Source organism: Schistocerca gregaria, chromosome 7 (genome assembly GCF_023897955.1).
Source record: "Schistocerca gregaria isolate iqSchGreg1 chromosome 7, iqSchGreg1.2, whole genome shotgun sequence".
NCBI classification, from domain to species: domain Eukaryota; kingdom Metazoa; phylum Arthropoda; class Insecta; order Orthoptera; family Acrididae; genus Schistocerca; species Schistocerca gregaria.
The window spans coordinates 117,220,348-117,364,526 of record NC_064926.1 but is presented as its reverse complement, the minus strand read 5'-3'; the positions used below and the strand labels follow the sequence as shown (position 1 = coordinate 117,364,526).

Here is a 144,179-nt window from a genome sequence, read left to right as displayed (position 1 = left end):
TGTTTTGCATCGTCCTGGTTCCCAGAACTCCTGAATGTAGACGTTGACTGCGGATATTGTATTACAGATACAGTCTCTTTGACTGTTCAGAGATGTCATTAAAACCGCCCAAAGACGTAAACAACCATACATGAGCAGTGCCTATTAGATGGAGGGGGTCTGAAAGCTGATCAGTTCCAGTCATTCCACCAGGTAGGAGGTACACGGCTTGTATTGTCTGTAGTTCAACCATGCCTAGATGGTCAATACCGCAGTTCGATTGTGTCCGCATTGTTACTTTGTGTCAGGAAGGGCTCTCAACAAGGGAAGTGTCCAAGCGTCTCGGAGTGAACCAAAAGCGTGGTCGTTCGGACATGGAGGAGATACAGAGAGACAGGAACTGTCAATGACATGCCTCACTCAGGTCGCCCAAGGACTACTACTGGAGTGGATGACTGCTACCTACGGATTATGGCTTGGAGGAACTCAACAGCAACGCCACCATGTTGAATAATGCTTTTCTTGCAGCCACAGGATGTCATGTTATGAGTCAAACTGTGCACAATAGGCTATATGATGTGCAACTTCACTCTGGACGTACATGTCAAGGTCCATCTTTGCAACCACGACACCATGCAGCACAGTACAGATGGGCCCAACAATATGCCGACTGGACTGCTCAGGATTGGCATCAGATTCTCTTCACCGATAAATGTCGCATGTGCCTTCAACCAGACAGTTGTAGGGGACGTGTTTGGAGGCAAGCCGGTCAGGCTGAACGCCTTAGACACACTATCCAGCGAGTGCAGCAGGGTGGGGTTTGCCTGCTGTTTTGGGGTGGCATTATGTGGGGCCGACAACCACAACGGAGGGGTATCTGTTGAGAGCCCAGACGAACTTGTGGTTCCTGAAGAGGGGCAGCAGCCTTTTCAGTAGTTGCAGGGGCAAGTCTGGATGATTGACTGATCTGGCCTTGCAACATTAACCATACAGCCTTGCTGTGCTGGAACTGTGAACGGCTAAAAGCAAGGGGAAACTATAGCAGTAATTTTTCCCGAGGGCATGCAGCTTTACTGTATGGTTAAATAATGATGGCGTCCTCTTGGGTAAAATATTCCGGAGATAAAATAGTCCCACATTCGGATCTCCGGGCAGGGACTACTCAAGAGGACTTTGTTATCAGGAGAAAGAAAACTGGCGTTCTTCGGATCGGAGCATGTAATGTTCGCTCCCTTAATCAGGCAGGTAGGTTAGAAAATTTAAAAAGGGAAATGGATAGGTTAAAGTTAGATATAGTGGGAATTAGTGAAGTTAGGTGGCAGGAGGAACAAGACTTATGGTCAGGTTAATACAGGGTTATAAATACAAAATCAAATAGGGGTAATGCAGGAGTAGGTTTAATAATGAATAAAAAAAATAGGAGTGCAGGTAAACTACTACAAACAGCATAGTGAACCCATTATTGTGGCCAAGATAGACACTAACCCCATGCCTACTACAGTAGTACAAGTCTATATGCCAACTAGCTCTGCAGATGATGAAGAAATTGATGCAGTGTATGATGAGATAAAAGAAATTATTCAGTTGGTGAAGGGAGATGAAAATTTAATAGTCATGGGTGACTGGAATTCGAGAGTAGAAAAAGGGAGAGAAGGAAACATAGTAGGTGAATACGGATTGGGAGAAAGAAACGAAAAAGGAAGCCGTCAGGTAGAATTTTGCACAGAGCATAACTTAATCATAGCTAACACAAGGTTCAAGAATCATGATAGATTGTACACATGGAAGAATCCTGGAGATACTAGAAGATATCAGATAGAGTATATAATGGTAAGACAGAGATTTAGGAACCAGGTTTTAAACTGTAAGACATTTCCAGGGGCAGATGTGGACTCTGACCACAATCTATTGGTTATGAACTGTAGATTAAAACTGAAGAAACTGCAAAAACTGGGAATTTAAGGAGATGGGACCTGGATAGACTGAAGGAACCCGAGGTTGTACAGAATTTCAGGGAGAGCATAAGGGAACAATTGACAGGAATGGAGGAAAGAAATACAGTAGAAGAAGAATGGGTAGCTCTGAGGGATGAAGTAGTGAAGGCAGCAGAGAATCAAGTAGGTAAAAAGACTAGGGCTGGTAGAAATCCTTGGGTAACAAAAGAAATATTGACTTTAATTGATGAAAGGAGAAAATATAAAAATGCAGTAAAAGAAGCAAGCAAAACGGAATACAAACGTCTTAAAAATGAGAACAACTGGAAGTGCAAAATGGCTAAGCAGGGATGGCTAGTGGACAGATGTAAGGATGTAGAGACCTTTCTCACTAGGGGCAAGATAGATACTTCCTACAGGAAAATTAAAGAAACATTTGGAGAAAAGAGAGCAGCTTCATGAATACCAAGAGCTCAGACGGAAACCCAGTTGTAAGCAAAGAAAGGAAAGCAGAAAGGTGGAAGGAGTATATAGAGTGTCTATACAAGGGCGATGTTCTTGAGGACAATATTATGGAAATGGAAGAGGAGGTAGATGAAGATGAAATGGGAGATACGATACTGAGTGAAGAGTTTGACAGACCACTGAAAGGCCTGAGTTGAAACAAGGCCCCGGGAGTAGACAACATACCATTAGAACTACTGACGGCCTTGGGAGAGCCAGTCCTGACAAAACTCTACCAACTGGTGACCAAGATGTATGAGACAGGTGAAATACCCTCAGACTTCAAGAAGAATATAATAATTCCAATCCCAAAGAAAGCAGGTGTTGACAGATGTGAAAATTACCGAACTATCAGTTTAATAAGTCATAGCTGCAAAATACTAACGCGAATTCTTTACAGACGAATGGAAAAACTGGTAGCATCCGTCCTCGGGGAAGATTTGTTTGGGTTCCGTAGAAATGTTGGGACACGGGAGGCAATACTGACCTTACGACTTACCTTAGAAGAAAGATTAAGGAAAGGCAAACCTACATTTCTAGCATTTGTAGACTTGGAGAAAGCTTTTGACAATGTTGACTGGAATATTCTCTTTCAAATGCTAAAGGTGACAGGGGCAAGATACAGGGAGCGAAAGGATATTTACAATTTATACAGAAACCATATGGCAGTTATAAGAGTTGAGGGACATGAAAGGGAAGCGGTGGTTGGGAAGGGAGTGAGACAGGGTTGTAGCCTATCCCCGATGTTATTCAATCTGTATATTGAGCAAACAGTAAAGGAAACAAAAGAAAAATTCGGAATAGGTATTAAAATCCATGGAGAAGAAATAAAAACTTTGAGGTTCGCTGATGACATTGTAATTCTCTCAGAGACAGCAAAGGACTTGGGAGAGCAGTTGAACAGAATGTACAGTGTCTTGAAAGGAGGATATAAGATGAACATCAACAAAAGCAAAACGAGGATAATGGAATGTAATCGAATTAAGTCGAGTGATGCTGAGGGAATTAGATTAGGAAATGAGACACTTAAAGAAGTAATGGAGTTTTGCTATTTGGGGAGCAAAATAACTGATGATGGCCGAAGTAGAGTGGACATAAAATTTAGACTGACAATGGCAAGGAAAGCATTTCTGAAGAAGAGAAATTTGTTGACATCAAGTATAGATTTAAATGTCAGGAAGTCGTTTCTGAAAGTATTTGTATGGAGTGTAGTCATCTATGGAAGTGAAACACGGACGATAAGTAGTCTGGACAAGAAGAGAATAGAAGCTTTTGAAATGTGGTGCTACAATAGAATGCTGAAGATTAGATGGATAGATCACATAACTGATCAGGAGGTATTGGATAGAATTTGGGGAGAAGAGGACTTTGTAGCACAACTTGACAAGAAGAAGGGACCGGTTGGTAGGACATGTTCTGAGACATCAGGGAATCACAAATTTAGCATTGGAGGGCAGTGTGGAGGGTGAAAATCCTAGAGGGAGACCAAGAGATGAATACCCTAAGCATATTCAGAAGGATGTATGTTGCAGTAGGTACTGGAAGATGAAGAAGCTAGCACATGATAGAGTAGCATGGAGAGCTGCATCAAACCAGTCTCAGGACCGAAGACTACAACAACAACGACAACTTTTTGTCACCGAATGTGTTTCGTTTTATTGAAATAAAATAACATCTATGGTCTTAGTGAAACATATGTAACGTCTGACTTGCTTTCTCCATCTAAAAACAGTTAATTGCAAAAGATGTTGATGTTAGTACTGAAGATTTTTGCTCTCATGTTTAGAATATAGAAGTCCTTACATTTTTGGTCAACTTATGTCTTTACTTACCACTGAGAACTCAGAATAACCCACCAAGGAGACCAACAGATTTTTGGTGGGTACATGTGTGGCGCGCATGGATCCCTGAGCTATTACAGCCTTTATTCTTCTCTGGGCTGCTTTCCCTTCCCTTTCCTTCTCCTTCCCGGTCCTCGTTCCTTTCCCTTTCCCCCTTCCATTCCTTCTCTTGGTGTTCTTCTTTGTGTGTGCCTGACTATCCTCATGACTTTGCTTTGTCTTACTGTTTTGGTTGGTTGCTTTCCCTCCTTTCTTTTTGGCTTTTCTTTTTCGGCCCCCCTCAGGCATTTAACCTCCATCTCTAAATTTTAATTCTGTAGTGCAAGCCAGAAGGGGAAGAACTCCTTCTGTAGCGTCTTTGTCTCGGATCCCTCTCCCCTTCCTCCTCCTCCTCTACCTCTCCCTTTTCCCCTTTCTGCTCCCCCCTTCCCCCCCCCCCCCCTTCCTCTCGCCTCCTTTCTAGGTCACCAGCTCAGTAGCCAGTCCATGTGGTGATGCTGTTATGTACCCATTTGGCTGAGCCCCCTGATATCACAGGGACCACACTGCTGGTACCTCTGCTGTGAACACCTTGTGCATGCCTAGAAGTGGTTGCCCATCTTTTCGGTGCATCAGAACTCACGGCAATGACCGTCCTGCCGGCTTGGGGCGAGACCCTTCCCATGGTTCCAGGTCTGTACCAGGACTGACGGAGAGTTTTGCCGCCACCAAACCCTTTTGTTTGTGGAACATACTGAGGACAAGTTCGGTGAAGTCGAGTCATTAAGCAAGGCGATCTCTGGCTCTATCCTTATAAAGACAACTTCTGCCAGCCAGGCTCCTTCTGTGCCTGCAACCGTTCAGGAGACATCCCCATGGCCATTGCTCCTCACAAGTTACTCAGGATGATGCAGGATTTATATTTCCATAGGGACCTTCTCCTCGAGTTTGATGATGAACTTATGGCTAATCTGGAAGGACATGGCGTTCATTTTGTCTGGTGTGTCCAGAAAGGCCCTAAGGACCATCATGTAGACACTGGCACTTTCATCATGGCATTGAAGGAGGATACCCAGCACTAGAAAGACAAGGTAATGGTGTACGGATGCGATGTGAAACTGTACATTCCACCTCCCATGTGTTGCTTCCACTGCCTCAAGTTGGGCCACACGTCTTGCGATGCGATGCCACTCCCATCTGTGGGGACTGTGACCACCCTTCTTATGTGGGGAGTCCTTGCACCCCACTACCTAACTGTGTAAACTACTCTGGTCTCCATTCTCCTTTCTCCCCAGAGTGTCTAGTGTATATGAAGGAAAAAAGAATTCAGGAAATAAAGACTCTTGTCTGTCTCAGTTACTTTGAAGCCTGGAAGAAATTTGACAGACTTCATCCCATAAATCTCTCCTCTACCTATGCCTCAGTTACACCTTCCCCTCCTCACCTCTCTCTCTAGTCCCCATCCTGACGCCTTTTGATTCCTCACCCTCAGCAACTCTCATCAATTCCCCTCCAGGAACTTCTCCTCCTCCTCCTCCTCAACCAGAAAAAACATACTCTTCTCTCTCCTGCTATGGATGGGGCTCCATCTCAGAACACCCCTCCCTGGCATTCTCAGGACAGGGCTAGAGGACAGACCCATTCTCCAAGTTCCCCAAAGCCACTCACTCTCTGTCCGATCCTGACATCACTGCCACCTATTACCTTACTGATAATGCTTCCTCCCTCCCTCCAAGGGAGATGAAGAAGCAGCGCAAGTCAGAGGACGCAGCTTCCTTGGCTTCCCAGAGGACTTCGCCCCTCCATCTCATCCCAAATCAGATCCAGTTTTTATGGTTGTCACCCCATCCGCATTTGTGAAGACCACTGACCAAGTGACTTTACCTCCACTCAGCTTCTTTATTTCTCACCTGGGCTCTCACCACACGATAATCCAGTGGATTTGCAATGGATATTATTGCCACCTCCTGGAAGTGCAACACCTCATCTCCTCCTACTCTTCATTCTGTCTTGCTCTTCAAGAAACTCACTTTCGTGTTGACCACTCTCTAAAGTTTCGTGTTATTGAATGTTCTGTCAGAACTGTGCTGGCCCTAGGATAGCGTCTGGAGGGGTCTGCACTTTGATTTGCACCTATGTTATTAATGACTGGATCCCTGTTCATACCAACCTGGAAGTGATAGCATTTAAGAGTGCAGACGATTGCAGCAATCACCATTTGCAATGTCTACCTCCCTCCAGGTAGGCCACTTCAGTATGTTGAACTATCTACCTTAATACAGCAACATCCACTCCCTTGGGTACTTCATTGCACACCGCCCCCCTGTGGGAGAGTGGCACTTCATTGTCTAGAAGTCTTCTACTTGACCAAATTACTACAGACTTTGATTGTGTCTCCTCAATGATGGTTCCCCTACCCACTTCAGTGCTACTCATGGAACCTTTACTGCTCTCAATCTCACAATCTCCTCCCCTGCTCTTGTGGCTTGCCTACGTTGGTCACCCCTCGACGATCTTCGTGACATTGACTACTTTCCAGCTATTCTGTCGTTCCGCTGCCGATGCCAGGCGGACAGGCTTCCATGTTGGGCATTCCACAGGGCCAATTGGCCTTTATATATGTCTGCTGTGCATTCTGACATCTCTCTCTCGCACTGCATTGATGTAGTCGTGCAAGGTATTGCTGCCACTATTCTTCATGCTGCTGGCTCTGCTGTCCCCCTATCCACAGTCCCCCTCATTGTTGACCAGTAACATGGTGGACCAAGGACGTAGCAGTCTCTGTCCAGGATCGCCGACGGACGTTTCAATGATTTAAATGACACCCTTCAGAGACCAACCCCCCTGCTTTTAAACATCTCCTTGCTAAGGCTCGTTACCTCGTTAAGCGGAATAAAAAGCAATGCTTGGAGCGCTATTTTTCCTCCCTGGCGATGTATGGCTCTTCATCGCAGGTTTAGTCCAAGCTCTGTAGCCTTCTCGACCACCAATGTCAGTCAACTGTCCAGGAGCTTATCCTCTAAGGTGCTCGGTCTACTGATCCATTGGTCCTTGCAGAACACCTCGCGACATACTTTGTGACAGCATTGGCGTCCTCTTCCTATCCTGCCACCTTACTCGAACAGAAACACAGAGTTGAACAGACACTCCGTCTGTTTCAACCTTCACCAAACTGAATCCTATAATGAACCCTTCACTGAATGGGAATTCCTGCAGGCTCTTACCTTTTCACATGATATGCCCCTGGTCCAAATTGCATCCACAACGAGATGATCCAACATTTGGACATTACACATAGCAATATCTACTTATGGTCTTCAACCACATTTGGCTCATGGGTGCCTTCCCGTCACAGTGGTGAGAAAGTATAATTGTCCCTGTCTTTAAGCTATACTATAACTATCAGTTATAGTGTTGTCCAGCAGGTAGAATAGACTAGTAGTAATTAATGTACACGCACCAACTGAGGACACTGAAGAGGTTGTTAAAGGCAGCTCTTATGAAGAACTAAATCAACTGTGGGATGAATTCTTCTTGTATGATACAAAACTAATCATAGGTGGTTTTAATGCGAAGATAGGGAAGGGGGAAGCATTCCGGCCTGCAATTGGGAAAGAAAGTTTGCAAAACATTTCAAATGATAATGGCACAAGGGTGGTTAAATTTGCTGTTTCAAAAGACATGATTGTTGAGAGCACGTATTTCAAAAGAAAGGACATTCATATATCAACTTGGGTCTCTCCGGATGGACACACCCGAAACCAAATTGATCATGTTCTTATAGATCGGAGATGGCACACTAGTATAGAAAATGTTAGGACTTTCAGGGAAGCAGACTGCGATTCTCATCGTTTTCTTGTAGTTGCCAAAGTTCACCAACGAGTATATACAGCAACATCAAGGTGTCACAATGCAAAACTTGTTAGGTTCGACACTGACAAGCTAAATGATGCAAACTTTAGAAGAAGGTACATGATAGAAATAGGTTTGATGGTCTCAGGACACATGAAGATCAAGATGAAGATGTAAATAAACAGTGGGTCACTGTGAGGAGTAATATCAAAGAGGCAGCGAAGGTCACAATAGGTACAATTAAGAAGAACAGGAGGAAACCATGGTTTGATGAGGAATGCAAGAAATTGGTAGAGGAAAGGAGAAAAGCGCGATTAGATTGGGATAGAATGGGAGACAGAAAACGAGAGGGGTTCTTGAACTTGAGAAAGGAAGTTGGTCGTTGGCTATGGGCAAAGAAGAGGGATTATTTGAACAATCAAATTACAAAAATGGAAACAAACAGTAAAACAATAAACATTAGGGAACTTTACCTAGACATAAATGGGTGCAGGGAGGGCTTCAAGGCTAAGACAAATACACTTCAAGGGGATGCTGGGGGGATACTGACAGACCCCAGTGCTATATTAAGTGAATGGAGGGCGTATTTTGAGCATATATTAAATGTACACCAGGACTAGGATATGAGCAGGCGTACGAAATACATACAGCAGACCCCAGATACCTGAGCCAAAATTAAAGGAGGTAAGAGATGCAATCAACAAATTGAAAAACCATAAAGCACCAGGATCAGATTGCATAACTGCAGAATTAGTTGAAAATGGGGACAGAAATTCTTGGAAGTAATTCACAAAGTGATAACTAAAGTATAGAACTCAGAGATGATACCTGAAGAGTGGCAGGAGTCGATTCTGATCCCAATTTTTAAGAAAGGTGACAAAATGGATTGTAGTAATTATGGAAGGATATAGCTATTACCAGTGAACGCATTATTGTGGCCAAGATAGAAACGAAGCCCACACCTACTACAGTAGTACAAGTTTATATGCCAACTAGCTCTGCAAATGACGAAGAAATTGAAGAAATGTATGATCAAATAAAAGAAATTATTCAGATAGTGAAGGGAGACGAAAATTTAATAGTCATGGGTGACTGGAATTCGGTAGTAGGAAAAGGGAGAGAAGGAAACGTAGTAGGTGAATATGGACTGGGGCAAAGAAATGAAAGAGGAAGCCGCCTGGTAGAATTTTGCACAGAGCACAACTTAATCATAGGTAACACTTGGTTCAAGAATCATAAAAGAAGGCTGTATACATGGAAGAAGCCTGGAGATACTGACAGGTTTCAGATAGATTATATAATGGTACGACAGAGATTTAGGAACCAGGTTTTAAATTGTAAGACATTTCCAGGGGCAGATGTGGACTCTGACCACAATCTGTTGGTTATGACCTGTAGATTAAAACTGAAGAAACTGCAAAAAGGTGGGAATTTAAGGAGATGGGACCTGGATAACCTAAAAGAACCAGAGGTTGTACGGAGTTTCAAGGAGACCATAAGGGTGCAATTGACAGGACTGGGGGAAAGAAATACAATAGAAGAATAATGGGTAGCTTTGAGGGATGAAGTAGTGAAGGCAGCAGAGGATCAAGTAGGTAAAAAGACGAGGGCTAGTAGAAATCCTTGGGTAACAGAAGAAATATGGAATTTAATTGATGAAAGGAGAAAATATAAAAATGCAGTAAATGAAGCAGGCAAAAAGGAATACAAACGTCTCAAAAATGACATCGATAGGAAGTGCAAAATGGCTAAACAGGGATGGTTAGAGGGCAAATGTAAGGATGTAGAGGCTTATCTCACTAGAGGTAAGATAGATACTGCCTACAGGAAAATTAAAGAGACCTTTGGAGATAAGAGAACCCCAAAGAAAGCAGGTGTTGACAGATGTGGAAATTACCGAACTATCAGTTTAATAAGTCACAGCTGCAAAATACTAACACGAGTTCTTTACAGACAAATGGAAAAACTAGTAGAAGCTGACCTCGGGGAAGATCAGTTTGGATTCCGTAGAAATTATGGAACACATGAGGCAATACTGACTCTATGACTTATCTTAGAAGCTAGATTAAGGAAGGGCAAACCTACGTTTCTAGCATTTGTAGACTTAGAGAAAGCTTTTGACAATGTTGACTGGAATACTCTCTTTCCAATTCTGAAGGTGGCAGGGGTAAAATACAGGGAGCGAAAGGCTATTTACAATTTGTACAGAAACCAGATGGCAGTTATAAGAGTCGAGGGACATGAAAGGGAAGCAGTGGTTGGGGAGGGAGTGAGACAGGGCTGTAGTCTATCCCCGATGTTATTCAATCTGTATATTGAGCAAGTAGTGAAGGAAACAAAAGAAAAATTCGGAGTAGGTATTAAAGTCCATGGAGAAGAAATAAAAACTTTGAGGTTCGCCGATGACATCGTAATTCTGTCAGAGACAGCAAAGGACTTGGAAGAGCAGTTGAACGGAATGGATAGTGTCTTGAAAGGAGGATATAAGATGACCATCAACAAAAGCAAAACGAGGATAATGGAATGTAGTCGAATTAAGTCGGGTGATGCTGAGGGAATTAGATGAGGAATTGAGACACTGAAAGTAGTAAAGGAGTTTTGCTATTTGGGGAGCAAAATGACTGATGATGGTCGAAGTAGAGAGGATATAAAACGTAGACTGGCAATGGCAAGGAAAGCATTTCTGAAGAAGAGAAGTTTGTTAACATTGAGTATAGATTAAGTGTCAGAAAGTCATTTCTGAAAGTATTTGTATGGAGTGTAGCCATGTATGGAAGTGAATCATGGACGATAAATAGTTTGGACAAGAAGAGAATAGAAGCTTTCGAAATCTGGTGCTACAGAAGAATGCTGAAGATTAGATGGGTAGCTCACATAACTAATGAGGAAGTATTGAATCGGATTGGGGAGAAGAGAAGTTTGTGGCACAACTTGACCAGAAGAAGGGATCGGTTGGTAGGACATGTTCTGAGGCATCAAGGGTTCACAAATTTAGCATTGGAGGGCAGCGTGGAGGGTAAAAATCGTAGAGGGAGACCAAGATATGACTACACTAAGCAGATTCAGAAGGATGTAGGTTGCAGTAGGTACTGGGAAATGAAGAAGCTTGCACAGGATAGAGTAGCATGGAGAGCTGCATCAAACCAGTCTCAGGACTGAAGACCACAACATCATAGCTATTACCAGTATTTTCCAAAATTTTCTCGAATATTCTGCTAAGCAGGCTTACACCATATGCAGATGAAATTGTGGGGGATTACCAAGCCGGCTTTTGGACGAACAGATCACCTACAGACCAAATATTTACCCTGTGTCAAATTTTGGAAAAGAAAGGGGAATACAATAAACAAGTTCATAATCTTTTCATAGATTTTACAAAAGCATATTCAGTATTGCAGTCAAAATTGTACTGAATTCTTTTGGAACTTGGAATACCAAAGAAGTATGTTAGACTTATAGAAGCGAGTTTGAAAAACACTAAAGGTACAGTACGCGTGAGGAAATTGTAGTCAGAAGAATTTGTAATGAAGAACGGACTTAAGCAGGGAGATGCTCTGTCTCCGCTACTTTTTAATTTAGTCCTAGAACATATTGTACGAATGGCAGCAGATAATTCAGAGGTTGTGGAGTTAAATGGAAATATTAAGATATTAGGGTAAGCAGATGATCTAAACATCATTAGCTTTAGGAAAGAATCTGTAACAGCAAATGCGAATGCGTTAATCAAGGCTAGTGAAGTTGTAGGTCAAAGGATAAGTGAAGACAAAACTAAAAACCTGGTTACTACTAGAATGCCAACAGCAGTAGATCAGAAAATGTTAAGAGTTGGAGACATTCAGTTTGAAAAAGTGAACACGTTTAAGTATCTAGGCGTGGACATCACTTCGAGAAATGAGATTGAATCCGAACTGAAGAAGATATTATGGGCGGGAAATGCGTGCTACTTCTCACTGAATAGATTACTTTCATCACGGATATTGTCTAGGAATTTAAAGATTAGAATATACAAAACTATTATTCTACCAGAATGAGATTTTCACTCTGCAGTGGAGTGTGCGCTGATATGAAACTTCCTGGCAGATTAAAACTGTGTGCCCGACCGAGACTCGGACTCGGGACCTTTGCCTTTCGCGGGCAAGGGCTCTACCATCTGAGCTACCGAAGCAGGACTCACGCCCGGTACTCACAGCTTTACTTCTGTCAGTATCTCGTCTCCTACGTTCCAAACTTTACAGAAGCTCTCCTGCGAACCTTGCAGAACTCACACTCCTGAAAGAAAGGATACTGCGGAGACATGGCTTAGCCACAGCCTGGGGGATGTTTCCAGAATGAGATTTTCACTCTGCAGCGGAGGCAAAGGTCCTGAGTTCGAATCTCGGTCGGGCACACAGTTTTAATCTACCAGGAAGTTTCATATCAGCGCACACTCTGCTGCAGAGTGAAAATCTCATTCTGGAAACATCTCCCAGGCCGGGGCAAGCCATGTCTCCGCAGTATCCTTTCTTTCAGGAGTGCTAGTTCTGCAAGGTTCGCAGGAGAGCTTCTGCAAAGTTTGGAATGTAGGAGACGAGCTCCTGGCAGAAGTAAAGCTGTGAGTACCGAGCGTGAGTCGTGCTTCGGTAGCTCAGAAGGTAAAGCACTTGCCTGCGAAAGGCAAAGGTCCCGAGTTCGAGTCTGGGTCGGGCACACAGTTTTAACCTGCCAGGAAGTTTTATTATTCTACGAGTTATGCTGTATGGGTGGAGGACTTGGTGTCTCACTGTTCAAAATGAAAAGCCGTTTCGAGTATTTGAAAACAAAATTTTGAGGAAAATTTTCGGAGAAAAAAGGGATGACATTAGCGGAGAGTGGCGAAAACTGCATAACTAAGAGGTTCACGAACTCTATTCAAGCCGTGGCATAATCAGTATTATTAAATCACGTAGGCTGTGATGGCCGGGTCACGTAGCTCGAATGGATGAGGGCAGGGCAGTGCGCAGAGTACTGGTAGGGCACCTAGAAGGAAAACGTCCTGTGGGGAGACCGAGATGTAGATGGGAGGAAAATGTGAAGACTGATTTGAGGAGCCTAGGTATTGAGGGTGAATGGAAGGAAATAGCCCAAGACAGTGACAGATGGCGGAAATACGTTGCTGTGGTAATGGACTCTCGAGTCCGGTATGACCAGTGAGTAAGTAAGTAAGCAAGTAAGTCCTTAAGCCTGGGAAGAACCCAACGTCTCTTGACAGCTACTGCCCAATTAGCCTGACGAACGTACTTTTTAAACTGCTTGAGAGGATGGTTAGCTTTCAGTTATGCTGAGTTCTCGAATCTCAGGGCCTTTTGTCCCCATATCAGGGCGGCTTCTGGAAAGGACGATCTCCAACTGACCATTTACTCAGATTCGAAACTGCAATCCGACTGGCTTCTACTAACTGTTGGTACCCTGTCGCAGTCTTCTTTATCCTACATAAAGCATACGACATGGCTTGGCGCCATCACATTTTAGTGACCATGGGGCTCTCGCGGCCCCCTTCAGATTTTTATTCGCGTTTTTTTTTTTATCCGACGGCTCTTCTGGGTTCCAGTTGGCACTTCACTCAGCACCCTTCGATTTCAGGAGAATGGTATCCCACAGGGTTTCGTCACACTCTTCGTCATAGCCATCAATGGGCTTGTAACCTCTGTTGGCCCTCAGGTTACCCCAGCGTTGTATGTTGACGATTGTTGCATCTGGTGCAGCTCCCACTCGATAGTGTCTGCTGAGTGCCAGCTCCAAGGGGCCATCCGATGGGCCTCTGCATGGGCTGTCTCCCATGGCTTCCAATTTTCCCTCTCCAAAATGGGGGTTATGCATTTTTGTTGTCAGTTCATAGTACGCCCTGATCCAGAACTTTATTTAGCTGCCCAGCTCCTAAATGTTACAGCACAGTCCTGTTCCTTGGGCCATTTTTTTTTAAATGAAAAGCTGTCGTGGCTGTTTACCTGCCCCATATTTGCCGCCTGAAGACTACATGCTTGCGGAAGCTTAATACTCTCTGCCTCTTGTGCTTGGTCTTGTCCAGACTAGATTATGGAAGTCAGGTTTATGGCTCAGCAGCTCCTTCTGCCCTGAAAATAATTGATCCTGTTCACTATTCTGGGGTGCTTCTGGCTATTGGTGGCTTTTGCACTAGTCCTATTAACAGTCTCCTCACAGAAGCGGAGATTCCCCCTTTACAAATACGATGCAGCCAACTTTCTGTTTCTCATGCAATCGCCATTCACAGATTCCCTGACCATCCCGTGTAACCTGTCCTCTTTGCAAGTGAGAGATGTCTCCCTTGTGATCACACTGCTCATGTGTGGGATTGCCGGTTGGAATGCGTTTCACTTCCCTCCGTCAGGACCTGACAGTGAAATGCGCCCCATGTATTTCCTCTCACATGTCCCCTTGGATGGTGCCTAGACCATGGATTAGGACCGACCTACTAAGGTCTCTGTCGCCCCTGTGGTCTTCCGGCGTCTTGTACATTCCATCCTTGCAGAGTTCGAGGGAGCTACCACCTTCTACACTGATGGTTCTAAGACAATAGACAAAGCGGGATGCGCTTTCACGTATCCTGCTGGTTTAGAACACCATTTACTGTCGGAATCGTGTAGCATGTTCATAGCAGAGCTGCTAGCTATTACTAGAACCCTCCATTTTGTTACTCAGGCCTCCCTCCACAGTGTTTTAATATGTACAGACTCACTGAGCAGCCTGCTACTCTCGTCATCCTTTAGTCACTGCTGTCCATGACCTTCTCCCCTTCCTTGGCCGTGCCACCTGTTCAGCTATCTTTCTCTGAGTCCCAAGTCATGTGGGTATCCCAGGCAATTGATGAGCTGACTGTTTGGCTAGATAAGGTGATACACTCCATTCCCTTTTGTGACTCCAGCTGCAGATATACAGATCTATGTCAAATCTCACTTTGCCCAAAAGTGGAAAGACATCTGGTGTGCTACTGATCTCATTAATAAACTCCACACAATCAAGGAGACTACTACGCTTTCGTGCTCTGCCTGCTGCTCCTCTCGGAAGGTGTCCACTGCTGCACTTTGGTTCTCTTCCTTCCACTTCTCTCAGAAGGAATCCACTGCTTAATGCTGTCTATGCATTGGTCATACCAGGCTCATCCATTACATCCTCCAGACTGACGACATCTCACATATTGGTAGAATGTCCCCTTCATCATAAGTACAGTCTTCATTAATTTTAATGTTCGCAGACAATTCACGGATGGTTGAACTGGTCCTCAGTTTCCTCTGTGAAAGTGATGAAAGTGGTTATTTCCAGATACAGGGGTTTTCTTTACTGCTGGAGCAGAGGCAGGGTGGTGGTGGTGGTTTTGGCCTCCCTTCACGTTTTCTCGGTCTGGGACCCTCTGATAACTCCCCTGTGGAAAGATCAGATTTTAGATTTGGTTTAACATTCTATACCTTAACTTCCTTGTTTTACTGTTTGACTCCATCCACTTTTAGCTGAGCCTCTTTCTTCTGTGAGTAACTTTGGAATCGCAAGCCTGACGATGTCACCATTTGGCCCCATAAACCCTCTCAATCAATCAGTCTCAGAATTTGTCAGGGGAAAAAATGTTAAAACGTGTCTGAAAATCAGAGAAATAGGAGGGAATTTCACTTGGGGAAACTTGTGGCAACCCTGATAATGTTCTATCAAGTAAATCAAGATGTTCCTCTCACATAGCAGTAACAATTAAAATGTTGTATACATACCGCGTTACCTTATGCAGCAGGTCACGTCCCAGAAATGTATCTAGAGCAGAAATGAACTTACATCGAGTCCCAACAGCTTCTACCAGGATGAACAAAAGTTGTATAATTCCCCCAAGTCTTCGAACAGTAAGTTCTGCCAATAGGATATCTGACGCCAGCGCTAGTTAAAACTTTCACACTATGGAATTTCTGCAACAATTTGTCTAAACTTTTGGGTTGTGTGTGAACTGGTAAAATTATTTTGCTAATATCACATGCATTTAGGCCTACGTGAAACAGGCAATTATGTGTATCTATACTACAGTAAAGTGAATGAGATGATTCAGTGACATTCTAACAAATCATTCGTTTTATCTCTTGGTCATCAGCTGCAAAACGGAACAGGATTTTTGGCAAAATATGACAGTGTGAGAACACATCCGTGTGGTACACATACATATTTATTACACTTAGTTTCTCATCAAATCCATGTAACTATTTCCAAAGTATGTTTCTTAACTTATTGTTATTCTGAACTGAGATACGCAGATTCCGTTATTTTATCTTGAATGTTAACTTTGTTACTCTCATTCTTACTACAGAGGCTCGAAGAATTAGTTACAGGTGCACTCTTTGCTTTCAGTAATTTTACCTTAATTCCCTGTTAAAATCTGCCATGTACCACGGGGTGTAATATCCACGACTATATTTTATTCAGAGCGATATTCACGACAGTGCTGTGTGTGAAATGTGAGTGAACATTCTCATGATATTAATAAAAATAAACTTCATCGATACTAAAATAATAAATAATTATTGTCAGTGAAATAATTTAATTTTTTGTAAAAAATTATATCTCAGACAAACTCAAGGAAAAAGATAATGTAAATCTACATCTTTTGTTATCTATGATTCTTCTAGAAAAATCCTTCTTCTTGTTGTTGTTCGAACTGTTGTAATGATCGGACGTGATTGACGTCATGTAGCACAGATGTCGGTGAAAAACTGTATGTTGAGCTAATTTATTAATGAAAAATAGAGTTTAGCTGTCATTGAAAGAAGCCTTCTTGTGATTTTCATCATATATAATTGTTAAGTTTACTGATCAGCTACAAAGGAGCGCAGCTATTAGCGCGGATTATTGGTAAATGCTGAATAATAAGTGATTAACAGGGAGAAATACTTTTAAATGTTAATGCATATAGCTAAGGTACAGAAAAGATTTAATATATATTATTTGTTGATAGTAAAACAATGCCTGAACCAGATTCGATAAAGTGATTGTATTACGTTAGCCGCCATCTTACTGAAATATTGCAGCGGCAGTTTTAAATAAAACTACTATACAAACATGAATCTTGATAGTCAATTTTTACGATAATAATTGTGTATTGGTGCTCCAGAACCTACTCAGAAGTAATAAATTCGACCTAGATAGTGAGTAATCTTTAAAGATAGTGCAAACATCATAATACATGATAACATTGTTCTTTGCTAATGTATGAACCCTGATTGTTTCGTACTAACTTTTAGGAAATATTTTCGACAGGAAAGAATACATTAGTTTTGTGAGCGTGTGATTCTGTGTGTAAAAATAGTTCATTTTGTTTAAGGAAAAACGTTGCTACCTTGAATAACAGTTCGGTAAATTACATGGGATCACTATTGTGCATGAAGTTAGTGCCATTTACACTGCTTCACAGACAACGTTGTTACTCGTTCCCGGATGGAGATATCTTTAACAGAATAACTATCTTTAGCCAGGACAGGCAGCGATTAAATGAAACCTCATGTTACGCTAATAATAAGTAATTTGTTTTGTTGTAGTCCTGCACACGATTTGTAAAATACCGCAATCCTGACAGCACTCCAGATTGGCGCCCAACGTGGGGCCGCAATGCACAGCATTTATTATAATATTGTAATTCTTTACAGGTGTACTGTACCATAACAATATATTAATATTTATGTTATTTTCCTTTTCATGTACAGTGACAGCAGCATTAAGTAGCAGTGCTTCAGTATTGCGACTGCGAGTGTCACATTTTCAAGTATATTTGTATTGTAGATATTTTGTGCACACATTTCGTCCATTTAACTAGTGTTATTTGTATATGTATTAGCTGTAACATATTTTGTGGTAAATATTGTTATTGTCAGTGATGTATAAAGATATATTTGTATAATGTTAGTGTCAAATGTCAAACATGGTTAGACCAAAGAAGCAAATAAAGTCGAATGAGCATGCTGATGCAGAAATGGCATCAGACCCGCCTTCGCACACGAAAGTGCAAGTACTTGAGAATGTACATATTGATGATTCCAATTTATTACCTGATATTCCAGGCGAAAATGAAAATGAGGAGTTGTCAATAGAAACGGACTTACCTATAGTAAAACCTTTAGAAGTAAATGATAATATTTCTACCGGGCAAGGGGCAGAAACAAGCAATTCTCAACATATGCCACTACCAGATTATTACTTGAAAAGTTCAATATCATGGAACAAGAATGTGAGCGTAGACAAGAAAAGGCTACAAAAGAACAGCAACCTGAGCGAAGGGAGCAGGCGTGTGAACGGCTACGCGAGCTCAGGGAACAAGAGCGTGATAAGAAATTAATGGAATAAATAAATAATATTTTTATAGAACTACATAAGGAAATTGCCCAGAGGATTAACCAGGTATTAGTCGATCGTGATAAAGCAGTTACGACCCATTTCAACAAAGAAATCAGTGTAATAAAGACTAGTATTGAACAGTTGGCAAACATACCAACTCAAGTGAATAACCTTCACACCGAAGTAGATAAGTTAGTAACCCAGTTCAAAGCCTTGACTACTACTGTGGCGTCGATACAGAATGACATCCCCCAAAAGTATAGAAACAAGTCTGAACGGAAGCAGCCAAGGCATTGAACATGGAAAAGCACAATTTTGAAACAATGTCAGCACACAGCAACGAGGACGCTGGTACTGACAGGAAAGGGAGCAATGAAAATTTGCCGACAACCTCTATTGCAGTGCATAAAAGACCAAGTTTCGGTAATCAGTCCGTAATCCCTCAGCAATTTGTTTCACCAAGAAACCAGAATTATGAAGCAGAGTGTACTTGTAATACAGTCAGTACACCGCCTGTAATAACAATTCAAGTACCTTACAGCATGAAGAGAGCTTAATTAAACACCGTCAATTCCAAGTATTCAACGAGGAGAGTAAAAAGAATATTCATCACATAGCTTTTATTAGAAACCTTAGAAGTGTTCTTCCGAAGTCCTGGAGAGGAACAGAAAATTTAGATGTGGTTTCACACAGTTCCGGTGACGCATCGCTCTGGGCGTTGAACGCAGCAGAAACATGTAAGACATTTAACGAATTTGAGAAGGCGTTTCCCGATCAGTTCTGGTCAGCGTTGACTCGAGAAGATTGTATATACCGCAGAGGTAAACAGGGTGGTCCATTAATAGTGATTGGGCCAAATATCTCACGAAATAAGCATCAAACGAAAAAACTACAAACAACGAAACTCGTTGAAGGGCGAAACCAGATGGCACTATGGTTGACCCGCAAGATGGCGCTGCCATAGGTCAAATGGATATCAACTGCGTTTTTTTTTTAATGAGAATCCCCATTTTTTATTACATATGTGTGTAGTACGCAAAAAAATATGAATGTTTTAGTTGGGCCACTCTTTTCGCTTTGTGATAGATGGCGCTGTAATAGCCACGAACGCATAAGTACATGGTATCACGTAGCATTCCGCCAGTGCGGATGGTGTTTGCTTTGTGATACATTACCCGTATTAAAATGGACCTTTTATCAATTGCGGAAAAGGTCAATATCATGTTGATGTATGGCTATTGTGATAAATGCCCAACAGGCATCCAAGTGTCTGGACCGTTCGCCAGATAGTTGCGTTATTTAAGGAAACAGGAAGTGTTCATCCACGTGTGAAACGCCAACCACGACCTGCAACAAATGATGATACTCAAGTAGGTGTTTTAGCTGCTGTCGCGGCTAATCCGCACATCAATAGCAGACACATTGCGCGAGAATCGGTAATCTCAGAAACGTCGGTGTTGAGAATGTTACATCAACATCGATTGCAACTGTACCATATATATATATGCACCAGGAATTGCATGGCGACGACTGTGAACGTCGTGTACAGTTCTGCCACTGGGCACAAGAAAACTTACAGGTCGATGACAGATTTTTTGGACGCGTTCTATTTAGCAACAAAGCGTCATTCACCAACAGCGGTAACGTAAACCGGCATAATATGCACTATCAGGCAACGAAAAATCAACAATGGCTGCGACAAGTGGAACATCAGCGCGACCTTGGTGGGTTAATATATGGTGCGGCATTATGGGAGGAAGGATAAGCGACCCCCATTTTATCAATGGGAGTCTAAATGGTGCAATGTATGCTGATTTCCTACATAATGTTCTACCGATGTTACTACAAGATGTTTCACTGCATGACAGAATGGCAATGTACTTCCAACATGATGGATGTCCGGCACATAGCTCGCGTGCGGTTGAAGCGGTATTGAATAGCATATTTCATGACAAGTGGATTGGTCGCACGTTCACCGGATCTGACGTCCCCGGATTTCTTTCTGTGGGGAAAGTCGAAGGGTATTTGCTATTGTGATCCACCGACAACGCCTGACAACATGGGTCAGCGCATTGTCAATGCATGTGCGAACATCACGTAAGGCGAACTACTCGCTGTTGAGAGGAATGTCGTTACACGTATTGCCAAATGCATTGAGGTTGACGGACATCATTTTGAGCATTTATTGCATTACTGTGGTATTTACAGGTAATCACGCTGTAAGCGCATGCGTTCTCAGAAATTACAAGTTCACAAAGTTACATGTATCACATTGGAACAACCGAAATAAAATGTTCAAACGTACCTACGTTCTGTATTTTAATTTAAATAACGTACCTGTTACCAAATGTTCGTCTAAAATTGTGAGCCATATGTTTGTGACTATTACAGCGCCACATATCACAAAGCGAAAAAAGTGGTACAACTAAAACATTCATATTTCCTTACGTACTACATGAATATGTAACAAAAAAATGGGGGTTCCTGTTTTATAAAAATGCAGTTGATATCCGTTTGACCTATGGCAGCGCTATCTAGCGGGCCAACCATAGGGCCATCTGGTTTCCCCCATCAAGCTAGACGAGTTTCGTTCTTTGTAGATTTTTCGTTTGACCCTTATTTCGTGAGATATTTGGCCCGGTCACGATCAATGGACCACCCTGTATAACCCGAGGGCAGGCTCTTTGAGAATATACTTTGAAAAATACATTAATATGACATGGTACTGGGATGAACCAGTAACCACACGGAACTTGTTACGAGTACTGAAGGCTAGATTGCCAATATATATTAAGGAGAAACTGTTTAACGTCACATATGCTGACCTTAAAGAAGTTTTATGTGTTAGATTAGTTAGACTTAGTCCAAGAAGAGGCCAGAAAGAATTCTAACGCAACAAATCGTGTGAACTGTTCTAACGGCAAAGTTTCCTGAAGTGGGTGTAATGGAAATAGGGGCGAAGGCAGTCACAAGAAAAACGAAACCAAAACCCATGGCAATGGAAAGTATACTAATGGTAAAACTCATTAAACCAAAAACATTATTGCTTCTGTAATAATAATAATTACCAGGAAACCAATGACTACTAGCATCCGAATGGTAATCAAAGGCAATATAAGGGTGATTGAAAAATGACCGGTGTATTTGAAACGGCAATAAAAACTAAACGAGCAGCGATAGAAATACACCGTTTGTTGCAATATGCTTGGGATAACAGTATATTTTCAGGCGGACAAACTTTCGAAATTACAGTAGTTACAATTTTCAACAACAGATGGCGCTGCAAGTGATGTGAAAGATATAGAAGACAACGCAGTCTGTGGGTGCGCCATTCTGTACGTCGTCTTTCTGCTGTAAGCGTGTGCTGTTCACAACGTGCAAGTGTGGTGTGGACAACATGGTTTATTCCTTAGAACAGAGGATTTTTCTGGTGTTGGAATTCCACCGCCTAGAACACAGTGTTGTTGCAACAAGACGAAGTTTTCAACGGAGATTTAATGTAACCAAAGGACCGAAAACCGATACAATAAAGGATCTGTTTGAAAAATTTCAACGGACTGGGAATGTGACGGATGAACGTGCTGGAAAGGTAGGGCGACCGCGTACGGCAACCACAGAGGGCAACGCGCAGCTAGTGCAGCAAGTGATCCAACAGCGGCCTCAGGTTTCCGTTCGCCGTGTTGCAGCTGCGGTCCAAATGACGCCAACGTCCACGTATCGTCTCATGCGCCAGAGTTTACACCTCTATCCATACAAAATTCAAACGCGGCAACCCCTCAGCGCCGCTACCATTGCTGCACGAGAGACATTCGCTAACGATATAGTGCACAGGATTGATGACGGCGATATGCATGTGGGCAGCATTTGGTTTACTGACGAAGCTTATTTTTACCTGGACGGCTTCGTCAATAAACAGAACTGGCGCATATGGGGAACCGAAAAGCCCCATGTTGCAGTCCCATCGTCCCTGCATCCTCAAAAAGTACTGGTCTGGGCCGCCATTTCTTCCAAAGGAATCATTGGCCCATTTTTCAGATCCGAAACGATTACTGCATCACGCTATCTGGACATTCTTCATGAATTTGTGGCGGTACAAACTGCCTTAGACGACACTGCGAATACCTCGTGGTTTATGCAAGATGGTGCCCGGCCACATCGCATGGCCGACATCTTTAATTTCCTGAATGAATATTTCAATGATTGTGTGATTGCTTTGGGCTATCCGAAACATACAGGAGGCGGCGTGGATTGGCCTCCCTATTCGCCAGAAATGAACCCGTGTGACTTCTTTCTGTGGGGACACTTGAAAGACCAGGCGTACCGCCAGAATCCAGAAACAATTGAACAGCTGAAGCAGTACATCTCATCTGCATGTGGAGCCATTCCGCCAGACACGTTGTCAAAGGTTTCGGGTAATTTCATTCAGAGACTACGTCATATTATTGCTATGCATGGTGGATATGTGGAAAATATCGTTCTATAGAGTTTCCCAGACCGCAGCGCGATCTGTTGTTGACAATTGTAACTACTGTAATTTCGAAAGTTTGTTCGCCTGAAAATGTACTGTTGTCCCAAGCATATTGCAACAAACGGTGTATTTCTATCGCTGCTCGTTTAGTTTGTATTGCCGTTTCAAATATACCGGTCATTTTTGAAACACCCTGTAGTAATGAAAAGGCCAACAATAATATTAATAATAATTCTAATCGTAAAAGATGAAATGAAAATAAATCCGACAGTCTGTACAAAGATAAACCAAAAAACATGCAAGGTGACAATGGATATTGGCGACAACCAAGGCCAAGTCACTGGCAGCCGCAACAAAATTGTGTGAATCCAGGTCAGCCAGTAAATTACGTGCAGGCTATACATGTGTCGAATAACCAGTATCCACAATGGTGGGACCCGAGTAGACCACCTCCGACTGTAGAATCCATGGAGGTAGAATAAGGGAAGACGGCACTACAGACTTACGCTGTACGTTGTTTTGAAGCCAGTGGGCGGGGCCTGCCGCCATCTTGGATCCCCCAAAACATTAGCAGACGAATGTGTACAATTGCTTCTTATTCGTCATTTATTTCTTGTGCACACGATATTTGTGTTATATAGTAAATGTTACACAGTTCTAGTGAACAACACAGCATAAGGAACGCAACTTCAAACGTTTTTCTTGTCTTAAATGCGTATTCGATACAGTAATACGACACGAAAATACGACGCATCAGGCCTCAGTACTGTAATTCCTTTTTGTTTATATACTTCAAATAACCGAGAAGAGAAGTATGTGATATGAAAAGCGTGCTTTCGTAATCCATTTCTATTCACTTTCATTGCGTTTGTGTCGATTATTGATAAAGCCAGAATGCCAAAAGCAATGATTGATAGTTTAGAGGCAACGATTTGTATTCGTCGCATTTTCAAGTCAAATGCAAATTTTAAACGTTCAAGTTTGCAAGAAACTTGCCTTATTTCTTTTGGTGTCCCATAGACGTACACAGGGATGATATAAACGAGCCAGCTGTCATGTCAACAAAGCGAAAGATTCGCGTAGACGGATGTTTACATCTGCTTCTTGCTATTTCTGTCGTGTGCACGCGACATTTGTTTTATATAGTAAATGCTACACTGTTTCAGTGAACAACACAGCATAGGGAGCGCAACTTCAAACGTTTTTCTGGTCTTAAATGCCTATTAGATACAGTAATACAGCACGAAAATATGACGCTTCTGGCCGAAGTACTGTAATTCTTTTTTGTTTATACATTTCGAATAACCGAGAAGAGAAGTATGTGATATGAAAAGCGTGCTTCCGTAAACCATTTCTATTCACTCTCATTGTGTTTGTGTCTATTATTGATAAAGCCAGAACGCCAAAAGCAAAGATTGATAGTTTGGAGGCACCTATTTGTATTAGCCGCATTTTCAAATCAAATGCAAATTTTAAATGTTCAAGTTTGCAAGAAACTTACCTTATTTCCTTTGGTGCCCTATAGACATATACAGGGATGGTATAACCAAGCCAGCTGTCATGTCAACAAAGTGAAAGATTTGGAAAATTATGAGTGAAAAGAACTGAATTTAAGATTGTCAGGCCCATTGTTTTTAATTTGTACCTACCAAGTGATATTCAGTGTGGCAAATAACAGCAATTTACAGAGTAACACGACAGCACAGTGATTATTGTAATGATCTAAATGGCCTTGACTTAGATAGGGAACTTTGATTTAACAAATACGTAACCCTTTAAGTACTTATAATTTAACCACAGTAACGGGTGTTCCACACATCTTACTCGAGATTTAATTAACTACATGTAGTTACATCTTTATATTAAATTATTGCATTTTAAAACATTAGTCCCCATTTCCAGTATATTTCTTGCCAGGACTTTTCAGTTACTTGAGAATAACCAAACAATGAAAACCAAATGTATTGCTCACCTCCTTCCAATTAATTTTAAATTCCATTTCGAGGGTTTTAGAGTTGCGCATTTTGCAGAGTGTTTCTGCCATGTCAGCAGATAGCTTTTGGCAATTGCCTTGATAGGCAGCAGTAAATGATTGTCTAATGGATGCTGATCCTTCATGTGTTCGGTCAAGTCAGTGAATATTGGTCTGTACAGAAATGTCGTGAGTACAGTTACAGCAAATAAGTCAGTAACAATATTAATATCCCATGCACTTACTTTTATTTATTCATTCTTTCATCCATCCATCACTCGGATAACATTTAGTACATTTGACATTTTCAATACAACACATTAGTGAACACAAGTATGAAAAAGAATTTATTTTTTCTCTATACTGAGTGCACAAATGCTGACATGGCAAAATATACATAAGCAGTTAAGAATTTACTTTTTACAGACTAAACTGAAATGAGACAAATTTGATGAATGCAATACAATATGAAGAAGAAAAGCAATATTTTACACAATACTGCTCTAAGAAAGAATTCTCCAGTTTCAAAACTCACATTTCAATTGCATGACATTCTGTGCCAACATGCTGTCAATTTTAATCACTTGTACTTGTCAAAGTTACACAGTTCTTTGATTAACATTTTCAATTCTAAGTAAAAAGTGTTTGATTGATGCAACTGGTAGTCTACAAGATCTGACTCACTGACAAATTTTGAAAGTGTTTTCCAAAATATTAGTCAAAATCAACTCATCTGGGCATAGACACACACATCTTGGATAACACACAGTATTGAAAATCTTAAAACATACCTGGGAAATAGTTTAAATAGAAACAAAAGGAAGATTTAAGAATCAGGGTATTATACTTTATGATGAACAGCATTTTACCATTATTTATGGTGTATTAACAACATGCAGAAAAACAATGCTCCATTGAGAGAGAACTTTCAAATTCATTGCCCCTTAAAAAGCACCAGGTTTGTGTATGCTGACCTCAACTTTTTTGCATGCAGTTCATCTGTTGCGCATTTTGCAGAGTGTTTTTGCCGTGTCAGCAGATACCTTTTGGCAATCGCCTTGATAAGCAGCAGTAAATGATTGTCTAATGGATGGTGTTCGGTCAAGTCAGTTAATATTGGTCTGTACAGAAATGTCGTGAGTATTTCTGACACACACTTAGTATAGAGGTGCTTCTTTGGAACTTCCCAATCTCCAGCAGTGTATTTTCTGAATGTCTTTTCTGCAGAAAGGCAAATGTCAACAACATCATTTGATGGTGAAATTAAACCACCTCTACTCTTCATATGTATAAGGGAATATAAGGTATGACTGCCATCACCTCGCAACACAGATAAGCATTGTTCACACTGAAGTGTACTTTCTAAGTGGTGAACGACAAACCCTGCAATGTACACTACAATATGGGCAGCCACTTCAGACATAAACACACCAGCTTCAACATAGTCATGGTCATGAGTCACTAAATAGCTGTCCATATCTACTAACTGTGTGCGGGTTGAGGTGAGATTTATGTGTTCTTCAATACTCTGGCCACAGTAAGTCAGAATAGAGATATCTTCAAGTGCTATACAATTGCCTTTCTCAGACTCGCGAATCTCATTGTGTACTAATAGCCTTTTGTAGGCAGACATGAACTGACATGCAGTTGGGTTATTATTCCACCCACCAAGACTACGGATAGCACTGAAAAACATTTCTAAATGGTCTTGAGAGCACTTGTAAATTGGTAGGAATTTCAGCAAAGCCCCAGAAGATTGAGGCTCAACTAGCTTCGCATACAAGTGTAAAACACTGTGTATACAAATAATAAAGCCAACAAACCCGTCTTCCTGTTGGAGTCCACAAGTTTTATGTAATGAGGCACTGGAGACACTGAAAATGTTTTGATGTATTTCTCTGCATCCAACAAAAATCCTTTTACAACTCTAAAGTTATGAACTGTCATAGGCTTCTTCCACTGATTCTGGATTAGGCTCCTCGAATTCATCACATTGAAAAGGTTATTGAATGTGCGGATAAATTGTATAGTTGCAGATGCATCATCAAAGCCAGGGATCTTCATATCAGAACAATATTGCATTGCATCTGCCACAAAATTGCTGAGCAGCTGGGCTGCTAATCTAACTTTCATTTTGTTGTGTAAAAAATTTATATGAGAGCCTGTAATGCTGTTGCCTAAATGAAGCCCTTCTTTCACCTGTATCTTATGAAGCAGTTCAAAAAGGTACCAAGAAATTACACCACCTTTCTCATCCCAGAAATGTTTCTTCTCTCCTAAGGAATTTCTCACTAATTTCAGCATATGTGGAGGGTCTAGCATAAATGCTACTTCACAAGTGGTACCTTCAACAATAAATGTTGTCTTTAAATTATCAAGGACAAGATTGCATCCCAAGTATTTGACCATCGATAAATTTGTGGCACAACCATCACAAGACAGAGAGACCACCTGAACACCACTGGCCATGGCAAGGCTAATGCATTGTTGAATTATTTGAGCTTTCTGCTCCCCCGTTATCCCACAAGTCAAAAAGTACCACACTGGTAGCTTCCAAGAGGCATTAATAGTGCACAACATCAGTACAAATGCCTCTATAGCTACATGTAAGCTATCCATGGCTATAGAGGACCCCATATCAACATAGCCATAGTACTGACTACCATCAAACTCAATATGTTGCCTAATAGCAATCTCATCAACCAATAGGCTGCATAGAATACTCTGACCTGATCCTGATGCTTTAGATCTAATTATGGCAAAAGCTTCAGAAGTAATCCAGGTGCCCCAGCCACACACTGGTACCACCTTGATAATGTTCTAGGATGTGGTAGACATGTATTAAAAGTATTTCTGACATACTTATATGCTCTTGGAGAGTAAAAGTGTAAGGTTAAGGCAAATGATCGTAGTTCGGGTCTGTACATTCTAGGCACACTCTGACAGTTTGCTTTTGCAGTTTGCCGTTGCAACAACTCCTTCTGCATTCCAGGAATACTTTCCAGGACAGTAAGGCCACTTTCATCAATAAAATTATTTTTCCTAAGTTCATTAATAACACTGTTCAAAGATGTTACTTTCTTTTTTAGACGTCATTTTGACTGCTGAAGAACTTTTATTTTTTTCTTGTATTCTTCATTTTTTGATGATAAAAAACTCACATCCCTCTTGAGTTTTTTTTACCACAACTGATGCTTCATCATGACTACTACTTGAACACTTCGTGGTCTCAGCAGCAAGTATAGACACTTCAGATTCAGTTGCAGTCTTGGTGGCTAAATCTGCAGTGTTTTTTGTAGCCATCTGCCTTTCTGCTGGTGGTGGTCTCTTCCTCTCTTTCTAAAAAAAATGAAAACAAAAAACTTAGTTAAAACATTGCAACTGAAATGTTTCACATGTAAAAAAAAAAAAAAAAAAAAAAAAAAAAAACCAAACTTGCCTCAGAGCACTCTAGAAACTCCAAAGTTAAATGTAAAATGTCACATTCTCATAGAAACTTATTAAAGGAACATAATAATTATCTTGTGCACAAACAGATTTGTGTGCAGTATCAAGAATAACAAAGGGACATGCATATATGGTAGAGAAGACACTGAACACATGTGCTTAAAGTTCATTAATCAGCTAGGGACAGAGCATGTTTTTGAAATTTCTGCTACAGAAAGAAAGTTAAATATAATTGCAAAAGTGGAAATGATTGTGCAGTAGAAGTCAAGGAAGTGATTGCAGTGTCAAAGTGCTAAGCTGACACAGTCTGAAGTTATTTGGCAATCTCTCTCTCTCTCTCTCTCTCTCTCTCTCTTTTTGCAAGGGTTGGTCTGCCAGTTTAAATGAAATTAAATATAAATTTTTGTTTAACACCTACAGCAGCAGAAATAAGATCTGTAATCTTGCCAGAAAACAGTCAAACAACAATATATGACAATAAAGTACAGTAAATGTTGATTTAATTTGCCTGAAAACTTCTAATTAAAACAAACAACTACCATACAGTGCAGAAATAATATATGACACACACACACACACACACACACACACACACACACACACACACACAGAGAGAGAGAGAGAGAGAGAGAGAGAGAGAGAGAGAGAGAGAGAGAGAGAGAGTGTTAGCTTAAGGACATTAGTAAATAAACTGGCATTAATATAAATGAACTTCCCCTTCAAATATCTGTAACGTGTAATACAATAACAAAGTGAAATTAACATATATATGAACAGATTCTACACTTTTATTATATACAGTTAATTCCGTTGCAATCTCCACATTTCAGTGCGTAACTATTGCAATTGAAATCTCCAGGCAAGTAGTTGCGGGTATTGAGGTTTTATACCGTAATTTTATGGCAGCTGAATTCCACATTGATATGCTACATTTCACAAACCTTTTGCAAGTGAGCAGGATGAGCGGGAAAAATTGATGGCAAGCTTCTTCCCTAATGCGGACTGACGAAACTGATGTTCGATCAATATCTTCCTCCCGGAAATGCTGCGAACATATTTTACTGTACTTGGTTGGTTTCCAATCTTTCCTTCTCAAAGTGTTCACCCAGAAAGCTCTTCGCGTTGGATTGATAGGAAATCTAAAGTCAAATCACAGAAATAAAACCATACAGTAAAACTTTACAGTGCATCAGAATTTCAAGTATATATATGAAAATAAGTCCACTTACGAATGAAATGTGATTTGTTTAAACTTTAGACTACAATCAGAACGATTAGTACACCCGTAAGCGACGCAAGCCGGCATTTTTTTTATCACAACACTTCACGACCACACGGAATCAAACCACCAAATGCGAATGTTTTGGGGTAAGTAACATGGCGGACCTTCTCTTGGGTTGGCTTCAAATTTGTGACGTCATGACAACTCCTTTTATTTTTCCTCCATGGTAGAATCACAAAATAGTGGAGATATTCTCTGAGCCGAAACAAAATATACCAAAGTCAACAAACCAATCTCGGTTCCTGTAGGCCTTCACTTAGAGACCGAGACTAAGAATAGGTCTCTGCAATAATACGATTCGCTATCAGGATGGTAAGAAAATCGAAGATCAACTCTATCAAGAATCTGCCGTCGCTGACAGGGAAGAAAAAGAAAATATTCAACAAGTGTCAATGTTCCATCAATGGTGTAGCAACCATTATCCTCCTCGACACAGGTGCGAGTGTATCGGTGATGAACCCACTATTTTTTAAGAAGGTAACGCAAATAAAAAGGCTGCCGATTCTACCAGTTACGAATTGCAAAGTTATAGGGGCGCTGGGAAACAAATTATAAAGTACCAATACCGGTTGACATTTCCTTTGGAAATGACAGAGTTATGCGGACGTTCCTATTAATGGAAAACTTACCGGTGTTAGTGGGTCTTGAGTTTTTACGGGACAGAGAGGCTACAATAGATCTCGCCCAGGGAAGATGCGTACATAAGTACTGGCAGCGACCAATAACGTTGAAGCTAAATCGGGAGTTCGGCGCAAGCCTTCCGCTGACAAGAGGATTAGATGTATCTGTCGGCAAACAAAAATTGTTGGTGTTAGAATACGTCATCCACAAAAGTGTCATATTAACCGAAACAAAGATGCACCCAATATCGTGAGTGACATTGGTGCAACAATAGAGGAGAAGGTGAAAGACGCATTTTGCACTGACGCTTCGCAGGATGGACAATTAATAAAATTGTTATCCATATACCATGAAGTATTTATTTATCAGCCAGGTATCATAAAAGATTATGTTTATGATATGAAGGTCTATCCCCACAAAACCTATTGTAGAGCTTCATACTCGGCACCCTGGACAAAGAAAAATGAAGTAATGAAGGAAATCCGAAAAATGCTGGACTGAGGAATTATTGAAACATGAAATTCATCATATAGTAGCACTATGCTGACCATAACCAAAGCAGATAAAAGTATGCATCAACAAAATTATTGTGCCAATGCGAACGAGACCTGAAAACCTCGTCGAGCAAATTCAGAAATTTTGTGGTAAAAAATATCTAACTTCACTTGATTTGCGTTCTTCATTTTGGCAAAGCCTATTATCTAAGGAATCTAGGCAATATACTGTGTTTTTGTTTGCAGGCCAAAGCTACCAATTCTGTATTCTTCCCTGGACTTGAATATTAGTGCTGGTATGTTCATAGCAGCCTTAGATAACGTGCTAGGGCCCCAGCTATTAGATTGGGTCACAGCATAGGCGGTTGACCTTTTGCTAGCTACAGATACCTAGGAAGAACACCTTGAATTAATACAGAATGTGCTACGTAAGTTTCTAGCAAAAGGGCTAACTGTAAATATATATATAAAAAAATTATATATATATATATATATATATATATATATATATATATATATATATATATATATATATATATCCGGTTTATTCGACGAGAAATATAATTCTTGGGTCACATAATGTCGCCTCAAGGGATAAGACCAGATCCAAGCAAAATGGAAGCAATTACGAATTTTCCGTACCTATGGACGAAAAAACAACTCAAAAGTTTCATCGGGTTAGCATCCTGTTTGCGAAGATTTCTGACGACACAGCAGCTTAACAGCGAAGTGTTGCTGAGCCTGTTAAAGAAAAATGCACAATGGTACTGGACATCACAGTGCAGGGAAGACTTTGACAATATCAAGGAGGAACCCATTAATGCACCGATTCTCCATCAGCCGAATATGTCAAAGGATTTCTTCATTGCATCAGATGCCTCAATTTATGGAATGCCTGTTTCAAACTGAACAGATAAACAATAAACTGGAAGTCAAAATGATCGGATTTGCCAGTAGAATACTAACCAAATGTGAACGCCCCTACACAGTGACCGAACTTGAGGCACCTAATGTAGTATTTGCTTTTAAAAAATTCAGGTGCTATGTATGTGGGAAGCATGTTAACGTCCTGTGTGGTCATCAGGCTTTGAGTTTTGTGCTAACTTGTGAGTTACTGCATGGACGTTTAGCTCAGTGGACTCTAACTCTACAAGAATATGACTTCGAAATCAGGCATGATGATGGACCTGATAATGTAGTTGCCGACACATTATCCAGGCTACCGCAAGGCTTATCAGAGTTTGCAATCTTAGCTGAAAACTCTACAGAATATAAGATATTGTTGGTAAAAGATAAAACTAATAGAAAAAAATATCTAGCGTTGTGGAAAAAAAACTGAAGCAATGCCAAGAAAATGATTCGATGTAGAAGAACATCAAAGACATCTTGCGTCAGCAAAGTGACAGTGCTTTCCACCAGTATTTTCAGTGACGCAACGATATTCTTTTACAAATCAGACACTCCCAACAGTAACTGGCGAGTGTTTATTCTGTCAGACCAGCTTGAAGACCTAATTTGGTTAACACATCGTGCGTGGGAGTATTTCAGCATTATCAAATGCACAATGAAGATTAATCAGTATTCTTACTATCTGAATTTAAAAAGGAAAATACAAGAACTTATAAGAACATGCAAGATATGCAAGAAAGAGAAACCAAGCAATGTATGTATGCAGTGACACTGAATTATATCCCATTATTGCATGATGTCGGCGACAGATCGCAGCTATCGACATTGCAGGACCCCTACCAACTGCTAGAGAGGGGTTGAAATATATCCTAGCAGTGTATGATTTGTTTACTAAATATAAAAAATGTACCCACATCAAACATCAACTGCTAGCAATATTAGGAAAAGCTTAACAAATGATTATATCAAGTTTGTTGGATGCCCATTTACTATAATAACTGATAATGCTACATATTTTACTGGAGAGACGTGGATGGACCTTATGAAAGAACATAACATTAAACATATCTTGATTTCACAGTTTTCTCCCAGCAGTACTCTGGTCTAGGGAACTTTTAGAGACCTAAAACGGTTCATCCAAACTTACGTGGGTAGAATACCTAAACAGTTTGATGGAAACCTGCAATAATTTACCGCACACAACAACTGGTTTTACACCGTGTGAACTCATGAACGAACTGAAGAATGAAGTAAATGAATGGGCTAATCCCACACCGAAGATCCAAGAAGAAAAAATACCACATCAGGAGAAACTGCATATGGCATTACAGAATATAAATCGTCAAGCAGAACTCCACAAGGCAAAATTTGATAAAAAAAAAAAAAAAAACTTACTAACAAACAGCAATACTGTGTCCATTAATTGATATTGCTAAGAACGCATCCCAAGGTATCGCTAATCAGAAGGAAGAATAGAAAATGGCAATTACTATACGAATGATCATTTAAAATAATCCCAATTCCACATGACGAATGTTATTTTGTAGAACATATGAGTACAGGGAACCTAAAAGGACTGTATTGTCACAGAGTCATTAAGAAATATTTGCAGTAGGAACCCATTTTTTTGCCTATATATAGAAAATAATATGTCCAGCACATATGCACAATTGCAAAATGTAAATAGAAGCTATAGTCAGAATGTTATTATAAGTAATCTCACGAATTTATATGTACTAGTCTGTAAGGTTACATGCCAGTAGTTACACTATAGTATTCATGAAGTATAAATCCCAAAAAGGGGAGAATGTTTTTATGATAAGAAATTTAATAATTCTGAAAAGGTCATTTACTCAATACAAGTTACTGTCAGTCCTATCTCAGTAAACATAAATTTTTTATGTTTGCCATGTATGTTACAGAAATTATCAATATAATTATATACATAGATACTGTGTTTATTCATGTATGAGGGTAAATGAGTCATGAATGTTTCTATGAACCTCACCTACGTAAACGCACACACGTAACGACTGTTAATTGTGTGTGAGTTGCGTGTCTGTCTGTATCCGCATTCACTATTCGTGGAACGTTTTCCTGTAGTGTACCATTTTGGGTACGTTTTTCCTTAAGCAGTTATATTTGCCATTTGCTCTTATGAGCTTTTCTCTTGTTAGGTGATATGAACATGGGCATTTGTCCCATAATCTAGTAATAATCCTAACAAAAATATGACTGAATGAGTATAAATGAACAGAAATAAAATGTGTCTCATCAAATATGGAAATGTTCTCTGCTAATATATGAACCCTGATTATTTCATCGAGCGGGGTGGAACAGTTAGCTTTCTAACTTTAGTATAGTTGCTTTTAACTGTTTTCGTTCCTCAGGCCACAGAGACATAGGTACGGTAATCTTTTCAAATCACTACGGCATTACATGCATGGTTATGATATAGCCGATCTCCTCACTTGTATGGACAGATTTTGGACAACAATCGGTGAAATTCAAATGAGTTTGTTTTCTTTGGTGGACTGTGAGAAACTGATAAATGTAGACAAAGAAGGAGTTTGTGGCATTCTCAGGATGAAAAATATCATACTTGAGATATAGTTCGGAAACTATGGGCTGGCTGAAATCACAGATTGATTGGAAATCATAAGTAGACAGAATCTTTATTGGAAGTTTTACGTATTTTGGTAAATTATAACCTCAAAAAATAATTTGTGCCAGTGGGATGGATGGCAAATCTCATGCTGAAAGTTATTGTAGTGAATCTTTTTTGGATTGTGGTGGGTGGACATCAGTATTACTGCTTGCTGACTTTTATGTCAGTAGGGTGCTGATTTTGTTACATGAAGTGGTTTGCAAATGTGGTGTATGAGTTTACACTTTTAGCACTTTAGGTGTTCAGAGTATCTTATTCTAAATTTTATGCCTGTTCTTCACACACATGGTGAATGACAATCATTGAACGTTAACTGATGTAAGCATAGTTTCACATAAATTCAGCAAAACAGAGTGGTTGTAATCCTCTTGAGTACATAAAGCCAAAGACACAGCTGTGAAACACTTTTGAATAATGAGAGCTAATTTTGACTACTTCTGGAGGTGTCATTCAAGCTCTTTTAAAAAATCTGACACTCACATTAAAGATGCGTTCTGGCTCAAGTAAAACTAGAACTGGCGATTATATCTCTCTAATATTTGGGCCTATACCACGTTCTGAAAAGTATACAATTTGAAAGTTCTTGTGTGATATGTCGGATGCTATTTACAATGTCTTAAAGGCTAATTTAAAAGCTAATGCTTTCACTCTTGCACCCCAAACACTGCGAAATATTAAACTTTTTCGGTACCAAATTTTGGAGCTATGCTTCATGCAAGTGCACCAAGAGACACTGTAATATAGTTGATTTCCTTTTCTAACAGTTACACTCAGTCTGAAATAATATTGTCACCAGAAACTGTGTTGCTTTCTTTCTCAAATCTGCTGAACAAGTGTTTAAAGGACATTGAACTTTCCAGTACTAGAATCTGGTTATCTGAATATACTGACATACAAATTTTTATCCTAGCATATACCTTATTAGCAAAACCTTTATGTATGGAAGTCGCACATCTTACCACTGTAGCATAATAAGTCATACACAGAATAATGTGTTTGAGAGAGATCCTTAATGCAGAGTATCATCAAAACTAAATAGTGGAAAATCCAGAATGGAATAGTCACAATATTATGAAATAGATAGATTACTACTCACCATATAGTAGAGATACTGAGTTGCAGATGCAAACGCATCTTTCACATACATGACCACTGGCTCAGGCTGCCAGGGCCAAACTCTCACATCAGCAGCCAGAGACAGCTGTCATATGTGTGAGAGTTGTGATTGAGTGAATGTGTGTGTGTATGTTGTCTAATTCAGAAGAAGGCCTATTGGCTGAAATCTTACTTGTTTAGTGTTTTTTGCTGTGCCCTGTCTGTGACTCAGCATCTCCACTATATGGTCAATAGCATTCTACCCTTTTCATAATACTGTATCACTGAAACTGGTGTCCGCCCCCCGTAGCTGAGTGGTCAGTGCGACGGACTGTCAATCCTAAGGGCCCGGGTTCGATTCCTGGCTGGGTCGGAGATTTTCCCCACTCAGGGACTGGGTGTTGTGTCGTCCTAGTCATCATCATTTCATCCTCATTGACGTGCAAGTCACCGAAGTGGCGTCAAATCGAAAGACTTGCACCAGGCGAGTGGTCTACCCGACGAGGGGCCCTCGTGACATGCCATTATTATTATTTTGTACTGAAACTGGTATAAATATGTAAAACATCAAATACAACATGTATTGGCGATGGGAGAAGGAAAGTGATACCACAAAGTTGAAGTGTTTTTAACTTTTGTGGAATGGCATTTTCCCCTTCATCTCATATATTCATAAAACTCATGTGGTAATTCCAGTAACTGGAGACAGGGCATACAGTATTCACAAAGTTCTTTTCAAGACAGATGTAGCTCACTTACATACATTTGGCATCTTTTTAATGGCAAACACTGCATTGCAGCACTCGTCTCCAAGCACAGAGGCGCTGTAGTATCCTTCCCACCCTTCAATGTTAAAATTTAAGCTACTTTATACCTTGACCCCATGAGAAACTGACAAAGGAGATCGGGCACACTGTGACCAGGCCATTGGCCGATCAGTGCTACTGGGAACATAGCCTTGGACAAAGTCTGCATTGTTTCCAGGAGACCACAATAAGCCTTCTTTAACTGTGTAACATCGTCTGCACTGACAAAGTGTTAAACTTGACTGTCAGTTTCACTAAATCATTGGATTGTTTTCACAAATCATTTGATTGTTTTTGTAATTCTTATAATATTTTTTGTTGTGTTGCTGATTGCTTTTACAATTGCAGTGTTAATTCTCCACTGCTTTAAAATTTTGTAACAATGGTGTAATTGTATCAGTTGGCTGCTCACTTAAAAGGTGACAGTTATGAACTATCTGAAAGGGGGAAAAAAAGAGGGGAAAAAAACGTAAATTAATTAAAAACTATGGCATGCACACACTTTATTACACATGTAAGAATCATTATAGATATTTGGATTTAGTTATGACATTTTCGATATGCTGCCATCATTGGCGATGACGTTTCTCAGATGAATAATGAAATTCTGTGTGACACACTGAAGTAGAGCACTTGCCCGTGAAAGGCAAAGGTCCCGAGTTCAAGTCTCGGTCCTGCACACAGTTTTAATCTGCCAGGAAGTTTCATCTCAGCACACACTCCGCTGCAGAGTGAAAATCTCATTCTGGAAACATCCCCCAGGCTGGGGCTAAGCCATGTCTCCACAATATCCTTTCTTTCAGTAGTGCTAATTCTGCAAGGTTCGCAGGAGAGCTTCTGTGAAGTTTGGAAAGTAGGAGATAAGATACTGGTGGAAGTAAAGCTGTCAGGATGGGGCGTGAGTCGTGCTTGGGTAGCTCTGATGGTAGAGCACTTGCCTGCGAAAGGCAAAGGTCCCGAGTTCGAGTCTCGGTCCGGCACACAGTTTTAATCTGCCAGGAAGTTACATTAGGCCTGTTAGTAACTACAAGGCCTAACTATTTCCATTGTGTGTGGGATTTCAAACTAGTTACGCAAGACAGTTTTCGGAAAACATGTTCAAAAGAGCCTTGCAAGACTTTGTGTCTGTACCCACTGCAGTAAATCCACAGACAACCCAGCCTATACTCAGTAGGTTAAAGTTACCTACAACTATTACTGCACAATCCAGGTATTTGTGCACTACTGAATGTAGACTTTCTGCCAATGACTTGAAAACCATCACAGCAGAATCAGGTGGCCAGTAAAAAATCTTCTAGACCTGTTGTACGCAACCAGATAACTTCACTGTCACAATTCCGTAAAATACATTCAAAAACAAGGTTAGAAAAAGCTGCCTTCAGTTTTAGATCACATGTATGAATCTAAATTGTACAGTAGCATCATCTTCTACTGTCTGTGCAGACAGATAAGGTGCCAAGAGACAAGTGATACAAAAGAAGTGAGCTAGACATATAAAATACTTTTTCAGACAGAAAATACCACAGACATTATAATTTCTACAACATTTCACACCTTGGGAGGTTGTGGATTCCTTTTTTATTTCTAACTTGGTATTACATTAGAAATGCACTTTGAGCTTTCTAAGGCTAGGCAACTGTTTGAGATCCTATGATGAACAATTGCCAATTGATATGCAGAGTAAAATCTGATCACGTACAAAGCAAAGACACTTTGAATGTCACAATTTTAACTGCTAAAGCATACTTGCAACCAACTTGAAGCAGAAAGTTCTGAAATATTTAATGAGGCATGGAACACATATCAAAAAGAGCAGTTAGACACCATAGGAGGGCAAGTGTTCATTGCAATCAACAACATTATGTCAATAGCAGTCAAAACTGAGTCTGTCTGAAATTTCTCTTTGCAAGTAACAGGACTATGTGAACTCAAGTTAATCATAAGATGATGTTACCGGCTACTCAATTCCACAAACAGTTGTAGAATCATTCAAAGGAAGTATGTAGCCTGGAAGTTCCCTGAGCATACAGTATTAGTTGGGGGCAATCCACGAAGAAGGCTAGTGGAGTTTTTATGCTAGAAGGAGCAGATAAGCATGTGTTTTCCCCTTACTGAGGCAATGGATCGACATCATTTAGTTCCAGTATGATGGATACAGAGATATATGTGTCACATTAATTGATTAAGAACGGAAACAAACCCTCTGTTGTTTAATAACAAAATTCAGAAAATGCTGAGAAAACACAGATTGTAGTATACTCTGTTCAAAGAAGGTGGAAATTTGACAAGCTAAAGAAAACACAGATTGTAGTACACTCTGTTCAAAGAAGGTCTTGTTGACAAGCTAAAGTTAGTAGAAATTTCTGCATCTATAAGAGACTGATGCATGAAGCATACAACTTCTACCATCATATGTTAGCAAAAGAACTTACTGAGAAGCCAAAAAATTCTGAATCTACATACAATCACTAAGCGAGTCTTAAGATTTCTGTTCAGCCACTTGTCAACTAGCTCAGTAACACAGTAGATGACAACAAAAGGAAAGCTGAATTTTTAAATTTCATATTTCTCATACTGCTGCATGGAGGATTTGTTTTAGTAGGTGATGCTTTCAAAGGAGAAGTAAAAGTAGGTGAGGATGCAGTTACTCATGGTGACTTTCTCTGCTTCTCCTGATCATTACTGTGGTAACACTTTTTCGACACCAAGCCTATCAAATCAGACTAAATCCAAAAGCAATACTGAATCCTGCCTGACTCAGTTCACTCTTCCATCCAACTGCGATCCACCCCCAATTCCACCTAATCACCCCGTTAACTTTCCAGAATTTCCTAACATCTATCTTTGCTTTACATCTATCAACATGGGAACCCACCTTACATCTGCAGAAAGAACCACAATCCACCACCTAAACTGTTCCCAAGCTTATAACCCTGCCTGCTCTCACAGACCAACACCTTCATGTGATGTCCTAATCATTACTGTGAATCCACTTATCTCTACACTAACATTCCTAATGCGTGAGGCCTTGCTGCTATTGAATGCTATCTTTTCCAGTGATTGACTTACACCAAACTTACAACCTCCTTCCTGTTCTCTATTACAAACTACAACCTCGACCCAACTAGCCACCTTCCTCGATGTTGACCTCCACCTCAAGTATTAGTACTTCCGACCACACCAAACCTACTGACCACCAACACTACCTCCACATCAACGGCTGCCACCCATTCCATACCAAGAAGTCACTTCCATACAGGCTGGCGACCAATGGTCCTCAGATCTATAGTGATGAGCAAATATCCCAGTGTTCCCTCCGAGATCTTCACAGACTGAAATACCCTCCAAATTCAGTCCAGAAATACGTCTCCCATGCCTTTTATCTCCGGTGAGGTACCACCTCCCCCATATTCACTGTCTGGCCACAAAGGAGCACTCCTCTTGTGACCCAATACAACACAAGACTAGAGCAACTGAATCACTCTCTCTGCCAGTGAATCAACTACCTCTCATCGCACCCTAAAATGAGGAATATTCTCCCCACCCCTCCCAGTGGTATTCTGCCATCCAACGATGCTATGCAACATTCTTGTCCATCTCTTGCCACATGATTCATCTCTCAGCAACAGACCTAGATGCAACAACCACCTATTTCAGTCCTGTCAGAGGCATCACCTACCCCATCAAGGCAGGGCTACATGCAGAGTCAGCCATGTGATCTACAAACTAAGCTGCAACCACTGTGATCTTTCTACATGGGTGTGACAACTAATAAGATGTCTGTCTCTATGAATTCACACCACCAAACTTTGGCCAAGAAACAACTGGACCACCCAGTTGTTGAACTTGCTACCCAATACAATGTGCTACTTCACAGCCTGCACTATCTGGATTCTTCCTTACCAACACCAGGTTTTCTGAATTGTGCGGGTGGGTACTCTCCCTATTAACATAGCCTTCGTTCCTGTAATCACCTGTCCTCAACATTCCCTAATCTCTGTCCTCCACCTACCACCTTCCCTGGTCTGTCTCCACCACTACACACACTTTCTACCCTGTCAACTGTCCTACTAGTCTTTTCCTCTTCTCTACTTCTCTCCTCTCCCTCCACCAGCACAGCCTCCTGACAGTGCATGTAGCAGCCCTACCCTGTCCACACAATATCCTTACATGCTCCCACAGGCAGCACTGCATCTTCCCCCATCCCTAACCTGCTGTTCCTACACCTCCTTATCCTCACCACCCACCCCAGCAGATTTCTGCTCACGTCAGACAGCTGCAGTCCTGCTCAGTGCCATATTTTAGCACTCTTTTTCATTGTGCCTGTCTGTGGCTCAACATTTATTCTATTTGGTAAGTACCAATCTATGCTTCCCACTCGTTCAATGATAGTAATCAGTGTTTGAAAATATAATTGGTTGGATTAAAAATCTACTAAGCGGCAGCAGGGGAAAACGCACACAAAGGTTACAGGAATATGCAAGCTTTCAGAGCCAGTGAGTGGCTCCTTTTTCTGGCAGAAGAGCTGAAGGGGAAGGAAAAGGAATGAAGGAAAAGTACTGGTAAGGTTTAAGAAATGGGTAGAGTTATGGAAAGTTGCACACAGGTGGAGGGAGTGGAGAGGAAAAATAGACAGGTCAGAAAATAAAATATGTAGAAAACTAAAGGAGAGGGAAGGAAGGAATTGTTACTGAAAGGAAAAATTGAGACCAAAGAAATTATCATAAATTAATGTCAGAACCAAGGGCATACTGTAATGTAATGCCAGTTCCCACCTGCATAGTTTTGAGAAACTGGTGTGAGGGTGAGGAATCAAGAAAGCAAATGTGATGAAACAGGCATCGAGGTCATGACCCATATTGTATAGCATGCTCTGCAACATGACATTTTGTTTTTCCAGTATATACACTCTGCCTATGCCCATTCATCAAAACTGATGAATGTAAAAGGCTGAAGAGTGTTTACATAACAGCTGACACACGACATGTCATGTCACAGGTGGTCTTTGACAGTATATGTTTCACCAGTTACAGGGCTGGTATAGGTCGTGATAGAAGGGTGCATAGAGCGAATCTTACAACGAGGACTGCTGAAGGGGTAGGAGTCAGGGAAATGGGTGCAGAAGGAGTGTAGGGTCTGACCGGGATATTGTTGAGATTGGGGGTTGGGCGGGGGGAGAGGTGATAAAAAGCTATTTAAGTCCAGCACGCAAAATGTCAGCCAGAATGGACCTTTCGGGGCACAATTTTGGGAAGTCATAGCTGTATCAAAGTAGCTCTTTAATACATTCAAGACTAGGATAGTATTGAGCGACACAGTGTCTTCCTAAGTTGTCTTTTGGAAGCATCACCAGTACAACGATTGGACATTATGGTCCAGGAAATCTGCTTTTGAACTAGGCTGGTAGGGTAATTGTGTCCAGCTAAGAATGAAGTTAGAATAGTGGTGAATTGGTGTAAACTGTCTGATCTGGACAAATACATTTGCCTCGAATGCCATGGGTATATGGGACGGAACATCTGACGTAGAAAAGACGGCAACTGTCAAAATGTAAATACTGTTGCTTGTCAGTATGTTTAATGTGGACAGAAGTGTGTAGTTGACCCTCTGTGAGGATGAGGTCAACACCATGGAAAGTGGCATGGCATTATGAATAACACCATGTTAAAATTTAGGTATTAGGAATTTAGATATTCCAAAAATTTTAACAGGTCAACCTCACCATGACTCTATATGGCAAAGACGTCATCAATGTATCTAAATCAAACAGACGTGAAGGCTAATGAATCCCAGGAGAGCTCCTCCAAGTGACTCATGAAAAGTTTGGTATAGGAACTTGCCATTCTGTTTCTCAAGTCCAAACCCCAGATCTATTTGTATGTCTGCCACACAAAGGTAAAGTAGTTGTTCATAAGTATAAAGTTGATTAAGGTGAGCAAGGAGGACGTGGTAGGTTTGGAGTCAGGTGGGCAGTGATTGAGGTAATGTTTTAGCAGCAGTCAGACTGTTTGCATGGGGAATATTGGTATAGAAGGGGTGGTATCAATGGTGACAAGGAGACGTGCAGTGGGAGTGGGACTGACATCAATTTCATACGACCTAGGAAATGGTTGGTGTCTTGAATACAGGAGGGAGTCTCTGTACGGAATAGTTGATTGTCGAGATAAGACTTTTGCCTATGTGGTAACATTATGAAAACTCAAAAGATGTAAATAACAACCTTGAATAAAACTGTGGAGATCTCGTAGGAAATTACAGAATCTCTTAAAATAGCATAAGATTTATCAAAATATACATAAATGTGTTTGTATCTATTTTCATGTTGTTTAGAAATATAAATTTTGTACCCTTTGCACTCTCAAACATTGAGAACTGTGCAAAAGCATCAACAATTCTGTCATACAAACTTTTCATAATCCCAGCCTATGGGGAAGGTTTGACAACTATCTAAATGATGTCTTCGTTGAGAAGTGACATCCAAGAACAGTAACTCATCTCCTGGATCCCATTCACTAAGTGGAACTGTGTGCCAACCTCTGTCACCTCCTGTCATCCAACATACTTAAATACAGTAATGAAAAACTATTTCAAAACAAAGAAAATGTTGTCCTATGTGTATGAACAATTCCTACTATGTAAATTAAATCAGCATATTTGTTGGTCTGTTTTTGTGATAAAATGTACTAAGTGTTATGCGAGTTCAGGAACAAAAGGAATGAATAGATGCAGTGTTGTGCCTTGTTGAACGGCATTATCAAATTCATGGTGAAAAATTGTGTCAATGCCATCATAGGAGTTGTGTAATCCCACAATTTATTATTACCATCGCAGCATCCCAATCTGAGAAATATGTTCTGAAATTTATTTTCATCCGGAGTTTCTTTTTACGGTAAATGCTAGTGTGCCTCATTACTGTCATGTACTCTCTTCCATTGTAGCTGTCTTAGTAAATGGATGAAAAAAGGTTGTTACACAGTTTATTTAGATTATCTGAATTACAATAATAAATTTTTCAATTCATTTGTATTTCTTAATTTACTCCTTGTCCTCATCTAACTGATCATACTCATTACGGGTCCGTCCTAAAACAGTGAATCAATGGACTGGCCGCCGATGTTGCAACCATAAGTGTTTACAGCTTGTTCCAGTAAACGAACATGTCTTAATTCTTTTGCACGATACTGAAGTCGAATGCTGATTTATAAGTGTCTCTTTATTATAATCATCTTCCCACAGTCGACCTCAGGCAATGACCTTGCCGCAGTGGATACACCGGTTCCCGTGAGATCACCGATGTTAAGCGCTATCGGCACCTGGATGGGTGACCCTCCAGGACACCATGCGCTGTTGCCGTTTCTCGGGGTGCACTCAGCCTCGTGATACCAATTGAGGAGCTACTTGACTGATTAGTAGCGGCTCCGGTCAAGAATATCGTCATAACGACCGGGAGAGCGGTGTGCTGACCCCACGCCCTCCTATCCACATCCTCCTCTGAGGACGATGCGGCGGTCGGATGGTCCCGGTAGGCCACTCGTGGCCTGAAGACGGAGTGCTCACAGTCGTACCTCACCGTGTGGAAGACAGGCTTATAACACAGGTTTCACTGATTTTTGACATCACATCACATCATTATAACTTTCCTCTCTCCCTTCTGACTTTTATATTAATGCAAACAATATTAACAACTTACTAAACAGAAACAGCAATAACTGATGCAATACATTTCAGTTCTGGAAAGTTTTGAACAGCTATTGTCTTCTCAGAAGACATACCTAAGAAACTCAACTGTTCTCTTCAAGAAGTGGTATTTTGCATAATTAATTTCCAAGTTCTATTCTACTGTAGTTTTTAACACTAAACAAAGTCACTGAAGTGTCTCATCATCAATCTTTGTTAGTATTATGTCCATGTAAGTAAATGTGTTTCCAAAATAAACTTTCCTGAATTTAAACTGCTCTGAGTGTCACAAATAAGGTATATTTTTGGCTTCTCTTCAACATCAATCTGGAAAAAAAAACCATTCTTGAAGTCTACTGTCTTGTAGTTTAACTAAAAGATTCCTTTTTCTTTTTTTACAACTCCAACTGGGTTAGCACATTCAGATGAAATTTGTTCTATTATTTGTTGATCATACCACTTCTGGACTTTGTTGTCAACCATTTCTGTCTCTCCCCTGGTAACAATCTTCTGTGTCTACTGTATATCAATTATCACACAATAATCTTCATCCTGACATCATTGGACTTGTCTCTGTTGGAGTGTAGTCAGCCACAAAATCTTTGATGTATTCCTTTGTTTCATCACAAACAGACCTTCTGGTTTGTCTGCTATTTGGATACATATAAGATGAGCTTCTGCTTTTGGCTTTCTAATAGTAACTCCACCCTTGTTTATTGAAGCTTCAGTTTGATCTAGAAAGTTGTTACCTACAAACATTTCTAAATTCATAGTGTCTCTAGAAACCACAAAAATGTGTGTCTATTTTCACATTCTCAGTATGAACAAAGCCTGTAAAATACCATCATGGAGATATCAAGTTTTTTTCCAAATCCTGTCAGACTACATCTGTTTTTCGCAAACTGAGCATCCATTTCTCAAAGACCTGGTGTTGTAATAAATTGACTGGCACAGTCAATTAGCACCTTCACTTCTCAGATACTTTTTTGTACTATAAGTTTACAAGTGCTAATACTCTGAACAGTGTTTGCATTCGTTGTCACCTTTTAATTATTATTCTCCTTCGCGCATCGATAAGGTATGGCCAAACTTGTTGCATTTTAAGCATCTCTTTCCCTTGCTCTTGTGGTTGCAATCATTAGATATGAGACCCCAACTGAGACTGCCTAAGCTGTGCTTTCAGTATTTCTGTTACTCAAGTCTTTAGCCTCTTCCTTACTGAAGTTTAAATTTCCATTGCTAGAACTTTCATTTTCTTTTCAACAATGCCTTCACAGATTTTATACAATGTCTCATTTTTCTTTAAACTCTTTCACAATTCCTGCACCGTAAAGCACAAGTTTTGTACCTTAGTCTTTTTCTATCCTGTCAGTCAATGATGAAATAGTGAGTTGTCAAATCAGAACAGCTGGCTATTTCCTTCATTATGAAAAAATATTCTTGAAGAGACTTCTGTTTCTTCTTTTGACGAGACAATTGGTGGATCTTCAATTGTTACAAGCCATTTACGCAAATGACATTTCATACTCTGTGTATAACAAGAACGGATAAGTCTCAGGACATATACTATATGCAGGTGTTTGTTTTTGCATGTGCAGACAATAAAGGGGTGTGATGACAAAGGCTTTACCTGCTGTGGACAGGGCCTTTTACATTTTGGCATGACCGTCAAGGAGCAACCACACTTTTCAGGAATGAAAAAAGACAAGGCTTTATGACAAAATATATTGTAATCTTGTGTGACATGTTCCTTTGAGATGTGTCTTGTATGAAAAGTTGTGTTCTACTCTAATTCACGAGTCTAATGATCTGTACACCCATTCAAAGAAATGTATGTTTGTAGAAGGAAAGTAGTGAATATGCCTTTTCATGAGTAGAAGTTTTCTTCTTTTGCTCCAGTACCAGCTGTGGAATGTAAAGTAGTCAAGCCTTTCCTTGGCTAATGATGCGATTTCAGAGGCACTGGTTAAAACCTCTACAACAAGAAAATAACTATGCTGTAAGAAAAAGTAAGATATTACATCACATGACAACTCTCATGAAGTGTTCCGACTTAGCTTCAACTATAAGGAGTGAGCCGGCGTCTACATAAAGCCCTAAACTCACAAGAAAAACACTAATCTCTGCAGCACTTGCTTTCGTGTCAAATTATTCTTACAAAGCTTTCTTTGGTACAGCCCATAATTTAAGGCCTCTCACATCCATAATAAAAGCATAACCAAACCATGTATTTCTTTTGTTGTTACAAAAACAAGCATTTGCAACTGGCTGCAACCCATTAAAAACGGTGTTTCCTTGTAGTTATGATCCACTTTTTAAATGGATATCTGTCACTGCCACTAAATGACTGAAGAGCACTTCAACATCACAAAATTTTCATTGATCTTGTTAATTTAGTGAGAACAACATTTCACTTTTATCGCCCGTTTCTAAATCAGAATTTTTTTTGTGTATTCCTATCGAGTAAACTCTTGTGACTATCAATTTCGATGGATCCTCCTCCTCATCAGTAGCATCATCACAATTCTCTTCACTTTGTATCTCATCATTAATTTTTGCTGCAAGTTTGTTGATGTTTGATAAACAACAACAAATGTCTGTAGTCTCTTCATTTTTTATTCCACCATCTATACACAATATATTGCAGGTTGTGCCTTACTCCAATTCTTAAAACGATGCTTCAATGAATGACTTCTTAGTGCACCAGATAGCAATTGAAAAGCAAAACCAGAAAATTTTAAGTGTTTCTCACTTCTTCTGTCATTTGGAACTGCTCCCAAAATTAACTTATGCAGAGACTTTGTGGCTTTGGCTGGCACAGAGGTTTTTCTTATTTACTTTTTCAATTTCACCTAAGATTCCCATTTCTAGATCTTTGTTTCTTGGCTATTTCTCCTTTCATCACATTTAAAATTTCTCCCTGTGTCACTCTGCAGCTGCTAATCATTGTGACTACTCATCATAGATCAAAAATCAAAACAAATACACACTGCCAAGTGACCACAGGCAACACAGAACTCAGAAAAGTTTGTCATATATTAGGTGGCAAAACTGCCATCATCACTTGTTCAATTTATTTCAGACAGAGTCCCCAAAAATTAGGAAAACTGTTCAGATTTTTACAAAAACTTTTATTAATCTCCTTATTACAAACCTTAGCTCAAAAAAGAATTTAACCAATGAACTCTAATTTTTTTCCATGATCATATTTACAAAAACCCTCCTTTCGATATCTTGAATCATTTGCGAGAAGACTATTGTATGACCACGGTTCGTGATGGGCAAGGTCGTGAATGGCCAAGGTGCACATGACTGTCCATTGGATGTAAAACCTAATTAACTCTAGAACAAAATATTGTTCGGATCTCAATGTAAAATAAAATTTTGATATCTTATCTACTTTTCAACACTACTGTATAAGCTAAATTCAACCATATGCAAAGTATATGCAATGTGTTTTTATTTGTGCAAAATTTCACATTTTACTCAATTTGATGCAGCACAGTAACTACTGTATATAACAGAGAAATTCAATCCTTTATTGAGTGAAGATAGCCCGTAAAATATATACAAATAATTTTTTTTCATGTAACTGTTTTTGAAAAATCAGATTATATGCATTTCATATCTGCCAGAATGCCATTTCTCAGTGTAGGCACCAGCATTTGGTGACCTGTACAGCCATAACAAAAGCTGCTCTTGGCACGCAATGCAGATAGCACATCAGTAGCAGCAAAAGGGTCAACATTCCTCTGCAGTCAGTCCATAAAACCTTTGATGTTCCATAGAACTTCATGAGAGACAAAAGGCTACTTGTTGCAGAGTAATTCTCACTATCAAACAAAATAAAATTTACATAAGCACATGACAAAGAAGTATGATTTACTGAAGAAATCTTTACTAAATATGGAATGTTTTTATTGCAGGCCAAATAGCAAATATGGGCTTCCAGACTTTCTTTGAAACTACATTTTCAAAGAATTCTAAAACTTTACTGACAAACCACATACTCCAGACTCTTACTTTACAAAATCTGTATTGTTTACAAGGGGGTTGGCAGTTATTCATATCATAATTTTTTGGTGTCAATAAGTATACTGTAGGTTGCTATGGAAATTGTGACAGGGTAGTGCGTGTCAAAATGATACAAATTGCACAAATTTTATTAAAAAAATTTATTCTGTGTTCAATGATCATGACAAAATATTTACAACACAGCACCTTCACATGCACGACAAATCTTGCACCACAACTCTCATTTGAGCCATACACGATACTACTGGAATATGTTCAACCAAATATCATATACAAAACTGTACTGATACACAGGTTTCCCAGTGGCAGAAAGTCAAGTCAATGAGCCAATTATAATGAAGCATTCAAGGTGAACTAAAACCCAGCATCATTACTTTAAAATCCAAGAACTGTCTTTTGCAGTTACAATGTCCCACTGGCAGTCACCACAGTAAGGTTAATTTACATTTCTTAATTCCACTTCAAATATTAAAGCACTGTTCGGTGGAATAACTGGCGGTGAACCTTTGGCACCATACCTGAAAAAAAAATCCAGCAGTTTTATTAATTTGAATTTATGCCATTAGTACTTATTAAAGTAAGTTCCCTTTATTTGCAAAGAGAAAACATGAGTATAAGTAATTTGAGTTCCAAACCATAAAAGATGCTTCAAGATGGATCATACTGCAGCTTTCTCAGCATATAACCAAACACAAGGTGGTCTAACAACTTCAGACTTTGTTCTACAAACAGCCTTATGGCAACACAATGACCACCTTACACAGTAATTGTTTTACACTTGTCTCAGGCCACACAAGTGGCACAAACATTGGTTTCAACTTCTTACCAGGTCACCACGTAAGTGATCTAATGAAGAGGCACTCACAATATAACCAGAGCTCACATACATTTGCACTGCCTCGTCAAGTCTCTTCATTTGTCGAGCTACAAAGCAAATTACGAGGTCTGTTTAAAAAATTCCGCAACTTGTGTAATTTTGCACCAAAAGTATGTTGGAGCAAAATGCAGTTGGCATCCATGCGCATGCCTGCGGAAGTTTCATTGTCATATGTCTTATTATTCAGTGCTGTATTGAATTGAACATTGTGTCACACAGTTTGTGAATTTTGAGATGGCGGTGTTAGAAGAGCAATGCGTCTGCATTAAATTTTGCATGAAACTCTAGAAAACCTTCATGGACGCACATTAAATTATGCAGGAAGCCTATAGAGACGAGTGCTTAAGCTGAACTGTGTGTTACAAATGGTCCACACAGTTTAAAAATGGCAGGCAGAAGTTAAAGATGACCCTCGTTCAGGATGCCCTTCGACATTTACCAATGACAGTCACATCAGGAATGTCAAGGAAATTGTGTGTGCCAATTGAAGACAGACTAAAAGAAATTGCAGATGGATGTAACATTTCTGTTCCATCATGTCATGAATTCTTTACACATCTTTGAATACATCATGTTGCTGTGAAGTTCGTTCCATGGCTCATGAGTCAATCCTAGAAAAACCTTTGCCCCAAAATCCGTGAAGAGCTTTTCGATCACACAAAGGAGAACGAGGTGCTCTTTAAGAGAATCATAACTGGTGGTGATGCTGAAACCAACGTTCAAGCTTCACAATGGGTTGGAAAATGTTCTCCAAGACCAAAAAAGCTCCTTTGGATCAAGTCAGAAGGAAACAGGCTGAAATGTGGCAAGATAATTCATGACTCTTGCATCACGATAACACGCCCTCACATTCATGCAAGTTGGTGTGCGACGACTGCACAAAAAATGGAATCTTTGTGCTGCCTCCTGACCTCACCACTACAGACTTTAATTTTCAAAGTTTAAAAGACTCTTGAAAGGATGAAGATTTGCAATGATACTCTATATAAAAGTTTCACAGATGGCACTTCCTGCCATCCAACAAGAGGCATACCAAGACTGCTTCTGGGGCAAGGGAGTGTAGCTCAACTGCTTAGTGAACGAGTAACACACAAAGCAGAGCAATGGCAACAACTTACAAAGCAAGCATTTCATATCTACAACAAAATTTGCCAAAGTTGGCATTTAATGAGAAAGGAACCAACATTCCTGCTGCCATCTGGTGAGTATAGATTTTTATCTAGCCAATTACATTATATTGTCAAAAACGGATTATTTTCGTTATTAATACCAGTATTTATTTGTTGAATGTTCTCTCTCAATGTACTGCTAAAATTTCTCAGATCAGTCATTTCGAACACAAATGTCAAGACAATAGCTTCCTTAAAATAAAAAAACAAAGCAATAAATTAATTTACTTAACCAAATCAAAGAAAAATGTCAGCTTTTATTTAAAAATATGAATTAGCTTATATAAAAAATACTGTAAGTAGCTAATAAAAGTACATACGCCATATGAGGGGGAATAATAAGTTTCCTCTTTCCTCCAACTTTCATTCCTGTAACTCCAATGTCCCATCCTTTTATTACTTCACCTTTCCCTAACCTAAATTTGAATCCAGGCCCTTGTACAGTTTCATCAAACTTCTTGTTATTTTGCTTCAAACGACCTGTGTAATACACAGTAACCTGTAACACAAAATATTCATTTTCAGAAGTACAGAACAAGAACTTTGTAAAACCATCATTACCTAATCCTAAATTTGTGTTAATGGTAAATTTAAAACTAGAGACAGCCCTGGACACAGCAACAGGTTCTATCTGACAGCCATAAAGCCATTTGGAAAATGATCCCAGTCTGCTTGGAAAGAAGGGATTCAATGATTTCATATCCATCCAAAGTGTGTCCATGTGTCAACTGCACAACATCCACATAAAAAATTACATAGTTCTCATGTCAATTATATTTGTGTAATTTATCAACACATCTTTTATTATGAAACTTTACTAACATTCATGTCACGTACGCAAATTTAAAGAATGTGTGTGGTCTTCAACTGGTGTAATGCAGAATTCAGGCCTTTAAAGTAGCACAGACAAGCATCTTTGAGCTGTCTGTGCCTGTGGCATACAGACAGACATTGTGTGTTCCACCTGCTGCAGCAGACCTAGTAAGGGACACTTTCACACAACAGAAAGACAAGTTACACCAGCCATGAAGATAGCCAGTGAAGGATGCACCACAATCAGTTTTATTTCTTCAGGATTTTAATACCCTCTCAAGGAGTGAACATTTCTACTTTTAATAGGATCATCATCAATCCATTTTAACTACAGTACATCCAAACTTTTCAGACTAAAATTCTCCAAACAATGGGTTTAAGTACCACCTGTCTACCTCAACACAAAAGATACACTTCAATGTGTTTCAGCCTAAATGATTAGTTCTGGCTAATACAGCGCAAGAAATTATTTTTGAATAAAGCCGGTGGGCTAAATGTGCATTAAGTGATAGAATTGGTTGTCTATATTACAGCAAATCATATCCAAATGATTAACTTCATGAAATGAGAAAGCTTATTACACTGATCACAAAGTGAAACAACCCTCAAGGTGAGCTTCACATAAGATTATATATGGACCTTTCAGTCAGTAGACTGGCTAAACATATGAGAAACAAGTTCATTCTGACAGACAGAGGCCAGTAATCTATATGTATGTTTATGCTCTACAAACCACTGTTAAGTGCATGGCAGATGGCGTATCCCATTGTACCAGTTATTAGGGCTTCTTCCCACTCCATTCACATATGAAGCAAAGGGAGAATGATTTTGAAGTGCCTCTGGGCAGGCTGTAATTAAGCTTATCTTCTCACACTCCCTACATGAATGATAAATGGTGGTGGTGGTTGTAGGATATCCACAGAGTCCTCATTTATAGCTCATTCTTTAAACTTGACAAGAAGGCTTTCTTGGGATACTTTACATCTGTGTTCATCAATCTAACACTTCAATTTCTTCAGCATCTCTGTAAATCTCTCATGGGCCAGACAAACCTGTGACCACTTGTGCTGGCCTTCTCTGTTCATATTCAATATTGCCTATTAGTCCTATCTGGTATGGGTCCCACATGCTTGAGCAATATTTTAGAACGAGTCACAAGTGATTTGTAAACAATCTCCTTTTTAGACTGATTGGTATTCCCCACTATTCTACCAATTAACCAAAGTCTACCACCTGCTTTACCACAACAGACTATTACCATTTCATATCCCTACAAATGTCACACCCAACTACTTGTGAAGAGTTGGCCAATTACAACTGTGACTCTGATATTACAATCATAGAATATCAAATTTGTTTTCTCAACACTTAAAGCACATTGCCAATCTTTGCACTACTTTAAAATCTTATCAAGGTCCGGCTGAATATTTATGTAGCTTATTTCAGACAGTACTTCATTATAGATAACTGCATCATCCACAAAAAGTCTTAAGACATTATTATTATTATTGTCAGCAAGGCCATTAATATACAACACCAACAGCAAGGATACCAATACATTTCCCTTGGATACACGAGCAGTTACTTCTACATCTGACAACAAAACTCCAAGAAAACATGCCGTGTCCCTCCTATCAAAAAATTCTGAAGTCAAGTCATTAATTCTGTTTTTGAACACTTTCACTGCCGTGGGGGTGTGTAAGTTACTGTAAAAGTAAGGTGATTAGTAAATACTAAAATTAACTGGTGAAACCTAAGACTTACCATCACAGTGTGGTAAAAGTCCGAAATTTATTAGTATAGGCATAGATTTTGAACTTTTACAAAAAGACGTTGATAAATCTTAAGATGTACCCATACCAACTGGTAAAAAAAATATTCATTAAGAAATCAGCTTAGCAATTCATTGAAATAACTGGTATTTATTGTAAATTTAGATATTTAAACATTATTGCATTCCAATGTGATAATGAGCAATAATCCATATTAGGGAAAATTTTAGTAAAAATTTTACCTTTTGAATGTTAATTTTGTTACAACAAGGCTGACTACTGTGGCATATCAAATTACATAATATGGAAGGCAATTTACAAAAGCATTTATAGTTTAACACTTTTTAAGCAATTGCACTTTTTTAAAACTTGTCCTCCAATGAAAGATTGTTTGGCAACCACTTCTGGTAGACTAATTTCTTCTCTTGCTACTTCTTCGACGTTGATAAAATTTTCCTTGCACAATGTAAATTGGTTCTTAGCGTACTTCAGTTTACCAGCTTTGGTACCGAGATGATAAAATGCATCGTCCAGAATATTTATCACCATTGCAATTATAGACTTTGAATCTGTTTTTGCCTTGTCTACATCCACTACTTTAATTCCCACATTCAGTCCAACTGAAGGTTTTGGAATTTTGTTACATCAGGCTGCTTTCATTTTCTTTGCCTGCAATTGAAGACCTCCTTTACCAGCTTCTCTGAACCGTTTATTACCACTGTTGGAAGTGATCAGCACCTCTTCACAACCATCAGATTGTGCCAGTGTCTCATTGTTAATTGTCATCAAATCCGATATCTCTGGTGCTCCCTCACCTGATCAGCTGCACCTTCTACCTACGTTCCTTCTGTTACAGTGCTTGATTCACTGGCATCAATTCCTTGGTTGTCATTTTCAAATTCCTGCGAGTAAGTGGAAATGGCGTTTTAGCATTGTTTTCAAGTCTTCTTCAGTGTTTACATTTTTTATTAAATCATGTGGAACAACTGAGGTCACAATGCCAATTTTCAATGGAACCCCAAACATGACTCATATGGTGAACATGTAATCCCTTCATTATAAGCCCTATTTTTCATTGCTTGCACAAACCTCAGCCCTTCAGAGCATTTTGAAGTTTAATTTGTTTCCAAGTTGATAACATATTTTCAATATCTCTACTTGCTCTTTCGATTGACCCCTGAGACCGACTGCTTCTGATTCCCATGGATTATCTTTGTATCACTCAACAACCCACATAAACATTGAATGGCTGTTACAAAACTCAGAATATTAATGTTAACAAAAATTAATATTCATAATGAAGGATACTTGGGGCACCAAAGATGGTAAAAATGTCCAAAAGATGATATGCTACTACATTAGCCCTTTTCGAAGTTTGTGTGTGGAGGATAAATTTTATCAAATGATCTTGGTATGCAAGTATGAACTTTGACTTACTGTCTGGGTTTGCTTCCCTGTCGATATTTGGCATCGTGAATTCATTTCATTATGTATGATAGATTCCACTACAATGCCCCTTTTCATAACAATGTGGGTTTCATGTACTATGTCAAACAGTTCATCAAAACAAACGTAATAACAAATTTCTTCTTTTCCAGCAGACATAGGTGCTAAGAGTTTCTCTCCGCTTCCACTGTTGAGAACATATATCATTTCAAATGTCCATAGTGAACAGATTTTTTTTATAGGAAATGATTTTTGCATTTTTCAGTTCATTTAACAGAAAATTATATTGCTCAGCAGTTACATAAAAATTATTGTCTTTCTTATTCACTTAAAAGATGGTAAAATCTGTTCCACATAACATCACTCATTCTCATGCAAAGCTGCAAAAGAAACACCACTAAATAAGTCACAAAGATGACCGCATACAGGACTCAATTCCTTCTGAAAATAAACAATGTGGATGGTATCCACTTAATGCCGAATTAATGGTCTTTCCTCCATTTTCTTATTCTGTATTTGCAATTCCATACACATTCACTATTGAGAAAATAGTTCTGTGATATACCCCTCAAGAAAAATATAAAAACATAATTGAAATGTCAACATACAAATCTTCCGGGCTTCGCAATTTGACCAGAGCCAATTACGGTATCTTCTACAGCAACTCCACCTTCCAGGATTTTCTTCTGTGGTGTATGAGCAGGTGAACCAGTTTGAGCTTGCTTTGGAGTTTGCCCACTTTTGTCTCCAGGAGTTTCGCCACCTTTCTTCTTATTTTTCTTTGCTGATTGTGTTTCTGGAGTACCCTGTTAAAAAGTCATATGCCTGTTAGTATTACACGAACTATAATATTTGTTTATTTTAAATGTTCCCTCAACAATAAATATAAATGCTAATGCTAAATAGCAAGTTGCTCTTTAACCTGTCTAATATTTATTTTGAACAATTGAAGCAAATAAAAAATTTGAATCCTACATATTTCACTCCTACGACAAACAAATTGGCGAACCTATTTCAGTCAATTTTCACATTTTTGCCTTGCCTCTTATGGAACACATCAAAATTTTTTTTACAGCACAAAAAAACCACACTACAATTATTAAAAACTTAACCAGCACAAACACTCACATTTGCCTGAACTATTGGAGTGTTGGGAGTTACAGCATCAGGACCTTTACCCTTTTTCTTTTTCATTTCATTTGGAGTATTCACTTGTTTATTCTGTTTTTGCGCACTCTGCTGTTTCTCTTTGTTCTTTCCTTGAAGCTGCTGTTTCTGAGGAGTTTCTTCTTCAACTAAAAAAGACAATTTTAGTCAAATTCGTGAAGCTTCAAACATGAACACTATTATGATAAAGGCTGAAATGTTATAAAAAACTGTATTGGTGACTGTATTAATTTATTATCTCACAAAATCACTGTATCAATTCTTATAAGAGGCCAATTAAGAAATTAGCAGCAAACTATCAATACTGAATGCAGTTAACATGTCAGGCATTTGAAACTACTGGGAAGTGAAGCTGCATGTTTTGAGAAGGTTCTGGCACATGCCACCAACAGATGGTATGACAAGGTGATTGGGAAACGCAGTTGAAACAAAGTGGCTGCATTCATAGCTGTGTGCACCGTAGAACAACAAGGCAGCAATATGATTTTTGAGGTCAGATGGTGCAAAATCTTGACAAATCCGTACAAGGATGTTGGAAAGATGTGGAGATAATTGCATTAGTGAGAGAAGAGTGTAAGTATGGGTAAATGCTTTTAAGAGTGGACGTACTTCAGTCACAGATGACCAAAGCTTTGGTTGTCACAGCACAGCCTTTACTGATGAGAACGTGGGATATATTGACACCATTATTCATGAGAACTGGCAAATTTCTTTAGAAGTTTTAGCTTGGGAACTGAGTACCAATGGCAGATCCGCTCTTATTGTTATTAGTGAGGTTCTGAAGTACTGTTTTTGTGTGCCCAATGCATGCATAGGATGCTTGCTGGTGAACGAAAGATGACATGTTCATGCTGCCACATGATTTCTTGCACAATATAATGCTGAAGGATACAACTTTCTGACCCATATTGTCACAAGAGATGAAACCCGGGTCCATCACTATGAACCAGGAAGCTAAAGAGTGCCTTCAAAATGGCGACATCTCCAGCCCTCTGCCAGAAAGGTCCTTTTCACCCTCTTCTGGGATATGAACAGGCTGGTTTTGGGTCACTATTGGCAAAGGGGCAAAAAAGTGAACAATACCAAGTACAGCACCATGTTGCAGAATGAGCTGAAGCTAGCAATATGGAACCATCACACTAGAGGTGCTCTTACCCTTCACAACAATGCATGCCCTCACACCATGGCTGTAACTGTCATTTGGAGACAGACTTCAGGCTGCATTGCATTCTCCATTCAGCCCTTATCTCGCTTCTTCAGGTTACTACCTGTTTGGACTTCTGAAGGACACCCTCAGAGGACAACAATTGTAAACTTATGATAAGGTTAAAAAAGTGGTGCACTCATTGCATTGGGCACAACTAAAAAACTTATTCGAATGGAACAGGAATGTCGGTGCAATGGTATGAGAAGTGTATCAAAAAGGGGGGTAGTTATGTTGAAAAATGACACCTTGTCCACATTTGCAGTATATATGCTTCACAAAAAGTAGTTTGCTGATACTTTTTGAATCACCCTCGTATTTTAAAGATTGACTGTCTAGAGCTGAATTTTTAATACAATGTAATATAAATTTACTATTCTTATGTGACACAAATTTGTGATCGTACTGAAAAAGTAAGATACTTGCCACATTCCAGCATTCACTACTTATGACAAATGTTAAGTTCACAGTTTGTTTTATTAACAACAACCTGGGTTTGATGATTTTTGCTTTATGGTCATTGGGCCGTAGCCCAAGGTATATTTTTCTGCCTAATGCATTGTCTACCATGACTGGAGACATCACTGGAAGTTAGGAATGGAAACACCCCTACACCACAGTCTAATGCTCATAATCACCAAGGCTGTGACAGCCCACACTTTATGAGCAACCTGACTTACCTTCGTCTGATTCATCTTCTTCCTCTTCCCCATCATCGTCATCATCTTCATCCTCTTCACCACTTTCTACTTCCATTTCCTCATCACTGTCTCCTAAGCTCTCAAGATCACTGTCATCATCGTCATCACCATCGTCTTCATCTAAAACAAGACAATCTACTGCTTATCAATGCAAAACACTCAAAACGGCCTTCATATAAAGCAAAATACAAGCTAATTGAGACCAAAGTTCTGAGTAGAGACAATATGCAATCACCTGTCACTGACAATATTTTTCCTCTATAAGAGAAATTAGACATACTATTCATTCCTTCCAGCATACGTATCACACTTCAATTTCATATACACTAGACTCTCACTGATTCGGCCATTCCTGGCACACATTGGTGCCAGATTAGCAGAAGTGCCAAATTGAGTGCCTGTAATTTATTTTATTTATTTTGAAAACATACAGGATCTAGTGTACTTTATTTCATTAAACCAAAGTACACATTTTTACAACAGAGGATACACATTACTAAATGCAAAAATACATTAATTTTCAAAGAAAACTTAGTTCTTGAGTGTACTGTACATGATTATAGTCTTATCACTCACTATGAAACATGTCCCTAATTTTTAACTATCACAATGATGATACGCGACAGTGGCATGCTTTATCACACAACTACTTTACAAGCATTACATTGGTACTGCATGTATCTGGTTTTTGCATAATGTACTCCATGACGACCTCGGCAGCTTTAGCACCAGCAGTGCAAGAAATCATGCTCTACTCCTGTGTCTTCATCACTTTCTTGCGCACTTTTGATTATTTCTTCATCTGTAAAAGGTTGGTCCGTATTACATTCCCCATTCAGCCACTTAGTAACATCAATTTCATCACTGTCACTCACTACTGGATCCAACTCGGCATCAATGACTGGCCACAATTTTCTCCAGCTGTTCATTATGGTAGCGCTCTCCACTTTATCCCATGCTTCGGTTGCTTGGAAAACATCACTTATGTTAATTTGTTTCCACACCTTCAGCATAGCCTTGATAGAGTAGTTTTCACTTTCATTCAGCAAGGAGACGAGAAGTGAATGTCAATAATGACATTTGATTCCAAAATTCCCTGCTCCATGGGCTGAATTAGAGCTGTCACATAGGGTGGGAGAAAGAGTGCTTGTATACCATCGGACTTCAGAGAAACATCTGAAGGATTACGGAGCATTGTCAATTATAAGCATAGCTTTCAGTGGAAGCTGTTTCTTCTTTAGCTCTTTTTTTCACTGTTGGTACAAACATTTCATGGAACCTATGAGAGGATATTTGTCTGTCCATCCACACTTTCTTCTGAGTGCAATACTGCACTGGTAGAGTCTTTATGTCAGTGTGTTGGAAACAAAGTGGATGTTGGGATTTTCCAATCACCATAAGCAGTAGCTTATGACTACTATTTGCATTACAACATGCCATTAATGTTACATGCATTTTCTGTTGCTTGTAACCATGAGCTTCCTTCTCGTTCTTAGCAGCTAATGTTTTTGAAGGAAGCATTTTTTAAATGTCCTGTTTCATCAGCATTATACAAGGCATTAGCAGTTAAATCTTCCTCTTTCTTCCATATCTTGCTTACGAACTTATCAGCGTTATCATCATTAGGTCACTGTCCCTGGTGACTGTCAGCTGCTGAATGCAATGTTATTTTCCACTTTGATAGCCAACCTTCGCTCGCTGTAACCAAGTACCTACTGCCAAGTTGTTTGTTAAATGGGGCTGCTTTTTCCTTTATAATCAGGCACTTGACAAATTCCTTTACTGTGTTGTTGTATGAACCATCTGTAAACAGCTACATCCAGTTCTTCATTCTCACTCTTTCGCATAACCTTCCGTTTTCCAAACTTGCTATCCATTTGTGTTGAGTACCGTTGAATATCACCATCTTTCTTTATCGTAAATAGTTGCTCATCCAACATTGAACTCAGCAACGACGACTTTCTGCTAAGAATTTAGATTTAACTTATCTAAAATTTCGACTTTCTGCTTGAGGTCTAGCGTAACATAATTCCTTTTAGAAGACTGATTCCGAACTGTAAACAAAGCTACAATTTCCAATACAGTATATAAAGCATTGTTTAACTAAGCATTGTTGCACACAATAATTCACTGTGCACATGTTTTTGGATCTGCACGCGATTGAGAGGCCGGACTACTGGGGGCCGAATTTGCACGAGTCTAGTGTATTACTTTCTTCTGGCCAACTACTATGAAGTTTTAAAATCAACACCTTAAAAACAGTGTCCTGATAGGAGAGGAAAGAGTCACCCATAAGCTCTATGGAACTGTGTACCTTCACTTTCCATTTTGCTCTTCTTCAGTGCTGGTTTTCCTGGAGTATGCCCTACACTCTTCCGTTTTTCTTGTTTGCTGGCTTTAACATCATTCTTCTGGGGGGTTTCTGCAACAGAATAACAACTAATAAAAACAGACCAAATTAAACTATTAACAATACAAGGTGACAGTTATTGAACTACGTGAAAAAATGTAAATTAGTTAACGAACTACAGCGTGCACACACTTAATTCTATATATAAACATCACTACAGCTATTCGAATTTATGTTATGATATGTTTGATATGCCTGCCATCATTGGTGATGTGACGAGACAAATAGCAAAATTCTGTGTAATCTGCTGAAGTGTCTGAATAGAGACGTTTTTGATGACCTCCTGAATGGCTATTTTTAGCACTCAGTTGTGGTTTTGGGATTATTGCTGTATACCTTGTCTTTAATATAGCCTCACAAAAAGGAGTCACATGTGTTCAGATCCAGAGAATATGGTACCCTATTGAAGCCTCTGGGTGCCCCAGAGCTGGAATACGGTCCCCAAAGTGCTCCTCCAGAACATCGAACACACTCTTGCTTCGATGGGATAGAGCTCCATCTCACATGAACAACATTTTGTTGAAATCAGGGTAACTTTGGATAATGAGGATGATTTCATCTTCCACAACCTTCACATACCGTTCGGTAGTCACTGTGCCATTAAGGAATATCACATGGCTGGGTATTGCACACCACACAGTCACCCATTCACTGAGAGTGAAGAGACTTCTCTATAGCGAAACGCAGACTTTCAGCCCCCCCCCAAAACACCAATTTTGCTTACTGACGAAACCACCCAAATAAAAGTGGGATTCATCACTAAACCAAACCATGCATGCGCATACTAATTCCCATTATGTCCTGCAGCCAACCGCGCAGTTTGAACGTCCGAAAGCAAACTGTTCAGAAAGAGAACCTTCCCTCCATCAAAAAGGAACCCCTACATTTTAATCACGTCACTCCATAAACATTGGTATCAATAAGAAATGTAAATTCATACAATGTGAACTGTAAGAACTGTCATACTTCACAGTGCACTTTCTTCCTCCACACAGCTAATTAGAAATTCTATATTACAGCCATTCTAAAATTGCAAGTGAGTTCCAATGGGAATCAGTATCTTGATTAATTAGAAGATTATTCTCCTTTCATTCACAGCCTTTTGTTTGGTTCACAAATTTACACAAGGTGGAAATCCTCGAGATACAATTTCTTCCCTTCAACTGGACTATCTTAATTGATTGTTCAGTTGTTTGCAGGATTAAGGGACCGAACTACGGGATCGGGCCTCTATACACGAAACAAGTGCATAGAGAAAATGCTGCTAACCCGAAGCAAAAGTCACTTAAATGTACCATGGTGCACAGAAAATAGTAAAGACATGTCCAGACCATTTGATAACACCCATAATTCCACAAAATATAGAAGAGGTGCAAATTGGGGCTTTGTAAACCAACTGAATGTCAGAGGCAGATAGGGAAGCTTTCAGCTGCAGCAACAGTTACCTCCTCCCACACAAAATCCGCAACCAACAAGAGACATGAATAAAATAATGATGTAATTAACAACCTTCTACTCAGATAAAGGAGGGCTCACTCCATGTAAAGAGGTCCATAATAGCAGACAAAGAACATGAAATGTAATAGAAACACAGTAAAAGGGAAACCATTTGCTACCAGCAGGACAGGAACAGATGAGGCACAGCACACAGCCTCTGGCATCCCTCCACCAACTGGTCTAACCCTGATCTGAGTGCTGATGCTGGAGAAAGAAAAATAAGACACTAGAAAACATCTGTTTGTATTTTCATAACCAGCCAACACTAAAGGTAAACCATGGAGTTCTTGCATGGTTCACCCAATCTGTAGCACTACAAACACGAACAAAGTGTGTAATTATATTAAGGAGGCACCCACATCCACTAGCGTTAGTAATCTAAGGAAGATGTTGCATATAAAGATTTTCTGTCACCTGCATTCTCATTTTTGGCTACTTACATAAAGTATTTGCACAAGGTACAGGGTGCGAGGGAAGCACTGGCAGAGGCAGAAATAGATGAATTGGGCCGCACTGGTAGTGTAATTTCTAAGGCCGTCAGCCAGTATTTTCATGCTGTATTTGTTACACTTTAAAGTATGTAAAGCTGCACTGAACTGGAAGATTGCACTGAACAACAGTTGCTTTACTAGGCGTGATGACAGCCCTTGACATCTAACTCTGAACCGACATACAGCCAGTACTCCCAGCAAAGTGCCACCTGACTTGCCATTTTTGCCCTTGTTAGAGGTGAAAGAAGTGAATGTTAGGAGAGCAACAGAGAATCTTATGAAGTTATTTATCACACAAGCTGGACAGAGCCAAGGGAAAATGCTAGTTATAGAATTCAATAGAAGTAAACACACAAAACACAGTGACATCCTATATTATTCATTATTTTAGTTACAAATAATTTACTTGCAAATAAATTTGTTTGAAAGACCCACTTATTTGAATAATTACGCAGCTAGATCTTTATCCAAATAATGCCCATCGCTCCATACTACTTCTCCTTTGCCCTTCCTTCTCTTCGCTATCAATTGCTGCTTAATATTAACAGCTGTAAGAAGTAATGTTAGTTTGCTTGCTTGATTTACTTGAGAGAACTTGTGTAGCTCAATTTAATTTTTTTTTTGTTAATTATAAAGAACATAGACAACCACAGTCAGTTGTTTGCCTCAACAGATGTAACAACATCATTGTGATTTTGGCTGTACATCGAATGCGAGCATTATTTCATCAGGTTTCATTTTCATGTAATTTTAGAGTTCCACTCAATATTAGATTGTAACTTTACATTTCGTCATACATAAGAGATGAATACACTAAGCAGATTCAGAAGGATGTAGGTTGCAGTAGGTACTGGGAGATGATTAAGCTTGCACAGGATAGAGTAGCATGGAGAGCTGCATCAAACCAGTCTCAGGACTGAAGACCACCACTACCACCACCACAACATCATATTCAGTCGCTGTGTTTAATACTTTATAAATTTCAGGCCCACAGCATCAGTTCCTCCACAGAAAACATGGAAAATCTATAGCTGCTAAGAAATTCAAATTCTAAATGGATTCCAACACTTGCCAGGGATATTACTGCCACTGTGTTGCAATGAAGTTTTACAGATTCCACATTTCTTCAGTCACATGGTCGGGCAACATGCGCATTGCCCCACACTCAGTGAGAGCACACCATACGATAATACATGATGAATCTACCAGCCACATGCTTCTGCATCGTGTGCAAGCATGGGTAATGAGTACTACTACTGTTTCAACCTGCGGATGGTCTATCTTCCACAACCATCCCATCCCCATTTCATCAGAAGTAAAGTATTAATGAGGAGACAGCACACACTAATCAATGGACTGCTGCTCCTGATATGGGAAACAGGCTGCAGCAGAAAAAGATGCAAACCACCTAAAAGCACTTAATACAGAAGGAAGGAAGGAAGATGAAGTCAGCAGGCCACGGAAATAGGGTAAAGAGTCACCCTGACGTAGTATGTGGCAAGAAACAGTTCCAACTCCCAACAAACCCAGCCAAAAGGTAGTTAAAATTTAATATATTAAGTATAAAAACCAGTCATGGAGAAAATGGAGAGCCAGTTCACAGTTCAATTTTCTGTGAGTAGTCTGTCAAGAGGATAGGAAAATAATTGGGAAGGCTATGCCTTGCATGGGCAGCCAGCATTCCACCAGAATATGAGCAATGTCAGTTAAGGCTCTGCAACTACAATGTGGGTGTGCTTGTTACATAAAATAAAACTATGGGTCAGTCCAGTATGACCAATAAAGAACCAACATACAGTGCATTCCTTCTGGGAGGAATACAGGGACGAGTGCCATGCAGCAATAGTTTCCCTGATAGTGCAGAGTTTCTAAGAGGCAGCAGTACTCGCCCAATGTTTCATCTTCAAGTGAGCAGAGGCCTTAGTTTCACCCGCAAATCCACCCTGGGATCATCAAAGTGAAGGGGTAATCTTATCTCTATCCAAATGGTCAGCCAATTCATTCCCTGGTTATCCACACAACTTGGGAACCAGAGAAACACAGAGCAGGCAGTATGATTAAGTTCACAGAGAAGATCATGAATAGCAGGCATCACAGGGTGACAAGATAAACATTGGTCAATGGCCTGGAGACTGCTCAGAGTCACTGCAAGTTAAAACACGGCTGAGGAGGTCTTTTCATAAAATGGTGGGCTATATTAATGGCCAAGGGCTCCGTCACAAAGTTCATGTCCCTAGCAATTAATGGTGTTCTGACTGATGAGTCAAAAATGCATAACCTGTCTTACCCATAATTTTAGAGCAATCAGTGCCAGAGATAGTAGTATCCTGAAAGGAACAGACATCAAAAGGTCATGGCGACAGACAGACTTTAGGTCCTTGAAATAGATTGGTCCTAACTCATTACTTAGGTACCACCTGATGCAAAAAGGTGGGTGGGGGGGGGGGGGGTTGGAACACGAAGGAAGATGGGCAGGTCATACCAGAGAGCTGTAAGGAACATTCCAAATGGTAATCCCACCCAAGGGTGGGTGGTAGGCAGTCAACACTCCTGGTATGCAATAATAATGGGATATGTTGGTTTATCAGCAAAGTGTCACATGGCAATTTCATAGGTTGGTTGGTTTAAAGGCAGGAGAAGGGACCAAACTACAAGGTCATTGGTACCTTGTTCCTAATAAAACAGTGCCACAATTTTGAGAATAAAACGAAAGAAACATAACATAACATAAAATGGAAAGAAAGGAAAAGCCACAAGAACGAAGGGAAGGCAACGAGGAACAGAAGAGGACAATAAAACAGATGCTAGAAACAGAAGAGAGTAAAACATGAAAGCAGGTTACAGTGGCTGGCTAACCATGAGAATAAAAAGGGAAAGCCAGCCACTCCAACACATTAAAACCTCCGCCCAAAAAGCACTAGCGTGGAAGACAGAGGGACAAACTACATGCGCTTAAACTTACATAGAAGTATAAAACCCACTCATGGGTAAAATGTAAAACTAAAGCTGCTGTGGAGGCATTGTTGTCCAACACAGAAGGTAGGATGCCGGGAAAATTAAAAGTCTGCCACAGAGAGGCTAAAAGTGGGCAGTCCAGCAAGAGGTGGACGACTATCATTTGGGAGCAACAGTGACACTGAGGTGGGTCCTCGTGCCTGAGTAGGTATCCATGCGTTAGCCACATATGGCAGTGTGTAGTGAATAAGAGGACGTTCCGTTCCAGCCGCCGTTTGAGTGTGTGAAAGGCTGGGGGGTAATTCTCCGATACAGAGGTTCGAGCAAAGTGCTCAGCAGTTGTGTTTGCATCAATACATAACTCGCCATTTGTGGTAATATAAGGGACACCTGTTGGGGCCTGGTACCCGAAAAGACGTATGATCTTTGCCCAGATTTGGGAAGGTAACGTGTGGCAACCAATGGTGGAGACATATCTCTCCCAACACTCCTCCTTCCGTTGTTTGATAAGGTAGTGGGCACGGGCACGGAGACGTTTAAAGCTTAGGAGGTGCTCCAGGGAGGGGTCCCACTTATGCTGCTGTAGAGCTCGCCAATGCTCCTTAATTGCTTCAGCGATTTCTGGTGACCACCAAGGGACTGTCTTATGCCTTGGGCACACTAAAGAGAGGGATTGCATTTTCTGCAGCAGAAACAACTGTGCTAGTCACCTCCTCAACCATCACACCGATGTTAATGTATGGGGAGGATTCAGCGGTGACAGAGGTGAAAGTTCCCCAATCCACCTTGTTCAAAGCCTATCTGGGCAGATGTCCGTGTGCCTGATGCTAGGGCAGAGACAGTAAGATGGGGAAGTAGTCACTACCACACAGGTCGTCATGTGCTCTCCAGTGGATAGATGGGGAAAGTCCTGGGCTGCAAACTGATAAATCAATGGCCAAGTAACTTGAGTCACACTAAAATGTGTGGCGGCCCTAGTATTTAAGAGGCAGAGGCAGTGAAGTTTCGACATCTCTGCCTTGGCCAGTAAGTGTGGTACCACCCCACAATGGGTAATGGGCATTAAAATCTCCCGGAAGTAGGAAAGGTTTAAGGAGTCGATCAGTGCACCTAATACATTCAGGGGTACTGCACCATCTGAAGGAAGATATACACTGCAGACAGTAATTTCCTGCGTCGTCCTTACTCTGACAGCCACAGCTTCAAGAGGGGTTTGAAGGGGCACATATTCACTATACACCGAGTTTAGGACATAACTCAAACTCCACCTGACATTCAATTATAGACGCTACAATTCCTGTAATATCCCTTATAGGCGTAGAGGGCTGGGGTCCACATTGCTGGTTCCCTGGAGGGCAATGCAGATAGCAGGTGTAAAGCTTAACAGTTGCTGCAGCTCAGCCAGGCAGTGGAAAAAACTGCCTCAATTCCACTGGAGGATTACCTCACAAAACTTTGAAGGCATGGACCATTCAATGAGGCAGTTTACGCCTCAGTCACCCGCTACCACCGATTTATTGCCTGAGCAGTCTATATCCATTGTGTCTGAGGGTCTGGTGAGAAGAGACTTCAGCAGACACCAAAATCTCCACCCCATACAAAGCCGCAGAGCTTGTAGGTAGCGGTGGTGTAGGTGCCACTGCAATTTCCTTGGTCTTAGGGGTTTTCTGTTTGGATTTCTCTGGCTGCTCTTTGGGTGTGTGGGGCTGGGAGGACTTCACTGGATCAGTCTCTGGGTCTGAGGATGAGCATGAAGGCGTACAAGAAGCTGCTTTTGGCCTGTTCGGCAACTGGAGGGTGTCATCTTTCCCACTAGAAGAAACCTGCAACAGGAGTGGCCCATTCCTAGTGAGAGAAGCCAAAGAAGACTTACGCTTCTCCAGCTCAGAATTGGGGATGGATGTCCCCGATGGTTGATGGGGTGTTGCTCCCGAAGTAGGTGGTGCAGGAGCACAGGGAGGGAAATGCCCCACCATCAAGTGGGCAGCTGTAGTCTTCCAGCTCTGAGAGGTGGCCTGGGTTGGTGGAGCTGATGGTGCCACAACTGTTGTAGCAGCAGCATAAGACGATGTCATACATACGGGATGCAGGAGTTCAAATTGTCTGTTAGCATCAGTGTAGGTCAGTCTGCCAAGGGTCTTTTACTCCATTATTTTCCTCTTTTCCCTAGAGAATCCTGCAGACAGGCAAACAAGGTGAATGGTGCTCTCCACACTTGACACAGATGGGAGGCAGGGAACATGGAGTATTGGGATGTGATGGGCATCCACAATCTCCACATGTGACGCTCTAAGTACAGCAGGAAGACATATGGCCGAACTTCCAGCACTTAAAGTACTGCATCGGGGGAGGGATATAGGGCTTTGCATCACACTGGTAGACCATCGTCTTGACCTTCTAGGACAATGTATCACTCTCAAAGGCCAAGATGAAGGCACCTGTGGCAACCTGATTATCCTTCAGACCACATGGACACACTGGACGAAATGTACACCTCGCCGCTCTAAATTGGTGCACGGCTCATCATCGGATTGCAAAAGGAGGTCTCTATGAAATATGATACCCTGGACCATATTGCTCTTATGGAGCATGATGGTTACAGAAACACCACCTAGCTTGTCACAAGCGAGTTAGTCCCGTGACTGGGCAGAGGATGCTGTTTTGGTCAAGACTGACCCACATCTCACTTTGGACAAGCCCTCCACCTCCCCCAACTTGTCCTCTTAAATGTTCAACAAAAAACTGGCTTCAAGGCCATGAAAGATTCCCACCAGCTCTCCAACATACAAGGTACCGGGGCGAATAAGATCTGCTGCCATCCTTGGCCTGACGTTCCTCCCATGGTGTGGCCAGGGATGGGAACGATTTGGGGTTGTACTTCTGTGCACTGAATTGAGCTCGTGATCGCTTAGAGACTGCTGGACTATGCTTCATCACGTGTCATCCACCCTGATGGCACCCACTCCGACCAGGAGCCCTAGCCACGGACACCACCCAGCAGCAGCAAAGGCCACCTGGCAGGAAGGCCTTTGCCGGGAGTCCCAATGCCCCAGGGGGATGGGCATCTACCCATTGGCATATGTGGGTAGTTAACAGCTCAAGCATCAGCAGAGTGATCCCTGTGCGGTCATGGGGCTACAACCAACAGGGTACATGGCGGCTCTATCACAACGGACTGGTTACCTTGCTGGATATCAGGTGCAAAGAGGTCCATGGTCATCGTCGGCGCAGAAATCGACACTGTATAGTGCATGCACGGAAACGCACCAAGGAAGGTGTCCTCGCCAATAGATGGAGAATGGACAGGACTGCAATGGACACGACGCACCTTGTAAGGCGCCCTTCCCCAATTGGTTCGCTCTTCGGGAAAATTTTGAAGAATGGAGGTCAAACCCTACAGAGGACCGACACATGAAGGCCGAAACGTGTGAAACTCCTTTTAGTCACCTCGTACGACAGGCAGGAATACCTCGGGCCTATTCTAACCCCCGGAACTGCAGGTGGGAATTTCATAGGAGACCAAAAGTTGGGACAATCTGAACTGGAAAGGGAAGAAATCACGGGGCTAATCCAGAAGGTGCTAGCAGCCAGTTGAACTCCGCTATGATGGACTGGGTTTAATGGGTTCAAAGTTGAAGGCATCACCAAGCCATAAACCTGATGACTATAGACCAAAGGGGACTGGACCAGAGACTGATATATACGAAGCAGAGTAGCATGATCTGCACCCCAAGAGGTGTGGGCAAGAAAGCATCTAACTTATACCGAGATTGTGTATTTTGAAATCTTTTTATCTCTTGAAATTTTAAACATTTTATTGGCAGTGATTCAGCAACTATACGGTATTTATTTACAGAAACTAAAGTACGGCCACTTCAATAGCACTAGGGTAATCATCAGAAAAGAAAGTTACATGGACTACATGTAATCACACCACAGTTTACAGCATCTGAGCAAAAGTGCTCTCATCAAACAGAAATGATATAGGAATAAAAATTACAATGTAAAAGTGTAGCATAATTGTCAATCACTTAAAATTTTCCATGGAATATAATGATAATTGCGAGGTTGCTTTATCTCTGCTAACATTCACCTAAGAATCTGGAGGCACTACACTTACATAAACTCTCTGTTGCTACTCTATTTGTTGTCAAAAAGAACTAATAAAATCAGGCAACCACCATTTTATCCCTATTTTTCATCTTGGCTAGTGATTATGAAAAGGTACTACAATTGCATTCTGCTTACAGCAATAAATGTATTATGTAGTGGAAATATACAGGTTTCTAATTGAAATAAAACCTTTGGTCATTAACACTGAAGTAATAATTTTCATTATTCAGGGGACTATAGCGCAACTACAACACCATAGTGCATAATGCATTTTAAGCTTCCATCTGTCAGGTTAATTAATTGAGACTCTATAAACTCATTTTTCTTATGGTGCAAAGTTGAGCCCACATTTTGTGATAATTTTCGGAGATTAAATTCGATTTTTGCTTATGATAAAATTTCATAGCACATAGCATCAGACAAAACAAGCAAATACAAGACCATTCATCCTGCTTGCCGAATACGAACTTCAAAGGTTTCACATAGACTTAGTCTTTAGTTGGCGAATGAGAGACAGCTAAGTCAGTTCCTTGTCAGAGAAGTCCCAAAATTCAGGACTACTGAACGATGTCCATACTCCGTAGCAAAGTATAGGTCTGGGTCAGGATCTGTACTTCGACCACCATCAATTTTTGCTACCCAAATAGCGAAACTACCACTTGTAGTGTCTCATTTCTTAATCTAATCTTCTGTTATTTTACTTTGATATTTATCTCTCACAATCAATTCAATCCAACTCGTCTTTTGAGTCCTTTGCGCCTGATAGAATTACAATATTATCAGCAGAACTTAAGTTTTTATATCTAAATGCCTTTTCCAAATTTCTCTTTTGTATTCTTTACTGCCTGCTCAGGGATAGCTTACAATCCTGTGACTCCCTTCTCAAACATTGATTCCCATTCAGAAGCTGAATCCACATCAAAGAAACCATAATGGTTTGTGGGTACCTACAAAATGGGCAACGTAGTGAGCCTGTGGCAATCAAGAAAGAGCTACGATTCTACGACTGGACAGCAGATAGCCCCAGCCACCTGACTCACTGAAATGCCAAATCACAAATTAATTTTAATGGAATTATAGTGAAAGAATTGTCTCTCATTCTTCCTTGGACTTATTATAGGTGGAAAAGTGAATAAATATAGCATTAACAAGAGATATCTATTGTGTTCCACACTCAAATTACTTTGAAGTGGGCCAGAAACACACTGAGTTCCCACGTAGTTGGCAGATAGAACATCCTTGTGTTGTGAGCCATACAGGCAACTGTTGCTGCAGCTGAGTATTGTCTGTCTCTGCAGACAACATGCTACATATCTTTGCTGCCACATAGACATTGCTCTTAGGAAGTATTACATAACCTAATTTCAGTTATAATTATGGGAAACCAAGTGGCATTTCAGTAATTTTTTCTGCATCTCTAGACTTGTGATTAAATGGGTGTTTAATTTTGCTGCTTGTCTTCTAGACATCAACATGGCAGCAGCCTTAGCAGCCAACCTGGGCACATTTTCTCCTAGAGAACCCTTTCAAATCTGTCACTATTTGTATGCGATATGAAGCTGAATTCTTTTGTGTTGACTATCCTGACAACACTTGGCTTCATGGGATTCTATGTTCGCCTGTTTCTTTCTTTCTTCTTATATATTTGGATTTATACACATGGTTTCTGGTGATGTGTGATTACTGTGAGAAAGTAATTTTTATATTAGTAGTAATTTTAATTATTTCAGAAGGAAATTTTTGTTCTGCAGCGGAGTGTGCCGGACAGAGACTAACTCGGGACCTTTGGCTTTCACGGGCAAGTGCTCTACCAAGCTGAGCTTTAGTAGCTCAGATGATAGAGCACTTGCCCGCGAAAATCTAAGGTCCCAAGTTCGAGTCTCGGTCCGGCACACAGTTTTAATCTGCCAGGAAGTTTCATGTTAATTATTAATGGCTTAGGCAGAGTAAGAGTATTCAAATGTGTTTACTGGAGAAAAAAGTGAGAACAGTGAATTTACAAATTTATGTTTCACCAGTGCCTTCTAACCTCAACAGGCACACAAGAAACTGAACACCATAAAGAATAAGTATAATACTGTAAAAAAGGGCAGTGAAGAATTTGAAAGTCTATTTTATATGGAGTTTTGGAGAACTGGGTAGAGTGTAAACAATGGAAGAGTTAAGGCATGAAATTGGAAATAAACATATAGAAATACCTACAGAGCTACAGTTCATTTGTAAATGAAGTGTTAGCTTTTTCCTTCATGTGATACAACTAACAGTAATAGGCAATTATACAGCTGCAATATTAGGCTGGTATACATCCTGCACTCCACTGGGGAGGGAAAAGCAGCCAGACATATGCCATGTGGGAGAATGAGCCTGGTTCCTCCCCATCAAAATTTAGCAATTATAATTACATATGGGGTCTGCATCTGAAGATGTTGTCAACATATGTAAGGAAATTGCAGTATAGGAAGCAGTTTTGCAAAATATGGATCGTGGCATGTGCAGCACGTGATGGCACTTGGAGAAAGTGAGGCACACTTCAAAAAACGGTGTCATCACAGCCCCAAGTGTGGACAAAGGCAAAGTGATGTTCCTATTACATCCAAATTTTGTAGACTTCCAGAAAGACAAAAGCAGCTTTATTTGCACAAGTTTACAGTAAATTTCAGTCATGCAAGTGGACCCATGGAAGCAGGGGAGTGAAGAAACTTTCTCAACACTCATTTATGATGCATGGTACATTAGTTACCTTAGACAATGAAGACTGCAGACCCTATACTGAAGTTGTTGCATCCAAACCATATGGGGATAGGGTAAAGATAAAGAAATTTGAGTGTGTGGGGCATGTGGAGAAGAGAATGGGGCCCATTTTAAAAAGCTGAACTCGTCATTGGGAGTAAACTTGCCTTAATGGCTGGAAACCAATTAGTGCCAAGGATAGACTGACATTGCCAGCTATAAACACACTCTAAGATCATTGTGGCTTAGAAATTAGCCAGAATATTCACTGAGTAGATGCAATTGAGAAAGCTGTATGGGCAGTGTATTTTTAAACACTGTCCAACAATGATGAACCTCAACCTGGACTGTACCTGACAGGTGTGAAGAGGCAGTGCAAATACAACCAGTGGAAAAATGCTTCTATCATAGCACAAAAAATTTGAATATCTTCTTGTTTATTTAAAACACTAAAGTGGAGCACCAGCTGCCTCTTTCTACATTCCTCAGCACCTTTACAGAATTTCCAAAAAATCATGGCATGCAAACGTATTCACTTTTAAGATTCAACTCACCTGAATTCCATTAAGTGTTAACTCACATACCCATCTACTTCCAGTTTCCTTTCTCATTCACTCAGCCCAATTCTTTGCCGTTATCTCTGTGCCTCTCTCATTGTCTCCTGTATCACAGGCAGTCCTTTCTCTCTGTCTTACTACTACAATCTCCTCTCACTGTCACTGTCTCCCTCTTCTCTCTTACTGCTAATAGCTAATATCTCATTCCTTACGAATGCTCTCTCTATCTCTCTCTCTCTCTCTCTCCCTACCATTGCTTTACACTTTTCCATCACTGTCAACAATGTTACACTGCCACTGTCTTCCCCCACTCTGTCTCTAAAACAACCAGTTTACTATCTTCAAGTATTTATTACTTTTTGTCTCTCTGCCACCAGCACTGTCATCTCTCAGCATAAAGGACAAACATGTTCACATGCCAAAACTTATGGGAAAAATTTTAAACGCATTCAGGAAGGTAGAATGAGGCAGCTGGTAGTCCCTTTTCAGCCAGACATATTCACATTTTTTGTGCTCTCACAAGAGAATGTTCTGCTCATTCCCTTTTCTTCCCTGGTGCAGAAGGGCATGTAACTCTCATGAAATGGAAATAATGTAAAACTAATTCTACACCACGGACTGGATTTTACATGCACAAAATTTTGCATGTGGTTCAGTACAACACATTGTGTTCCCAGAGGATAACGAAGACACTTTACAACATATTTCTCCATGCAACGTCACTTTATGATCTACAGTTTTGCCTCACACAAGATTTTACATGTACAAGTAGTGTAACTTTGAACCTCTGTATTTTGGAAACAGATAAAGAATATTTTCAAATTGTTCAACGATTCAGGTCTTCGGAATATACCATAAAATTTTCAGCCATTTGCAGTCTGCTTGTGTGTGTATGTGCGGATGGATGCACGTGAGAGAGAGAGAGAGAGAGAGAGAGAGAGAGAGAGAGAGAGAGAGAGAGAGAGAGAGAGAGAGAGAGAGAGAGAGAGAGAGAGAGAGAGTCCTCCCCCCCCCCCCCCCCCCCCCAAGTAAGTCTTTCCACTCCCAGGATTGAAATGACTCCTTGCCCTCTCCCTTAAAACCCACATCCTTTCGTCTTTCCCGATGAAGCAGCCGTGGGTTGCGAAAGCTTGAATTTTGTGTGTATGTTTGTTTATCTATAAACATGCCAGCACTTTCATTTGGTAAGTCAAATCATTTGTGTGTGTACCTCTCCTTGAGGGCAGCAGCACATGAACAAGGTCTTTAGTACATACTGCAGCCTGAGTTTAGCACTCTTTGTGCTACCATCTTAGCGCAGCTTGTGAGCCTACATTTTTATAAACTTGTGTTCACACAGTGATTTTTGTGCGCAAATTTTAATAACGTTTGTAGAAATGTCCCCGGCGATAAAGCCGCAAGACAACCATAAGAGAAAAGAAAGACCTTAGAAATGAAACATAAAATCATTGAGTACACACTAATGTGATGCGAGCATTGCTGATTTAACACACATATATAATCAGTCTAAATCAACTATTTGCACTATCCTCACAAAAAGAGACAAGATCAAGGAGATAGATGCTTCTCAGGGGGTGACGCGAGTCTCTGAACAATGGTTTCATATTCTGGACAATTTCAAAAGTTGCTACTTATACGGATAAATGAAAACCAACTGCATGGTGCCACTGTTAACAAGGACATCATTTGTGAGAAGGTGAGAATGATTTTCGCCAACCTCGTTAAAAAGACGCCAGGATCATCAGTGACCGAAGAAGTGTTTCACAGAAGCCATGGGCGTTCGAGAAGTTTAAGAGAAGAATCGGCATCCACAGCATTGAGAGGCACGATGAAGCAGCCAGCTCTGACACAAAGGCAAGAGAGAACTTCGTCACCAACTGCAGGATGATTGCAGATTCTAATGGTTATCTGCCGCAACATTTTTAATTGACAAGATGGGTCTATTCTGCAAAAATATGCCATCGTGTCTATATAACAGTAGAGGAGAATGTATCGCCCAGTTAGAAGTCAATGAACGATCGTCTCACACTACTATTCTGTGCCAATGCACAGTTGAAAATTCAACTGCTGCTTGGCCATTCAGGCCTTCAACATATGTATGTCCAGAAGAGGAGGTTAAATGTGTAGTGGAGATTCAACAACAAGGTTTGGATGACAAATGATCTTTTTTGTTATTGGATCAATGAAGTGGTTGGTCCTTCAGTGAAAAAATATTTGCTTGAGATTAATCTGCCACTCAATGTCTTGCTGATTGACAGCTCTCCTGCCCATTCCCCACACCCACAAGACCACATCCTTGAAGAAATTCAATTAATCAAAATCCAATTTCTGCCTCCCAACACTACTCTGCGACTCCAGCCTATGGGCCAACAGATCATTTCTAACTTTAAGATGCTTTACACTAAAGTACTCTTCAAGCATTGCTTTGAGTTAGCTGAAGCTACCAATCTCCACCCAGAGTTCTGGAAATATTTCAACATTGCTGCCCCTGTCAAGATGATCAAAAAGGCATGTGGAGGGGCTACCAAGAAGACACTTTACTTCTGCTTGGAAGAAGGTTTGGCCAGAATGCATTGTCAAATGTGACCAAGGCATCTGCGTCAATACCTGTGGAGCCCGTTATCAACGAAATTCTGTCTTTGGCCAAAAGCATGGGACTAGAAGTGGATAACAATTATACCAATGATGTTGTGGAAGATCACAGCCAAGAAATGACCACAAAAGCACTTACAGAGTTGCAGTGTGTTTCACAGCATGAACTTGTGGAGGAGTTTTTCTGATGATGATATAAGAGAAATGCTGAAAGCATGGGGAATCGGCCGCATCGAACATTGAAAAGAATCATCTCAATAAGGCAGTGGCTATGTGTACTATAAATCTGACAACGCTGTGCCGCATTTTCACGAAGTGTTGAAGGGCTGACAAACAAATGACTGTAGATAAAAAAAAGAATTCATTATGTATCATGAATAATAAAGTACACAATACTGCATGTATAACTTTCCTTGAATAAATGGCACGAATAAGACAAAACTTAGTATTTTTCTGCATGGAACACATTATTGTATTTTACATTAATTTATGTGTGTGTTTCGCTTAATGAGTGTTTTGCACTATGAGTAAGATTCTGGAATGAATTATGCTCACTGTGAGGTTCCACTGTATATGATTTGCATTCCACCTAACCAAAGACAAGAGTGCCATTCTGATGCTACATATGCTCAGCTAACTTAATACAGGTACTGTTTGAACAGACGCTAGGTTCACTGATCTTGTCCAGTTACTGAGGAGGATAACCTCCTGTATGATAACTGAACAGTGTGAATGGCCTTACCACAAGACAGCTGGCCCCTTAAACTACCTCACCATTCTGTCCGTTTTCCAATGTTCATACCCCTTCCTCGCGAATGAAATTTATCTCTATTAAATTTGTTTTTAAAATATTTAAGAATAAGAGTTATGCACAAATGAGATGACAACTTCAAAACAGGGAACAAACTATAGATTTTAGCAAAATACAAGGCAAAATTATTAAAGTGGGTAATAGTCTATTTAGAAGAAATCTTGACTCACTATTCTACAAACAAATGCTGGCAAAGTAGTGGTGTCTTGAGAGTATTCTCAAAAATCGAGTATGCATTTAAATGTTGTTCTACACAAGACAATGGCATACAGTATCTGGCAGTGCTCCACTTTGACGGGTACCAGAGTCCCCACTTGTGCCTTCGCTTCATCCTGTTTCTTGAGAGCAAATAAGCTGGCCTGGTTTCCAGTTCTGTTTGCTGGATAATATGTGATATTTCAAATGCTACATGTCTAAAAAGACACTTATGCACAGCAGATTACTTGGAAACATTCAGTGTCACGAGTTGCTGTCTCCAATCTGGTCTTCACTGCTGCAATGAGCTCGTCCAGAAAGTGTAGAACATTATCTTTCTTGTTGAGGGGTTTGAATAGTCTACAGCCATTCTCAAAATCCACATTAGAATCAAATTACTTTGTTCTCAGATTAATAATCACCAGTAGTGAACGAGATCACTGCCACTGTTTCTATTAGCACTTTTCTGAGGATACTGGATTCAGAAATGAGGCACTAAAAAGCCTGACAATGATTGCTTCACTGTAAAAATAAACACAATTACTGCCCCCATAGCCCAATGATTGGCACTGCTGCCTTTGGTGCAACAGGATCTGCGTTCGATTCCTGGTACCATCTCAGAGTAAAAAGTCTGGAACAGTGTCTGCTCAGTCTCTTGAGTACAAATAAAGAGCCGCTAGAAGCAACAGAATCATCAGGATTCATCTACTGACAATAACTGCTAGAGGGTTTGGCGACATGTCTATCACATGTCCCATTGTCACAGATCACTCCTTGTGTTGAACCAGGCTTAGACTAATTCACGAGTGGTATTCATATTTATGTACAGTTATTTTCGTGTACTTACCATCCTCTTCAGATTCCTCATCTTCAGCTTCAATACCCATGTCATCATCGTCATCTATCAAGTAACCTTTAAAACACAAACCAATGAGACATTGCTATAGTAGACATTTGAACAATGAAGAAATTATCTCAAAGGAATAACATACCTGTCAGATGAACACGACCCTTTCCTGAGGTGTAGAATGCAATCTTGTCTCCTGCCATGAAGTTTAAATCTAGGGGTGTCTGAAAAACTTTATTTTTCTGTAGGTTACACAGAATAAATTCTGCATTCTGGAAGTTAACATTCACTGACACCAAATCATTTTCAGAATGCATCACATCAAGACTAGCCATCGATATATGGAATGGTTTATCCACTGTCTGGGCATACCTTTTTCCTGGCTCCAACACAAGTCCTGAAAGGAAATATCTGTTTGTTCAAAACTTGAATTTTCAGACGCACAACAAAAAAACCATAAATAGTTCATGACATTTCATGATGGCACTTTTCACTTCTGTCAAACTACCCACTGCCTCACACAATGACCCATATCTAAGAAAACTCAATCTGGTTAATACAGTATGTCAAAATCTGTTAGAGGAAACCCATTTCCTCAGTATCCTAAAATATCAGTTGGACATTTGCCTTTCCAAAGGCAAGACATGTTCATCTTTTCTGCATCAATTTGAAACAGTCACACAAACCTATTTTAAAAGGCCACTGATAGCAATTTTTAAATATAAAGAAACTGCAACAGAAGTCAATTAAGTCTTGTGGACAACAACAAGGCTCTCACTTTCCTGTACACACTGCTACATTTGCTTCCAGTCAATTTATAATTTAATCCAGTCCCACAATTCACACTTTTGAGGCAACTAACTTCACATTCAGTAAGCTGGAATGTTGTTGTTCAAATAGGGTGAAAGTACACAAAAACCCTTCTGTAGCTGGCACCTCTTATAAGGATGAAAGATATGAAGAAAAAAGTACAGAAAATATAATGTGACACTCTTCTATCTACAGGCACTCTGTATCAGAGGTGTCACTAAGCAACAAACTAGTTCATGCAAATGCATCAAGAATCCTCAATTTTCCTTCTATTTCAGTCACAGCATTATAGGAAAAATACGGAGGGAGGGGCGGGGGCTGTGCTGAGCATAACTTCCAAGCTTACATAATTGTTGGTGGGATCAATGAACAAACTGGACTTATCAGACTATTCTCACGGCCAAATCCTATTTCTTTACCAAACATTAGTAAAGCAACTGAATCAAATTCTCCACTGGGGTTTCGACTACTTATGGAGCCCTAAAATGCGGAATGCCCCCCCCCCCCCCCCAGTGGTATTCAATACACTGCTTTATCTATACACAGCCCATGCTCCCAATCCCTTGCCTCATGGCTCATCTCATATCCCTGCTATAGACCTGACACAAGACCTGTCTCTTACTCCCTCCCACAATCACCACCTCCAGTCAAGTCACATGCATCATCTATCCCATCAAAGGCAGGGCTACCTGTCAAAGCAGTCATGTGAGCTACAAGCTAAGCTGCAACAACTGTGCTGCATTCTATGTGCGCATGACAACAAGCAAGCTGTCTGTCCAAATGAATGGCCACAGACAAACAGTAGCCATGAAACAGCTGGATCACCTAGTAGCTGAGCCTGCTGCCTACCACAACCTTCATTTCGATGACTGCCCTTGACATCTGGACCCTTTCCTGCAATATATCCTATGTTCCTGCAACTGTCCTGGTCTTTATCTTTGTTAGTCATTGTCCTTCATCCACCTATACCCTTCTCTGTTCCCACCCTAGCACTACAAAACCTTACAACAGATACATCCACAGTATTTCCATTTCTGACACCAACCTCTCCCCCCCCCCCAAATCAAGACAGTCTCTAGTTTTATCCCCTGTCAGTCCTACAATCTATATCTATCTCTATCCCTTTACACCTTTCACTTCTTGCAGCATTCATTAATACTTAAAAATGCCAAGCTGCATCACAGTTTGGAATATGTGATGAACTGTGGGCACCTGTAAACAGCTGGGCAAAACCAACTCAAAAGACATGTGAAGACAACAGCGCAGTATCTCTAAAAGGATCATGCTTAGATAAGCATGTGTGTTCAAATAAACCTTCAGATTGATAACAGGTTTACCTCATGTAAGGGATGTTACATATGGAGTGAACTCATACCTGGGGCAACTCAATAGATCATCCTTTAGCCACAACCTTATTCACATTTATTGGCTTCCCCACCTCAAAGCTACTGACTTCTGGTCTACTTATAGCACATGCTACAATACATATCAGTATTTCACCACAACCAAGACTTTGGGCTGAGTCCAGGCAGGGACCCAGTACTGTTGGGCATACCATGAAGTTTATGCCCACGATTACAGCTGAAGGCCTCAATGGCAGCAAAGGCAGAGATGATTCAGTACAGTGGAACTGGCAGACCATTCCTCTGATGATAGTGCACATAGATCCTACTGCCCCATGGAATGAGGAGGGATCTTCAAAGGCTAAGGGGGTAAACCCCAAAAGAAAATCAATCCTGTTAGGTCTAAAAGCCAGTAGAAAAGAACTGTTTTGTTGTTTTCACTACAAAGACAAGCCTCCTATCTAGCACACTAAACTAAAACTCCACTTCTATCACTTCAGGAATACATGGTAACTACAGTGACCAATGCTCATCCAAAGAACCTAAGAACCAAAAACCAGAACTGATATTACCAGGAAACTAATGTGACTAGGAACCCCGCACATAATTACGAGGGAAAGTCAATTCTTATCCGCAAAGTAGTTATAAAATTTTATTGTAATCAAACAGGAAACTTACAAGAACACCATTTTTCGACACAGTCTCCTTGCATTTTAACGCACTTGGTCCATCGTGCAAGCTTCCTGATGCCCTCATAAAAGAAGGTCCTCAGTTGAACTGTGATCCAGGAATCTCAGTTGAGCTGCAAGCCAGGAATGAACCACTTTTTTCACTGCTTTGTCCGAGGCAAATAGACGGCCCCTTAATGCCTCTGAGTGGACCAAACAAGTGATAGTCAGAAGGAGCCAGATCAGGACTATGGAGGATGATCCAGTACTTCAAATTTGAGTTTCTGGAGCGCTTCAGCAGTGTAGGAAGCAGTATGCCGACAGGCATTGTGGTGGCACGACAGAACACTTTTTGACAGCAATCTTTGGTGTTTGCTTCGAATCGCAGGCTTCAGCCTGTCATTAAGCATCTCACTGTAACATACACTTTACTGTAGTGCCCCTTTCCCCATAATGTTCCAGTACTGGACCTTGTGCGTCCCAAAAACCATAAGCATCAGTTTTCCTGTGGATGGTTTGGTATTGAACTTTCCCTTGCACGGTGAATTTGGATGTTTCCATTCCATACTCTGCCGTTTCCTCTCCTGCTCGTAATGATGGATCCATGTTTCATCACCAGTAATGATCAAATGGCTCTAAGCACTATGGGACTTAACATCTGAGGTCATCAGTACTCAAAACTTAAAACCACTTAAACCTAACTAACCGAAGGACATCACACATCCATGTCCACAGCAGGATTCGAACCTGCGACCATAGCAGCAGTGCGATTCTGGACTGAGGCACCTAGAACCTCTCGGCCACAGCGGCCAGTCAGTAATGATCCTGTTTAAGAAGTTGCCGGTTTTGTTACCATAGTGATCCAAATGTTTATGCAACTGTAAGTTGTTTTGGGACCCATTTTGAACAAACTTTATGAAACCCAAGTCTGTTGTGGATGATTTCATAGGCAGAACCGTGACTAATTTGCAGACAATGTGCCACTTCATCAATAGTTAATCGTCTATGAGAATCAGTTCACATGAACACTCAATAGTTTCTTCATTTGTGGTGCTAAACAGTTGTCCGGCTCCTTCATCGTGCGTAACACTTGTGCAACTATTTCGGAATTTTCCAATCCTTTTGTAGACACTCCATTGTGACAAAACACTGTTCCCGTACTGTACCGAAAGTCTTCAACGAATTTCGGCCCAATACACCTTCCGAGCACAAAAAACAGATGAGCAACCATGATTAACAGCATGGCAGTGATAGCTAAACTTACCTAGCAGCTTGAAAATTGCAAAGATAACAACAAATAAACAAACCATGTGTCATCAATGTAAAACGAAAGTACTACCAAAATAAACAAAAATATAAGTAAACTGCAGATAATTGACATACCCCGTAAACTGAAGGCGAAGTATATTGCTGAAGGGCAACTTTATGGAAAAGACAAAAATACATGTACTGTACTAGGAATAAACAAGGCAAAATGAAAAGGATGAAAACGGAGGGAAGATTACATGCTATACTAGCATGGTAATAGGAAGAAAGCAAAGACTGGAGTTGATTTTGTGCTGAATGAAGATATTCAAGCCACGACTGATACTGCGTAACTAGGTAGCTGACAACCATCAAAGCCAGAGTGAAATAAGGAAATAACAGTCTCTCAAACCAGGCATATTCCTCAGAGGATATAACAATGAGGATGGTGAGCTCCTTGAAAATATGGAGGACATTGTACATGGGGCCAACATTACAATAGCAGTGGACTAAACAGGTAAGTTCAATTTGATAGATATATCAAATATGCAGAAAATACAATGAAGGCGAGAATGCCTAGCCAGAAATAACTTGACACATTAATACGTATCACTTCAGGCAGGGTCAACTACAGAGGCAGGTTTTAATCATGTTAAGAAACTTGTCAGTGAAGTAGAGTCAAACTGTATGCATCAGGAAAGCCCAGAGAAATTACTAAAGCTATAGATGAATACTGACCACATTCTTCAAAGAAGACTTTCCATTTTTAGAAGAAAATGAACCAAAGCACCCTTGCACCTCTTGCCAGGAATTTTTCACAAATATCAATTTTCGAAGACACCAATTTTGAACCACATTCCATCAGTATCAAAATACATGGCAGACAAATCAAGAAACGTAAGGTCTGTAAAAGGCATCTTTGGAAGATCAGATCCCTATTATGGTCATCCTGCAAAGCAGCTCAAGTTCAAATAGTGCAGTCATTTTATTTGGAAGATATCATTTGAGTAATGACCAGGTTTCAATTTGCACAGGAGTGACATTTTCAAAACACGACTACAAGTGTTGCAGTTATAAGTGATGACACAGCACAAAATTCTTCAAAAGGACAGAGGATATAATTATTTCTGATCATGTTGAATTCAGTAAATATTTTGCGACAACTAATTTACTTACACAGTGCTACTGGTCACAGGAAGGGGCCTCGTCATGGTGTAGGAGGCCTGCTGAAGCACCATGCTACAAAGCACGTTTCCAGACCAAATAAGTCTGCAACTCATAATGCTCAGGATTTTATGAGAGTAATGAAATCTTAAACATCCACAACCCTCAATCTTTTGTCCAAAGAGGGAATCAAAGAAATCCATGAGCACAAAAAAGAATAACGGTCCAAGCATAACACTCCTGTGAAAGGAATTTAGGAGACATTTTTGGACTCAAAGTGATGGGCAAACTCTTATTGCACACACTTTAAGGAGCAAGAAAGAAGAAATTTCATTCTTCCGGCCAACACCTTAACAACAACAGAATAATGTTCAGATTCACAACCTGCGAAGGGGGATGTTTGAGGCGTGTGTGAATGACTGACTGGTGAATTGCAGAGATTACAGACACCAGTTACGAGTTAAATGAAATTGTAGTGAACTTTATGCTACAACATGGACCAGCTGGACATAGGTTTCCAGCTGAAGGGTAGCAACAATGCCATCAGTGCTCACTTCCTGTTCACAATGTTTTGAAGCTTTTAAGTGCTCCAATTCCTATTGGTTCAACAGGAAGGCATCACTATATCAAAGGAAGGTACTGAAGCAGTGGAACACATTTTTAGTTCACTGACTAGCCAATTTCAGTGCAAAACAAGTGCACAGAAGTTGCACAACCCTGTTATGTGATGATAAAACATGTTTTACATACGGCAAAAATTTCAATTGCTTATGGTTCATTGGTTGGTTTAAAAGAGGAGGGGTGGGGGGGAGACCAAACTGCAAGGTCATCGGTCCCTCGTTCTGATTAAAACAATTCCACAAGGGTGGGAGTAAAATAATCGAGACATACAAAACACAGCTGGAAGAAAGGAGGAAATCACAAGAATGACAGAAGGGCAACAAACACTAAAATGGATAAAATCGCAGAAGAAAACCAGAGACAAACGCAGGAAACAAAGAGATTGAAACAAGAAAGATTACCATGGCTGGCTGACCATGAAAATAAAAAGGAGAAGCCAGCCACTCTGCAACACGTTAAAACCTCTTTCCTAAAAGCACTAGGGTGGAGACACGGAGGGACAAAGGACATGCGCCCAAACATAGATCAAACGATAAATCCCACCCTCATGAAGAGAACCTAAAACTAAAACTGCTATTGAAGCATTTTCGCCTAACACAGAAGGTAGGGTGTTGGGAAATTTAAAAGTCCGCTGCAGAGTGGCTAAAAGTGGGCAGTCCAGCAAGAGATGGACAATTGTCATTTGTGAGTCACAGTGACACCAAGGTGGGTCCTCAAAGACTGAGGCGGTAACCATATGTTAGCCACGTATGGCCAATGCAGAGCCGGCAGAGGACAACTGATTCCCTGCGAGAGGCAACAGGGAGGGAAGTGCGCCCTCCCCAGTCTAGGGGCAGGTGGAGTCTGATGGCTCAGTGTCAACTGTACACGGCGGAACAGAAGATGGAAGAACAGTTGTCGTAGCAGCGGCGTAGGTTGACATATGCACAGGACGTAGCCTCTCATTTTCTATTACCCTCATTGTAGGTAAGTCAGTCCAGGGTCTTTTATTCCATTATTTTCTTTCTTTCTGGAGAATCCTGCAGTCTGGCGAGCAAGGAAAATGGTGCTCTCCACAGTTGACACAGATGGGAGGTGGGGCACATGGAGTATTGGGATGTGATGGGCACCCGCAATCTCGACATGTGATGCTGGAAGTACAGTGGGAAGACATTCGGCCAAACTTCCAACACTTTAAGCACCGCATTGGAGGAGGGATATATGGCTTTACGTCACAGAGGCAGACCATCAGCTTGACCTTTTCAGGTAATGGGTCACCCTCAAAGGTCAAGATAAAGGCACCAGTGGCAACCTGATTATCCCTCCAGTGGACGCACCAGACGAAATAGACATCTCACCACTCTAAATTGGGGCACAGCTCAGTGTCAGACTGCAAAAAAAGGTCCCTGTGAAATATGATACCTTGGACCATATTTAAGCTCTTATGGGACGTGATGGAAACAAACATCCCACAGATTGTAACAGCCGAGTAGCGCCTGTAACTGGACAGAGGATGCTGTTTTGATCAAGACCGACACTGACGTATTTTGGACAGCAAGAGATGACTTACTACACTTCATGGCTTGCCATCCGCCCTGATGCCACCAACTCCAACCAGAGGCCCTCCCCACAGGTGCCACCCAGCCGAAGCAAAGGCCACCTGGCAGGATGGCCATTGCCGGGAGTCCCGTTGCCCCAGGTAGATAGGCAACTCCTTGGCATATGTGGGGAGCAAAGCACTCCCTGTGTGGTCAGGGGGTTACAACTATCAGGGTACATGGCGACCCCACCACAACGAACTGGCTACACCGTGCTGGATATCAGGCGCTAATGCGCTATGAAGTCCTTTATCATCAACAGCACAGACAGAAATACTGCACAGAGAATGGAGGAAAATGCACCCAGGAGGGTGACCTCGTCCAACAGCTGGAGAATGAGCAGAAGTACAGATCCACTTTGAAGAAGGATGCGAGAGGTCTCAGTGCACAATGGACACTATGCACCAGCTAAGGCACACTTCTCCAATTGGCTCCCTCTTTGGGAAAATTTTGAAAAATGAAGGTCAAACCCTACAGGGGACTATCCCATAAAGGACGAAATTTGCGAGGCTCCTGTTAATGGCCTCATACGACAGGCAGGAATACCTTGGGCCTATTCTAACCCCCGTACCTGCAGGAGGGGAATTTTTTATAAAACCTGTTCAACCTTAAGTGGAAGCTCTCCTTTTCAGGAATGCGTAACTATATGGTACTAATCAAGAGAAAAAAATCAAAATTTTATGGTTCGGCATTTTTGGATAAAATTTTTTCATAAGTTATAAAAATTTCAGAACACTATAATAAAAGAACTGACAGGTAAGTCCAACTGGATGATTTCTTTGTAATCATAAAGCAATTACCTTTCACATAAAAAACCAATTAACTAAGTAAATCTGTTCCAGACGTACAGCATTTTAAAACTCTTTCCAAAATTTGCATCTTCAAAATGGTATGCTCAGTGTCATCTTTGGAGGGCTGTATCTTGGAGCAGATTATTTTTTGTAGAAAACAAAAAAAATGTCTCCCTTTCTTAGTCCTTCATTTTAACATATGCAAATTCAATAACATCCATGACTGAAGGTGAGATTTTTTTAGCCTGGACTATCTTGATAATAAAAAACAGCTTCAAGAAGCAAGATAGCCATTAACTCAGTAGGTACAGGTGGCATGGACAGTATGAAATGGTTACCAACTCTCATACATCAACAAACTGAAGGAAATGTGAGATGGGAAAATCATTCCCGGTGAATTTTCAGATAGCAATCACTGTAGTAGCTGCTACATACATGGTCCAGCCACATTAATATGAATATATGTCAAAAGCCTGAATAACCACCTTTCTGCAGCAGACATACAGGAAGACCAATTAAGTTTTGGAAGAAACTGACCATAATGCCTTCACCAGCCTGAACCATCCAATGATTGTTGCAAAAGGCAAACTGTCCCATGGAGAATAACTTATCTGTAAAGGCCACCTGTCACCACTCAGTAGATGTCACCCATACACAGCAGTCGTTCAGCCCCGTCATTTATGGCTCGTGATGCACCAGTCGCCTCACTGTTGGTTTTGGGAAGCACCATTCTGCTGTGCATGGTATACTTTACTCACAGCAGCGTGAAAACGTTTACAAACTTAGCCCTTTTGGAATGCTTCTACCTTGGCCTGAGCAACAGATATTGTGACTTTTACGAGTTCCTAACCGGGAGCGAATTTTATATCATCTGTGTCCTTTTGTTCGCATCACAAAGTTATCTAATTTTGTGACATATTACACGTTACTAATCGGGCAAATTATTTAATTTCGCCTGAGTGTTTCGGTAGTTGTGTTTTTGAATCTTTGCGTATTAATCTAATTTATTAGATACAGTTCCTGTGTTTTTGCCAAGGTCTACGGTAGAGCTGCACAGCACGTGCCAGTAGTCCATTTATCTGCAAAGTTTAGTTTTCCACTGTCTTTCGTATGGACAGGGACTGCTATTGTGTGCGAATGCAAACTGAGTTGGTGACACTTTGCTCTCAGCTTCAGGCTGTGATTACTTCGGTTACACAGCTTGAGCCTGCAGTGGACGTGCATCACTGTTGTGGGCCAGCTGTGGGGATCCAACGGATGTCCAGCACGTCCGAGTCCTTCGATCGGTCCTCACCGGTGGCCAGCCCAGTTACTGCTTGCACTGAGGTTGATGCCTCATCTGTAGTCGAGTAGGAGGTCACCCTGGGGAGCAGTAGGCGGCAAAAGACTTCCCAGGCGGCCGCATGTGTGGCCTCCCTGGTTTGTCTGACAAATATGTTTCACGTGCTGTCTGTAACTGACACTGTCACTGAGCCAGATGCTGTTGCCTCTCCTGTTTCAGAGGAAACCTCTCAGCCTGCAAGATCTGGACAATCACAGAAGGTGGGATTACTGATAGTTGGGAGCTCCAACGTTAGGCACTTAATGGGGTCCCTTAAAGACAAGGCTGCCAAGAAGGGAAAGAAAACCAATGTGCACTCTGTGTGCATACCATGTGAAGTCATTCCAGATGTGGAACGGGTCTTTCCAGATGCAATGAAGAGCACATGGTGTAGCCAGCTGTAGTGGTTGCTAACATTGGTACCAATGATGTGTGTCACTTTGGAGCAGAAGAGATTCTCTCTGGTTTCCAGCAGCTAACAGAAGTCGTAAAGGTTGCCAGTCTTCCTTGCAAGATGAAAGCAGAGTTAACCATTTGCAGCATAGCCGAAAGGACTGATTGTGGACCTCTGGTACAGAGCCCAGTGGAGGGTTGTGCCAAAGTGTGTTGGGTTTCAGGTTCCACTAAATAGGTCAGTGTCCACTACAAACAAGAGGCAGCTATGCAGGTAGCAGGGGCTGTATGGAATGGACTGGGTGGTTGTTAAGGTTAGAGGGTCTTGGGAAAACACAAAGGGCTTCAGTCACAAAGGGTATATGCCGCACACAGGAAGAACAGACACAGGAACCACTGGTATAACATTTCTAAATTATGGCAGTTCTGTTGGGGAAAGTACCAGAGCTCCAAGTGCTAATAGAAAGCACTGATGCTCAAATTATAGGCCCTGAAAGCTGCCTAAAGGTGGAGATAACATCAGCCAAAATTTTTGCGAAGAACCTAACTGTGTTCCAAAAGGACAGGCTAAAAACAATTGGCGGTGACATGTTTGTTGCTGTCTGAAGTAGTTTATCTCGTTGCGAAACTGAAGTAGATAGATCTTGTGAGTTGGTATAGGCTGAGGTCATTGTTGGCAACTGGAATAAAATAATAACTGGATCCTTTTACCAAACTCCCAATTCAGAAGATTCAGTTGCAGAAAGGTTCAAAGAAAACTTGAGTTTGATTTCTAACACATATCCGACTCATACGATTATGGTTGGTGGTGATAATGTTCAATTCCAGAGGTATGCATAAAACATCATCCAAAATTGTGTGAAATGCATCCTCTGAAAATTATTTTGAGCAATTAGTTCATGAGCTCACACGAATATTAAACGGTTGTGAAAACACACTTGACCTCTCAGCAAAAATAATCCTGAGATAATAACGAGCGTTGAAACAGATAAAGGGGTTAGTGAACACAGAGTTGTAGTAGCAAGATTGAATACTGTAACTCCCAAGTCATCAAAAACCTACTCCAAAAAAGCACAAAAATTCACTTGACACCTTCCTGAGAGACAATCTCCACCCTTCCCAAATTAATTATATAAGTGTAGACCAGATGTGGCTTTAATTCAAAGAAATAGTATTGGCACCAATTGAGAGATTTATACAAAATAAATTAACAAATGGCGGAGCTGATACCCTTGGTACACAAAATGGGTTAGTGCACTGTTGCAGAAACAACAAAACAAGCATGCCAAATTTAAACAGACGCAAAATCCCCAAGATCGGTGATCTTTTACAGCAGCTCGAAATTTAGCGCAGAATTCAATGCAAGATGCTTATAAAAGTTTCCACAACGAAACTGTCTCAAAACCTGGCAGAAAAATCTAAAGAGATTCTGGTTGTATGTGAAGCATGTTAGCGGCAAGAAACAATGCCTTCTTTGCGCGATAGCAATGGAGATACTATCACAGACAGTGCTGCCAAAGCATAGTTACAAAACACAGCCTTCCAAAATGCCTTCACAAAAGAGACACCGAAGTACATATTCCAGTATTCGAATCAAGAACAGCTGCCAATATGAGTAACATAGAAGTAAATATCCTCAGAGTAGTGAAGCAACTTAAATCACCTAATAAAAGCAAGTTTTCTGGTCCAGACTGTGTGCCAATTAGGTTCCTTTCAGAGTACACTGACGCATTAGCTCAATACTTAACTATCATTCACTCGACGAAAGATCTGTACCCAAGGACTGGAAAGTTACACAGGTCACAATATTTAAGAAACGCAGGAGTAATCTACTTAATTGCAGGCCCATATCGTTAACATCGATATGCAGCAGGATTTTGGAACATATTTTGTGTTTGAACATTATGAATTACCTCCACGCAAACTGTCTATTGACACAGTCAACACAGGATTAAGAAACATCATTCTTGTGAAACCAAACTACCTCTTTATTCTCATGAAGTGGTGAGTGCTACTGACAAGGAATTTCAGATACATTATGTATTTCTGAATTTCCGAAGGCTTTTGACACTGTGCCATACAAGCGGCTTGTAGTGTAATAGCATGCTTATGGAATATCATCTCAGTTATGTGACTGGTTTTGCGATTTCCTATCAGAGAGGTGACAGTTCGTAGTAATTGACGGAAAGTCATAGTGTAAAACAGAAGTGATTTCTGGCATTCCCCAAGGCAGTATTACAGGCCCTTTGCTGTTCCTTATCTATATAAACGATTTGGGAGAAAATTCGAGCAGCCATCTTAGGTTGTTTGCAGATGACGCTGTTATTAATCGACTAATAAAGTCCTCAGAAGGTCAAAACAAATTGCAAAACAATTTAGAAAAGATATCTGAATGCTGCGAAAATTGTCAGTTGACCCTAAACAACGAAAAGTGTGGAGGTCATACACACGAGTGCTAGAAGGAAGTTGTTAAACTTCGGTTACATGATAAATCATGTCAAATATGAAGGCCGTAAATAACTAAATACCAACGAATTAATGGTTACAAACAACTTAAATTGGAAGGAACACACAGAAAATGTTGTGGGGAAGACTAACCAAAGACCGTTTTATTGGGAGGACACTTAGAAAATGTAACAGACCTACTGAGGAGACTGCCCACACTACACTTGTCCGTCCTCCCTTAGAATACTGCTGCGCGGTGTTGGATCCTTACCGGATAGGACTGCCTGAGTACATCAAGAAAGTTCAAAGAAGGGCAGCACATTTTGTATTATCACAAAATATGGGGGAGTATGTCACTGAAATGAGACAGGATTTGGGCTGGACCATCATTAAAAGGATAGGTGTTTTTCACTGACAGAATCTTCTCATAAAATTCCAATCCCCAAATTTCTCCTCCGAATGCGGAAATGTTTTGTTGACACCTACCTACATAGGGAGAAATGATCACCATGATAAAATAAGGGAAACCAGAGCTCGTGTGGAAAAATTAGGTGTTTGTTCTTTTCACACGCTATACGAGATTGGAATAATAGAAAATTATGAAGGTGGTTTGATGAATCCTCTGCGAGGCACTTAAATGTGATTTACAGAGTATCCATGTAGAGGTAGATGATGACTGCACTGTCTCCCCGCCCCGCCCCCCCCCCCCCCCCCGAAACTTTATATACCCTGCACTACTAGTGATTCCACTTGCCATCAGTGACTGGTTATTGCATGTTGACATCGAACATAGGCAATGGTCACAATGAGACTGGACCACATGTAAGGTTGCACACGAAGCACGCACGAACAATCAAGAATGAAGTAGCGTAAACTAAAACAAGCCAATTAAAATTTTTCAAGCTCTGGTAATGGAGGATTCGACAAGGAATTAAACAAAGAGCAGAAGGGGAATCACTTTTTCAAAACATTAATGGATAGTGCACAAGAATGTGGAAAAACAAGAGGGAGAGTAAACGAGAAAGTACTTTGTGGAATGAAATTGTAAAACCAGCTATTAAAGATCAAAATATAGCAAAAAAGAGATGCCAAAAAGTAAAAGCAGAGTATTATTAAAAAAAAGGATGACAAAAGAATCATCTTCTGGCTGCCAATCATTTAAAGGCTACACACAAATATGACAGGCACTGCATAGGTGCTGTTACGTGTAAAGTACAGCAATTGATGTGAGGTATGACAGGAACTTGAGATGCTCTGTTGACAAATTTTAAGGAACCAACGACTGAACTGCAGCAGAAGATCAATTTATATACCAAAATCTCCATGTACGTCCTAACCGAACTACAAATGTGTGACCTACGAAACAGTGGTCAACAACATGCCGCATAACTATCAATCAGGCTTGCTCTGTTCACAAACTCAACACAGATAAATTTTAGTTTCCACACTAAAAGCAAACTAATTTCTCACTTTCATTTCATACCAGAAACTATCCTCATACTGGGTACACCAACTAGCAATCTCACAGGTTACACGCTACACATCAAGATTTAAAAAATAAAATAAGAGCAAATATATATAAAAATAAAATAATGAAAATGACAGCATTTAGAAACAAAAAACACATTTAAACCAATCAACTGATTAAAATGATCAAACCATCTTCATAAAGGCATAAAAACGGAAAATTTTAAGCTCCTGATGAGATTCAAACCCAAGATGATCTACATGTCAAGTACGTATCTTAGCCACTGTGCTAACCACTCCACATTTCCACATTAATACTTACAACTTGGCAGAACCAGTCACAAAAATGACGTGATGCCTTCATGAAGTTTGTCCTCGTGTAATGTCGTATGAAGCTTACCTAAAGATGCTGACCTCTGATAAGTGTGCATGTGACACTGAATCATGGCCTCTGTGGAAAGGTACAGCACTGTTTGAAAGCAGCTGTGTATGAAACACATTCTGTTAGTGTGTGTGTGTGTGTGTGTGTGTGTGTGTGTGTGTTGCAAAAGGTACAGACCCAACAATCAGTATCCCAACACGTCAAGAAATTAAGACAAGGAACTGGAAGTGAACTGACCATTTGTTGTGGCAATTTGGCAAAGCCGAACAGTTTGGGTGTGATGGTGAGCCCCCTGGTAGAAACCAGTCAAACATGTGAAGTGGCAACCAACAACAAATTTTGATCAGACTATACTTCAGGACCTCAACATATTTAGGCATCATTATAGAAATGCACAATCACATTAACATCTCATTTAACTTAGTCCACATTACTTGTCATTTATCAGTTTTGGTATAAGGCATCATCAGATTCACTCTGAAGGGTCTGGATACAAATATATATAAAAAAACAGTCAATGTACAAATATACACATCAGCACCAATCTGTTACGTAACAGCTCTAGACTGAAGATGGATAATGCCTCCCAGCATTACGGAAGCATCTGATTCCACCAGTCTTTGACCTGTGACATTAACAAGATGGCATGCATCTCTTACAGCAAATACAATATGGCGACCATAACTTGAGTACACATGTATGCAGACAAAAATAAGAACGACAAGAATATTTCACACAAGCAATAAAATGAAACTAACATCTGCGGGAAAGAGTGGAGCAGGATCTATCTAAATATATGACAGTACGAAAAACAGCATCACATAACAAATACCTACATCTATACTTTGTAAATCACCATGAGGTGCAGGGCAGAGGGTACATCCCACTGTACCAGTTATTAGAATCTCTCTTCCTGTTCCATTGACGTATGGAGCATAGGAAGAATGAATGAATGCCTCTGTGAGTGCAGTAATTATTTTAATCTTATCCTCACAATCCCTACAGGAGTGATACATAGGGGGTTGCTGCATTATTTCTTGAGTCATTTAAAGCTAGTCCTCAACACTAACAAGTAGGTTTTCTTGGGATAGTTATATCATCAAGAGTCTTCCCAGCATGGGTCCCATGCACTTCTGCAATATTCAAGAACTCGTCCTGTGAGTTATCTGTAAGCAATCTCCTTTGTGGACGGTTTGCAGTTCCCCTGCATTCTACCAAAAGACCAAAGTCTACCAACTGCTCTAACCCCAGCTGAGCCTATGCTATCATTCCATTTCATATCCCTACAAAGTGCAAAGTGTTACACCCAGGTATTTGAGTCAGCTGATTCCAGCAGTGACTCACTGGCATTACAGTCATAGGATACTACTTTTTTTTAGTTTTTAAGAAGTACACAATTTTACATTTCTCAACTCTGCACTATTTTTTAAATAGTATCAAGATCCGACAATATTTATGCAGCTTCTTTCAGATAGTACTTCATTATAGGTAACTGCACCAGCTGCAACATTGTCAGATTACTATTAACATTGTCTGCAAGGTCATTAATATACAACATGAACAGCAATGGTACCAACACACTTCCCTGAGGCACACTCAATGTTACTTCAACATCTACCTAGCTCTTCGTCCAAGGTAACATGCTGTGTCGTCCTTACCAAAAAGTCCTCAATCCAGTCACAAATTTCGCTTGATACCCCATATGATCCTACTTTTGACAATAAGCTTACGTGTGGCACTGACTCAAATGCTTTTAAGAAATCAGAAACTACTACATCCACCTGACTGCCTTCAACCAAATCCTTCAGTATGTCACGTGAAAAAAGTGCAAGTTGGGTTTCACACGATTGATCTTTTCAGAATACATGCTGGTTTGGCACCGAGGCCATTCTGTTGAAGATACCTCATGGCATTTGAGTTCACAAATGTGTTCTGAAGATTCTTCAAATCTATGTCAAGGGTAGTGACCAGAAGTTTTGTGGATTATTTCTACTACCCATCTTGCTGACGGGATTGACTTAAGCCTTTTTCCAAGAACTGGGCACGGTTTTCTGTTCGAGGTATCTGCAACAGATTATACTTGGAAGAGGGGCTAACTCAGCTGTAAATTCAGTATAGAATCTGACACAGATTCCATCAGAACATGGAGCTTTGTTCCATTTTAATGATTTCAGCTATTTCTCAACACCACTAACACTTATTTCATTCATGTTTTTCAGTGATATGAGGATTAAATTGGAGCAATTCTCCTGAGGTTTCCTTTGTGAAGGAACACTTTACTGTATATCATGGAGGTTCCCTTACACTATGAACTGCTCTATAGGGTACACATCCATCCATTGCATGGTCAACTATTCTTTTGAACTTGAGCCATAATTCCTCTACATACTCCTGACCTGTGCTAGAAATTCCTAGTTCCTCACTGAAATGTGATACTAATGATTTTTCTGTTTAGTTTACTGAACATGTACATCTTTAAGCTTGTTTTAGCAGTCCTTTGTACCTTGGCAATCATTGCTGCCACATCCACATCATGGTCACTGATACCAGTTTCAATGTGGACATCCTCAGTCTTGTTCAACCCTTGTTCACTCAAGTACAAGCAGCTCTTAGAGGCTCACCATCCTATTTACAACTATTCATGACGTCACCTTTCTGGCTTAGATCTTTTTTAAAATGTGACTAGTACTGCATCTCTTTCCAGTCAGTAAAAACTTTAATTTTATTAATGTATTATATACCTAATATGTTTTAGAACAATTAGTTTAATTCTGAAGGCGACACTCATAGTAGCGTCGAAACCTGGTCAATTTTGACTTAATATTTGCGACGAGGGCTTATTTGTTCTAATATAATTCTGACACAGTCACTGAACCTTAGCAGCTATGTTCAAAGTTTTATCCTCAAAGGGTTTAAGTCTATTTGTTGCCATTAGATCCAATAAATTTTCATCACAAGTGGGGTTCCGAATATCTGTTTTAGTTAGTTTTCAGAGAAGGCATTTAGTGATGTTTTACAAGATGTCTTACTACATCCACCACTAACGAAACTAACTTTCACAATTAATTGTGATGATTAAAGCCTCCACTAATGATTACAATATCAATGGGGAACTTATACAGAAGTGACCTGAGCTTTCCTCTAAAGTTACATCAGGAGATGAGCCTGATGGGCAACAGAAGGATACAATTGTTTTATGCCCATCCCTGATACTGAGGCTTGCCTAATTTTAAAAAAATCATTGTGTGCTCATCACACAGTCAGTTACCTAAGTAGTAATCTCTGATGCACAGTGCACACCTGACCACTTAGGGGAACCCGACAGTTTTCAACCCTATGGATGAAGTCGCAACCTAGCTTGCCACAGAAGCTTCAAAGTCTCTCAGTCCTTCTACTGGAGTCTGAACCAAAGGGCTTGTTGGTTGATTTGTGGGAGAGGACCAAACAATAAGGTCATTGGTACCATTGGATTAGGGAATGAAATAAGCCATGGCATTTGAAAGGAACAATCCTGTCATTTGCCTGAAGTGATTTAGAGAAATCACAGAAAACCTAAATCAGGATGGCTGGACACAGGTTTGAAATGTTACCCTCCCAAATGTGAGTCAAGTGTGCTAAACACTGTGCCACCTTGCTCAGCCAGACTCTGAACCAACAGGCCACAATCAGTTCTGGGCACAATGCTAGCAACTGAGCTTTATTGAGCTCCATGCAAAAGGCTGACCTTCTCAACCTCCTCTGTTAGTCGCTAGCAAAAATCAAACAAAAAAATTCTCAACATATGACATAACAAACAAAACCCACAGGAATGGTACCTTTCATTTAACTTACATAGCTTAAATGAAGCCCTCAATATCTTTTAAAATATCAATACATGCACCTCCAAAATGCAGTGTTACAAAATTCCTTTCACCCACATAGCTCAAACTAAGCCCTCAACCCCCAAACACCAACTCCAAAACAGTATAGCACAATGTTCTCTTCACCTAAGTAATCCAAAAACCAAAGATTAACTTGCCTAATTAAAATACAAACAACATACAACGAATAAGAAGAAAAAAAAGGCTCTTCAAAGATGTTAAGATGAATGCTAAAAATGTTCTTTTAACAATGCCCCAATGAGCAATCTACATCCCTCTAACCAGGTTTGCCATTGGATAGATCGCCAAATATTGTTACAGTGGCACCCCGTCACAAAGTTTAGACAACTTCGTACTCTGGATACACGTATGACACCACATTTTTGTCAATTAGGTCGAACTGCTGTAAAAAAAACTTGTCATATCATTTCCCAACACAGCCCGTAACGAATAACTTAAAATTTTTCAGCATATTCATTATTTATCTAAAGGCTGTTACATTTCGGTCCATAAAAACAATGCAAATGATATCTCACATAAACAGGGATGTTTAACATCCCCCCCCCCCCATAAACTATCTGCCAACACATCACTCTCCTCCAACAACACAAACATCTTCAAACATTCACCACAAGAGTTCGCACCTAATACAACATGCTATCCACAAACATGATGCGGTTAAAAAACACAGCGCCACGGTGACCAGTGATGTCAACACTTTTGTCAAAGGTCAAAATCAAAGGGGGAGGGGGAATAGGACACTTCCCTTTACCCTGTCTCTCCACCCAAATTTTAGAATATGGCAAACTAATTTGTAGCATAGATGGAAATACTGGTATTCACTCCATGTTGAAGTTGGGAATTTCAAATTGCAGTGCAAATAGTGCATCTCTAATTTTGGGCATAATTCCTTAATGTCACAAAATGGTTCACATCAAACGCATGTTTGTTAAAAAATATGCTGAAACTGCCATACAAATTGGCTACAGCTGATTGAGTACATAACGAAAATCATTAAGTATTTACATATATACGATACATAAATAAAACTACGAAAAATACCGGAGTAGGGTGAAGGGTTGAGGTAATTCATGGTGAATTACACGCTTAACAATTGCACAACGGTAACAAAAACACAAGATTTGCCAAACAGATAGCGAATTGGAATAAATATTTTTCAGAATGAGATGCCAATTATCCACTTAGGATATCTGAAGGAATAAACTTGCGACTGCCGAAAGCATGTAAGAACTTAATCGTTCCCCGAAAACGTCCTTCTGAGCCAGCACAATAGCGAACATTTGATGTCCGACGAAAGAGTGGCGGAAGAAGGAATCTGCACCGCAGTTTACGAAGGTGCTATCCCATTACTTGCCAAAATGCTACAATTATACCACGGAAAACAAATGTGGATGACCGTAAGTTTTTCCACGATCCTGCCGACTAAAGCTAACCCAGCACAAAATGCCACATTGTCCGGTAAAACTGTTGAACGTGTAATTTGTGGCCCGAATTACACATACCTTTAAAAGTATCGCTTAATACGGAATCAGATGAAACGTTACATCGCTTGACGATTCTTTTGCATTAACACTACTTGGGCCGCAAACACGTGTCGGTCTTAAAACCACTCTGCTGCATGCCGGTACGTAAAATATGCATCTCTCTTCATCCACTTCTACGGAAAAAACTGATTTTTTAAAATAATCTATTATTTTATCGTAATTTCCGTAGTCTCTTCACGCTCGCTGCGCATATGTACCTTTTGACTCAATTTGAGCAATACCCGAAACCATGAGGTCCGTTACCCGAAAGTTATAGTCAAAGTATCCAGACGTGGAAACTTATTGGATGTGGTACTTTAAACTCTCAAATCGAATTTAAGTAGGCTACACGCCAGCACCAGCAATTTTACATAGTAATTTCATCGTACATCACAACACAACCACATGGAGGCCATTAACCACCGGTAATTAACTAAATTAAACAAATCTACAAACGCTGAGCACTTACCCCAAAACATTGTCTTCTAAATTGTATTACTTGCGCGAAGTTTAAAAAAAAACAGGCGGATAGCTTGTTAATCAGCTACCTTAATCAACTCAGCAACAATACTTCACAACCACCTCAGGTTATACAAATGGCTTTCCCTAGTCGTATACAAAGATCTTGGCGCGCTGTACATACCAGTGAATATAAATCATAGATATAACACTTTTAAACTAATCCGTTGTCCGTGGAAACTGAGGAACATAGGACTAGAAAAACTGGATTTCGTAAACCTATTTCCCAAACTTCTTCTGGATTATTGGTTATAGAAACATTTCAAAATTCAATCTGCAAATCCGGTTCTAGCTGCCGGTTTATTACTTCCACAACCGATTTTCCCTCCCATGCAAAAGCACAATCGTTTTTGATACGTGCGTGGGTTGTCAGATTACGTTGTGTTTTTAAACATTTTCGACAATATGGTCGGAGTGACTTTTTGTACATTGAATGAGAAGTAGAAATACTAGATTGAGCATGTATTGTCCAAACTTTTAATATTTAATTAAAGAGAAATAGTGACTGCACTGACTAAATCAGAATCTGGAACACCAAATTTGACTCGGTTAGCAAGTTCGCTTCAGGCCTTGAAACAGTGGTGTACCGTTGGGAGTCTAATAGGGCAGTTGCCCCAGGGCAAAAACCTTAAGAGTGCAAAGAATTTTATGTTACAATTTTTATCATAAATATGATATTTCAGGGCTTCTATATACTCTGTGTCCTTGTAATTGTAATTGACGTTCTACGTTCATGTTCATTCAATAAGTAATATCTTAAATGCTCAGTCACAAGAGTAAGGGTTGTCCCCAACCTCAAAGCTCGAGTCTGCTCATCCTGATTTAGGTTTTCCCTAAATCGCTTCAGGCGAATAACAGGAAGGTGAAAGATCATGGCCGACATTCTTCCCCATCCTTTCCTTAGCCAATGGGACTGGTGAGTTCATTGTTTGGTCTCCTCTACCCTCAAAAGTAGTCTTGAGATATCAGATCTATTGGAGTGGCTCAGTTTCACTCATGGTGCATGCACAAACCAAGTGCTGTCATTTGCTTCATGACTCCATTGTCTCCCTGTAGCCTTTAGATACAATGCACAGGTAAATAATGTTTCTATATTATGGAATGATGCATAAGAAAGTTTATTGATTGATAAATTGTATTCTGAATTGTGGGAACTACAGCTTTCTAATTGCCAGTGCTCGACAATAAAGAAGCTGCTGTTCCCCAAAAGGTTTTAGTTAATTTCCCATAGGAAACAGTAGCTATTAAGAGGGGCACAGTAGTTGCCCCAAGCAAGTTTATTGCTTGTAAGTTATTAGTTTTTGCAAATAATGAACATAATTTTGTATTTGTCCATTGAACTATCTGTTAAAAGACAAACTTCTTTTAAAAAATTTGATGTACATTGGAAAAATAATCTGAAGAAACAAGTTATGGTAGTGTAAGTATCCCAACCAGTGTCCCCAGTAACAGTGATTTCTAGCTAGCTACAGGACTTGTTGTGTACAAGGGGCATCTGTTCACAAATAGACTTATAAACTTCGTCCAAAGCTGTTCTAATTTGTTGATCCCTTCCAAATACTAGGAATTGTCCAAGTCTGCAAAATAGTTATTAGTTGCTATCACCTCCTCGTTTGAATAAAATCTTTGCCCCACCAGCCATTTCATCAAATTGGGAAACAAATAGTAGTCTGAGGGAGCCAAATCTTGACAATATGGGGATATGAATCGAGTTGGAATCCTATTTCAATTAATTTTTCGACCAGAACTGCTGAGACGTGTGCTGGTGCATTGTCATGATGGAAAAGGACTTTTTCTATCCAAATGGCGGCGTTTTTCTTGCACTTCGCTTTTCAAACGGTCCAATAACGATAAATAATATGCACCTGTATTAGTTTTACTCTTTTCCAGATAGGCGATGAGGATTATCCCTTGTGAATCACAAAATACACTCGCCTTTACCTTTCCAGCTGAAGGAATGGTCTTCGCCTTTTTTGGTGCGGATCCGTCCTTGGTAACTCATTGTTTAGATTATTGTTTGGTATAAGGAGTATAGTAAAGTATCCATGTTTCATCTACAGTGACGAAACAACGCTTAAAGTCCTGCAGATTCTATCTAAACAGCTGCAAACTATCCCTGCAACACTTCACACGATACCCTTTTTGGTCAAGCGTGAGCAATCGCGCAGCCCATCTTGCGGATAGCTTTCTCATGTCCAAATGTTTACGCAAAATATTATGTACCCATCCATTCGAGATGCCCACAGCACTAGCAATCTCACTCACTTTAATTCTTCTGACATCCATCACCATATCATGGATTTTATCAACGATTTCTGGAGTCGTAACCTCCACAGGGCGCCCAGAACGTTCAGCATCATTTGTACCCATATGGCCTTTAGAGAAAGTTTGAAACCTCTTATAAACTGTTTTCATCGAAGGTGCAGAGTCACTGCAATGTATATCAAGCTTCTATTTAGTTTTCTGAGGCGTTCTGCCTTTCATTACGTAATGTTTAATCACCACATGATGCTCTGCCTCGTGATGACTGGGTGTTGTGTGATGTCCTTAGGTTAGTTAGGTGTAAGTAGTTCTCAGTCCTAGGAGACTGATGACCATAGATGTTAAGTCCCATACTGCTCAGAGCCAATCACCACACTAAACTCTTTTCGTCCATTTTTTGACAATAGACTTCCTTGATTGACACAAATGCCAGACACAAAGAAATAGACCAATATGGCTGAAACTTGGTGTGCGTTCTTTCCAAAGATGCTACTAACTGAACATGACCTCTATACACACCGGTGGTGCCATCTTGCCTTCTGTTGTGCCATTAAGTTGACTAAAATGTTTCTACACAGGTGCACAGTAGCTGGGTTTATTTATTAGTTGTTTATAAACAGTTTTTGCAATTATTTAATATTTTCCCTGAATTTATCTCATCCACAATACCTTTAAGTAAGGGATTTGGTGCTGATTGCAGGAAAAACGAAATGCTTGACAGAGAAAGCTTGCTGAAGTAGCTGGAAGTCTTGACAGATTTATGGAGAAAACTGCTGATAGTACCCGCTCGGTTCATAAAAAGCTATCCACTCTGTACAGTAGAAGCAGAGGCAACTTTGTCTGAAATTGTTTCAATGTCTCTGCAGAAAATCGCTCTCTGTGTACATATTTATTTGCATGTTTTCAGTGATATCAGTTACACATCAGAAAATGAAAGTGAGTCTTTGAAAAATGAATTTGTTGATGGACAAATGTGTGAACTACAGAATAAAAATGCATTTTTCTGCTGATAATACTAGAAGAATATTAAGGGTTGGTTTTGTATGAAGTTAGAAAATGGAGAGAGAATTTTAAGAAAATGGCTGTTGTAATCCTCGGTTAAATGACTTGTGCATTCGTTTCCTTGCTCACTCTTTTTAAGAAAGAAGTTCTTTTGAACAGCAACTTGGTTTTAAAACATGGAAAAAAGCTTAGCCCCAGGGTATTAGACCATGAAAAAGGTTATCATGAATTATTATAAAACTGAAAAGAGCTTCAAATGCGACTACAGAAATGTCAAACAGTCATGATGGGGCTCAGTTAGAAGCGATAACTGTGAAAACTTCCTCAAAACTTTCAAGCTACTTGCCAGGTATATCCACTTGCAAATTATCGTTTTCACAAAGTCCAGCAAAGAGACAGCTATGTTGTGTCTTATCTTATTCCACGAAGGCAAAACGAACTACTTGGTGATCACATCAGAAGAGAGATATTTAAGTAAATTTTTAAGACTAAGTATTGCTATATCATGTTTACAGTACACTAGCCCTCACATAGCCACCAAACATCAAGTAATTCTTTATATACATACCGAAGGTTCAGAAGGCACAGTAGAGGTATCCTTTATTGATTACATTCTATTATATGTGAAATCAGTTAATGAACTTACAGAAACAATTTGTGACAAGTTGCAAGGAGACGGTCTAAACCTGGGGTACTGTTATGGGCAAGGATATAATAAGGATGGAACCGCAGCTGAATACATTAGTGGTATTCAGAGATGTATACTGCATATAAATCCTAAAGCATTGCTTGTGCCATATAACGATTATTCGATCTTGTTGGAGTAAATGCAGCAACTGTTCTAACAAAATTGGCGACTTTTTTGGCTCTGTGCAAAATATGTACACATTTTTCTCAAGCTCTACACATAGGTGTGGTATTCTTAAACAGCATGTTCCAATGAATATGATATGGCTTACTGATCATAATGAAAGCATAAGAGGAGTGTTGGAAGTCCTGAGGGATAGATCAAAAGAAATCCTAGGAAACAAAGGAGATGCAGACAATTTGTTGGTTTGCTTTATGACTTATCCTTTCTTTGCATCCATTTATTTTTAGAACCCAGTGCTTACTGAAGTGAATGATCCTCAGATACACCTAAAATGAAAAGGACTTTCGTGTTCAAAAGCAGAAATCACTGACTGTTTAGCGAGGAAAAGTGCGATTCTGTAATTCTTTGGTCACAAAAGCAGCTGTAAGAGCTATGGAGAAGTGCAAAATATTTGATATTTCAACAAAAAGAACAACTGAAGGATGAGGGAAAATGTCTGGCGAGGTAAGTATAGACTCTGGCTGTTTGGGAACCGTTTGAGGCTGTAAATAAGCTGGCATCAGAATTATAAAAAAAACGCCCATTACAAACGAATAAACTGGGTGGTTGTAATTGAAGTGCAGCCGCTCATGAATGCCCAGTGTGGGCTGCAATTATCATATGGCAGAGAAACTTGGTAGATATTCGAATGCAGAGCTGATTTATGTGAAAAACATTAGTTACAATTTTGGCCACCATGTGCAATTATCATATGGCAGAGAAACTTGGTAGATATTCGAATGCAGAGCTGATTTATGTGAAAAACATTAGTTACAATTTTGGCCACCATGTGCAAACATGACTCTGTGAACGCAAGGAAGATGTATAGAAATATTTCGATACGTAATGGAGGAGGAAAGGGATGTGGACAGAAAAGGTGTTGATTTTATTAGTAACTGCTGCTTACATAATTTGTTCAGTTGAGCACCAGAGATGTCAACAAGGTGCTACATCCGTAAAACGACATGATCAACTGTTGCTTACAGCAGTTCTGGTGGAATTTGAGGAACATGTTCCTGCATACTAGCCTTCAGATCACATAGAGACTGAATCCATCCCTGGTAAGATTTCCTCAGAGACAAAAGTCACACGAATTCAGGTCTTGCAGGCCATATGTCTGGAAAATCTCTGGAGGTAACACGTTCGTGAAAGGCTGCATTAAGCAGATCTTTCACTGGGTGAGCAACATGAAGTGTTGCACATCTCAGAGGAGAGCAGTGTTTTCCCAACAGTTGCACTCTTCCGAAGGAGGAATCATATGCTGTACAAGAAGATCTCGACAATGTGCAGATGCCTCGTTACACCTAAGAGGCCCTCTTAAAAGAAGAACGGACTGAAAATAAAAGTGCTTGTGAGTCCACACCACACAGTCACTTGTGGAAAGTGCAGTGGCTCGTGGTACACAACACATATTATAACAGTACCCCAAATTAGGCAGTTATGTGTATTCATTGCACCCTGTAGTGTAAAATGTGTCACATCACACCATTTGGCTACATGTCATCAATTTTGATTTGTGCCAGAAACTGAAGAGCAGATTCAGAGCTTTGCTACCAATAGTGAGATTTCAGTTGCTGCACAGACTGAAAAAATTTCCGTTCTGTTGACCATGGGATGGGCAATTCTCGTGACACTGCATGAACATTAGTGCTACCTAGGACGAATGATGCATGACGAGTTACAGCAACAGCAACCTCGTCATTAATTTCCACAGGGATAGGACACCTTCCTCTTCCAGATGCCACATCAAGCTCACCATTGTTTTCAAATTTCATTATATAATCTCCCTTAAATCATTTAACGACATTGGCCATCTCCTCAGACCTTTCAGTCGGCGATACTCTCTCAACGCAGCATTATAATTGCTGTCATTCACATAAAACAATTTCACTTACAGTTCACAGTCTCTCTTCCTGATAGCCATACAGTTCACTCACTTCATGGCTTGCCAGATGACAGTGTTGATGTCATGCCATCATACAGTTAGTGTACAGCGCCAGGTTAGCACCTGGCGGCCAAAACTGAAACCAAATTTTTCCAGCATAAATCAGTTCCACATTAAAGCCTTAGCATATCTATTGAGTTTCTTTGCCATACGATAAAGTCCACATTGGACCTCCATGATGATCTCCACTTTATTGTAACCACTCAGTACTTCATGAACTATTTGCCTTCTTTCGAGTACAAATACTATTGGATGAAGCAACAGATGAATTCATTGTTCTCGAAACATTCAGCATTTATGTGAACTAAATGCTTTAGTTATGATTGCTGTGGTAGATCATACTGTATGCCACATTTCTTTATTTAAAGAAGTTCCTCTAAAAGAGAGCTTTTTGTATGGACAAATTTAAAATTTTTAACTGGGAAATTAAGTGGAGGTTGCAAGAGAATTCAACATTGTTGTGGTATTAAAATTTTTTTAACAATCACTGTGTCAAATGCTACTTGGTAAAGAGCTTTTTCCAAATGAAAGCTAATGAGACCCTATTAAATATCGATTTCAAGTCAGAAAAGGTAAGTAACCTCCGAATTTTATCAATTGGAAGAAGAATAAATGTAAATTTTATCTATGTATTTAAAAAATTTACATGAATAAAATCCACAAGGTCTTAAATAAATCTAATTTATATGCAAATTTCTAATATATCAATTTTTTGTTTAAATTTTTTGTTATTCTTGTGTTGATACCTATAAGCTGTTACAGTTCAAAGTAAACATTAATTACTTCAGAGAAGTCACTTGATTTTTAAAAAAATATAATTGTAGGTTTAGAAAATAAATAGTTTTAAAACTTGGATTGGTAATAGCTTATGAAGGGCACAGTATTTTATATTGTCCTGGGTGCTTCAATTCCGCAGTGAGCCACTGCGTGTATGCACAACAGTGATAACCAGTTTCCAAAATCCGGTTTGTCTTGTGGAAGATCTGTCACATGTAAATATAATTAATACAAAACATTCCATAACATTACAAATTGCGCCATTCAAACAGGCTGTCAACAGGATGGAATATCAAAGTCAAAAGTTTTCAGAGAGGAACTTTGGGGTGAGTGGAGGACATAATGTCATCTTCTTTCAACATCAGAAGTTAACCTATTTTCACCGCTCTCACTCATGTTATAGTAATGGATTTCGTCCATTTTGTTTTATTAACCTTTATTTTATTATTCTGTTTTGTTTAGTGGCACAGTGGAAATGTTCCATGAAGACTTGGATATTTTCCATTGAGTGTTCTTCCCAAAAGAGACAAGATATCTGAAAGCGAAATATAATTTAGTTTTTACAATAGCAGGTGTAAGTGGGCTGTTTAAGTTTTTATGATGCTATGTGAGTGGGTTGTTTAGGTTTTTATGTTGGTAACGCCATGTAGCACTCTGTATGAAATTCACTGATTGTGCTGTGTGCAGTCTGTGGCTGGTTGGCATTGTTGGAATATTCGCTGTTGTAGTGTTGGGCAGTTGGATGTGAACAGTGCATAGCATTGCGCAGTTGGAGGTGAGCCGCCAGCAGTTGTGGATGGGGGAACAGAGATGGCAGAGTATTGCAAGCGGACGGTCTGGATGTATGTCCATCAGAAAAAGGAAATTTGTAAGACTGGCTGTCATGAACTGATATATATATATATTACGACTTTTGAACACTATTAAGGTAAATATATTGTTTGTTCTCTACCAAAAGCTTTCATTTGCTAACTACGCCTATCAGCAGTTAGTCCCTTTTATTTAGCTGGCAGTATTGGCGCTCACTGTATTGCAGTAGTTCGAGTAACGAAGATTTTTGTGAGGTAAGTGATTCATGAAAGGAATAGGTTATTGTTAGTCAGGACCATTGTTTTGCAGGGATTATTGAAAGTCAGATTGCGTTGCGCTAAAAATATTGTGGGGCAGTTTTGTGATGATCAGAATAAGTAAAGAGAGAAATGTCTTAGTATGTGATGTTTTGCTCAGCTGTTTGAAAATCAAATAATGTAAGAGGTTTACCAGCACTGTCATTTATAAATTTTTCTAAGGGGACGTTACATATGGCCACCCTGCCAGGATACAACACTGGAATCTTCTGTAGTTCGTGTAATTATTGCAGCTATTGTTTATTGCTATCACATAATTGTAGAGAGAATCTCCTTTGTAGTTGTAGTTTCTTATAGTTGTACTGCAAAAAAGATGTGGCATACAAGTATATTTGCACCAAGTTCAAATATCCAATTAATTGGATATTTTTTCAGCGCTATTTTAATGTGATCACTTATTTTGCTCTTTAAATTGTGCTTTAGTGTGTTATCGTGTGAAATATTGTGACAATTATGGCGTGTGGAAAACCTAACACAAGACTCCAAAGTAAATTGAGAAATTTTAGTGACGAAGAGGATAGCTTATCAGCACCACCGTGTACTGAATTAACAGATATTCAAAGTAATAATTTGGTAACTGTGCATAGGGAAATGGAGTGGGTGGCAAATAATGGTGTAGACAGTGAAACAATTAGTGAACAGTGAAGCATTATCGATCGATCGGTCGGCAACAGCTCGCCTTAGGAATACAAAATGACAGGACACAGTCTTGCAAATACTGTGGATTCAGGTTTTGTGTCCTCACCGTTTTCTCAACTAATTCAAGACACATTTAGTGCTTTTCAAAATGCGAATGATGCCGGTGCAAATGCACTGCCGAAAAGCATAGAGGATTACAGACACTAATACATTGTTGTTGTTGTCTTCAGTCATGAGACTGGTTTGATGCAGCTCTCCATGCTACTCTATCCTGTGCAAGCTGCTTCATCTCCCAGTACCTACTACATCCTACATCCTTCTGAATCTGCTTAGTGTACTCATCTCTCGGTCCCCCTCTACGATTTTCACCCCCCACACTGCCCTCCAATGCTAAATTTGTGATCCCTTGATGCCTCAAAACATGTCCTACCAACCGATCCCTTCTTCTAGTCAAGTTGTGCCACAAACGTCTCTTCTCCCCAATCCTATTCAATACCTCCTCATTAGTTACGTGATCTATCCACCTTATCTTCAGTATTTTTCTGTAGCACCACATTTCGAAAGCTTCTATTCTCTTGTCCAAACTAGTTATCGTCCATGTTTCACTTCCATACATGGCTACACTCCAAACAAATATTTTCAGAAATGACTTCCCGACACTTAAATCTATATTCGATGTTAACAAATTTCTCTTCTTCAGAAATGCTTTCCTTGCCATTGCCAGTCTACATTTTATATCCTCTCTACTTCGACCATCACCAGTTATTTTACTTCCTAAATAGCAAAACTCCTTTACTACTTTAAGTGTCTCATTTCCTAATCTAATTCCCTCAGCATCACCCGATTTAATTTGACTACATTTCATCACCCTCGTTTTGCTTTTGTTGATGTTCATCTTATATCCTCCTTTCAAGACACTGTCCATTCCGTTCAACTGCTCTTCCAAGTCCTTTGCCGTCTCTGACAGAATTACAATGTCATCGGCGAACCTCAAAGTTTTTACTTCGTCTCCATGAATTTTAGTACCTACTCCAAATTTTTCTTTTGTTTCCTTTACTGCTTGCTCAATATACAGATTGAATAACATCGGGGAGAGGCTACAACCCTGTCTCACTCCTTTCCCAACCACTGCTTCCCTTTCATGCCCCTCGACTCTTATGACTGCCATCTGGTTTCTGTACAAATTGTAAATAGCCTTTCGCTCCCTGTATTTTACCCCTGCCACCTTTAGAATTTGAAAAAGAGTATTCCAGTCAACATTGTCAAAAGCTTTCTCTAAGTCTACAAATGCTAGAAACGTAGGTTTGCCTTTTCTTAATCTTTCTTCTAAGATAAGTCGTAAGGTCAGTATTGCCTCACGTGTTCCAACATTTCGACGGAATCCAAACTGATCCTCCCCGAGGTCCGCATCTACCAGTTTTTCCTTTCGTCTGCAAAGAATTCGCGTTAGTATTTTGCAGCTGTGACTTATTAAACTGATAGTTCGGTAATTTTCACATCTGTCAGCACCTGCTTTCTTTGGGATTGGAATTATTATATTCTTCTTGAAGTCTGAGGGTATTTCGCCTGTCTCGTACATCTTGCTCACCAGCTGGTAGAGTTTTGTCATGACTGTCTCTCCCAAGGCCGTCAGTAGTTGTAATGGAATGTTGTCTACTCCGGGGGCCTTGTTTTGACTCAGGTCTTTCAGTGCTCTGTCAAACTCTTCACGCAGTATCGTATCTCCCATTTCGTCTTCATCTACATCCTCTTCCATTTCCATAATATTGTCCTCAAGTACATCACCCTTGTATAAATCTTCTATATACTCCTTCCACCTTTCTGCCTTCCCTTCTTTGCTTAGAACTGGGTTGCCATCTGAGCTCTTGATATTCATACACGTGGTTCTCTTCTCTCCAAAGGTCTCTTTAATTTTCCTGTAGGCAGTGTCTAGCTTACCCCTAGTGAGATAAGCTTCTACATCCTTACATTTGTCCTCTAGCCATCCCTGTTTAGCCATTTTGCACTTCCTGTCGATCTCATTTTTGAGACGTTTGTATTCCTTTTTGCCTGCTTCATTTACTGCATTTTTATATTTTCTCCTTTCATCAATTAAATTCAATATTTCTTCTGTTACCCAAGGATTTCTAGCAGCCATCGTCTTTTTACCTACTTTATCCTCTGCTGCCTTCACTACTTCATCCCTCAGAGCTACCCATTCTTCTTCTACTGTATTTCTTTCCCCTATTCCTGTCAATTGTTCCCTTATGCTCTCCCTGAAACTCTGTACAACCTCTGGTTCTTTCAGTTTATCCAGGTCCCATCTCCTTAATTTCCCACATTTTTGCAGTTTCTTCAGTTTTAATCTACAGGTCATAACCAATAGATTGTGGTCAGAGTCCACATCTGCCCCTGGAAATGTCTTACAACTTAAAACCTGGTTCCTAAATCTCTGTCTTACCATTATATAATCTATCTGATACCTTTTAGTATCTCCAGGGTTCTTCCACGTATACAACCTTCTTTCATGATTCTTAAACCAAGTGTAACCTATGACTAAGTTGTGCTCTGTACAAAATTCTACTAGGCGGCTTCCTCTTTCATTTCTTAGCCCCAATCCATATTCACCTACTATGTTTCCTTCTCTTTCTTTTCCTACACTCGAATTCCAGTCACCCATTACTATTAAATTTTCGTCTCCCTTCACTATCTGAATAATTTCTTTTATTTCATCGTACATTTCTTCAATTTCTTCGTCATCTGCAGAGCTAGTTGGCATATAAACTTGTACTACTGTAGTAGGTGTGGGCTTCGTATCTATCTTGGCCACAATAATGCGTTCACTATGCTGTTTGTAGTAGCTTACCCGCATTCCTATTTTCCTATTCATTATTAAACATACTCCTTCATTACCCCTATTTGATTTTGTGTTTATAACCCTGTAGTCACCTGACCAGAAGTCTTGTTCCTCCTGCCACCGAACTTCACTAATTCCCACTATATCTAACTTTAACCTATCCATTTCCCTTTTTAAATTTTCTAACCTACCTGCCCGATTAAGGGATCTGACATTCCACGCTCCGATCCGTAGAACGCCAGTTTTCTTTCTCCTGATAACGACATCATACAGTAAAGCTGCATGTCCTTGGGAAAAATTACGGCTGTAGTTTCCCCTTGCTTTCAGCCAACTAATACATTATTATTACGATTAATGCAACAAATGGAACAACAGCTTCAAAAGTTAGACACAATGGAGCAAAATATTCAAAAGTTAGACACCACACTTGAACAAACACGTAAAGGTTTAACTGCTGAGTTACATAAAATTGAATCGAAATGTCAAAAAGTCTGTAATGACGTAAAAACACAAATTTGTGAGCATTGCCAACCTATTTTTTCGGATCATAAGAATGCATTACAGAATCACGAAGCAGTCATAAAAGAACTGCAAACTATTGTTCATGAAAATCACGACACCCTGCAACCTAAAATTGGCTCAGTTGCATCTACCAATTCGGTTATGCAACTTGAAAAAACTCAAGAAAACTTAAAGAACACAATAGATACGATTTCAACACAAATGGGCACTCTGAAACTTGGTTCAGATAAACACACTGAGGAAATCATTTCACTATCGGAGAAAGTAGACGAACTTTCAGATCAGTTTACTAACTTATCCACAACAGTAGATGATTATCTGAATGACACAAGACCGGTAGCCTACACTGACACAAAAGAGTATGAACAAATTAAGAATTTTAAACGAAATCGGAATCAAATCAATACATAGTACAAAAGAAAAATCTGGGAAGTACAGGATCAGTTGGCACAAGCAATACAAGAGTTACATATTTTATAGGGCCCTAGTGCTCCAATACGGGAAGAGGGACATAGAAATACGGAAAAGCCACAAAATAATAACACAGGGCATTTCGGAAATTATGAAAGAAATTGGCAAGGTGCACCGAATTCTGAGATGGAACCTCTGACATGACATAACAATGACTGATATGCGACTCGCTGTCATGATGACTTTGACTATAAGCTGCTTATTACTACAAGTAAATTCAAAACTTTTAAGAATTCCGGCAACGGCATTCATCCACAAGCACGGCTTCATCAGTTCTCTCATTGTTTTCCTCTCCTCCCAACTGGTCATTAGAGCACAGACTAGAATTTATGTGTGGCTACTTAGAGAAGGAACCAGGTGTAAGAATGCGATCGGTCATTCGCGATTGTCACAGTGGAGGAGCCTTCCTCTCAGCATATTGGTCACAAGCTACTCAAGAGTGCATAAAACATAGCATCCTAACGATGAAACATTTCAAACAATCTGAATTTTTCAGTCTCGTCAAACAATTTGAAGACATGCTGCAAACCCATACAGCCCATCAGAACTTATTCGCATTTGCTTAACCAAATTGCCTGACCATTTGAGACATATGATTTTGGCAGGACGTTGTAAAGACGACATTGAAACTTTTCAGGGACTGTTACAAGAATTGGAAAGTGACACTGACAATGTCGGGACACGAAAACAGGAACACAACAATTACAGATCACATCTGTCACCATTCCATGATGACAGAAATAATAACTGGACATGACAAGGCTATTCTTACAAAGCAAATCGTGACGAAAACAGACATCACCCGTATGACTACTGTTGGCAGAGTAATCATAATTACAAGGAAAGATCACCTCTCCACAGTAATGACTATGACAGAGACAATCACAAAAACAGACAATTTGAGAACCAGAACTATTATTATCAAGGGGGGGGCAGAATAACTTAAGATGCAATGGTCCACCACGCAGTTACGACTCAGGGAGAAATTCTCCACCACGTGACCGACAAGAAAGAAATGACAGAAACTACTGACATGACAATGGACGATATAATATTAACGACAGACCTGAACTTAATCAGAAGTGGCGGGATTCAAAGAGGGCAGGGCCCTCTCAGCAAGGTGAATTTCTAGAGGTTAGATCTCCTAACCCCAGTAAGGACGCGTGACAACAAAGGCTACAGACAGTGACTCACACTGCAGGCAGCCACTTGCGCCAGCTGGCTCTGAGAAAAATAACACAAGCTAGCCTTGTGATACATTCCAGTACTCTTTACCGACATATTCAAGTTGACATTCTACATACTGAGTAAGAGTATAGGTTTACACCACATTTTACATGTAAAACAATTTATTGAGAGATGATCTGCTTTTTAACTTATACTTAGCCATAAAATTTTTAACTTCATGTTACTAGCATGCTTTGTCACACTTAGAAACTGTTAACTTGCAACAATGTTTTGAAGTCAACTATACAGGCAAGAACCTAGGGAACTTATTTAGACAGTAATTACGAATGCATTGTTATAGTGAACAGACAACACAGTGTTATTGTGTGTACATTCTTCCTTGTTCGTTGCAGAATTACATAAGGACTATAAGGTTTACATATTGATGCATATACTGCTAGTGAGATTTAAATGCAACATTCTGGATTACTTGAAAATACATTCTGGATTTAAAGTACATTCTGAAAGATACCAGGTGACACAGTGGTTAGTTTATTTGACAGCTACACGATTATATCACGATGCTACTAACGAGTGACACAACTTATACTATTGCTTTTGCGCTGTATCTGTTTTATATCTACACAGTTTTTCTGTATTCTTCTGGAAAGTAAAACATGCTTTTGTGGTATAGCTACAATGAGACAGCCTTTTCTGTAGCACAACAGTACATTACAGTACAGTACTTTCTTCATCATGGCAATAAGCGAAGTAACTATGATATCTATATGAAAGCATTTCACGTTTTAGAAGAGATTTTTATTCTGCAGTGAAGTGTGAGCACAAAGCAAATTACAGACTACCTGGAATACATGCTACTATCGCTCATGGTGGTGAGTTGTGTGCATCAGCACAATAGAATAGGTAGCCCCTTGTGAGAATCTAGTTCTCGTAAGTTTTCTGAATATCTTAAATATATCAGCAGGAGATATTCGCAGGGAAGTCGGATGACTACAGGTGCCATACAGTGTGTGAATCATTGGGTTGTATAATTTCAGTTTATTAAGTGAGAATCGTAGTGGTGAAGAACGAAGCGCTCTACCTGGCAGATTAAAACTGTGTGCCAGACTGAGACTCGCAGGAGAACTTTTGTAAAGTTTGGAAGGTAGGAGATGAGGTACTTGCAGAAGTAAAGCTGTGAATTGTGCTTGGGTAGCTCAGTTGGTAGAGCATCTTCTCATGAAAGGCAAAGGTCCCGAGTTCGAGTCTCAGTCCAGAAAACAGTTTTAATCTGCCCAGAAGTTTCATTTCATTTTTGTTTATGACGAGGTAAGTACATTGACTTCTGCAGGACTTTGCTTACGGAGAATGATAACTGCGACACTTCCACAGAATTGTCTTACAGCAAGACACCCAGTTTAGCACCACAGCGCACGTATTTGAGTGATTAATTTTGTACTTATAACATTTATTTTTAAAGATTTTGAATTACAAAGATACGAAGAAGGTTTTCGGTGATGCATTTCATTCCATTGCTGTAATCTGTAACACCTGAGGGTATAATTACATTAATCCTCAGGGGGTACACGCCTACTTTGTGTATTAAGCGTGTGGCAAGCGCTAGGAGCCCTGGCTAATATGGTATTTGCTTATACAACTTTACACATCAGTACCATATTTCGATAACGCAGAATTACACAGCTATCTGATCATTTAACTGAGAGAGACAAACATTTTTTAAATATATCAGTGACACATGTTTACGCAATTACACAGTTGGATAACTTCACAGTTATGAAATTGAATTTTGTCTGTCCTTTGTGAACTATTCATATTTTTTTGGAACCACTGTGGTACTATGAGAGCTTTGAATGATGTATTTGGTAATGGATCATGATTTTTAAGTATGTTTGAGGTAGTATTGAAACGAGAACATTTTCTAAAGGTTGTGAGATTATTGAAGAAAGCTACTACGTTTTTGAGATTTAACTGAGCTGTTATGATGTTATTATTGCTCCGACGATGGGTATTATGCTGTTGAGATATGTGTATGATCAATAAGATGATGCTATATCAGGAATGTGATTATGCGTGTATATGTATATGAATGATGAGTAGTGGTTAGGGACTTTGATTTGTGAAAAGGATGTTGAAAACCAATAATTGTACTTTCTGATATGCATTTGAGTATCACAACACTGCTATTCATGAGATTTCGTTTCTACACATTTGTAACATAAATTCTCAACCTGTGAAGTTTATATATATATCCATGAACCTACTACGGGGTCATAGCAGGCGGAAAGGTGATACTCTGACGTGGCGTCCCCCGGGTGGCGGATAGGGGTGTCCTCACCGGCTTGCCGGCGGATATGAGTGAAATAAAATAGCTCTCGCGGACCAAACACTCAACCTCTATGGTTTACAATCATAGTTGTAATTCGGAGCTTGCTCCATCCAAGGCTCAATGCCTTCGATAGTCAAATATGGACGGAAATCTTTCAAGAAAATCTCCAGCGCTTGGCACTACCTAAGGAAGACTGCACTCGGATACGGTGGGCAGTCACTTAAAAGATAAGTTGGATGAGTCGGAGTATCTAGAAATACCCAAGACAGACCAAAGACCGAAACAGAAATTAAAAATGAAACAAATAAATTATTTAGCAACATTTAACATTAACTCCCTGGCACAAGTAGGAAAATTGAAAATTCTAACTAATGAACTAGACAAACAAGGGATCCTAACAGCAGGACTACAAGAGATGAGGAATTTGGACCAGGTGCCCATGGAATCTCAAGGTTATAGAATATACAAAGGCATCCTGGGAGAAAGAGTGATGAAAAATTGTCCACAATTTGGTATGGGATTCATAGTCAACTTAAAAATAATTGAGTCGATAACAGATTAACAGATTTCCAGGCCCAATCTCCTATGCTCTCAACGCTGACAGTAAAAGCATCAAATAAAATCTATACAATAATTAACACCCATGCTCCCACGAATGATAAAAACAATAGGAGAAAAACCAGAGAAGAGACGGATGAATTCTGGGACCTACCAGATCACACAGTGACAAATATAAACAAAAATCATAGTAAAATTTTAATAGGTGATTTCAATGCACAACTGGGCAATGAAAAGAGATACAGAGACAAAATAGGAAAATGGCCGGCTCAAAAACGAACCAATAAAAATAGTATAAGATTACTAGAATTCTGTAGAAACCATAACATGATATCAAAATCGACCTATTTTATGAGAAAACTCAATGAACTAAAGACATGGAAACACCCAGATTGGAAAAAGGGGGAATGGCAATTAGATCACGTCTGTATGGACAAAAATTACCATAAAGAAATCCAAAATGTTAAAGTACTTAGAGGAATAGACATGAGGTCAGACCATTATATGGTGAAAATCAAATATAAATTCACACCTGCAAAGAAACCAAAATCCAAATTTAAAATGAGAAAAATATATGACCCTCATAAACTAATAAACAATGATTAATATAAAGAACTAACTCAAAAACTTGAGAAAACTGATAAATTAGAAGAGATAGTCCCGAAACTAAAAGAAATAGCCGAGAAAATTGCCCCACCTAACCCAAGGAAAAAGAATCAATGGTGGAATGAGGAATGCGATAAAGCATTTGAAAATAGACACCAAGCATGGTTAAATCATCAAAGCCAGAAAACAGAGAAATCACATGAAGAATTGACTAAACAAAGAAAACTAATTAAAAAAACAATCAGAAGTACTAAAAGACAATATCAAAAGAGCACTATTCAACAAATAGAAATAGATCATAAAAAGAGAAATTCAAGGGATTATTATAAAATATTTAGTAAACAACTTCAAAAATATGAACCACCAACACTCATGCTAAAAGATACAACCGGAAAAATAGCACACAACAATAAAGATAATGCCCAAATTCTAGCAGATGCATTCGATCAACTACTGAATGGTGAAGAACCAAAAGAACGGCTTCATATAAACACAGAAACGTCCATTAAAACTTCAACAGAGTACATTGGTCCACCAAACATTAATGAAGTAAATGAACCCATTAAAGAATTGAAAAATTATAAAGCTAGTGGTTAAGACCAAACATTTGCAGAGCTGTGGAAAAATGCATCAGAATCAAGTAAAGAATCACTTCACCAAAGTTTAATTAAAATGTGGAATGATGAAACATTGCCGGAACATTGGACAACAGCAGTAATACACCCTCTACACAAGAAAGGAGACAGAACTAATCCGGACAACTATAGAGGAATCTCTCTCTTGGATTGTACATATAAAATATTTTCTAGAATAATTTATAATCGATGCAAAGGTGACCTGGAAAAAGAATTAGGGGATTACCAAGGAGAATTTCGACCATGGCGCAGCTGTCCGGATCAAATCATAACACTAAAATTGGTAATGGATATTTACAAAATAAGACAGAAAGAAATGATTATAACTTTCGTGGACTTTAAAAAAGCATATGATAGTATTCACAGACCTTCAATGTTGAAAATACTACGAAATCTTGGATTACATCCTAAACTAGTGAAGATGATAAGCTTAACTTTAACAAATACTAAATCAAAGGTGAAGTTCAGAAATGAAATGTCTGAACCCTTCACAATTAAAACAGGACTAAGACAAGGTGATGTATTATCACCCCTTCTGTTCAACTGTACTCTGGAATATTTAATGAGAGAATGGTATAAAGAAAATTAAAAAAATATAAAAATTGGGTACAATAAAGACAAAATTAGCCTAAATTGTTTGGGATTTGCAGATGATCTGGCACTACTAGCCAACAACATTGAAGAGGCTAGGGATCAAATCACAAATCTCCAAAATATTGCAGGAAAAGTAGGATTAACAATTTCATTTGAAAAAACAAAAATAATGGCAATAGACCCCCTTGTAATAAATAGTGTACAGATATGTGGGACTGATATAGAAATTGTAAAACAATTTAAGTACTTTGGAGAAAATATAACCTATAACCTAAATGAAAAAATGTGCTGGACAGAGAGAACTAATAAATTATCAAGAGACCAAAAAGTATCCAGAAACACATACAATAAAAAATGTTTGTCAATAAATACAAAATTAAAACATTACACGACTGTTGTCCAACCAGAAATAACCTATGGAAGTGAAACCATGTTTAAGCTAAATCAAAAGAACAACACAGACAAAATTCTAAAAATAGAAAGAAGAATAATATGGGACATGCACCAAAAAAAAGTACCAAAAAGCAGGAGAATGGCGTATTGTCCCAAATGCAGTAGTATATCAGGAGATAGAACCAGTAACGGATACCATGAGAAAGAAGAGAATATCATTTTTTGGCCATCTATTGAGAACACCTGAAGACAGATTAATACGCAAAATTTTGGAGAAACTCTGGAAACAGAAACCCCAACCTGTCTGGATAAAGGAAATAAAAGAAGACATGAAAGAACTAGACATAACGCTGGAGGACTTGAAAACCAAATCAAAACAAGTAAATAAATTAAAAAATAGAAATATTAGATTCTTGCCAAAAATTGATAAAAGAGAAACAACTAAAAGGGTATTTTCAGAAGAGGAACGAAAACAAAGATCGGATAGAATGAAGAAATACTGGAAAGCCAAGAAGGAAAAAAACAATGAGAAATCTTAGGAAGACCGGAAAGTGGTCCAATGAGGCCGTAAAACCACACACTATATATATATATATATATATATATATATATATATATATATATATATATATATATATAGTGTGCATGTGTGTGTGTATGTGTGTGTGTGTGTGTGTGTGTGTGTGTGTGTGTGTGACTGTCACTGTAGCAGAGACTGCTGGCATAAATATTTCGGTAAGGAACGTAAGTGACATTGATGTAATGTGCTGAGGGCGCCAACCTGCGTGACTGTCGCCCGGGAAAAAAGCCATTAGGTGGAAAGAAAGATGCCATTAACCTTGATTTTGACATTGATTTTCCTTTGTAGAAAGCATCGCAAATACGACAAGCTCATACTTGAAAAAATGTGATTACACTTTGGAGCTCGTAATTGCTGATATTAATTCCATACATAATTTTTTCAACGATTTGGTAATTTGTTTGGTAGAGTAATTTATCATTTCTTTACTGTAACATTTTTTCTGCTTGAGCTTTGTCACATTTAGGTATAAGTTATTGCATTTGTCACTTTGTATTACTCGGCTAAGCCAGTTTTTCTATTGATTTATTTTTCTGTTTGCTGCACATTGGTTCATATTAGTTGTAATGTTGTATTTGCCTTGTTAATTTAGATATACTGCTGCTTGCTTTGCCAATTTGCATATTTTGTCATTGCTGTTTGTGTTAATTGTTTTGCACTGCTGCATCGCCTCATACTTTAGTATACATATCCGAGCTCAGTAGATTTAAGTTAGCTTAAGAGGGAGTAGGCTATATAAGAGAATGAGCTATGAAGAATAGGAAAAAATGCATTGAGAAGTTATATGAAAAAGATTTGGGCCAAAATGAGTACTGTATAATAACAAATAATTATTTTGAATGAGGATCCGAATAGAATACAGAAAGCAGGTATAGGTAGGATTTTTTGGGAATAATGACGAATTGAGGGAGATCTCCAAGAAGTACAGAAAGTTTTGTTTGCAAATCATATACGATAAATACTGCAGTACCAGATGTCATATTGAAAACAAACCCTGTCCTTTCTTTTGTGTTATTCTGCTATGTGTTTGTGTATCCTTGTGTATTTGTGTTCTCCCTCTCTTTATGTGTTTATATGATAAGAGTTATATTGTAGAATTTTTCTAATAATATGTTATTTCCTTTGTAAAGATGTTTAGACATTATTTATGCTCATGAGTGAAGTTAATGTGTTGAAAGTATTCTCCTTTTATATTTATTCGCTTATGTCATAATTCCTGTAAAACTGATGTATATGTTTATTTCTATTCTTTTGTAAAGCCTGTCTTACTACAAATGTTATCTGTATTATTATATTTTTTAATAATGTACTTTGTACCATTGTAATTGTATTCTCATGTCGTAAATTTGTAGTTGTATAGACACCAGTTCTTCAAATAAGTATTTTCATTTCACTGCACACATTTCTGTTGGTCATAGTATATGCACAATATGTGAGAAAAAAAGGACTGTTAGTGCTCACACGAATGTTGATAATTCAGCAAGGGACTGGTTAACATCATTGTTGGTTTTAAAGACATTTCCAAAAAAAATTATATTTGATTGCACAAGTGGTGGTTCATGGACTTGCTATATTATCCACAAGACTTTTCGATGGTGACTGTGTACCCGCACTGTCACAACAGATGGCTGCTGGCCATCTCTACAAGGACTACAGTGGGTCTGTACCTTTGATGGTCCACCAATAAAATTATCTCTACAAGGACTTCAGTGGGTCTGCACTTCTGGTGGCCCACCAATACCATACTCTCTACCAGGACTACAGTGGCTCTGCTCTGTGATGACCTACCTACAAATATTCTTCAAAACTTCAACTGACTTTGCTGTGGGTTTGCTCTGTTGTGGCCCATTACCTGTCTGCAAGTCAAGAGTCAGCACTGTCTTTCCATTGGAAGGACAACATCACTTCTTCAAGACTGCATGGGAATCCACTACTTCCGTGTGCATTTTCTTTTACTGATCAGACTTTGTGCAATGTAATTACTACTGTCATGAATGATCCGGACTGTCTTTATGGACAGTGGGCAACTTTTGCTTTTGACCAACTTTGTATCAAAAAGTATGGGCATTTGATATATTTGTTATCGTTAATATAAAAAAAAATTTGCAAATAAGTAATGGCCACTGTCCAAAACAATTAGTAAAATTTTTTGTGGGGGGCATGGGGACTATGTAAGTGGACTGTTAAGTATTTATGTTGCTATGTAAGTGGGCTGTTTAGGTTTTTATGTTGGTAACGCCATGTAGCACTCTGTATGAAAATCACTAACTGTGTTGTGTGCAGTCTGTGGCTGGTTGGCATTGTTGGAATATTCGCTATTGTAGTGCTGGGTAGTTGGATGTGAACACTGCATAGCTTTACGCAGTTGGAGGTGAGCCGCCTGCAGTGGTGCATGGGGGAAGAGAGATGGCAGAGTTTTGAGAGCAGATGATCTGGACGTGTGTCCGTCAGAAAAAGGAAATTTGTAAGACTGGATGTCATGAACTGATATACATATATTATGACTTTTGAACACTATTAAGGTAAATACATTGTTTGTTCTCTACCAAAATCTTTCATTTGCTAACTTTGCCTATCAGCAGTTAGTCCCTTTTATTTAGCTGGCAGTATTGGCGCTCACTGTATTGCAGTAGTTCGAGTAACGAAGATTTTTGTGAGGTAAGTGATTCATGAAAGGAATAGGTTATTGTTAGTCAGGGCCATTGTTTTGTAGGGATTATTGAAAGTCGGATTGCATTGCGCTAAAAATATTGTGGGCCAGTTTAGTGATTATCAGAATAAGTAAAGAGAGAAATCTCTGAGTATGTTCAGCTTTACTCAGCTGTCTGAAAATCAAATAACGTAAGAGGTTTACCAGCACTGTCATTTATGAATTTTTTAAAGGGGCATTACATGGGGAAGAAAAAGAGCCTACACAGTGTGTAAATAAGAATACAAATTGATTAAGCGACTGTCATTGAATAATGTTTGATTAACAATAAAATGCTTAGAGACTGTGAAGGAGGAAATATAGCCATTTTTGACGTAATTTCGCACACAGAAACAAAACAATGTGTAAGGTCTTATAAACAGCGTTTGAAGTATAAAGTTTTTTGTGGCCACTTGTTGAGAAATTGCCTGTTGGCTTCTGTGTCAGGCTCTTTGGCTGACATGTGTTTGATTGTTTTTCTGACGTTTCAGCAGCATAAGGGCCTGCCATTGTCTAATCTTCACCCCCCCTCCCCCCGTTACTGGCGGCAGACTGGAGTCGGCCTCACGGTCACAGATTGTATACATCTGGCACGCCAACGTTTGAGGGCTTTTCTATGGTCGCTATCGTTATGGTTCTCCTTTTGCTACCTGCAACAGTCGCTGCAGCAAAGGTATACAGAATCTGTTCATCATGAGGCTTCCCTCTTTTTTGTTGAAGCTAATAATCCTTTGATGGATTTTTGTAGCTGCTCTGGACATGCAGATGTGGTAGCTCTTTACTGAATTCCCTATCAGCAAATTTTATTATTTTGTTGGTCCATACCAGGATGCCTGAACAATCAGTCAATACCATGATCACCGAACATAACAGGAATTGTAAGCTGGGATGGGCGGAGAAATCAGCTATGGTTGGGCTGACCATGGAAAAACCCTCAGACCTTTGCACGCCAGATACATACAATATGCGGCTGTGAGCTCAACTCTAGTCCAGCACCAGCGATGGAGGGTAAAGCTTTGAAAATGCTAGCCACTCATGCTGGAGATTTGTCAGAAAAGTCAATGAATATTGGCCAAAGAATTTGAGGCAGAAGACAACAGGCAATTTGGCAGTGTTTGAAGAGTTTGTATGTATATGTTTCCCTGTTAAATAAATGTCGATGTTTTGAAACTATACCATGCTCTTATCCCTCCATGTATGTAGACCACAATGAGTATGTTCTCCTGTGCTACAAGGGTAATCCCAAAAGTAAGGTCTCCTATTTTTTTATAAGTACAGAACACTCTTTGTGTTAGTCACACAGTTATGAAGAGTGCTTCACGCACTGTGTGTAAACATGCTCATGCCGTGCTGAGACGCTCAGTCCTGGCTTGGCAGCCATTGAGAATGGAGATCTCGTTGGATGTTACCACCAAGTGCGAATTGCATGCAGTTATTCGGTTCTGGAACGCAAAGGGCAAAGGGCGCCGATTGAAATCTATCGCCAATTGACGGAAGTGTATGGTGAGTAGAGCATGGATGTCAAAAATGTTCGAAGTGGTGTAGAGAGTTTGCAACTGGTCGGACCGAAATTCACGACGAACAAAGGAGCAGGAGACCATCAATTTCTGAGGAGGCAGTGTTAAAGGTTGAGCAAGGCATGCGTGAAGATAGGCGTATCACCCTGGATGATCTCTGCACGCTCGTCCCTGGTGTTTCCCGAAGCACTGTTCACAGAATTTTAACGGAAACATTGAACTACTGGAAGGTGTGCACAAGATGGGTGCCAAGCACATTGACTGAGGACCACATGCGGCAACGAGTTGATGCTTCCCGCACATTTCTTCACCGCCTTGCAGACGAACAGGACAACTTTCTGGACTCAATTGGCATGGGTGATGAAACCTGAGCATAGCACTTTACACCTGAGACCAAGCAACAATCACACCAGGGGCGGCATCCTTCTTCCCCAAAGCCATGGAGCTGGCGGCGAGCTGGTATGACATGGGAATACAAAAACTGCCAAAGTGTCTACAAAACTGCATCGACAGAAATGGTGGTTATGTCGAAAAATAGCTTAATGTTCAAGCCTTAAACTGATTTAAACCATTGTATAAATAAACAGGTCTATGTACAAATAAAAAAAATAGGAGACCCTAATTTTGGTATTAACCTTGTACTCTGTGTTAATGGAGACTATGATACATATCCTATAAAAGGTTTGGAAGATACTTTTCCTGTTTTTCATTTTTCAGCAATTTGCCTTGCAAACTTTATCATGAACATACGTTTTGAGGTTTGCTTTGCCATTGACAAACTATATTATTTCACTAATGCTTTACAGACACATTCCATTGTCATGCAAAATAACAACGTGAGATGCAGCAGAAACCAATACATTACGTATCACATTAACCAAACTTTTAATTTTGTGTCATTTGTAAAATCGAGAGCTGTAAATAATTCAGACGCTTCTTGACTGCAGTTGACAGTCTTTGCTCATATATATTTCACGTAATCAATACAGGGGTCCCACAAAGGGGCATACTGTTTGAAATTTATTAACTGTGGAGGTATTAATGGTAACCCGATCCAGTTTCGATTATATGGTGTTCTTTTGATTAGTGCATGTAGCCATTCATTTGTTTTTTTCAGTTCCAAGTAACTACACATAACTAACAAGATGGCTGCAAACTTGTACTTGATGCAAAAAAACTGATTTTAAAATGTTATTAGAAATGTGAAAACATGAAACAAGAGCAGACACAATAGAGGGCAGTGTTTGACTCTGTGTCGCTGTCACGTGTAGCAATAAAGAAATTACGCTACAAATTTGAGAGGGAAGTGTGCATGATCTGAAGAAGGGACGTTTTGGCAGGAAGAAATAAGTAGCAGAGGCGAAAGAGGGATGGACAGAGTGGTACGAGCTTTCACAGGATTCCAAAAGAAGTCCACTTCAGATGCTGCACATCAATCAGCCGGAGCAAGCAAAAGAAGTGTCACCGCATTTTAAAGCAAGCAAAGTGGAAACCCTACATTCCCAGCTTACTTCACACAATGATTCATGCCAATCTAGATATGCAATTCGTATTTTGTGAATGGATTTGTGATGTGACCATTTTACCTGATGTGGTGACGTTTAAATTGAATGGAAGCATCAGTGAACATAACCATGTGTACCATGCAAGAGATAATGTACTTTATGAAAGAACGAGATTTTCATCTTCCTGGGTTATCGGTGAGGTGTGGTAAGTCTCTCATAGGTCTCGTATGGCCTTTCTTTTTTGAAGGAACAGAGACAGGTGTAAAGTATCTAACCACGTTGCAGTAATGACTAGTATCAACTGTTCACCAGTTGTACTGTAGTGAAGATTTTTTTTTTTTCAACAAGATGGTGCATTGCTACATTACCATAGTGACGTGCAGCAATTCCTAGATGAAATATTTAGAGAGAAATGAATAGCCTGACGAGGAGGTGTTCCATTTCCACCCAGATCTCTCGATCTAACGACGTCAGTCTTCTTACTGTGGGGAACTCTGAAGGACACTGTCTAAGCCACAACGTCATGTGCGCTGGATGCGGTAGGGCAGGCGCTCGTGACTGTGTGTGAATCCATTCCAATGGCAACCATAATGCATGGGTGTCGATTTGTTCCATAGCACTGCAGAGGCTACATTTCCACCGATGGAGGACAATTGGATCGTCTTCAAAACGTCATTGGTAATTAAAATTATAAAGAATGTAGCAACCAGTCACAAAAACATAATCTATTTACCTTGTTCCATTTATCTTGTTGCAATTTTATATTCAGTGGTCGCTGCACAGAAAGAGGACCTTATGGAGGCCAACATTCAAAAGTCATTGGTGTTGTCGTGACCATCTAAGTGACTTAAAAATTCATAGCTTTCGTTATTTTTGTTTGCGTTATTTTCAAACAGTATACCCCTTTGTAGTGCACTCTGTATTAGACAAAAACAAACCTGACCTGATATTAGGCCTGACCTGACCTAATATTAGAACGTCCAAGGGCTAAACTACATCTCAATCTAAAGTGAAATGCATTTTCACAAACTTGAAATCTGAAGAGACACATTATCTACTAGCATCTACAAGGGTCATTCACTAAATAATGAAATTCCTCAGCCAATTTAGGTTACATGAATATGGAATTTGTTATGGGACATCGTGGAATATTCCCACTTTTGTCCATATAGTATCATGAAGTCTCGATAGGTGACAGTGCTATACAGGGTGGTCCATTGATAGCGACTGGGTCAAATATCTCACGAAATAAGCATCAAACGAGAAAACTACAAAGAACGAAACTCATCTAGCTTGAAGGGGGAAACCCGATTGCGGTATGGTTGGCCCGCTAAGACGGCGCTTCCGTAGGTCAAACGGATATCAACTGCGTTTTTTTTTAAATAGGAACAGCCATTTTTTATTACATATTCGTGTAGTACACAAAGAAATGTGAATGTTTCAATTGGACCACTTTTTTCGCTTTGTGATAGATGCCGCTGTAATAGCCACAAACGCATAAGTACATGGTATCATGTAGCATTCCGCCAGTGTGGACGGTATTTGCTTCGTGATACATTACCTGTGTTAAAATGGACCGTTCACCAATTGCGGAAAAGGTCGATATAGTGTTGATGTATGGCTATTGTGATCAAAATGCCCAACGGGCGTGTGCTATGTATGCTGCTCGGTATTCTGGGCGACATCATCCAAGTGTCCGGACCGTTCGCCGGATAGTTACGTTATTTAAGGAAACAGGAAGCGTTGGGCCACATGTGAAACGTCAACCACGACCTTCAACAAATGATGATACTGAAGTAGGTGTTTTAGCTGCTGTCGCGGCTAATCCGCACATCAATAGCAGACACATTGCGCGAGAATCGGGAATCTCAAAAGGGGGAGAATGCTACATCAACATCTATTGCACCCGTACCATATATCTATGCACCAGGAATTGCATGGCGACGACTGTGAACGTCATGTCCAGTTCTGCCACTGGGCACAAGAAAACTTACAGGTCGATGACAGATTTTTTGGGAGCATTCCATTTACCGACGAAGTGTCATTCACCAACAGCGGTAACGTAAACCGGCATAATATGCACTATTGGGCAACGGAAAGTCCACGATGGTTGCGACAAGTGGAACATCCGCGACCTTGGCGGGGTAATGTATGGTGCGGCGTTATGGGAGGAAGGATAATTGATCCCCATTTTATCAATGGCAATCTAAATGGTGCAATGTATGCTGATTTCCTACGTAATGTTCTACCGATGTTACTACAACATGTTTCACTGCATGAGAGAATGGCGATGTACTTCCAACATGATGGATGTCAGGCACATAGCTTGCATGCGGTTGAAGCGGTATTGAATAGCATATTTCATGACATATGGATTGCTCGTCGAAGCACCATACCATTGATCACACGTTCACGGGATCCGACGTCTTTCTGTGGGATATTTGAAGGATATTTGCTATGGTGATCCACTGACAAAGCCTGACAACATGCGTCAGTGCATTGTCAATGCATGTGCGAACATTATGGAATGCGAACTACTAGCTGTTGAGAGGAATGTCGTTACACATATTGCCAAATGCATTGAGGTTGACGGACACCATTCTGAGCATTTATTGCATTAATGTGATATTTACAGGTAATCACGCTGTAACAGCATGCGTTCTCAGAAATGATAAGTACACAAAGGTACATGTATCACATTGGAACAACCGAAATAAAATGTTCAAACGTACCTACGTTCTGTAATTTAATTTAAAAAACCTACCTGTTACCAACTGTTCGTCTAAAATGGTGTGCCATGTGTTTTTGACTATTACGGCACCATCTATCACAAAGCGAAAAAAGTGGTCCAACCAAAACATTCACACTTCTTTACATACTACACAAATATGTAATAAAAATGTGAGTTCCTAATTTAAAAAAACGCAGTTGATATCCGTTTGACCTATGACAGCGCCATCTAGTGGGCCAACCATAGCGCCATCTGGTTTACCCCTTCAAGATAGACAAGTTTTATTCTTTGTAGTTTTTTCGTTTGACGCGTATTTCGTGAGATATTTGGCCCGGTCACGAGCAGTTGACCACCCTGTATATAAGTAGTAGGATAACAGGGTTTCTGGCGCACTTTTGGTAGCAAATCGATATCAAATTAATAATGCAGATTAATTAATTGATCAATTAATTACATCCCACTCCCTGATGACATCACAGGTTTTCCCCAGCCACCACGTGGGTCCCTTCCCCTTTCCCTTCGCATTGCCCTTCCTCTTCCCTTACTATTGCCCTTCCCCTTCCCCTCACTATCACGTCCCTCCCCACCCCTCTGGAAATGGCATTAAATTGAAATTTTGGTGGGAGATTCGGAAATTATGGGAAATTCAAATTTATTGGTGGGAAAATCAAATTTTGTATGGTCACCTTGAAGTTCACAGACCAACTGACTTAGTTCACAACACACCACCCGAGGGGGCTATGGGCCCTGACCACTCCCCACTCCCCTCTTCCTAGCCAACAGACACATGTGAAATATATCGTAAAACAGTATCGTCACTTGCTGAGAAATCCTGTACAACAGTATGGTGTAGGCTATATCTTTCTTCTAAGATAAGTCATAGGATCAGTATTGCCTCACATGTTCCAATATTTCTACGAAATCCAAACTGATCTTCCCCGAGGTTGGCTTCTACCAGTTTTTCCATTCGTCTGTAAAGAATTCACGTTAGTATTTTGCAGCTGTGGCTTATTAAACTGATAGATCGGTAATTTTCACATCTGTCAACACCTGCTTTCTCTATGGTTGGAATTATTATATTCTTCTTGAAGTCTGAGGGTATTTCGCCTGTCTCATAAATCTTGCTCGCCAGATGGTAGAGTTTTGTCAAGACTGACTCTCCCAAGACTGTCAGTAGGTCTGATGGAATGTTGTCTACCCCTGGGGCCTTGTTTCGACTCAGGTCTTTCAGTGCTCTATCAAACTCTTCACGCAGTATCACATCTCCCATTTCATCTTCATCTACATCCTCTTCCATTTCTATAATATTGTCCTCAAGTACATCGCCATTGTATAGACCCTCTGATATACTCCTCCCACCTTTCTGCTTTCCCTTCTTTGCTTAGAACTGGGTTTCCATCAAAGCTCTTGCTATGCATGCATGTGGTTCTCCTTTCTCCAAAGTCTCTTTAATTTTCCTGTAGGCAGTATCTATGTTACCCCTAGTGAGATAAGCGTCTACATCCTTACATTTGTCCTCTAGCCATCCCTGCTTAGCTATTTTGCACTTCCTGTTGTTCTCATTTTTGATACGATTGTATTCTTTTGCCTGCTTCATTTACTGCATTTTTATATTTTCTCCTTTCATCAATTACATTCAATATTTCTTCTGTTACCCAAGGGTTTCTACTAGCCCTCGTCATTTTACCTATTTGATCCTCTGTTGCCTTCACTATTTCATCCCTCAAAGCTACCCATTCTTCTTCTACTGTATTTCTTCCCCCCATTCCTGTCAATTCTTCCCTTGTGCTCTCCCTGAATCTCTGTACAACCTCTGGTTCTTTCAGTTTATCCAGGTCCCATCTCCTCAAATTCCCACCTTTTTGCAGTTTCTTCAGTTTTAATCTACAGTGCATAACCAATAGATTGTGGTCAGAGTCTACATCTGCCCCTGGAAATGTCTTACAATTTAAAACCTTTTTCCTAAATCTCTGTCTTACCATTATATAATGTATCTGATACCATTTAGTATCTCCAGGGTTCTTCCATGTATACAACCTTCTTTCATGATTCTTAAACCAAGTGTAACCTATGATTAAGTTATGCTCTAAGCAAAATTCTACCAGGCGGCTTCCTCTTTCATTTCCTAGCCCCAATCCATATTCACCTACTATGTTTCCTTCTCTTCCTTTTCCTACTCTTCAAGTCCAGTCACCTATGACTATTAAATTTTCGTCTCCCTTCACTACCTGAATTATTTCTTTTATCTTACCACACATTTCATCAATTTCTTCGTCATCTGCAGAGCTAGTTGGTATATAACCTTGTACTACTGTAGTAGGCGTGGGCTTCGTGTCTATCTTGGCCACAATAATGTGTTCACTATGCTGTTTGTAGTAGCTTGCCTGTACTCCTGTTTTTTATTCAATATTAAACCTACTCCAGCATTACCCCTATTTGATTTTGTATTTATAACCCTGTATTCACCTGACCAAACGTCTTGTTCCTCCTGCCACCGAACTTCACTAATTCCTACTGTTTCTAACTTTAACCTATCCATTTCCCTTTTTAAATTTTCTAATCTACCTGCTCGATTAAGGGATCTGACATTCCACGCTCCGATCCCTAGAACGCCAGTTTATTTTCTCCTTATAACGATGTCCTCCTGAGTAGTCCCCGCCCCGAGATCTGTATGGGGGACTATTTTACCTCCGGAATATTTTACCCAAGAGGACACCATCATCATTTAACCATACAGTAAAGCTGCATGCCCTCGGGAAAAATTACAGCTGTAGTTTCCCCTTGCTTTCAGCTGTTCGCAGTAGCAGCACAGCAAGGCCGTTTTGGTTAGCGTTACAAGGCCGAATCAGTCAATCATCCAGACTGTTGCTCCTGCAACTACTCAAAAGGCTGCTGCCCCTCTTCAGGAACCACACGTTTGTCTGGCGTCTCAACAGATACCCTTCCTTTGTAGTTGCACCTACGTTATGGCCATCTGTATCGCTGAGGCAGGCAAGCCTCCCCACAAACAGCAAAGTTCATGGTTCTTGGGGTATAGGAGTCCTGAATAAGAAGAATCTGATTTCAGAAAAAAAACACCTCTCATATGTTGCCACTTCATGTCAAACAGACACATCTTTCCTTCAATAGAGCATTAAATTCTGAGTTAACAGGAAAATTACCAGGACTTATGGGTGCTTTGGTTCAAATGGCTCTGAGCACTATGGGACTCAACTGCTGTGGTCATTAGTCCCCTAGAACTTAGAACTACTTAAACCTAACTAACCTAAGGACATCACACACATCCATTCCCGAGGCAGGATTCGAACCTGCGACCGTAGCAGTCGCACGGTTCCGGATTGCGCGCCTAGAACCGCGAGACCACCGCGGCCGGCTTATGGGTGCTTTATCTGGTCTATTTTAGCAACAGAGATGCATGTACAAGGAAACAGATCATGGATTTCCGGATTAGTGCTCCAAATACTTGTCAATTTTCTACAGGATGCGCATAGTAAAGCTACAAATGCACATATCATTAGTGGAGCATATTTTCTGATATCATTTGCAGGAGCAAAGCGACAGTAGAGATCGTATATATCTTATCTCTCATGATAGATCCATTCTAGGTGACTTCAATTGTAGTATTGTAGTATCGTGCCAACATTATTTCAAATTACAGTATCTGTTATAGTCCTTGACCTGAGGTTTATGATAGAAATGGTAAATAATCCCTATGTACAAATCAACTGAAGTGTTTGGTTTGACTACAGTATTATGATCAGTGTGGGTGATAGGTGTCTGCAGGATAGTTAAGGATTTGCAGTCATGCAGAAATCCTCGGTTTGGGGAAGGCCGGCGTGTACCAGATTCGGTGTCAATGTGGCAAGTTGTATATAGGTCAGACGATGCGTACCATCGAGGATCGATGCCGTGAACACCAGAGGCACCCTCGACTGATGTATCCGAGCAAGTCGGCGGTCGCTGAACATTGTTTGTCGGAAAATCACGCTATGGAGGATTCTGGTACAGACGTCGAGATACTGGGACAGCGTTGTTAGAGAGGCAATCGAAATTCGCACCAATGACGACCTCATAAACCGTGATTGTGACTATAATCTTAGCAAGGCTTGGGGACCAGCGATTGGGTTAATCAAGAGTAAAACGAGCAAACGTATGGTTGTGACTACCACGGCGGACAGAGCCACCACTCAGACGTCATGTCAGACGCCGTCGCAATCTGTTCCAACGCGTGACCGTGGCGCGGGGTGCGGACAGCGGAGGGAGCGCACCGCGGGCGGAGGGTATTTAAATCGGCTGCCGCCGCGACCGAACCCAGTTCCCTCTGAGCAGCCATAGCGTACGGATCTCCGTGTCGGCACGAACACGGGAGCTCAGTCCTTCAGTTCACCTGATGATGGCGACATGTATGATCGCCGAAATATTGTGCCTGTTGGACACTGTAAACCGGCAGTACACCCGTGGATATTTTGATTATCAAATACGCCGGGAGAAACTCACGAATCACAACATATACACAAGTTTGCGGAAAGTTAAGAGCATGATATACAGTGATCGGGATAAGAAGGCAGCTGCTTAAAATTCCTTAACAGAGGACATAAGAGAGGCTGACCCAGCGGTAAACAGCAAAATGGAGACAAAAAAGGTTAATTGCGTACTGCTTATCGCCACCAGTTATGTGTAAGGCTCTAGGGGTTGCGTGCAAAGATTAACACGCGCTCGCCAGCCGACCTGTCCGGAATGCTGACAATTTGCTTGGTCAGTTGACAGGCGTGTGGCCGCACTGCGATGAGGAGTACGCGACGGGCCGCCATCAGCAGCTCGCAGCATCAACTAGGGTGGCCTCGCTTGCGAATATGTCCCTTTTCTTAGCTCACCATGGAGCCTTTCGATACGAGCGTAATTAGCCAGTGTTAGGATGTCAGACACAGTGATAATGGGTGGATGTAGCGTGCGTGTTTTATAATCCGCCTTCGTTAATAAAACTGTTTACACTTACTTCTTGTGTTCACGTATTGCCGTACCTCCAATGCTTACAAACCCTGACAAAATATTCGTGTAATCATCATCCGGGGCAACAACACAAACTAAGCCTCTTGTGTATATAAAATAAGGCGATCTATTCGACCTGGTTCTGAGAATAACCTAATATAGGAGTTACGTTTGTGGCATTTCGTCCTCCTGTGCTTTCTGATTAATCAGAAAGTATCGGACCCGACATGAACATGACTGTGGACAAAATTGGAGAGGTAGTGTCAAAGAAAATTGAATACACAGGGTTATTAATATCAATAAATATATTTAAGTCTCCAAGTGCCTTCGCAAATAATTTCGCCAGTCATCATGGTCACCTAGTAGTTCATGAAGTCAAACTTTCGTGCGTTTACGCAAGTTTCGCGGGAAAAGATCCCATCGTGCCAAATCGCACCACACACACACAACGAACTATGGATTTCAAGTTAAGTATTTAAGTGTGCTCATAGCAAGACAGGAACATTTTAACCACAACCAAGATTTCAGTGGTCCACTATCATACTCTAGCGCAATTGTCCTTCGTAAAATTTATTTTTGCCCTTCAGCGTCATCTGTTGCGCCGCAGACAAATGTGACAGCAGCCATGGAAGTGGACAGTATGATACACATGAAAGAGTAAGCTGAAATCTTAGATATTAATATTTTCTGCCTGTTAATCAAATTATAAATACACTTTGAAGGCAAATTCCAACAAAAGAGCTGAATATATACTAAGTTTACTACGTGCTGAAATGCTGCCCTGTACAATATTTCATATTTTCCACCTTTCATTGACTTCAAAGGTCTTTATTTCACATATTTATCTTCTTATTTACTTTCTGTTTTTTGTACTGTAAAGAGCTGTAATTAAATGCGTGTGAAAAGCAATATAGAATTCATTATTAGGGATGAGTTTCATCAAAAATACTACATACCTTGCACATTTAATAATAGGATTAAAACATTTATTCAAAAAGCAAGCAAAACTGAGTAACAGTATTCATAAAACACACACAATTTCTCTGTTCAGATAAATCTCTTTGCATATAGTAGCAACGACAGTAATTGGCAATGTATTATGGATAAACAATAGGCAACAAATATGTTTGATGTAAAAGTTTCGAGCATGTCAATCACAGTTTAACCACTTTATAGAGAAATAAAGCACCCTTTTAAGTCGTTACTATATGCCAACCACGTGGTGTGCTCAGCTGTCAATGTGGTACTCCAAGCAGCTATTGTGTAGTAACAGAAGATTGGAATGATGCAAATAGAGAACTTGCTATATTTAATGGTGTCATCTCCAAATTACCCAATCACAAAACATGGCGATGACTTTTCCAGATCAAAAAGGAAAATGTAATAAAGGTAATATCCCATCTCATATAATAATGAAATTTCAGTGCAGTGTAATATATATGGTTCACATTAGCAGAGCTGGGAAATACATTATGACATGTGTTTAAGTTGATGCTTGGCATGTATTTACTGAATTCTGACGCTTTGTGTCGGTTTCACTTCGTTTCACAAGTTTCTTTTCTTACTTTAGACTCATTTTAATACATTTTAAAGACGTTCCCTTAAGTATCAATGTTACTAATATGAATTTTAAGGTATATCACTTTCATATGTAAATCACTCGATATGCAGTGTACATTGAGAACGTCCAAGACAGGAATCTTCGCACATATTATTAATTACTTACTTAACTTGCAGATGGCATCAGCATACAGGGTCAGCGGTAGCTACATAGTCTTAATGCACTAAATTAGGTCATGCATGAGGGAAATGACATGGCTGGAGCATAATAAATTGTTTCCAGATTTTTATGTTTTGTTTCCTATCAGCATTAATTACCACACAGTACAAACACTGTTAATTTCCACATGGAATCAGACACTGGTACAGAAAAACGTGTTCTGAAATTGTTCAGTGTCTTCGTAACACAATACATTGAAGACGTTCATGAATTGTTTGTTATCACAGCTACAGCACAAATGACGGATTTCACACCAAGGAGGGATACCATATATCTTGTGTATTATTCCCGGAACTTCCAGAAGGGATTAGTATAAAGGTGATTTCCGTTTTTCCGTTTTACCACTATTTCAATGTAATGGATATATTTTACACGTGTAAATTCTTTTAGAGAGTAATGAAAATGATGGGTAATCGCAGTATTGTAAAAATAGTCATTGACTGTATGTTATTTAGATACCTTAAAGCGATATCGATTGTAAATCAAGAAATATATACTGACATTTGTTTTGAATAACTGAAGAAAGACTTCACAAGATAAGAACAAGTGATAATGTCCTGTTCTTTACACTTTTACTGTCATTTATTGGAATGATAATTTTAGTGCTTATACCGCTAGCATATGCAACTAATGACATATAAGCAAAAATTTATATATATGTCAAAGTTTTGTCTATGTACTATAAAACTTTATAAATATCCAAAATTATTAATTAAATCCTTTACAAATGAAAATATCTTCGAACACAGCAAAAAATGAAGTGGTTTCATACCTACTTGTACCTCAGAGAATTTCTGTCAGGATTTGATTTATAACAATATCTGCCTCACACAACATTGTACATAGAATTTGTACAAGAAAATGTGGCTTTATGCAATATTTCGAAAATAAATAGTCCTATAATATATTTGTGATCTTTCTGGGTACCATTAGAATTTTGATGATCCTTTTATCCTGATATTGTTATGAAAATTGGAAATATTTGATACTGAAATACCAATTTCTGCATGAAAACATTAAGAAGATTTAAATAAAAAGTGTCTTAACTAAATAGAATCTTCTTCTAATTCTTGATTAATGGTCACAACTGTAAGAAATGATATTGTAATCAAAATTTTGAATGCCTAAGGATAGTAAGATTTTTAAGTTTTTCATTAACTAACATATGAGATTACATGAAATTCTTGTCTCCTACTAGAGAGATAACTGCAAAATAAGAACAACTTCAATGGCAAAAAGGCACATATCACATAAAAAGGGATTCCATCTTGTTATAATCTTACAGTTTAACAGTCTATTTTTGCACATGAAAATACTCCTGTAAGAAATATTGAATGTCTGTTGACATCTGTTAATTGTCCATACAGCATGACAATCCATACAAGGTACTGTGAACCAGCAGACAAATAACTTAGTATTCATCATAAGTACTAACTTCTTTCTCTTTCTCAAGGAACGTCTTTTATATTTAGGTCACCATCGAGTTTTGCTACAGTTTTCATCTCACTCAATATTTTAAATCTGAAGGCATTTTTGTTTGTTTGGGGGAGGAGGCACAACATTACATAAAATATATAAAATGCTTCCTACTGACTATCTGGGTGTGCATGTTCTTATCAGCTACAACAGAAAATGTTAATTAGTATGCCTATCAATAATTAGCTAAGAATATGGCTACATCTATAATTTCAAGCATGACGATCAACATATAAATAATCACTTGTTATTATCAGTCGAAGTCATAAATTTTAAATTTCAGGTAAGTACTTAGTGCACTAAATCATAGTAAAATCAACAAAGTTGAATCCACAATATGTGTAATTAGGTGACGAATGAGATTTGCATACTCAGATAATGAAACACTAATAAAAAGTTATACAGTAAATTATACAGACATATGTATCATTGAATAACTTGTTCATCAATAAATAACACAAGTACATTTCATAAAAACATAAAAATCATTATCGATTTCTCTCTATTTTCTAGGTCTCTTATTTTCGAGAGCACTGAGAAATAATTTTCATTACATATCGAGTCCAGCATGTAATTTCTTTCAGTTAGGAACATAAACAGTCATATCATCAAGATTCATGAAATATTTACTTGATACTCCAGTCCATACAGAATGAAAATACTATAGGTGCAGCGATGTTAAAGGTGTTGTCACAAAATATTCTTATTATCACTTGGCATAGAACCATAAAATATTTCTCTTTAACAGTAATACTTTCTCACTATCTTTAGCGCTGGATCTTTTCCTATTGGCAATGTTTTCTTTATGCACAAACGATGTATACATTTTGAATTTTTAGTAAACATCACTATGTAGATGATTCTTTGTCACAGTTTTAAGAGGAAAGTTCAAAGTTGGATACATGACAATATAATATCAAGCTTTACAGAAAGATGTAATAACAATAAATTGCTAATAAGAATTTAAGAAGGCTACTGTTAAAGTCATGGTAATGGTGCCATACTGGAAAAGAACATATAGAGTTGATGATGTTGATTTTACTAAAATACCAAAAAGCAAATATTCAAAGAAAACTTTAGAAGGTAGAACCTACAAATAATATTTCAAACAACAATACAAGCAATAATACTGAAGGAAGCACTTGACAAGATATTTGAAAATAATCTTAGTAGGAGACTATTTTGTTAGTTTTCTTCTAAGCCAAGGACAGGACAATTAAAATAAAAAAAACTCACTTAGGAAAAGGAAAAATAAAAACACCCAGCTGGGGCAAGTATTATTCGCCAAATAGCATAATTGCAAAAGAATAGTGGTTCCCCTACCTACATTAATGTTATGTGGGTCGTGTTATAACAGTTCTTTCATTTTGTGATCATCTTGTTCCTTCGCAAATGGAGCAAGTATGTTCTAATAAAAACTTTTTTTTCTTTTCCATTCTAACCTATATTATAAATTTATGTTTTCGATTTTTGAGGCAAAATAAAATAAACAATCATTTGCAAAAACCTAAAACATATTTATGTTTATTGTACAATGTTTTAGTTCTGAAAAATGTGAAAAAATTTTATGATGGCATTACATGAGAGTTAAATTCTTTTCTATGGCATTAACATAATATTGCGACCACAATTTACTGTAACAGCTGAGGTGTAGCAATAAGTATAAATGTCCAGATTACTATAACTTCAGATATGACCTTGTACAGAGTTCAATGAGCACCAGAAAGTAAGACTGTATAACTACTGATTTTCAATTAATTTTCCAAGTTTTGCTTTATTAATTGACTTTTCGACAGTTGACAGAAAAGAGTAGCAATGTATCCAATTTAGGTATGGTATATCTGACATGACAAACAATGTAGTAGTTATATTTTTTTTAATGTGATAAAGAATACATACAAAATGTGATTTCAGTTATAGTGTTGATAAATCATTAATTTGGCGACATTATATAAGATAAATCTTTTTTAGATTTAGGATAAGTCAGTGTGTATGGACTTGGATGAGAATTCTTCAACATTTCAGAAACAATTTCCTTTTTTTATTTTAGAAACCAAGATTTTCTATTTTTCTTGAGTCTAACTGAGACTAGGTCTCCCATATTGTCAATGATAACCTACCTTTTGCGTTATGCCTTTTTTCTCATTTCACCTTATTTTTTATGGTTTAACTGAAAATGTCTTCCCTTTCATGTGATTACTTAATTTTATAGGAAGGGTATTCTATATTTTCTTAGATAAAATTAGCAGGCATTTTATTGCACATACTTTCAAGTGGTGAAAATCCTGTTGGTGTGATCTGTAAATCTTTGACATTCTGTATCCAAATAACAATAAGTTCAGTAAAATCACCAAAGCTTCTCTCATGTATCTTTCAGTTGGATTACTTAATGTATGATAAAAAGAGATTAAAATACAGTGTAACAAGAACAGGATTGCAGACAGAGTGGGTGGTGCTGGATTAAGAGGAGAATACATGCTCAAACCACTTTCATTTATTTTCTTTTGACAGCCTTGCCTTCCAGGAAGGCATGAGACACAGAATGTGGTACTACACATCAAATGTGAAATAGCTGAGTAATTCAAAAATAAGAAAGAAAAACCTGTCAGTGAACATACAGGATAGCAATTAAATACCAGTCACTTGTTTCTTATAACATCAAATTTGAAAAGTTGCAATAATTTAAAAATAGGAAACAAAATACTTAATATCAATAAATATCCAGGATACCAATAAAATATTAGTTACCTGTTAACTTCCCAGAAAGCAATAGAATTATGTAACATCAGGCATCAGTTGCTATAATATTGTAACAAATAACACCACCACGGTTCACTGCCTGTACCATAATATTTGGTATCCAACAGCTTCAATATATCTTGAGAGCTCAACTCCACACATTGTTCTGAAGCCTGTTACAAATGGCTAATAACGCCAAAACAAAAATTTCGTTACAAATACACATTCCACAGTTCAGATTTTCAATTCTTGCCCAGTCACCAAAACGAGCAGGTAAAAAGGCTCCAAATGACAAGCCTGTTACAAATGGCTAATAACGCCAAAACAAAAATTTCGTTACAAATACACATTCCACAGTTCAGATTTTCAATTCTTGCCCAGTCACCAAAACGAGCAGGTAAAAAGGCTCCAAATGACAAGCCAACGATAGTGATTTGGTCTGAATTTCATTCATTGCTAACACAGTGGCCTGAGTCAATGTTTCTTATTAAACCATAAGCGCTGCTCAGATGAGCCTCAAACACATCAGACAAGCCCTAACTGTCCTACCCAAGTCATGTGCTAGGAGCATGCAAAATCACAATTTAATTTGATCAGATTCCTCCATCAGGCAAATTCTGCAATCTTAGTATCTCAAATCCACCCAAATAGAAAGGTCAAAAAGACATGTGAAAGCATAACTTCTGATGTACCATATGACAAGCGATAAACAACTATGATTTTGAAACATGAAAAGACCACAATATCTCGATAACTCAACTACAAAGCTCAATTAGAATAACGACCTACCCAGTTAACACATTTTTGGGGAATTTCCGTCCATCAAGTAACTGCTGCAGCATACCTGTCCGCCTTGGTAGCACAGGTTCGATTCCCGACAGGAGACAGGGTGCTGTGTGTCCTTCATCATCATTTTCAACATCACTGACACATAAGTCGCCGAAATGCTGTCAACTAGAAACACTTGCAATATGATAGCTGATCCCTAAAGGGGATATCCCAGCCAATAAATGCCATATGATCATTTCAATTTTTTTTAGTGTACTTGACAAATATCGTAGTGGCCGAACTTTTATTTTCAATGAAGTGCAAGGTTCTATTTTCCACACATATGGAAACAGATTTAATGCGCAACACCAGTGGAAAGAAAGCCCTGCAAGCTCAGAACACTAGAACTCACGCAGCAGACAAGTTTGTCAATGCATACCAAGTTCAAAACAACTCCGTTCCTAGGACAAGATGTTTAGTCGCAGGTACAAATTTAGTACCCAAAGCAGAGTGTTTACAGAAGGCACAATATTTCATCCAAAGCAAGCAGAACACTGTTGCAGTATATGATACTCTTCACTCCAACTAACTCCTACGTCATTCTGTCCTATTCTCTGTAACAACCATTTGCCATTATACTGTATGTCCAAGACACAGATCCCCGCCAATGTCTGCACACATCAGTGTGCTGGGACTGTTTATTCCTTCCTGGACGAGGACCGGTATCTCAATCGACTCATCCTTGAAAAGCATCAGACTGCCTTGTGTCATCCACCAAAGCACCTTCTTTCACCTCTGGTAGACAATTAGTATACTCCAGCTGTGTGCTTTTCTAAGCTGCTGTCCATGGCAGGCATTTCAGACACTGACACTCGGTGTGACGCCGTAACCACACACCCTCCCCCCCCCCCCCTTAAACTGATTGTCAGGAGGGGAAGGAGATGTAGGAGCCTTTGGTGCATAACGATTGGTCTCGTCTGTGGCGAATGGTCTCACCTAGAGCACAAGTAGACACATGTGAAGAAAGGAAATTACAAATGGGTGAGGATATCACCACAAAAAACAGTTACAATTTTGCTTCTTAACTACCCACAGGGAAAGAAAGACATTCATTTAAGACAATCAAGAGAACAGCCACAACCATCATTTCCCAGTTTTAATGTCCTTTTGGCAGAAAGGGTTCTAACTATGCTTAATTAACAGAAAGAGATAATAACTCATTCACAATAATAAAATACAATTAAAATCACAACAACTTGTTAGACTTAACTCCTTGGCATATGGTTTACAATATTTTAGTACTCCTCAAGATCCATCTCCTCCTTGAACAGCTTCACATGAGATAAATGGAGGCTCAGTATTCGTTGATTCTATTTTTGGGTATACAGTTAGAGTTCTCCGAGTGTTATACTGATGTCACCGAATTCCAACTCGTGCTCACGCCAGTCCCGTGTGCGAGACACCTCTGGGAAGCATGTGTGTTTTACCATTGCTCATGCAATACCTGGGTATACTGACGTCACCGAATAGCACAGGGTGCATTTTTCCTAGCTTACCATGCAAGATGCTCTAACGGTGCTTAACTGTCCAGTATGACTGACACAACGCCGCGAAATGTGCGCACATAGCAACAAACCATCGCAAGTACATCTAACAAGGTTCTCTGTCTTATACTGATGTCACATGGCTATGTAAAATAAGAACTGAGTCGACCTCTCGGAAATTTCACAGTGTCCCAGAAATAGTTATCGCTCAGTTTCTTGATGTCTCAGCTTGTATGATGATGAGTCCCATACTTCTTTACATAGCATAGGGGAGCGACGCAGGAGACCCGCGCCGCCTTACCAGGCAAGGTCCTAGTGGAGGTGGTTATCCCTTGCCTTCCTTCGACCGTAATGGGGATGAATGATGATGATGAAGATGACACAACAACACCCAGTCATCTCGAGGCAGGAAAAATCCCTGACCCCGCCGGGAATCGAACCCAGGACCCCGTACTTGGGAAGCGAGAACGCTACCGCGAGACCACGAGCTGCGGACAATTCCAAAGATATAGACTGGAAATTATTTCTCTACAAACCCCAAAGTTTAGCGAAGTAGTGTGTGCTCTACACCACTGAGTAACTAGAAACTTGTCCTGTCTGCGAAGACCTTTATGTGAGAACTCGAAACAAATAAAGGAAACTGATATTTCCACTCGCGAATAGCAATGTTCGTGATGTAACAGATTCCAAACCATCCCTATTATTTATAAAGTCAACTAAGGTGTTTCTCATGGCTAGAGAACCAGCAACGTGTTTTTCACCTGCTTGAAGCACACACCACAATCGATGTTCCCTCAAGTAAATAAACGCGTGAAATGTACGGAAGCAGTCAACTAAATAATCTACATGGGAGGGAATAACAGTTCAGCGCAAACACATCTTCATTTTCAATCTTCTCAAATTTCCATGCTATCACGAAAGCTGTCCAACACATACTAAGTATTAGTCCGCTATTCTGCCGCCTAGAGGACGAGACAGTTAACTCAGCTACATTCCTGCATTCCAACAGACCTTTTCATTCGGAAAAGATCCTGCCGTTCCTGAAACGTGAATCATTCCCATCACAGGCCTGCTTGGACGGAATCATCCTAAAAAACTGGGCACGTATATGTTTTATCATTGTACTTACAATTAAATGTTACAATTACAGTTTCTGTTGAATGACATTTGACAATGAGCGAAGTATCGGAAACACATCCTTCTGATGGCCGTGGCTTTGTAAATAGAAATATATCTACCACTCTTATGAATTGAGATACTCTTCCCTCTGCTTTCACAGTATTCCACAGTCATTTCCTCTGCATACGTCAGAACAGAAACACATACTTTATAAGCCTGATGCTCAAGCTGAACCTATCATACATCTCCTACTACTACTAAGTATAACACTTCATCAATAACTGATTGCCTACGTTACAAAATAATACTGTCCGAAAATCAACGATGGGTGCGTATGTCTAATACGTTTTTCTTGCGAGTGCTACCGCTGTGTTTTAGAAAAAGAGGTTTAATCGTCTTACAAACTGCCAGATGTTAAGAAACCCGATCCCAAAAACTACTGTATGTTACTGTCACAAGCAGTCTTGGTTCCACAAGTGCACTCAAGTATTCATGTTAAAAGCTATACTGGGTTTATAACCTCCGAATGAATTGGGTTTTTTTCAGACAAATACCGAGACGGTGATCGTAGGAGCGCGCATATATTATCAGACCGGCACTTCTGTTACACATAACCCACGATGCAAGATTGTGATAAATTCGCTGAATTTTGAAAGTGATTCGGCTAAGGAAAGTGTTATGAAACTGCTATCTGCAGCCAATCGGTGTGGCCATGTGGTTCTAGGCGCTTCAGTCTGGAACCGCGTGACCGCTACGGTCGCAGGTTCGAATCCTGCCTCGGGCATGGATGTTTGTGGAGTCCTTAGGTTAGTTAGGTTTAAGTAGTTCTAAGTTCTAGGGAACTGATGACCACAGATGTTAAGTCCCATAGTGCTCAGAGCTATTTGAACCATTTTTGCTATCTGCAACTCCCACATACCGCTGCAGTTAGATATTTCTATAGTATTTGTAACGTATCCTATCTCGAGACCATGTCATAGTTTCTGCAATATTTCGACTGCGTTATAAGCGGTGACTGATTGAGAAGGATCAGAAACAGTAGTAGATGGTGTGCTGATTGAGGTCGTAAGAAATGTACACTACCTCTTCAGATTTCTAGTGTTACGCTACCTGCTAGAAATGATATCTATGATTTGGAATCAAGTTCTTCCATTCAACCACATACCTGCAGTGGATCACAGCCACAAGTGGATTATATTTCTGGCACTCTCATATCTCGAAACGAGTCACCTTTCTCGAGCCCATCTGCTAGAATAAAATTGCAATGTGGTTTTAGTCAGCCCCTATGCATCTTGCAACTGCTCCCATTTTTACAGCTTTGCACATGTGATCATTCCAATTTAAGTAGGAACTGGGAATAAGTCGGAGAAAGCCATATCCACCACCTTCTGCAACCTGTTAGAAACAGAATGACCTGAGTTGGTGCAACAGGACCGTGTTTTGACCATTCAGTGGAAATGCGTGTATTGTGGTGGGTCTCCAAATCAGATACAGATACTATAGTCCGAAGCACATCCGTGACCATTCATATCTATCAGCCCAACATGCTATCATCGTTATTCTGTACCATTCAACAGAGAAAAATTACGAACTACAAAAGCTCCTCTAACTTCATCTGATATAGAACTCACCTAGGCACCAATGCTGGCGTGATGATGCATAGCTGTGGCAGGGGTCCAGTGCGGAGTGAGGGATGTCGCAGTGCTTCCCAGAATAGCACAGGGTGCATTCCTCCTAGCAATTCTAACAGGGCAGCCTGTCTATCAATGAATTCACCCACCAAACTACTGCTGCTGCTGTTGCTGCTGCTGTCGGTGTGGGACAATCCTATTAAATATACTGGTATTGATCCACTGCAGAGACCAGGTTAAAGTTCCATCACCTGTACTGTAGGGCGATGATGGTATCCCGTGGACTATACCGTAAATCGCAAGAGACGCTCCCTGTGGCCCCATCTCATTGTTTGAAACATTATTTGTTTCTGCTGTAGCATGCTTTGTACATCACTGTACATTTTGTTTTTCTGTCACGACTTCGAGGTCTATGTCAGGTTCTAAACTGACATTAAGATGTTCTGATCCACGGCCTCTCGCAGAAAACTAGACATTGCACCATGTAAATCATGTTATTACTGCTGCTGCCATAACACGCCATACACACACACACAAACACTGGATGATTTTAAATAAAAGAGAATTACAAGTTACAACATAAGCAAATTGGAGGAATTTCTGCGGCGTTGAAGAGAGTTCCTGAACTGCTGTCCAAAAGTGATTCATGAGCTCTATATTTAAACTCATCTGTCACAGTGATGGAATACCTGATGGCTCTGCATTCCGTTTTGACTGATTCCTCACATGGCACTCATGTATCCGATCGTAGTTTCGGTGCTATCCATCCCCAGAAAGTGCTGTCCCTCCGCCAAAACTCTTTCTCCTACTCAAACAAGTGAAGTCAGTCAATCGTTATGTGGTAACCAATAGCGCACCAGTGGGCGGATGGGATGGAAAAGACACCATCACTGTACTCTAATAATGAGCGTCACAGTTGATAGTGTAAACAGTTTAGCAGTTCTACAGTAATTTCAACACCAACAAATGCTGCAACAGCATGTTTCCCAATTTCACTAACGTAGTTAAACCACCCCTTCTCCACTTTGTGAGTCTCATTGTGAACTTGGATAGATGACAGTGCAGTACATCCATTCGTTGTTAATTCCCAAACACATACACCATCAAAGTATATCAGACAGCGCTCTACATATTTTTAACACCTCAAGCATAGTGTTTAATTTACGATCTATCTCTATGCATATGGGAGTCACAGAACATTCTCGCTGTCTTAGGGCAAAATTAGAGAGTGAAAGACCCTCCACAGAATGTCATTGACCAACCCGCCCTGCAGCACCATTACCAATGTAATCGGCAACCCACTAGAAGTAGACTGCTACTTTCCACAGCTCATGAATGAATGGAGCTTGCTGAGTCCTCACTCATTCAAGTTCACAAGATTTCTCAAGATGCGTCCATGTCGAGGAGGTTAGCTCTCCTTATCGATGTATAGCAACAGACTTGAAAGTATCATGATGTAATAGTAGACTGTTAAGAAGAACAAGAAATGAATGATTTTTATGCGTGATGGATCTCCAGATGGATGGAGTATGAAGAATTTTTTATGTAAATCAACCAAACTATCAAATTTCAAAGTATTATTCCAGAATCCAGGATCAGTACCTGGAAGGCATTGGTAAAAGCGAACATAAACACATGCACTCCTAAGGCTAAAGCGTTCTGCACTTAAAATTGGCTGCAATGTTAGATTGCTTGCATTTCCGACCTATCAGTCATATGGAATGTAGCGCTCTTATTATTCCATTGTAAGATATATTTTTCAAGCACATGACATACATCCTTCTTTCCAGTTTCTCTACGATAAACTATGTTATCGAACTGTAAAACAAGAAAACAACTTCTGTAAAACATTTGCTCTGCATGATACAAGCACAATATAGCTTTCCAGAGATGTATAGCGTCCACTGTTCACATCCAATCATGGGTCAGAAATTATAGTATGCCTGCATCAGGCCTATATAATATGATCATTAGTAACCAGGGATTCCTGTTACAAGGAAACAGATAAACGCATACCAGCAGCGTCAGACGTGAAAATTACAAGTCATTCTGCCACTAACCCTGTAAACATCACATTTTCAGGCAAATGTATACACGGGGAATGCAGTACCTCACAAGAACCTATCACTAACTTAGTTATGACGCTTAAGTCTCGATTTTACACCCAAGATGCTACACGGGGGGTGGAGTACATTGCATAAATGATAGTTCCTTTAGAGGAGTGTGCCACGTTTCATCACACATGAGTTGGAAGTCCTCTTATGACCGACAGCTTTACCGTTAACGATCGCAAGTAGACAGTGCTTTAAACCACACGAACAACATACTGTTGTATATGAGTCGAATGCAGGCTATGTCACTTGACTGATGGATCCTGTGGAAAAATTGACTTGCAGAACTTCTCCCCCTCTAGAATGCATCATCAGTCTACCATTAAATTGTATCTCATTATAGCTCCATCTCAATCGATCACCCTGTCCACTCTCTGTTATCCTTTAGCGCAGATGCAAGTAAGTTTAGAGATGGATGGTTCTGTGTCTTCCTGAAAAGTATCAAATACAGTAGTCAACTCGCATACATCACTGGTTGCTCAATAGACATACAGTATAATGCTACCTCGACGGAAAAAAATTGAGTGCTTTCCTGATTCCCTTCGCTTCCATGTCGACGTTTTCTCGGATTTCTTTTGCTGCCGCATACTTGTTTCCATGTAGAAACTGCTCTACGCGAACCAGAAGATACGCAAGTACCTCCTCAATTTCCCCAGATTTCAGAGTATATTCGGTCAATTTATACCTATTCCCCATCATTTTTCGCAGTTCTATCGATTTTTAATGTCAGTTCTATCCATGCGATCATGACATAACCTCTCGTTCTGTGTTCTAAAACTGATTGTAAATGTAGCACAGCTGCCAACACTTAGCCCAAATGCACTGATCCGGAGGCGCAGTATAGCACTGTACTCGACTGTATCCAGTGGCCTCAACATTTGGAGAGCGTTTGCTCTGTTTTTTGTATGTGTGTATATGTATGTGTTGCAGAAGGCAACACGGCACCGCTTTCGAAATTCCTACTCAATAGTGTTGGGACTCTGTTTGGAAAACAAGACTGTTCGGTACGCTCGCGTACCGAAACGATCGGCAAAATGGGGGGAAGATGCAGATAGGGCCCCTGGTAACCTCATCCATGCACACAGAAGTCATTATCCGGTGTTAGGTTGTACAGTCTGTTAGTAAACGAGAGAGAGAGAGCCCACTCTGCCCACCCAACTACGTCAGAAGGCGCTTCCACAGGCGGCTTCACAATGTAGTACCAGCCCTGGAGCCCTATTCTATATCGTTCATACCGATCCGTGCAGTAGATTAGTCGCGGTAGTGACGTCATTTTTGGTTCTTTATCCGAATTTCCTATTCAGTAAGTTTCTGAGACCTGTTACCAAATGCTGTTCCCGCCGATTTTTTGACAACTGTGACAAGAGGTTTTGGATTTCGGTATAGCCCTGTCATTCGGTGACCTGTGGTTTATTTACACCGACAAGTTGTTATTTTAAACATACTGAGAGGTTTTAGCTTTGGATTTGGTGATTGTGTTAATAAACAATCAACACATGACGTGTCTGGTCGGAAAGTGCGTTCATAATAGTCTATTTTCCTTTGTTAGAAATATGATTAAGTTAGATTGTTACTGCAAATGATTACAATGTAGTGGCGACTTCTGCCACCGAATGTATCAGGATGACCAAATGTAGCGGGAAGAAATCGAACGTAGTGGGTGGTTGCCAAGATGTTCTGTATTAAAACTCAGCTAGAACTTTCCTAATGAGCCATTGTTTCCACTACAGTGCTCCGTTCACCTCGGTCCGTGTCACAGGGTCCCACAAAGCTGAGGCCACTGCCCCAGCGACCCAGTACAACACGCTGCTGTGTGTCGGCCTTGTAGGACCACGTTGTCAGGGCTATGCCGCCACTGGCTCAGCGGTCTTCTTCCC

General features: G+C 39.9%; 1 protein-coding gene across 1 annotated transcript; it reads right to left on the bottom strand.

The window, feature by feature from the left end:
• Positions 1-48,020: 48,020 nt before the first annotated feature.
• Positions 48,021-96,527, bottom strand: LOC126281340 (46 kDa FK506-binding nuclear protein). The gene is made up of 9 exons (XM_049980225.1): positions 96,343-96,527; positions 76,388-76,639; positions 76,243-76,308; positions 59,359-59,466; positions 57,024-57,164; positions 55,101-55,267; positions 54,581-54,778; positions 50,262-50,440; positions 48,021-48,413 (listed from the first exon to the last, which is right to left on the bottom strand). Exons 1-9 carry the CDS (start codon positions 96,350-96,352, stop codon positions 48,332-48,334), a joined length of 1,203 nt encoding a protein of 400 aa, XP_049836182.1. The 5' UTR covers positions 96,353-96,527; the 3' UTR covers positions 48,021-48,331.
• Positions 96,528-144,179: the final 47,652 nt, after the last annotated feature.

Coding starts and splice junctions, on each gene's coding strand:
- LOC126281340 (XM_049980225.1), bottom strand. Junction 57,165..59,358: donor GAGCAAAATGGAAAGTGAAG/GTACACAGTTCC, acceptor GTCTTGTTTTAG/ATGAAGACGATGGTGATGAC. Junction 54,779..55,100: donor CTCCAATAGTTCAGGCAAAT/GTGAGTGTTTGT, acceptor ACTTTTTAACAG/GGTACTCCAGAAACACAATC.